The 119,896-nt window shown below is 41.9% G+C and overlaps 2 protein-coding genes across 3 annotated transcripts in view; one reads left to right on the top strand and one right to left on the bottom strand.

Moving 5' to 3' along the window:
* The window catches only part of CHCHD6 (coiled-coil-helix-coiled-coil-helix domain containing 6), a 251,211-nt gene extending 226,568 nt beyond the window's left edge, over positions 1-24,643 (bottom strand). Inside the window, exons 1-3 of the mRNA XM_021695035.1 lie at positions 24,465-24,643; positions 4,497-4,617; positions 822-894 (exon numbers count right to left, since the gene is read on the bottom strand). Coding sequence (XP_021550710.1) covers positions 822-894; positions 4,497-4,617; positions 24,465-24,551 — 281 coding nt within the window. The 5' untranslated portion in view covers positions 24,552-24,643. The remainder of the gene's footprint in view (positions 1-821; positions 895-4,496; positions 4,618-24,464) is intronic.
* A 32,529-nt stretch (positions 24,644-57,172) lies between these two features.
* TXNRD3 (thioredoxin reductase 3) lies at positions 57,173-118,311 on the top strand. 2 transcript variants are annotated; one of them, XM_021695011.1, is made up of 16 exons: positions 57,173-57,589; positions 70,261-70,321; positions 71,377-71,486; positions 73,081-73,185; positions 73,410-73,482; positions 75,151-75,270; positions 81,829-81,971; positions 83,719-83,834; positions 84,967-85,192; positions 86,397-86,489; positions 96,065-96,141; positions 96,737-96,893; positions 100,721-100,828; positions 115,029-115,124; positions 117,446-117,580; positions 117,794-118,311. In XM_021695011.1, exons 1-16 carry the CDS (start codon positions 57,431-57,433, stop codon positions 117,854-117,856), a joined length of 1,842 nt encoding a protein of 613 aa, XP_021550686.1. In that variant the 5' UTR covers positions 57,173-57,430; the 3' UTR covers positions 117,857-118,311. The 2 variants fall into 2 exon arrangements, with proteins under 2 accessions (XP_021550686.1, XP_021550685.1); XM_021695010.1 differs by having other exon boundaries at positions 57,395-57,589; positions 86,397-86,477.
* Positions 118,312-119,896: the final 1,585 nt, after the last annotated feature.

Genomic DNA, 119,896 nt, shown 5'->3' with positions numbered 1-119,896 from the left:
GTTTTTCCATTTCTTTGTGTCTTCCTCAATTTCTTTCATGAGTATTTTATAGTTTTCTGAGTACAGATCCTTTGTCTCTTTGGTTAGATTTATTCCTAGGTATCTTATGGTTTTGGGTGCAATTGTAAATGGGATCGACTCCTTAATTTCTCTTTCTTCTGTCTTGTTGTTGGTGTATAGGAATGCCACTGACTTCTGTGCATTGATTTTATATCCTGCCACTTGACTGAATTCCTGTATGAGTTCTAGCAGTTTTGGGGTGGAGTCTTTGGGGTTTTCCACATAGAGTATCCTATCATCTGCAAAGAGTGAGAGTTTGACTTCTTCTTTGCCAATTTGGATGCCTTTGATTTCTTTTTGTTGTCTGATTGCTGTGGCTAAGTCCTAGCTTTTTAAAGTGAATTTTTGGTGGGATGGGGTAACTGGGTGATGAGCATTAAAGAGGGCACGTGATGTAATGAGCACTGGGTGTTCTATGCAATGATGAATCACTAAACTCTACCTCTGAAACTAATAATACACTATATGTTAATTAACTGAATTTAGATTAAATAAAATTTTTTTTAAAAGTAAAAAAAAAATTTAAAAATAAAGTGAATTTTTAAGAACATCAGCAGTCAACCCTCCCAGGCCACTTCTGGTGTTTCTTCATTTTTAAACTAGGACCAGTGCCACCTAAACTATAGGATTCCTGTGCAATCTCAATAAGACAAAATATGTGAGACAAACCCTTGGGCCTTCAGGCAAGGAGGAGGTACCTGGTGAGGAGAGAGCGTTTGGTCAGAGCACAGGGCCAGGAGTGAATGGATACTTGGGCTTACCTCTTGAGGAAATCCTCCTCCATCTTGGAAGACTGCCGGCCACCACCATACTCAGACCTGGGCAGTTTGGAGTCTGCAAAGGGACGAGAAGAAAAGGCCAGCCAGCAGCAGCCTAAGATCCACGAAGACATGGCGGTCACCCGGGAAAGGGCTCAGGAGTGCACCCCCCTGGAAGGATGTGCCCCAAGGACAGACACAGAACACATCGTTGATCCAGCCAGTCTGGAGAAGCACAGCCCGAAGCCCCGTCTGCTCCCTCATTTTGCACCAGGACTGCTTACTGTGTGGGGCAGGCAGCAGGCACAGCCACTTACTTGAGTGCAGTGTTCCCTATCCATCACTCCTCACTCTACAGCTACTTGGATTCTAGGTCATCTCCCAAACACAGGCCTGGAAGGGCTGCAGGAACCCACTGCTCTGCTTCATGCTCAAAGGACAGCCTCCAAGGTCTCTGTTTTGGCAGTGGGAGCTCCTTAAATGTTTCCCTTAGGAGCCCATTCTACAGATTTCTAACCCTGAATGTGGCAAATGCCTCAAATTAATGACATTTTACCTATCACTTGACCTTCATCACCTCTAATCTTAATGGGCTCTTTAGTTGTTACAGGGCTACCTTTTGATGGCCATTAACTTGGTGATTCCCGAGCAAACACAGTCCACTTGTCTCTCCACCACCTGGGTGACACTGAAGGTTTTGCTACTCCCCTCTCCTCCACAGCCTTCACCCTTCCCGAACCATCTTTCAGCCAAAGCTCAACACTTTTCTGTGGCCTTGGCCAAATGTCCTCCCCCTCCATCACAGGTTTCTAAAGCAGCAGCATCTAGGACTGCACAAAAATACTGTAGAAGAACCCGGCTTTGTGAGACAACATGTGAGGATTTGCTATTCCACTGCCAAGACCTTTTAAAGCACGTCGTACTCAGAGGCTCCAGCGCTCAACCCTTCAGGGAGGCACTTCCAAAAGTAATCATCCTACGCTTCACGCTTTCAGACTACCTCTCACAGAAGGATGGGCACAGCGGTCCCACCTGATGAGGTGGGCACACCTAAGTGCTCCTGGGTAGCATGTCACGTTCTCAAATGGGAATAAAAAACAGTAAACCACTGCCCAGTTTTTACTCTGACATAATGCCCTCTGTTCTTATTTGTTTACTTACAACAGCTTTATTGAGATATAATTTACCATATTTACTTTTGCTTTTCATACAACTTTTTTTTTTCATAACTAGGAAAATAATGTATCTACCTGTGGCAGAGAATGTGGCACTAATCCACATTCCCACCTTGTGTGTAGGAGCCTGCCCACTTCCCTGCCCCTCGGGAGCACTCATTAATGTGTGTCCTTCACTATTAGCAAAATGGAGAATCTCATCAAATGTTTACAACCAGTTTTACACATTTTCTACTGAGCTGTCAAAGAGCTCTAAGAACTCTCTATGTTAGGACTGTTAATACTCTGTCATGTTACATTTCCCTAGTTTATCATTCATTCTTCATTTATTTTTTTCTGAATTGCCTAATTCCTTAGAGTTACATTTCCCACTTTTCTTCTTAATTTAGGGTTTCTTGATGGAGCTGATGGAGTGCTTAGAAGGTCTACTTATTGTACTTATATGTACTATCATTGTACTCTTATGGCTTCAATTCATATATTTAAATCTTTTCTTTCCTCTGACATTTATTTTGAGGTATGGTATGACATAAGGATTTAATTTTAACTTCTTTTTCTAATCTTGTTCCACCACTAAAATGAAAGCAAACACTGATTTTAAAAGTAAAAATATCTTAAAATTAGTTAACTTCAAGATAGCCCATTTATGCTGACCATTCTTCAGCATTCAGAAACTCAAACTCACAATCATTTAAACAGCAAAATACTTTGTTATAACTAAAACCAAATGACAAATGAACCACCATTCTTGCTCCTTAAACTGCTGAAACTTACCAAAACTGAGACCAGTGCTTCTTTCATCTTCCGAAGCTGAAGCTGACATGTGCATGTTAGATTTTGGCCTTCTTTGCTTACTTCATCGCTTTCTCCCTCTCACCAGTTAATCCAGTTTATTCAAGTGTACTGGGTTAAGTTAGAGCCCTCTTCAACCTCCCACCCCCACCACTCCTGTCAGTTGCTAGAGATATCGTGGGGAGCCACCCCATTTTTAAAGGACAAGAGCGTCTTGTGAGAGTTTCAAGAATCTCATCTGCCCCCTCACTGAGAGATATTCAAAAAGATCTCAGGATGGGTCCAAACCTGGTACCAATTTGCTCTAATGCTCGGGAAGCCCTGAGGCAGACAATACAGAAAGGCAAGCTGGTAGCAGCCCTGGCTAGAGCCCCCAGCCGTTAAGGATGCAGGCAGAGCTCTCTTGCCTCTGTGCAGAGGTCTGTAACTTGGCCCCTGAGCACTGCCCCAAGTGCTCCCCTTTCCTTGTACTTTGTACTCCAGAGTCAGCAAATCACTTCCAGGGCCCCACACAGGCCAGGCTGCGCCACACCTCTGGGACTATACTTACGCTGCTTACCATGCCTGAACACCCATCTACCATTGCTCTATCTTTCAAAATCCAGTTTAAACATCATCTCCCCCTGAAGCTCCTCCCTAAAAGAACGAGTCACTCCTCTGTGCTACCCTAGCCATGGGCATGCTTCTAGTGTTGCCTCATCACGATACATGTAACCTACAGGGTTATACATCTGGCTCCTTAACTAGAGCCGTGTGTGCCACAAGGGGGGGGGCATCCCTGTCTACACATCGCCGTGCACCAGCACGAGTTACTTGTCCTGATCCCTGGCCAGTGGTCAGTAAACACTGAGTGGAGGGGATATCTTCTACAGTTTTACAACCTAATAAGGAAGATTGGCAGAAAAGACGGTTGCAGGTGATAGATAAGACCCAGATTCTCATAAAGAGGTATTTATTGAATAGAGTAGCAGCTGCCCCAAAGACTGTCCAAATTTATTTGTAATATCTTAATATTTCTGTACCTTATATCCCTTTTTAAATTGTTTCATTCCTTTGTGTTTGCTGAAAGTCATTGTTTGGAGAAAAGCACAAATTTCTTAATTTGTCATGGACCCCGCAGAGGAGGGAACAAATGAGCTCTGAGCCCGGTGTGGGCACCGGAAGAGGAATCCCTGAAAGGTACGGGGTGGCAGGTCTTGCTAGAAGCCCAGGGCGAACCGTCCCAGGAGCCAGATCAGGACCACTTGACATGAGTGCTTGGTTCTAGGTACTGAGGTCAACGGTCAAGTCATCAACTCAATTCCCTTAAGCTGGCCCAATTCACATAAATCCCTATCACTCTTTGAACCATACTGAACAATAATGACAATGCGTCTCTTAGGGATCCTTAACAGCAACTTCTTCCCTGAGTTACCAAGCCCTTTCGCCTCATTTGTTACATATGGAGAAACTGAAACAGTGAGGGAAACCAGTCTAGCCCCAGTCACAGGCACTCTGACTAAATGTGCTGCTTTCATCAGAGCAGACAGCATCTGTCACGCATGAAAGCCACACTCTCCTGAAAAGCAGTTATCAGAACGGAGTTGCTTACATCACCCAGAAACAAACAGGAGCCACATTAGCTGTCAAATCTGTTCTGACAGGAAGGCTGTTTGTCATTCCTTTCACACCCCACTCCCGCCCTCCACAGAATCCCTGCAAACCACCATACCTTTCTCTGGGCCTTTAGAGGTGCCAAATGTTGAAGGTGGAGGGGCAGGAGGGGAAGCAGGCTGGCCTGCTTGGCAAGACTGGCTGGAATCCTTCATGCGGTTAACCACATTTTCAGACAGCTAAGGGAAGAATTGAGGGATGGGAAGAGAGGGAGAGGGAAAAAGTTATATCACAGAAACCTCTACAAATGAAGATGCCCCTTTATCCATGCCCCCGGATGACTGAGCACACCACTTCCTCCAGACCAACTTCAATAATATAATTCTATTCAAAAACTTTTCAAGGTGGCCCAACGCCTAGCAGATTAGCACCAAAGACCTGTCTGAATTCCAGGCTGACCACAGCAGGTCCCCTGTTGGCTCTCCAGCAGTTTCCTACTGCTCCCCGCACACACCCTGCACTCCATGGAATCACTTTCCTCACCTCCTCTGCATCCTTTACGCTGCTCCTTGGCCGAGAACCACCAGCAGCTGTCCAGCCCCAGGACATCTCCACCAGTCCAAAGCTTCCCCTTCCTTTGAGGGCATCTCAGTGGGACCTTCCCTGACAGCACCCAAAGCAAGCATCAATCCTCCCCTTCCTTTTCACTCCCATCATAACACATGTGTGCTCTTAGGGAAGTACCATATGTCCTATCTGCCTCATCCTAAAGATCTGCAAACACCTCAAAGGCTGGGGTGACCTTCCACTCCTCTCTGTATAACCCCAGCACCACACACAGAGTAGACATCACAACACTGCTTGACTCATTCCACCACAGTTCCCCCTAATGAAGACTGGATAACCAACATTTTCATTCATTTCAGGGGAAGTGAAATAGGCATGAGGGTGTCATAAAACAGCTTACTGAAATGAAATGGCAAGCTAGGGATAAATCCAGAGTAAAAACCCTTAAGAGTTCACTTCAGTAAATATTTATTAAGTACCTAGTAAGTGCAAGGCATCATAAAGCACAGTTGAGGGGAAACCGTTAAAAATGACTTTAAGACAAAAGCCATGATCAGCAACTCCACTTCCAGGTACCCAGCCGAGAAAAGTGCTCCCACATGTACATAGCAGAAATGGAATAGGGGAAAAAAGGAAAAACATAAATAAGGAACTGGTTGAAGAAATGATGGTATATACTGTCTATGAAATATGATGGAGACATTAAGAAAGAATGAGGTAAAACATGTACAACTGACATGGAAGGGTGTATGGGATAGCCTCCTGATGTTTAAAGTCATAGAACCCTTTGTATAGCCCAATTTTGTAAAAAGAGATATGCAATTGTAGAAATGCAGACATACAGATATAAATATGTCAGTAAGCTCAAGTATACATTCACAAATGTGGCCGTGCATTTGAATTTTCACATATATGCATATACACAAATACACATATCTGGTCAGAAGTGAACATCTATAAAGCTACAGAGGAAACATGATGGTTATGTCCTGCAAGTGGGGTCCAGGGGCAGCTGGGACAGGACTTTCACTTTTGGCATTTCTGTGTTGTAACTGTTTACCATGAACATTTTTTAGCAACAAAAGATTATAATAACAACAACTGAGTCCCTCTAGTATTTCAAATAAATACAAATCAAATAGCTAATTAATGATATAGGACAAGAGAAGACCAAGCATATGCAGCAGTGGAAGAGAATCAGGAATCCAGAAATATATATATCTACATTCAATTGCTTGACAAGGAGCCAAGACAATTTAATGGGGGAAAGAACACTCATTTATTCTCTTCAACAAATGATGTTGGTACAGCTGGATTTCGATATGCAAAAGAAGGAAGTTGAACAGCTACCTCACACTATACAAAATAACCAAAAATGGATCAGAGACCTAAATGTAGGAGCTAAAACAATATAAGGGTAAATAAAAGAAAATATAGAGGTAAGTGTTTATGACCTTGGCTTTAGCAGTGGATTTGTAGATATGACACCAAAAGCACAAGCAACCAAAGAAAATTAGATATTTTGGACTTCCATCAAAAGTAAAAAGTTTTGGGTGCCTGAGTGGCTCAGTCATTAAGTGTCTGCCTTTGGCTCAGGTCACGATTCCAGGGTCCTGGGATCGAGTCCCGCATCGGGCTTCATGCTCAGCGGGGAGCCTGCTTCTCCCTCTCCCACTCCCCCTGCTTCTGTTCCTGCTCTCGCTGTGTCTCTGTCAAATAAATAAATAAAATCTTTAAAAAAAAAAAAAAGTAAAAAGTTTTATGTACCAAAAGACACAATAAAGCAAGTGAAAAGGCAACCTACAAAACGGGAGAAAATATTTGCAAATCATACATGTGACAAGGGATATGAAGAATTCCCACAACTCAATAATACAAAGAAAAAGACCCAATTTTAAAAATGAGCAAAAAAATATCTGAACAGATATTTCTCCAAGAAAGATATACAAATGGCCAATACGCAAATGAAAAGTTGCTCAATATCACTACTCATAAGAGAAATGCAAATTCAAACCACAATGAGATAGATAGCACTTCGTACCCACCAGGAAGGCTATAATCAAAAGTCAGATAATAACAAATGTTGGCAAGGATATGGAGAAATCAAAGCCCTCATACATTGCTGATGGCAATATAAAGTCCCACCGCCACTGTAGGAAACAGTCTGGAAGTTCCTCAAAACATTAAGCAGAGAGTTACCATTTGATCCAGCAATTCCACTCCCAGGTATCTACTCAAGAGAAATGAATATATCCACACAAAAATTTGTACATGAATGCTCTTATCAGCATTATCCATAATAGCCAAAAAGTGGGAAGAACCCAAATGTTCATCAAATGAATAGGTAAGTAAAATGTGGTCTATCTACACAACAGAACACTATTTGGCTGTAAAAAAGAACAAAGTACTAATACATACTACCAAATACATGAACCTGAAACCATTATGCTAAGGGAAATAAGCCAGATGCAAAAGGCAACACGTTATACAATTCCACTTATTCAAAACGTCCATAATAGGCAAACTTCTAAAGACAAAAAGCAGGTTAGTGGTTGCCTTGGGCTTGGTGAAAATGTTCTAAAAATGATTGTGATGATAGTTACACGTACCTGTGAAAATTCTAAAACACACTGACTTATATGCTTTAAATGGGTGAGTTGTATGGTATGTGAATCATATCTCAACAAAACAGCTACAAATAAAAAGAGAGAACCAAAGACAAAAATGAGCAGTCCAGACAGGATTATCACTCAGCAAAAGCAGGGTATCCCATTAAAGGTGCACCTGTGTGGGTTCCTGAGGGTGGGAGCAGGATTCAACAGATGCTATGGGGTATTGGGGACGGGGGTGTCTCGGTACAAGGTGGAGCACAGAGAAAAGGGGCACGGACAGTCAGAGAGCAGGGTGCCTGCAGCCCTAAGTTCATTTTGGAAGGTATGGGTTGTAAAGGTGGATTTGGATGAAGCCGGTGCTGAGAGAAGCTTCAAAGTCAGGCAGAAGGGCTCCAACAATTGCAGGGCATTGCTGAAAGTTTCGGAGCCAGGAAAGAACACAGGCTGTGTTCTCAGCAATGCTACAGTGGGACCTTGGTCATGAAGTGACAAGGGCCTGCAGCACCAGCAGCAGCGGTGGTGGCATGGAATGAGAGGCTTTGCCTGGTGCTGCCTCAGTAAGGAACAAAGCAGAGTGCAGAGTTAAGAACAAGGAGTTCCGTGGGACATCTGACTGGCTCAGTTGGTTAAGAATCTGCCTTCTCAGGGTCCTGGGATCGAGCCCTCCATCGGGCTCCCTGCTCTGAGGGAAGCCTGCTTCTCCCTCTCCCACTCCCCCTGCTTGTGTTCCCTCTCTCACTGTCTCTCTCTGTGTCGAATAAATAAAATCTTCAAAAAAAAAAGAACAAGGAGTTCTGATCTGTAGTTAGTGGGACAACTTGAGAATGCCAGGAAAAGGGAAATCAAGAAGAGACTATTTTGAAAGAGCAGCAAATGAGATGGAATGTAGATATAAAATCTCAGATGAGAACAGCGAAAGAGCCCCTACGAGCCTGTTGGCTCCCTCCTTCATTATGGTCGCAGCAACTAAGACCTGAAATGAGTCAGTGTATTGGAAAGCGGAGGGATAGCTCCACAGCACAGCGTGCCCATTTCTTGCTCAAATTTGCCACACAGAGGGCCAAGGTGGGACACCAGGTTGGATGTAGGGCGACAGCATGGCTGAAGTGGAATGCTCTTCCAGGCAGGTGGGGACATGGAGCCGGCACTCAACAATGAACTCAGGCCACAGGAAAAGAAGATTTGGGTGTCCCAATGGTGTGCTGGAGCCAGCTCGGAAGAACTGATTTTTAAATTTTCAGCAATTTTGCAAGCTGGTTGACTTCATGACAGTAGCCTGAAATTGGCCATGATGGGGAGTATTTCCACCACAGAAATTGGCAAATACTACACGTAAGGGCCCTTTCTTGGGCAGAAATCTGGTTAAGCTTTCACCAGCACACCACAGGGCATCGCTCCCTCCTCTCTCCATCTGCAAGTGGACTCGGTGAGATGCACTAGTCCTCTGAGGGACAGAGGGTGCAGGGCATGTGTCCTGAGGGAAGAGAGCACTGGGTGGTCCTAGAATCCATATGGGTGCGGGTGAAGAACCAATGACATGTGTGATATGCATGAAAGAGGCAGCCATGGCTGGTAATGCCCCAATCCTCACTGTGGAAAAGGGCCACGTGACCAGGAAGAGCATGCACTGCATATAGAGAGAAGACCACGGTAGTGCAGCCACATGGGGACCAGAGGAAGGAGCCTGGCCAACGGCACCAGAACGACAACCCACTTTCCTTCATCAAGTATCTGCTTATTAAGTATCCATTGTGTGATAACAATATTCTAGAAACCATGAGTGAAAAGAAACAACAAAACAGCAGTGAAAGAGACATGGTCCCTGTTTCATGGAGCTTACATTCTCGGGGGAAGTAGGAGACAATAAATAAGTAAATAATTTCACAAATCCTATTTCATCCAGCCTAAGACACCATCGATTGTAAATCACACTGTTATTTTCATATAACCTGAAGAAAGACAAAAAAACACCAATGAAATTAATATTCCGCCCATTATGTGATATCCTGTTCCAGAGATATTAAAACATGTGTCTTAAAGATCAGTGAAGCACGTTAGGTGACAAGTGCTAGGAAAGAATAAAACACAGCATTGCAGTGACAGGGGCATGGGAGGCGGTGCAGGAAGCCACAGGCATTGGGGAAGGCCCCTTAGAGGGGAGGACACTAATATTAATACTCCCGCCCCGAATGAGGAGGCCCTGACCATGCTGACATGCTGAGATCCCAGAGAAAATGATCTAGTGCCAAGCAGAGGCCCGAGTAAGTGCAAAGCCTCTGAGAAGAACTAAGTCTGGCACATCCAAGTGCCTGACAGAAGGCCAGTGTGTGAGAAGGAAAATGGGACCAGATGACCAGGCCAAATAGGCAGGGAAAGGCAAGACCACAAACCCTAGCAGACTGATGTAAAAAGCCCAAATTTGATCCAAGGACCAAGGAAGTTTTGGTGGGATTCTACACAGGTAAGTCACAGGCTCCGATTTCCTCAGCCCAGCCTCGGGGGGCATCAACTGAACCACACCACTTGGTGAGTGAGGGGTTAAGGAAAACATTGGCAAGCTTCTTGTTGGCAGTAGGAGATTTGTAATATTTTTTAATGTTGCTACAAAATACAGCAAGTAATATTTTAATCAACAAATATACATATACACACAGTAGTCATGCGAGAATAAACACCATCTGGGCAATGCTCCCTGTACCAACAGAACCAGAATGGGGCCTCCAGAGCCAGACAGGTCTGGGGGCTCGGTGCCAGAGGCCCACTGGTCACTATGCTATGAGAGATGGCCAGACGGGATCCTGTGTGGTCAGGAGACAGAGGGCCACATCCAGAGCAGTGCAGGGAAAGAGGAGCACTACCTGTGCTCTGCTGTGTGGCCTGGACCCAATTCTCTGGCTTCTCTGAGCATGTCTCTCACCTACATAATGGGGGCCCCTTGAGGCTGGACTGACTACATCGTACGGCTCAGGAGTTCAGTGCTTTGGGGTCAGACAGGCCTGGGTTTGAATCCCAATTCAGCTGCTTGCTAACTACGTCACCTTGGGCAGGGGACTTCTTATCTGTAAATCAGTTTCTTCATCTGTGAGATGGAAATAATTAATGGTCCAGACTGTGGGGCTATGGCGAGGATTAAATGCAGCAATCTACACAAAGCAGTCGGCACCAAGTCAACAACCAATATTAGCTATTATGGGAAATGGCAAAGCAGTATACAAATAATAATTATCACCCATACAAGGCACATATTGAGTGTGCAAAAATGCATGAACTAATCAGTAACAGTAATGATAGTTAACAGCTGCCATGTACTATAAACTGAGTGCTGTTCTAAGTGTTACACGTGCAGCTTTGTGATCTTGAGCAGGTTTCTTCCCTCCTCTTCCATAATCTGCACCATAATCTGCACAAAATTAAATTGGGCAGATTCTTTTTAAAGCACCCTCCGGCTCTGACAACTGGTGGCTCAAACCTGCACCCGCGCTCAGCCTCGAGTGACGTCAGGACTCTTGAGGAGGGGGCCTTATCCCGCCTCTACCATGGCACATGCGCCTGATGCCTCCCCAAGTCTCCAGGGACAACCTCCCCCCAGCTCCAGCCCACCACCCTCCACCAGCACTGTGGCAGTGGGTGGGAAGGCCGCAGACAGCCCATGTCAGGCCTCAATCGAAGGCACACGTGCTTGGAGTATTCAACACTTCCATGGTAACAAACACAGCTGGGAACCCAGGCCCCACTTCCTACCGAGCCACTCCATGATGGCAACCAAAACGCCTCCCTCACCCGAAAGCACTGAATGTATAGGCAAGTTCCCAAAGAGGGGGCAAGAGGATTCTTTATCAAATCACACGGGGCTGTAAGTCACGTGGCCACCTCACAACTAGAAGGCTGGGGAGCAGAGTGCTGCCTCACAAAACACACATGGGTATTCCCCATTCTCAATGGAAGAACGATGATAGGAGTGAGCACTGTCCCACTGCCCCAATATATCAGAGCAGATCAGAGTCACAATAGCTACAGGTTGTAATGCCCTCTACTAATACTAACTGTGACAGGTAGTCAGCACTCTGTACAAACCACCTCCTTAATCCTCACAGTATAAAGCCTGCTTTCCAGTTGAGGAAGCCAAGACACAAAAAGGTTACAGCACTCGCCCCCTGCCGGAAAGGTCCCAGAGCTCCCAGGGTGCAAGCCCCAGTGCACAGCAGGCTGCCCGACTCCTGAACCTCCGTGCCAGTGAGCTGTGGGGACAAAGGGATGTTGACCCTGACAAGAGCAGGGAAGGAGGAACTTGCTGAGCAGCACTCACGGGCAGGAGGGCCCCCCAAGAAGGGCCAACTACCGCCAAAGCAATGAAGGGTGGAGGAGCCAGGATTGGCTAAGAGACACCAGGGCACACCAGCCAGTCACAAACAGGCCCGGCCACAAAAGGCACTTCCTGCCTGTCCCTGCCAACCCTGTCTGAGGTCATGACCCCACCACCACGCCTTCTCTCCCTTCCTCGGCCTCATTTCTCTCAAAGCACTGGTTGTTAGCCACGGGATAGAATACACATGTGACCACCTACTTGTCATCACCCCCACCGGAACACAAGCTCCGTGGGATTCTGCTTTGCCCTTGCTGTATCTTCAGGGCCTAGAAAGTGCCCGGACACTGGAGATGCTCAAATATTTGTTAAACACATTAACTAAAGAAATTCTTATTAAAGGCCCAGGTCCATAACACCGAGCTACTACAATGGAGTACATAGGATATAAGCCAAGAACCTTGTACTCAAAGAGCTTATGGTCAGACAGGGGGGTAAGGTGAAAGGCCCCGAGAATATGAGCTGCTAAGCCGTCAGGTGAGAGAAGCTGAGCTAGCATACCCAGCTCTCCAGAAGGCACCTAAGTGTCAGCTGGAAGGGAGACAGCCTGAGATGGGCCTGAACAAATGACCACAGAACGGGTAGGAGTTGAGGGGTGTTCCAGAGAGGAAGAGTGCACGGAAGGCACAGAGGAAGAAGTCTGAGGTTCAGCCCGACCGAGTGCAGGTCCATAAAGGAAGGAAGATGTGCAGGGCTCACAGGCTCTACCCGGTGAGGGCCTTGAAGGACAAGATAAGGAGAATGGAATTTTTTCTGCAGTCAACTGGGAGCCACTGGCACTTTCTAAGCAGGGCCTCGGTCACAATCTCCTCTTCACACAGAATAGCCTGGCAAAGCAGCAAGAGGGGGTGATGTCATAAAGGGCTGGAGGCAGGGTCGCTGCCACAAACAGGGCACATCAGGAGCGAGAGGGCTAGAAAGTGTCATCTCTGCACAAGTCGGGGTGGGGGGTCATTGCAAAAGACTCGACGCAAGTGAAGTAACTAGAGATCTGGCATCTGAATGAATGCACAGGGCAAGTGAAAAAACCAGTTTACCAAGTGGTATATGCACTATGTTCTCATTTGTGCTATAAAAAGGGAAAGAGTGTGCTTGTATATATGGAGGCTTGGAAAAAGCCTGAAAGGATTCATGAGAAATTATGAACATTTGGCATTTAAAAATAAGATGCATTTTGCAAGAAGTCTTAAAGGAAAAACGAGGGAAAGATGACAGCAAGGCCCAGGCCTGGCTCAGTGGGGGAGGGAGGCACCATCGCTGAGCAGAGCACCGCTCTGTAAGCCTGTGTGTGACATTCTAAATCCATTCAGGCAGCTCTGTTCCCCAGGCAAGTAAACACACTACATAGGACGCTGCAAGAGGTTGCCTGTGGAGAAAGAAATTACGGAATCCCTGGCATCAGAGTGCCGCGGGGCAGACCACAGAGCAGATGTCATGCCCCCCTCCTCCAAAACAGGGCAACAAAGCTCACAGCTGGGGCGGAGGAACTCAGACGTAGGAATGGGGACAGGAGCTCCTGTTAAGAGATAATGATAGAAACAACCTACCTAACATCCACTGAGCCAGTTTCCATGCCAGGCCCCGGGCTAAACGCATTCCCATTTTACAGATGAAGAAATTAGAGTCAGGGAGGTGAGACAACTCGCCCAAGGTCATCATAGGAAGTCTTCAGTGCCCAGGCCAAGACATGGATCCTGACCCTGGGCCCCTAACAGTGATACCTGCACAAGTAAGGCAGGAATACAGAGCCCCTGTGACGTGGCAAGCAACCCTGTTCTCAGAATGGCCAATTCAAGAAAAATTAAAATATTTGCAAGTCACATTTCCCCCCACTGATGATGCTTTACTGAGCCCCCAGGGAGAGGGTGGGAGGGGGTGTACAATGTACGCATAAAACAGACAGCCTACTTAAATTAGGAGAATGTCAATATGAAAATTAGCACTTTTTAAGTCTTCACATGTTACTCATCTAGACACACGTGAGAAGTGGCAATGTGGAGGCAGCTTCCTAAGCATTACTCTTCGTATTAGCAAATGCTTGGATGCTCACCAAATGAGTTCACAGCCCCAGCTCACTTCTGGGCAGGAGGGGAGGCATCCTCCTCAAGTAAGAATGGAGAAGGTGCGGTGCAGAGAAGCAGCTTGCCCGAGGTTCTGTGGTGAGTCGGCAGCAGCTAGGCCTGCACAGCCGGGGCCAAGGCCATTCGGGGCAACACTGTCTGAGGATCTGCTGGGTGCCAGGAGATAAATTGCAGCTCACTACCCTTTCCAAGCTGGGCCTAGGGTTTCTCCAGTGAGGCTGAGCACCTGGGGCAGTTTCCAAAAGAACAAGCTTGCAGGAGTCGGTGGCTCCTGGTCCTGGACACCCCAAACCCCATAGAGGCACTGCCCAATCTTATGGTTCTGAAAAGATTCCTCTCCTTGCCTCAGGCTGTTGCCTTGGAGATTTCGTTCACTAGTCTTTCAGTTTTCTATGAGCTCAAATTAGATCCACCGGCTGCTTACCACAGATTTAAATCCCAGAATGTCAGAACAAGAAGAGCCCTTGGAGACCTCCTACACCGAGCGTGGCAAACACAAATGTCCACAGGCGTCAAGCAAGTGACGAAATTAACAGAATGGGCCTGGCAGGGGAAAAAAATAAAACAGTGCAAGGACAACGTGGTGGGGACCCTGATAAGAGTATATGCCCCCCAGAGAGGGCAACTACCTCACACCTCCGGGAAAGATCGCCATATGGGAATGTGGACCAGACTTTCAATTTTTTTCCCCCAAAGAGCTAAAAATTGAATTGATGTAAAGCCTCCAAGTTCTAAATGTTGGCAATCAATTCAAATCAATTAATACCACAAAGTTTCTGGACTTACGGTTTGGGGTAAGAGAAACTGGCTCCGGGCTAAGTACTGGGGAAGGAAAGAAAAAAGATGTGACTCCTGCTCACAGGGCAGTAAGGGAGGAAGCAAGGAAGAGATCACCTCTGCCCACGCAGTAGGTACAGGAGGTGAGCACAGTCTGCAAGACCCAGGACAGGGACAACCCAGGGTGACGGAGGGACATCAAAGATGGTGCCTTTCAGAAGGTAACACCTGAAAGGTCCTGAGGATGACAAGGCATTTAGCCAGTCACAGGGAGAGAAGAGACAGCGGACAGAGGAGAACAGAATCGCAGGCAGCGAAGCATAAAGCAGCTCAGAATCCAGCAGGAGCCCCTGTCCTCCCAGCCAACACGTGCGACAAAAGGCAGCAAGCAGCACCAGCACACAGAGGGTGCCGAGAGCTAGGCCCCAGCATCTGCCTTCGACCTAAGGGAGTGGCGTAATGAGCGTTAACCCTGCGCGATCACTGACACGGCCAGCTGGTAAGGGTGACTGCCGCAGAGGGCAAGACAGATGAAACAAGAGGGAAGGGAGGTGAACTTTTCCCCTACGTGCTTCTTTTGGAACTGCCTGAATTGTAATACCATTTGCCTGAAGTCCATTCAAAAGTAAAATTTATGTTTTTGTGTTTGTTTGGTTTTTTTAATGACCCTGTTAGCACCAGGAGGTATAGATTTGTGGGAGGCAAGTATACTGGGAAAAAGACCAATTTATCAGATGGTCAAAGGAAGACGGAATGGACCGGAAAAAGATAAAGAGTTAGCAGGGATAAAGAGAGGCAAAAACAGAGAAATGGCTAGAAGGGAAAACGCAAGATCTGTCATTAAATGTAGAGAAAAAAAGTAATGCAGGACCCAGTTTTCTGGCTGAGGGACTGGCTGGCTGGGGCCATCTGTAGCATAAGAAACACAAGTGATTCTGAGGGAAGCAGAGGGGGGATGCAGGTGAGTTCCAGTGGATGTAGTGAATTACATGCACCCATGGGACGTGCAATGGAACAGCTCTGGGTTAGATATTTAGAATCCAAAGTCAACAGCTCAGGAATGAGGATGAAAGAGAATAGCCAGGGCCAGGGTGCAGAAGGGAAAGAGGGTTCAACTAGGAAACATTGTGAAGCCTCTACCAGCTGCAGAGAAACAGCAGAGCCGGCAGGTTTGATCTGGAAACCAGAGCTGCTGCAGAAGAGCATGCAGTGACCCCCCACCAAGAGGTGGAAAAGGTAGACTGGAGACCTGAAGGATCAAAGATGCTTCCAGTGCAGCATCTTTACCTCCCAAATGAGGGAACTGACCCAGGATGAACTTAGTCAGAGTTAGAGTTAACAGCTATCCTTATATTTACATGACTTCATAGATTTTACTTTTACAGAGAAAGATCTTCAACACCATACTGTGACACAGTTAGGGAGTATTATTAGGTTGGAATTTCATCTTATACATACATGGGTTATATTCAAAAGTCAGAAAGAAGGGAAGGTAGAAATCACCTTAACTCTTATACCATTTAAATGTCATTACTGGTTACACTACAGTACTATTAAGAGAAAATTGAAAATATTCAAAAAACCCTCAGAAGTTGCTAAATCTGCCCCTAAAGTATAGCGTGGTTGTACGCCCAGCCCTTTACTGCCCTCGAACACAGTGAGTTTGGTAACCCCTGAGCCAGGTAATTGGAGGACACTAAGGAAATGTCTTCATGCAGGTACCTGAGTCTTCATCTGTCTTTAAGATGATCCTCTACTCCTCGGCAGCTGAAGGAGGAAAGGTAGAGAAACTTAAAGTGCTCTGCTTCCCTGCAGAATTGGCTCTACTTTATTTTCTGATACCTCACCATGTATCAGATGTAAGGTTTTGGAAGCATGAAAAAGAATAACACCTGGGCAAGCATCTAGCCCAGGGACTGGCACGCAATGTGGACCAGCAATGCTTGCTGGACTTGACATCCAGCTCCACACGCCATTCACAGAAAGGTGTATATGGAACTTGGCCATCCATCTCCTGACTTTCCAAGCTGGCATTTCCTATTGTGGCCCCATTAACTACATTCCTCCAAATGGTCAGCCAGATAGAGTGTGAAAGCTGGGGAAGTCTGGAGAGGACTTGTGATCCAACCCCTTCAAGGCACCTATGCTAAACAGGTCCATCTTGCATATAAGGAGAGAGACTTACTACTTGGAGTGTCAGAGCTCAAGGCTAGGTCTCTCTTTCTTTTCTTTTTCTTTTTTAGAGATTTATTTATTTATATATTTATTTATTTATTTATTTATTTGACAGAGAGAGAGAGAGCACAAGCAGGGGGAGCGGCAGGCAGAGGGAGAAGGAGAAGCAGGCTCCCTGCGGAGCACGGAGCCCAGTGTGGGGCTCAATCCCAGGATCAAGGGATCATGACCTGAGCTGAAGACAGATGCTTAACTGACTGAGTCACCCACGCGCCCCAAGGCCAGGTCTTTCTGAGACACTTTGTTAACCGCTGCCTCTAAGCAGTCAACTAAGATGAAGGACATAATACAAAGATTTATTTATTTGAGAGTGAGAGAGAGAGAGAGAGAGAGCCCGTGCACATATGTGGGGGGGGGCGGCAAAGGGAGAGACTCTTTCAAGCAGACTCCACGCCGAGTGCGGAGCCCAAGGTGGGGCTCTGTCCCACAACCCATGAGATCATGACCTGATCAGAAATTGAGTCAGACGCCCAACAAACTGAGCCATCCAGGTGCCCCATGAAGGATATAATGTAAAACAGTATGATAGGGAGCATCAACATTCATGCTGAGACTCAAGAAGCATACCACTGGGCAATACCAAGGTGAAAAGGAAGTTTGCTGCATACAAATGGAACAAGTTTGTATTAAAGCTTGGAAGTAAAACAAGCAGAAGAGTAAAATTCTCAGGTGCAGCTGCCAAAGATCGCCAGCTTGGCTAAAAAAAGGATCATCAGTTCATTAATCCAAGCATGCAGTCCAACATGCACATATTAATGAGCCAGACACTGAAATAAATAAAACAGTCTTTGTACTCCAAAAGCCTACAAACTAAAAACAGGATGTAATAACAGAGAGGAAGAGGTAACTGAGAATATTAAAAGATAAAATCATCAATCTTATAAAAGGCAACTATGAAAAACCTACAGCTAACATACTTAATGGTGGAAGATAATGTTTTCTAAGTCCAGGAGCAAGGCAAGGGCATTCACTGTCACCACTTCTATTCAATACTGTACTGAAGATTCTAGCCAATGCAATAAAGGAAGAAAATGAAAAAAAAGGGGGGGGGGGGCATCCAGACTAGAAAGGAAGAAGTTAAAATTTTCCTTATTTACAGTCAGCATGATCCTACCTATATAAAATCATAAGGAACCCACAGAAAAAAACTATTTGAATAAATGAGTTCAGCAAGGTTGCAGGATACAGGATCAATATACAAAAATCAATTGTATTTCTACATATTAGCAATGAAGAATCCAAAAATTAAGAAAACAATTACATTCATAATAGCATCAAAAAATAAAGTACTTGGAAATAAATTTAAGAAAAGAAATGTAAGACTTATTCACTGAAAGTATAAAACGTTGCTGAAAAAATTTTTAAAGATCTAAATAAATAGAGACTTCATATTCATAGATCAGAGGACTCCATATTGCTAAAATGGCAATTCTCCCCAAAGTAATCTACAGATTCAACACAAACCCCGTCAAAATCCCAATAGGCTGTTTTTTTTACAGAAGTTGCCAACTGATCCTAAAATGTGTATGGAAATGCAAAGCACTCAGAACAGCCAAAACAATCTTAAAAAACAAACAAATGAACAAACTGGCGTCTTTATATTTCCCAATTTTGAAGACAGTGTTGTACTAGCATGGACATATTACAGCATATAAATCAATGGAACTCTCAACAGAACTCAGAGTCCAGAAATAAACCCTTATGTTTGTGGTCAATTGATATTCACAAAGGTCCCAAAGTGGGAAATGGATAGTCTTTTCAACAAATGAAGTTTGAAAAATTTAGATATTTCATGCAAAAAAAAAGATTAATTTAGATCAGGGCTCAGTAAACTCTAGTGCTTGAGCCAAATCTAACCCAACGCTTGATGTTATAAATAAAGTTTTATTAGAACACAGCCACACCCATTTGTTTACATACTGACTGGCTACAATGGCAGAGTTGAGTAGCAGTGATGATAAAGACCTTTTGGTCAGCAAAGCAGAAAGTACTTACCAACTGGTCATTTACAGAAAAACTTTGTCAACCCGTTTTAAAGTCTTACCTCATAACATATATAAAAATTAACTCAAAATGGATCACAGAACTAAATATAAAAGCCAAAACTATAGTGCGCCTGGGTGGCTCAGTTGGTTAAGCGACTGCCTTCGGCTCAGGTCATGATCCTGGAGTCCCAGGATCGAGTCCCACACCGGGCTCCCTGCTCAGCAGGGAGTCTGCTTCTCCGTCTGACCCTCCTCCCTCTCATGCTCTCTGTCTCTCATTCTCTCTCTCGCAAATAAATAAAATCTTAAAAAAAAAAAAAGCCAAAACTATAAAGCTCTTGGAAAAAATACAGGAGAAAATATCCATAATGTTGGGTTAGGCAAAGATGTCTGAGATATGACATCAAAAGCACAATTAATAAAAGAAAACAATTGATAAACTTCATCAAAATTACAACTGTTTGCACTTCAAAGACACCAATTAAGAAAATGAAAAGACAAGCCATACTTTGGGAGAAATATTTGCAATGTGTAATATGATAAAGGACTTGTATCCAGCATAAAGAAATCTTATAACTCAATAATAAAAAGACAACCCTAGGAAAAGTGGGCAAAGATCTCAATACACATTTCACCAAAGAAAATATATGGATGGCAAATAAGCCCATGAAAAGATGTTCAACATTAGATACTTGGGAAATGTAAATTCAAACCACAATGAAATACCATATCACACCCACTAGGATGGCTATAATCAAAAAGATAAACAATAACAAGTGTTGGTGAGGATATGGAGAAAATGGAACTCTCATCTATTGCCAGTGGGAATGTAAAATGGTTGAGCCACGTTAGAAAACAGTTTGACAGTTTCTTAAAAAGTTAAACCTAACAACTCACCAAATTCATAAACAGAATGACCCAGCAATTCTACTCTTAGGTATCTATCTAGGAAGAAGAAAAATATATGTACACACACACACACACACACACACACACAAAAGCTTGTATACAAATGTTCACAGCAACATTATTCATAACAGTGAAGAACTGGGAACAATTCAAATGTCTATCAACTAGTGACTGGGTAAACAAATGCAAAGTACAGCCAGGCAATAAAAAGGAGCAAAGTACTGATATATGCTACATCAACAAGCTAACACCAAAAACATTATGCTAAGTGAAAGAAGCCAGACGTAAAAGATGTGTGAGTGCATTTATAAGTAATGTCCAGAAAAACCAAATGCATAGCAACAGAAGGATTAGTGGTTACCTGGGGCTGGGTGTGGGAGTGGGGAGTGACTGCAAATAGGCACAAAGGATCTTTTTAGGCCTTGTGAATAAATCTTCTAAAATCTGATTGTGGTGACAGTTGCTCAACTCCATAAATGTGCTAAAAATCATTCAAATGGGTGAACTTTACACGTAAAAGACATCTCAAAAGTGCTATTTAAAAAAAAGAAAAGAGGGGCGCCTGGGTGGCTCAGTTGGTTAAAGCAACTGCCTTCGGCTCAGGTCATGATCCTGGAGTCCCGGGATCGAGTCCCACATCGGGCTCCCTGCTCAGCGAGGAGCCTGCTTCTCCCTCTGACCTTCCCCCCTCTCATGTACTCTCTCTCATTCTCGCTCTCTCAAATAAATAAATAAATAAAAGAAAAGAAAAACCACCATCATCAGGTAAAACCTTTCCGAAGCGCCACTCCTGATTATAGACCTGCAATGTTGCCTCCAACGAAACCTGTAGACAGCCCTCCCTGGCGTTCAGGGCCCATCACCTGTCTAGGCTCAACGCCTGGCCAACTTTCTTCAACATCCCAACCCGTGTGGCTGCTACACACGTGGCCTGTGGAGCTGGCATGTCTGAGCCTCCAGCGCTACCACTAACTAGCTGTGACCTTGGGTTACTTCACCTTCTAGAACGTGTGTCATGTCTGAGATGGGGTGAACAGCTCACAAGGTAGGCAAGGGGAGTGTCTGAGCTAGTGCTCAGAAAACAGCACAGGCTTCTCAGGGCCGGCTTGGGCGCGTCTTCAGTGTCCGCTCCTCAGGGTGGCATCCCACCTCAAGCAGGGAGCCCCGTTACTTTGCACACTTTCGTTTCCCTCACAACACTTGCAGTTTTTGTTTGCCTCTTTTTTCTTTCTTTTGGTCTGTTCCTGCTATTGGGCTGAGGTGTCCATGAGGGCAAGGACCTTGTGCTTCGTCCCTTATATTCTCTGCAAGGCTGGCAAGTCACCCATTCACAGGAAGCATTTACTGAGGTGCTGGATGATACCTGTAGCACTGCTACAGGTGCAGTGCTCAGGCATATGGCCTCTCTGGCAATGGCATGTTTGGGGACTTTCTTGTGCATCTTACTACATCCTCCTTGGTCCTCCCGTCAGCAGTGGTCCAGATTTGCCTCACGGAAGCAATGAATAATGGTAAATGTGATGTAGCCCTGAGAGTGTAATGAGCCTGGGGACACAGGTATCATGCAGCAGGCCAGGTGACTTGGGAAGAATGGCAGGCAGCTGAGCAGTTGGAAGGGGAAAAGGCTGGAGAACAGTGAGCCTACATGTTGAAAAGCAACCAACTTCATCTGAATTACCAAGTATGGCTGTTTCCATGAGGCAGAGAAGAGGAAAAGTGGGCACACACAGGACATTACTGCCATGTGTGTGCCTTCTTTCATTGGAGGATGAGGTTAAATATACTGGATAAAATGAAATCTTTATGTATTTCACACATGCTTGCTCTGAAAACTGGAGTTGAATATAATTGCAGTGTTTTGCATTAATTAAATTTCTTTTACCTTCCATGGAATTAGGGCTTGAACTCAATATGTAAATTTATGCAAATAAGTGTGCAAAGTAGCAAGGCCCTAGCATTGAATCTTAAGGGAACTAGAGCACTTTCCAAGATCAGGTCCTGGAGATTAAATAGGAGTGGTCTTTAAGAATATTTAACTTTCTCTGAAGGACCTGGAGCAGATAGTCTTCTTTGGCATCTACCTTCTACTAAAGTAACTTCTCACTTGGTTCATCCAATGATATTCTCCACTGATTTTTACTTGCCAGCTTAAGAACAAGGTGTACTCCTCAACCCTCAAGTAACTCTGCTAGTAGAAAAAGCCCCTACACCAAAACACTTTATTGCTATCACCCTCTTTCTCAAATCTCCCTCTCTCAAACCAGGCACACAAGTGGAAGGAAGGAAGGACAGAAGAGGGGAGGGAGGGAGAAAGGAAGGAAAGAAAGAAGGGGCTCTTATAGTATGGGGCCATGCACCCCACTGTGTGCCTCTGGGCAAGTCATTCTCTCTGAAGAGTTTGCCCAGCATTCAGAGTCACCAAAGCTCCCTCTAGTTTCAACAGTCTCTGGGAGAACTAAGTGGGGTCCCAGTACCTTGTCAGAACAGATAGAAGCTTTGACACACAATTTTTAGGCTGCTTTGCATATCACTGCAGGAGGGAGCTTGGAGTAGCGAGAAAAGGCTGTTTCTTCACCCAAAAGATCTGGGCTAAAATCCCATCAGTCACTCAGGTAGGTTAACACCCTGGCCAAATTCTTTAACAGCTCTAAGCCTGACTCTCCATCTTTAAAGAGAGCTTATACTTTGCAAAATTGTTAAGGGAACTAGAAATAAAATATACTAGTCTGATATACCCCCAAAAATGATGATCTTCTGTCAACTTAGAGGAACTCATCTTCAAAGGGACTCCCCTGAACCGTAGAAGACCCTGACTGACCTAACTTTCCAACATTCCCAAATACTGGATACCAGCTGACAAAGGTGAAAGAGCACCCAAACAGAGCCAAGGGTGCTTTTCTAAATTCCATTCAGGCTCCTGCTCTCAACCTTCAAACATGAGCCATCTTCTCCCCATTTTGTCTTCCCTCAAGCCAGGTCAAGACTAGATAACATCAAGCAAGCACCAAATGGGCTAAGTACTATGCTAGACTAAGAATAGAGGCCACCACAAAACACTACCATTTCTAAACACTTCCACACTCATCTTCATCTTATCCTAGGCTTATTACACCCTCCCCCAATTTTTTTTAGAAATGTGGTCATTGAGACTCAAAAGATAAGTTGTTCGCTCAAGGCCACCCAGCTAATGAGCATCTGTCCAGAAGTCAGACCTCCTGATGTCTTTTTCTGATCTACTCCCTAATTAACTAATTCACCTACACTCAGTTCTGTGCATTTTATTTCAACTTGGCCGCTGTTTCACTGGATTTATCCATTTAACCACTCAACAATCATTTACAAACCACCATGTGCCATGCACAGGTGTATGAGGTGCAGCATTCAATGAACAGGCCCTGGAGTTGGCCTACTTCAATCCCAGCTCTCCCACTTGTTACCTAGGTGACCTTGGATAGACACCTCTCAGTGTCTAACTTGTCCTTACTCTACAAAATGGGCAAATAGCATTCTACCTCTCTCACGGGGCTGTTGAAAAGTAAATGAGAGGTTGCCTGTAAAGGATTCAGTGGAACCCATGGTCCACACTAAGCACTCAAATGTGAGCTGCTTTTATTCTTCTTCTAGGTTCTGGGGATAGAGTCTTGAATCAGACAAGAGCCTTAGTCTCAAGGAGCTTACATTGTGGTGGGAAACACAATAAGCAAGTAAATTATCAATAGAAGTTTCTAATGGTGATGTCTACTATGAAAAAAAAAATGTGTGACAGTGGGGGTGGGAAGCTACTTTAGATTGAGTGGTCACCGAAAGATATTCAGATGATACTCAAACTGTTAACAAGAGCCAGATCTAAGAAAAGCTAGGTAAGGGAAAACAGCAAATGCAGAGGGAGGTCCTGTGCTTGGAGCAAACCAACATCTTGCAGTCGTGAGGCTAGTGAACAGATGGGAGGTGGGAGGGAGGGAATTGGCGTGAGATGTGGTCACACAGGGCAGCAGCACCAGCCTTGTAAAACAAGGTAATGTGGTTCCTCTTCATCTTAAATGCGCTAGGCATCCACTGGAGGGTTTTTAGCAAGGAGAAGGGTATATGATCTGGTTCACAACTTTTTAACTGCTCCTTTGGCTGCGGTGTTGAGAAGAGGAGAGCCTCAGTTAAGAGGCTGCTGCGTTGTCCAGGACTGGAAGCATCTCATGTATACAGAACAAGCCGCGTGCACTGGGGTACAGGGCAACATATTCAGTTCTACGAGTCAACAGGAGCTGGAATGCGGCCTCCCCACCTCTCCCGTTCTCAACTCTTTCTCCCCCGATGCCAGGGTAGTGAAGCCTGAAGACCGCCACTCCAAGATGGCGGACCCTGGGCATCCCCCGAGCCTCAGGTCCCTCACGTACACGGCGGAGGGAGAGACGCTCGCCACCCGGGCGTTGGAAGGGCTCAACGAGCGAGGCGCGCCCGTCCGCTCTCGGGCCCGAACCTCCCCTCAGGCCGGCCCGCGCCCTCCACGCCCACCCGGCCCAGGCCGCGCTCGCTCGTCGCGCCCGCCGGCGGCCCGCTCACCCGGATGCCCTGCAGCACCCGGACCCGCTCCTCCTCGTCCATTCCGAAGGACACCCTGCGGGCCTCGCTGCTCTCGGTGCTCCCCATGGCAGGAGGCGAGCAGGCAGGTGGCCGCACAACCCGGCTCCAGAGCAACCGGCCAAACGCCGGGTTGCGGCTCCCTGTGCGACCCGCGCTTCCCGGGACTCGGGCAGCTGCGGCACAAGCCAACAAAGCCACGTCCTATTGGCCGCCGCTAGAGGCTCAACCAATCATGTGGCGCCTGCCCGCGGGGCACTGTGGGGGTTGTAGTCTAGACGGCCCGGGCTGCCCATCTGTAACTAGGCATCACGCGGAGGCGTGGTGCCTGAGCGGTGGAAAGCGTGTTGGAGTGGAGCAGCGAGTGGAAAGACCGCCCTTGAAGCAGAGCTAAGGGTGATGTTCCTTAAGGCCAGAAGCCCACCGAGGAGGTTGAGCCAAGCATGTGAGGGCGATCTTTGCATGGTTTGCTGCTTGGTTCATTCAGCAAACTCCTGTTGAGCAGCACTCACCAAGCACTGAGCAGCATAGAACTAGCCGCAGGGAATGCAAGGACAAAGGAGGCCCCCTCCTATTAGTTTCTCTCAAGGCACTGTGATGTAGTTTTCCGTTTTTGGCACTTATCACAGTGGTTAGTAAGCTTATTTATGTGCTTGCTTGTCTTTTCATTTGTTCCTTCCATTATATATAAATCTCACTAAAGCAGGACAGGTCTTGTTTAATTTGAGAGACCAGAGCAACCTCTCTGAGAAAGAAGCATTTGACCTAAGGATGAGTAGGAGTTAGCCAGGAGGAGATGGGGGAAGAACTTGGCTGGGAACCAACCAGTGCAAAGGCCCTGAGGCAGGGAAAACCTTGCCACATTCAAGAAATAGAAAGAGGGCCTAGCCACATGACTGGAAAGTGAGAAGGGAGCAGAGGAAAGCCAGAGGCAAGGTGGTCAGTGGAGCAGGAAGGGCTCAGATCATGTAGGGCCTTATAGGCCAGGTCAGAGTTTTATTCTAAAATGCCCTGGGAGGACAGTGAACAGATCATATGCATTTAGAAAACATTGGCCAAAGAGCATACATGTCATGCGTTGAGTGCAATGTACCAAGCATTGTGTTTATGCTTCTTACACAGGATCATATGTGTAATGGAGGAACACAAATGATTGCAATTTACAGCCACAGTGACCTTGAATGTAGTCCCCTTTTGTTCAACCAAGTTGCTAAATGGCTTTGATCTACCAAAGTGGGCCTGGAGCTGAGTTTGGAATCTGGAACTGAGGAACACTGAATTGCTACATGAAATAGCAAGTATCATTTGGAGCTGCTTTTGGGAACCTGGAAAAGAAGGAGTTGAGGAGGAGAGAGTGAATGAGAGAGACCAGTGAGAATAGCTCGGGTGAAGAAGCCAGTGAACATTCCAGAGGTAGGGCCAGAGGATTGTTTTATGAACAAAGGGATCTGCTACTTTCATTCAAAATACTTAGATTTGTAAATCTCCCTCCTTCCTTTCTGTCCTCCATTTCTTCCACATAAGCAGAGCTTGAGAAGGTGATTCTGGTTCAAGTGGTTTATTGGAGAAGTGCCTCAGGAGAAAGGAAGTAAGAGAACAGGATGAGGTGGGGGGAAAGCTAAGGAAAGATGTGGTCAGAGCTGGAGACTGGCTTCGGTTTAATGCTGGGCAGGGCTGGGGTGGGGGTGGTGCTCTGGAGAACAAATTATATCCAGAACTCGTCTCATCCTACGACAAGGGGACAGGCCTTCTGTCTGCCATGTCAGTCAGTATTGGCAGTCCAGCACAATTCCCCAGTGAAGGGGGCATCTGTGAGCTGTCAACAGCCCCCAGCCACACAAACTGCGGGATGACCTCACAGTCTGGTAAAAACCCTGAGTGGGGTACTTTCAGCATCCACCACCACATGCTCCACCTGGTTTTGAAGGGCTCCCAAACACCCGAACATCTACGGCTGTGGAGGGGGCTTGTGAAGAACTGAGGATAGGGATGGATTTCACTTCTGGGTCAGATGATGAAATAACACACTGAACTGATTCGGCAAAACAAGAGTCAGAACCACATGTCAGAGCATGAGACTGTGTGTGGTCTCCCCCTCCCCCACTGTGCGCAACATCCTAGGAGAGAATCAGATTTCCACAAGACTTAGAGTGGGGCTTCTGGTGCCAGCAGCCTAGCTAAGTCTCATGACGACCCAACAAGTTCTGTACCACCATTTCACAGATGAGAAAACCAAGATGCAAACGGGGAAGATAACATGACATTATAAATCCAAAGTAGAATGAGGGTTTGAATAAAGGCAGTGGCATAGGGATGCAGAGGAAAAGAGGGGAAGGGAGATTTATATTTTTTGAAGGCCTTCTTTGTGCCAGGTTCTATGACACAGGAGCACCTTGTGTGCAGTTAATCCATGACCAATTCATTTAGTCCTGGAAATCATCCAGAGAGAGTTATTGCCCCACTGTAAGGCTCAAGACAATGAGGCCTTCGTAACAAGCCCACTAGTTGCTGCCCAGTACCCATTCTCTCCTTCCTTACAACAGAATCCCAATTTCTTTTTGTGCAGCAATGTGCCTGGTTAGAAAACTTTGCCCCCCACTGGCTAAACTTGGAACAGTTTGAGCATTATAGCAATTTGACAATTTGAGCTTATAACATACTAATTTTTTTTTAAATCCAATAGTCCGTGTGTTAAAAGAGAGAGGGTGGGGGAAAAAAGGGAAAAGTTTACAAAAGAATGCCAGCAAATCAATGTGAGATTTAAAAATCACCATTTTGCAAGCCTCAGTGAATTAACTGAATCAGGCAAAACTCATCAATGGATACTAAAGCCATTGAGTGAAAGGTGGTTAGAGAACAGGATATTCAGGTAACGTGCAAGTTTCACCAGCGATTTCTTAATTATTACAAAGGGAAAACTGTATCACAATGGCGAGACCTGGAAGTCACTGCCTTAAATGGCCAAATTTAGCATACCAAGAGGAGGACAACCGGACTTGATGTCCCTCCTGATGTGATGCAATAAGGAACACACACAGATCCAGTAGGGTATTGTTGTCAAAAATGTGTGACCTGAATCTAATCACAAAGAAACAATCAGGCAAATCCACCATGTGAAACCTCTTACAAAACAACTGTCTTGGACTCTTCCAAAATGTCAATGTCATGAAAGACAAAACAAAGTTAAAAAAAAAAAAAAAGTAGTTTAAAAGAGATGAAAGACTCAGAACAATGAAATGCAACCGAGAATCCTGATGAGATCCTGGATAAAAATGACAACAGTAAAAACAGCAATGACACTGTAAGAAGGGTACTTGGGACGATTGGAAAAGTTTTAGATATGGAACAAAGTCCTAGGTGATATTATTGAATTAAAGTTTATTTTCTTGTTCCTGGGAGATGCGTGCTGAAGTATTTGGGGGTGGAGTGTCATAGTTTCTGCAACTTGCACTCAAATGTTTCAGAAAAAATGTTAATGATAGGTGAATCTAGGTGAAATATATATTAGAGTCCATTTTATTATCCTTCCACTGTTCCTATGGTTTGAAATTTTTCAGAATAGTAAGTAAGAGGGAAATAAAATAAAATTCTGCACTTGGGGAAAAAATACTTCCCTCTCCAGGTTTCCTTGACTGTGGCATCACCTAGAAGTGACCATGTGACCTAGCTCGAGCCAAGGAGGCTCTTGAGCAGTGTGGTACCAGGAGAACAGCACAGGGCCTGAAGAGAGCAGTGAGATGTGACCATGTGAGATGGGTGCAAGGCTGAACCCTGCCTCTATCTAGGCTTTTGCCCCAGGGCATGTTATTGAATATCTTTCCACCTTAGTTTTCTGATGGATAGAAGAGTGATGGGGAACATTACACGGAATGCTTCCCCAGAGCTCGGCACTTTAGTGAGCTAAGTCAGTGATTGCTATTATTATAGAAAGATTTTGTTTTAGGAATTAATACCTCGGCAAGGAGTATAGAGGGTGTGTTGGAGAGAACCTTGCGTGAGGTGGCTTCTCTTAGATTGGGTTCTCCACAAGCAAACAAGAGGAAAAGAAGGGCTGGTAGAGTAGAAAAGTAAGAAAAGTAATTTGCTTTGTCCATGTTAAAAGCCAAAAGGAAACTTTCTCCATAAGATCAGAAAAAAGACAAGGATGTCTGCTTTCATCACTTCTTTTCAATATTGCACTGGATGTTCTAACCAAGCAGAAAGATAAGAAAATGAAAAAAAAGTCATCCAGATCGGAAAAGAAGAAGTATCTCTATTTGCAGATGACATGGTCTTATATATAGAAATTCCTAAGGAGTACACACACACACACTCAACAGAGCTAATAAGCAAGTTCAGCAATGTTTCAGGATATAAGGTCAATATACAAAAATCAGTTCTATTTCTATACACTCAGAATGAACAATCCAAAAATGAAATTAAGAAGATTCCACTTACGATAGCATCAAAAAGAATAAAACGCTTAGGAATAAATTTAACCAAAGATGTGCAAGACTTATACCCTGAAAATTATAGAACATTGTTGTCTGGGGAGGGAGATGGAAATTGACAGGAAAATAAAACGTAGGATATTGGTTACATGACATATACATTCAGTAATACTCACCAAGCTATAAACTTAACATCTAGGCATTTTATGATATATAAATGATACCTCAATAAAAGTCTAAAATATTTTGGGGGAGTTAACACCATAATGTTTCATGTCTCACTTGGGCAAAACGTGGGTGGGCAGGACTCGGCAGTCCTGACTATCAGAGGCTCCCACCATGCTTTAACCACACCATCTGGAACACTGGCTTCTTTGGTCAACTTAACAGGGCAAGAATGGGCCTCATTTACAACTCAAAAGCAAAGAAACCAAACAACCCAATTTAAAAATGGGCCAAGGACCTGAATAGACATTTTCCAAAGAAGATACACAAAAGGTCAAAGGGCACATGAAAAGATGTTCAACGTCACTAGTCATTAAGGAAATGCAAATCTAAACCACAATGAGATCTCACTTTATGTGTTCGTTAGAATGGCCATCACTAAAAAGACAAGGGGTTAACAAATGTTGGTGTGGATGTGGAGAAAGGGGAACCCGTGTGCACTGTGGGTGGGAGTGTAAAACAGTGCAGCCACTATAGAAAATAGTATGGAGGAACCTCAAAAAATTAAAAATAGAACTATCATATGATCCAGCATTTCCACTTTTTAAAAATTATTTAAATTGAATTTAGTTAACATAGACTGTATTATTATTTTCAGGGATAGAATTTAGTGATTCATCAATTGTGTATAACACCCAGTGCTCATCACATCATGTGCCCTCCTTAATGCCCATCACCCAGTTACCCCATCCCCCCACTAACCTTCCCTCCAGCAACCCTTAGCTTGTTTCTTAGAATTAAGCATCTCTTATGATTTGCCTACCTCTCTATTTTCATCTTATTTTATTTTTCCTTCCTTTCCCCTATGTTCATCTGTTCAGTTTCTTAAATTCCACGTATCAGTGAAATCATATGATATTTGTCTTTCTCTGACTGACTTATTTCACTTAGCATAATACCCTCTAGTTCCATCCATGTCATTGCAAATGGCAAGATTTCATTCTTTTTGATGGCTGAGTAATATTCCATTGTGTGTGTGTGTGTGTGTGTGTGTACACACACACACACACACACATGTATATATATATATATATATATACATATATCACTTCTTCTTTATCCATTCCTCTGTTGATGGACATCTGGGCTCTTTCCATAGTTTGGCTATTGTGGACATTGCTGCGATAAACACTGGGGTTCAGATGCCCTTTCAAATCACTCTGTTTGTATCATTTGGATAAATACCTAGTAGTGCAGTTGGTGGGTCACAGGGTAGTTCTATTTTTAACTTTTTGAGAAACCTCCATACTGTTTTCCAGAGTGGCTGCACCAGTTTGCATTCCCACCAACAGTGTAAAAGGGTTCCCCTTTCTCCACATCCTCACCAACATCTATTGTTTCCTGACTTGTTAACTTTAGCCATTCTGACTGGTACGAGGTGGTATCTCATTGTGGTTTTGATTTCTTTTTCTGATGCCAAATGATGTTGAGCATTTTTTCATTTGGCTATTGGCCATTTGCATGTCTCCTTTGGAGAAATTTCTGTTCATGTCTTCTGCCCATTTCTTGACTGAATTTTTTGATTTTTGGGTGTTAAGTTTGGTAAGTTCTTTATAGAGTTTGGATACTAGCTCTTTATCTGATAAGACATATCTTCTCCCATTCCATAGGTTGCCTTTTAGTTTTGTTGACTGTTTCCTTTGCTGTACGAAAGCTTTTTATCTTGATGAAGTCCCAATAGGTCATTTTTGTTTTTGTTTCTCTTGCCTTGGAGACGTGTTTAGCAAGAAGTTGCTGTAGCCGAGGTCAAAGAGGTCAGCATTTCTACTTCTGGGAATATATTCAAAGGTAATGAAAATGCTAATTCAAAAAAATATCTGCAGCAGTATTTACAATAGCCAAGACATGGAAAAAATCTTAGTGTCCATCAACAGATGAATGGGTAAAAAAGTCGTAGTATATATACATCCACAATGGAATATTATTCAGCCATTAAAAAGGTGAGAAAAATCCTACCATTTACAACAACGTGGATGAAACTTGAAGGTATTATACTGAGTGAAATAAGTCAGGCAGAGAAAGACAAATTCTGTATGTTCTCACTAATACGGGAAATCTTAAAGAAAAAAAGAAGACTCATAGAAAAATGAGATTAAAGTTGTGGTCAGCAGAGGTGGAGGGTGGGAGGAGAGGAGATTGGAGAAAGTGGTCAAAAGATACAAACTTCCAGTTTTAAGATAAATAAGTCCTGGTGACATCATGTACAGCATGATGACTACGACTAACATTACTGTAGGGTATAGGAAAGTCTTTAAGAGAGTAAATCCTAAGAGTTCTCATCACAAGGAGAATTTTTTTCCTTTTTTCTTTCTTTCTTTTCCTGTTATTGTATCTATATTAGAAGATGGATGTTAGCCAAAGCTATTACGGTAGTAATTTCACAATATATGTAAATCAAACCATCATGTTATATACCTTCAACTTACATATTCATGTATGTCAATTATTTCTCAATAAAATTGGGGAAAAGGAGAAAAAAAAAGAGTGTGCTTCAGAGACTAGAAAAGTGAACTCCTGCTTTTCTCTGCCTCAGTGACCCCTCACTTCCATTCACATTCCACTGGCCATTCGGTCACATGGACCGTCCCCCCCTCGCTCCCCTAAATTGCAAGGGCTGGGAAGTGCTGTCTTCTCTGAGTGGAAGGAAAGAGAAAAGTGCCATCTAAGCACCAGGAACATCAAGCACCGCTCTGGTCCCTTATGGTTTTGAGCAGGTCTGTATAAGAAAAACGTGCTGATAATAACTGATAAATTTCAGATGCTAAAATACCATATTGAGACAAAATCACAATCCATTTTGTGAATGGATGTATCATGATAACAGCATCCTCGTCTTCTGCCACATGATAACTATATTCCATAGATAGTCTGCCTTAAGAAGGTGTTTCCTGGGTGCCAAAATGATCACTCAGTGATGCCGACATGTATATACATTTGAAAGGAAATTGTTTTTGCTGCTCTTCACTTTGCTGCCCTTACTTTCTTCATTTCATGGGGCATGGCGCTGAAGTTTGGAAACCGCTGGTGAGGAATGGAGCCCTGGTGAGAAGGGAGGTAGAGTTAAGGGTGCTTGCGTGCAGGCCTGAAGGAGGGGTTCCCTGGAGGACTGGGTGGGCCCACAGTCCAGGAGCCACCAGGAAGAGTCATTGAAGGAGCAGGGTGCTACTGGTGGGGGGAACATCTCCCTGATTTCTGTGACTCTTTGCCTTTCTGAACCTCGGGATTCTTATGTGTAGGATGGGCATGACTTGAGCCCCTCATAACCACCCCCGATAGGCCTGAAGAACAAGAAGCACCCAGATTTGGGGACATGTGTACCATGGAGACTGGTCAGGCTGGCTGTTGAGGCCTTTGTTGAGAAGATTGTGAGATGGGTGGGTTTTGAGAGGTAGGGGTGGGGCAGAGCCAACTAGGTTCAAGGATGATAGGGTTTGGCGTGAAGGAAGGGGAAAAGATGGACATCCTGTAGGAAGAGGAAATCTGGGGAAGTGGTTATGGTTAAGAGTGGCAGATGTATAGATTTTGTTCTGTGCTGTGTGATAGAACCTTCTCCTCCATCTCTATGTAATCTTCAATAAGAGGTTTGCCTCAGTCATCAGTGCTTTTCAACTAGATTAGGTAGTTTTATGCAAAAATGTGTAGATCTGGCTCCAAGCAGACTAGATGGACCTCCCCCAGATTTACCTTTAAACAAATGTTAAGAACTCTTCTCTTAGAGAATGGTTGGCCAATCGTGGACCTAGGGAAGGATGTGACAGAGCCTAGAGTACTAGAGAATGGGACATGGTGGGGAAAACTCTAGAAAGTCTGGTTGAATCATGAGGATGGAAGCCTGAGTGCCAAGTATGTAATTCAATCCTTGAGGCAGTGGACAGTAGAGAACTCTTGATTTTTGGAGCTGGGGTGGGATCTGGTCCAAGCTGTGCTCTGGGAAGCTGTCTTACACCCCAGAATGGAGGACGTCTTTGGAGTAACCCTGGAAATGGTTGATGATGAGGCCCATCCCTGAAACACAACCTGTCCAAAATGCAGAGATCACTACTTGAGCTCCACCACCAACTGAATTTTGGGGAGACCCATACCACCCTGCTCCCTGCCTGGCCCCTTGGCACTGTTAGTCAGGCAAACCTCCTTTTCCCAGCCCCGCAGTTATGCATTAGCATAACACTCTTGGTCCATTGATGATGGGTTGAATTTCAAGCAGGAGTTTGGCATGACACTTGTTGGTTTCATCCTCTTCTATCTTTAAGGTCTGCCTGCCTGCATGGAGCATGCGCTTCTCCATAGAGACTTAGTACTAAGAGTCTGGATCTACCAATGATCAAGGCTCCTCCCCTCTTTCTGCTCAACATGTTGATGATGTCTGTCTGTCCTCATGGTGTCAAGATATCATCAGCCTCAGCTCCGGGCATCTGCCTACCACAGTTGGCTAGAAGAAGGACTCTCTCCCTCTCGGCACAAAGGAAATCTCTCTCAGAAGCTACCAGCAATCTTCTCCTGGAGCTGCATTGGTCAGTCATGGGTCATACCCCACCCTAAACCAGGCCCTGGCAAACAGGACAGGATGGCCATCACTGCTTTAGACCAGCAGGATCATTTCCTGGTTGGACACGTCACCTGACAAAACCAGCCCCCCGCATACCTTCATAAATCGTCCCCTTATTAAATCCTCTTCAAGCACCCCATTTGAGCAGCCATCTGTTTCCAGCCAGGACTTGATTGTCTCAGGGCTGCTGGGTGTACAGTATGGTGTGTATTGTGTGGTGCATCGCTATGAATGAGTGTGAGCGTGTTTGTGTGTGAACCGGGAAAGGGAGGGAGCAAATCCAGACAATAAATCTGCTCCATCCTTTGTTCCCAGGCCTTCCCTCGCTGGGGCTTAGGTCCCCACCAGCTCTCCTGAAATCCAGGAAGTTCCTGGTGCGAAACAAAGCCTCCAGATGGAATGAATCAGCTGGAAAGTGTAAGTGGATCAAGCAGAAAGTCAGGATCAGCTTCCTGGCCGGCCCTAATTTCCTATTCTACTTCTCTGCGTTTTCAGCTTCAGCTTCTGCCCTGGATTTAGCTGTTCAGCCCTGCGAATGGCTGCTTAGCAAGCAGAACAGCCAGCTGGGACAGGCAGCATCAGGCTCCCCGGAGCCAGGATTCTCTACACCCCAGCAGTTGCACTGCAGGAAGGCCACCCCCCTTCTGAACAGAGCTGGCTGGGGGGCGGGGCAAGGGCCGTAGATGGCCAAGGATTTCAGTGGAAAGAGAGAAGTTGGTTCAACAAAGTCAGGTGGGACACAGAATTCACGAAGGTCGTGAAGAGTAGGGAGTGCTTAGCCAGATTCCCGTTTCTTCTCTAATTAGTCTCCCTTTACACACACACGCACATGCACACACATTCACACACAGCTGTAATCTGAAAGGCAGGCCCAGACCCAGGTGGACGCTGGGCTCTGGCCCTGCTCCAAGAGGTGTCTGACTGGAGCCTCCAGGGCTCCAGCACGCCGAGCGCAGGTCGGGCCTTAGGCAACGGTGGCCAGACAAGAGCTCACAAAGTCTGGGCTCCAGAGTGGCCTGGAGCCCTGCCACAGCTCACGGGCACTGGGCAAGGCAGGGGGGCGGGAGCTGGGCGAGTTGTTGGCCCCGGACCTGAGCCACAGGCTTCTCGGGGACCTGCTGACTTGGACCGGCCCCTGCTGCTCCCCCCGCCAGGAATGCTCCCCTTCTGCTCTTCCGAGGGAGCTGCTCCTCCTCGACACCCGGGTCTCAGCTCATGCTGCTGGGTGACCCAGTCGGGTGGAGGCCAGCAGCCTGGGTGGTGAAAGAATTCACCTGAGGGAGAACGAAAGAGATAGAAGTTTATTGAATCCACTGCAAGGGAGGGATGACCAGGACAGCAAAGGAGACACTGTCTGCCAGGAGGCGGTGGTGGCGGGGGCTGTAGTTATGGGGAGGTGTGAGGAGGTATGGGTACCTATGGAATTTTCCTTTTTTGGTATCTGTGCCTGGTTGCAAGTAGCGCATTGGTCAGTTGGGGCCTATGGCTATTTCAAGGTGGGTTGCCTAATAAGCCTGTTTGCATTCAGTCCTGTGGTCATGATGGCTGTGGACCCTTCTACCTTACTGAGGCTTCCATTGCTCAAGCCTGTTGCCTAAAATCAGCCTCTACAGATGTCACCTCTTCAGCCAGGCCACCTCCTCCCACCTCACACTCCTGTTTTATTTTCTTCCTTCCTGAAAAAAAAGATCACTGTCTGGATCTTTGTTGCTTATTTGTTTATGGTTGGTTTCTAGCCAATACCACCACACAACACATGCACCCCCCCCCCCGGCCCCGCTCACACACACACACAGTTCCTAAAATACAAGCTCCAGAGAAGAGGGACTGCATCTGCTTCATTCATCACTGAATTCCTAGCACCTAGCACAGGGCTTGGCACAGGTACTCAAGGAATCGTTGAGTGAGTGAATGAGTGAATGAATGAATGAAAATGAGCTCCCCTACGGTGTGTGAATTGCTCCATGATTAGAGAGGTAAGAAAGTGAATGATTAAGAGCAAAGACCTGCCTTTCAATCCCAGCTGTGCTACCCGTGTGATCAACAAGTGCTACAGTTTTCCCATCTGTAAAACAGGGATGAGCACAGAACCTCTCAAAAGGGCTGGTGAGGGATTGCGTGAGTTAATACATGTAATGGACCTAGAACAGTACCTGGCAAAGAGGAAACAATTATCCGTAGTTATTATTATGCTATTCATCCTCCCAAGAAATTTGCCAAATGAGGCTCAGATAGGAGATGTCACTTACCCGAGGTCACACAGCTAGAAGGGGGCAGAGACAAGATTTGAACCTGGTTGAAATATCTCAGAAGATAGGGCCCTTTCTAGGATCCCACTTGGACTTGGCACACCAGCCCCTTGGGTTATGGCCTGCCTGGCCCTTGGGTGTGGGACGTAGGAATTGGGATGAAGGCAGCCTGTTTATTGGCCCATGTGGTAGTCAGGGCCTGAGGCCCACGAAGGTGTGTGGGCATGGGGAAGGGAAAGAGGGGCTGCTGGTCAAGGAGGCTTGCACCCTGCTAGCCCTGGCTACCAGCCGCGATTGGGAAACCATCCTGACACCCAGCCTTGGAGGAGCTGCCCCCCAGCTCCTGGCCCCATTGGTGATTCCTTCCATCTCTGCAGCTTGAATGCAAAGTCACAGAACTATACCCTCTCCCCACCATGGGACTCTTACAGTTCAAGGTTTATGAATTTGTTAAAATGCACACACAGCCTTTAAGGAAATAACAAGAGCTACATATTGACACGATTCCTTGGAGAGCTTAGTGGTAATCCTAGTTGCCTACTTGGCAAAATGGTTTTCCAGCCTTTTGCATCAATTAGCAGGGGAGGGCCCCACCCCTGGATCCCCAGGAGCTCAGAGAAGCTGCAGGAGCCTCCTTCAGAGCAGCGAGAGGAGCGGTGAGCGGGTCACCTTCTCTACATTCAAGCCTATTACCCAAGTCCTGCATAGAGCAGCGGCCACGCCAGAGTGTGGCTGGAGGAGCTTTACCCTCCCTCCCATAATCTCTGTCACCTCTTCTCATCCATGCTAAACAAAATACCCTCTAAGTAGAAAACTTGTGTTTGCATTGCAAACAGAGCTTCAAGACAGGCCTCCCAAAGCTCCTCCCACCCAACCCCAATAAGTGGCTTGCACAATTTTGTGCTTGTTTGCATCTGTGTCTGTCCTGGAAACATAGCTATGAACTCTTGGAATTAAAATCCACATCCAGTCCATGTCAGAGCCTAGAGCACAACAGGAATGATCGACATTTGCCGAGTGACAGGGCAACTTGCAAATACAGCATCATGCGGGTGGTGATGCTACAGTAGAGCTGGTGCCCAGTGGGTCCCGGAGCCCCAGGGAGATGAGGAAGGGTCTCGAGAGCAATGGCCTCCAGATGATGGAAAGGAGACTTGCCAGGCAGAGCACCAGGGAGGGCCAGGAGACAGTGGGGCCTGAGAAAGCCATGTGAGCCAGGATGCACAGTTGGCACCTGTCTAATCTTCCTGGGAGGACTTCACGCAGCAGTGGGGGCAGGCTCCCACTGGACTCCTGATGGTAGTTGTAACTGCCATGACAATGGTAATGCCAAAGGGTGAGAAGCCGTTTTCTCTAGTGTTCCTAACAAGGAGTAGGCTGAGCTGGCGTGAGCTCTCCTCTCATGCTCATCTCCAAGGAGCATGCCATGTGACTGGACAGACCATTTCCTGAGTCTTTCTGATGGAGATGGGAAGAAGATTGGGGACTGTTCAGATGGGGTCTGGTTTAATCCTCAAACAACCTGATGCAGTAAGTATTATTATTATTATTGTTCCCACTTCAGGGATGACGACGCTGGTCAGGAGGGAACCGACTCGTCCACAGCACACAGCTATAATTGTCGGGGCCAGGAGGGACCACCCCTTGGAGCCAGCGTGGGGGGACACACCACACTTTAGGGGTGCTGGGGCAGTGGCCTTCCGATTTCACACTTGCCCAGGGAAGCAGATCCTGGCCTGGTGGCGGTTGTCCACTCACTGGACACACCACCCACCAGTGCCCTCCTCCCCACCCTTCTGATGGATCATTAGGACGAATACAAAGCATACTACAATGAACTATCTCGTAGGAGTGTCTTTGTGCACTTTTGCAAGGGTTCTAAAGAATAGATTCCTAAAAGTGGAACTGCAGGTTCAAACCATGTACCAACACTTCTACCCACCACCAAGGTATGAGAATGCTCATTTCCCCACAGCTTTGCCAACACGGGTGTTACCATTCAATTTTTGCCAGTGTTACAGAGAAAAAAAATTGTGGTTTTTTTAAGATTTATTTATTTTAGAGAGAGAGGGAGAGAGTACGGGCAGGAGGGGCAGAGGGAGAGGGAGAGGGAGAGTCTCCAGCAGACTCCATGCTGAGTGGAGCCTGACACAGGGCACACTCTTATGACCCTGAGATCACAACCTGAGCCGAAACCAAGAGTCAGCCACTTAACCAACTGTGCCACCCAGGCGCCCCCCCTCCAAAAATTGTTTTAATTTTAGTTATAATGCCCTAAATATTACATCCAAAGCATCTTTACATTTGTTTGTTGGTCATTAATATTTCTTTTATCTGTGAATTACCTTTTCATATCCTCTGTCCACCTTATTTGTTTTGAGTCCTTTTATTATTGATTTGTAGGAGCTCTTTATATGCTGTGGGTGTTACTCCTTTTTTTCAGATGTTTTAACTATTTTCTCCCAGTCTACCACTTGTCTTTGAAATTTATGTTATTTTTTGACAAACAAGTTTTGAATTTTGTGTTGTCAAATCTCTAAGTCATACTCTTTTTTGGTTTGCAGATTTTATGTGGTTTTTTTTTTAAAGACTTTATTTATTTGAGAGAGAGAACACAAGCAGGGGGAGCAGCAGAGGGAGAGAAGCAGGCTCCTTGCTGAGCAGGGAGCCCGACACAGGGCTCCATCCCAGAACCCTGGGATCATGACCTGAGCCAAAGGCAGACGTTTAACCGACTGAGCCACCCAGGCACCCTAGATTTTATGTTTTAATAAGGAAGTATCTCCTACAAAGATTGTAAACAGTTTTGTTTTATGTTTACCTTTTAAAACCGTTGGTAATTTATTTTTATTATGCTATGGGATTATGCTATATAGGATTTTTTTTCCATATAGATGGCCAATTGCCCCCCATCATATATTCAATATTTCATTGTTTTACCACTAAAGTTATTTTTTTTTAATTTAAAAAAAAGATTTATTTATTTGACAGAGAGAGAGAGAGACCACACACACAATGGGGGGTTGCAGAGGGACCTCAAGCAGACTCCCCACTGAGCACAGAGCCTGACACAGGGCTCAATCCCATGACCCTGAGATCATGACTGAGCTGAAATCAAGAGAACACTGAGCTGACTGAACCACCCAGACTCCCCACACCACTAAATTTAACAAGTCAACTTCATAATAAACTACTTTTTCCATATGTACACAATATGTGTCTAGATTTGTCTCTCTATTCATTGGCTATTTATATAGAATATACCACTAATTTAATTGCTATAATTTTATAAGATATTTGGATATCTAACAAGGGAAGTTACCCCTTGTTGTTTTTCTTCTTTCAAATTTTCTTGACTACCTCTGGAAATTTCCCTTCTAAGGGAAAGAAATCATCTTGTCGTATACCATTAGTCATCTTACTGAGATTTTGATTGGCATTCTATTGAATTTATAGATTAATTTATGGGAGAACTGATATAACCAACTCTTATTGAAGGCCATTCAGTAAACTTTGGTAGCTTTCTTTATATAGTTTGCAGACATTTTTATTAAGTTTCTTTCTAGATATTTTATAGAATTTGTTGCTTTTAAGAATGGGTTCATTTCTCATTTCATTTTCTAATTGGTTTTTGCTAGTATGTAATTAAGCTATAGATTTTTCTATGCTGATCTTATATCTGGCTACACTGTTTAACTCTCTTATTGGTTTGTCAGTTGATTCTCTTGAGAATTTTCTAGGGAGGTGATCATTTGGTCTGTACATAATCTTGGTTGTGTTCTTTTTCCCCCCAATGTTAATACCATTTTCCCCTTGTATTATAGTATTAGCTAGTATCTCCAATAAAAAGGTTGACTAGTGCAATAATAGTAATACTGTTTCTTTTTATTTTGTTATCAAGTATGATGATAACTGCAGAGTTCCAATGCCCTTTATCATATTATGAAAGAATCTAATTTGCTAGAAGCTTTGTTTTTTTATCATGAAAGTATGTATGTGGAATATTTTCAAAAATGTTTTTGTTCTCTATGAAAATAATTATGTGGTTTTTCTTGTACTCCAATAAAGCAGTGATTTAGATTGGTAGATTTTTTCTTAAGTTTAACACATATTTGCATTCCAGAGATGTCTTTTAATAGACTGATGGATTGAATTTGCTAATTTTTTAAAAAGTAAAAACTCAATCAATTTAATTTTAAAAGATAATACTATAAAAATAGTCTAATTTAAAATTTAAAACAAGGAACACATTCAAAACACACACACACACACACAAAAAAAAACAAGGAACACATTCGATTAATAAACTCATAACATTTACTTATTTTTTTATATTCTTACCAATTAAGGGAGAGAAATAGAGAAGAAAAAAGATAAACACAGAAGTGGAAAAAGACACTTTCACAGAAACATCTAGACACACACACACAAAAGAAACAAAAAATGTAAAACTAAAGGAAAAAGAAAAGAAAGGTCTAGAGACTCACAAACAAACATATTTAGAAGAGATACATCCAAAAAAAGGTAAAAGATAGATGCATGCAGAGTCACAGAGAGAGAGGGAGGGGGAAGGAGAAGTACATTCAGACCTTCCGACCGAAACAAACACAGAACAACTCATAGACTGAGTGACCTAGCTGGGGGACACTGAGTCCTCTGTGTGGCCTTTCAGGTTTCCATCCTGTATGGGATTTTATTCAGGAGTTTTGCATCTACGTTTGAGGGAGGTCAGCATATAGCTTTGTTTTTCCAAGTTGTCCTCTGTTGTCTCTTGAACCATCTATTTCATTGATCCACTGTATTGTTTTTGTTCGTATTTTATTAATTTCTAGTTAAGTGTTAATTCCATCATCCTACTGTTTGGGAATTTTTTAATGGTTTTTTTTTTTTTAGTAGCTCCTTGAGTTGAAAGTTTAGTTCATTTATCGTCAATCTTTTTTTGTTTTGTAATGAATGTATGCGTGTAAGCCATACTTCTCCCTTTGAGTGCTGCTTGGGCAGAAAAACAGATTTTGTGATAGGTTGCTTCTGTTATTGTTCAGACATAAATAGTTTGTGCATTACATATTTTTATTTTCCCTTTAATTCAAGAGCTATTAAAATGTCTTTGTTAACTCCTAATTTTATTGCATTTCAATCAGAGACTATAGCCTAAATAATAGCAGATTTTTGGAATTTATTAAGATTTCCTTTATGGCCTTAGACACAGTTTTTCAGAATATTCCATTTGTGGTTCAAAGAATAATATAATCTCTGCTAGTTAAGCAGAAGGGGGTGTGTGTGTGTGTGTGTGTGTGTGTGTGTGTGTGTGATTAGCTCAAGCTCATTTATTGTTTTAGGCAAATCTTCTCTTTACTTACTTATTTCTCTGAGAGTTTTGTCAAAATCGCCCAATAAGATATTAGGATTTGGTTTGTTCTACTTATAATTCTATCAGGTTTCTGCTCTGTATTTTGAAGCTATGCTTTAAGGACAATAAAAAAATGATCATTAGTTACCCTGCATATCGTTCCCTTTTTTCAATATGACATATCTGTTTCTTTTATTATAAATGCTTTGGACTTGAATTCCATTTCATCTGAATTTAATATTACCATCTTTCTTTGTTTTATTAGCATTTTCATTCCTTCAGTTTCATTTTTCCTGGATTGTTTCTTTTAGACATGTTTCACATGAAGGGTATACAGTTGGAGTTTGTATTTTTATCCAACAAGGGTCTTTTTTTTTTTTTTTCCAGTTAAAAAGTTTAACCCAAACACATCTATTGTGATGACTGATCTTAGAACTGTTAATTCTTTTTTGTTTGTTTTATGTGTATTATGCTTTTAAAGTGTTCCTTCCCTTTTTTCTTACACCTTGTTATACCAATTGAATTTTCTTTGTTAAATTTTCCCACTTAAAAAAAACACTATCTATAGGTAAGTTGCTTCCACAAGAAGCCAAACAACAGTTCTACTTCCCTTTACTACATTGACCATTCCCCTAGAATTTTTGTTCCATGATTAATTAATTTTCTTTTCATTAAAGTATAACAGACATATACCAACATGCCTAAATGTAAAGCATATAGCTTGATTAATTTTTCCAAGGAAAACTCACTCATGCAAATCCTACCCCGAGGAAGACACAGAACATTCCCAGTATTCACAAAGACTTGGTGGTCTCCCAGTCTTTCCCCCTCCCACAGGTAAGCCCATCACCTTAAGTCAGTGTGTCCTGTTCCTCGACTTCATATATGTGACATCGCAGCATCTATTCCTCTGTGTCTAACTCGTTTTGCCCATCATTATGCCTTTGAGACTCCACGAAAGCATATAGCAGTGGTGCTTTTCTATGACTATATCATAAGTTATGTATTCTACTGTTATGAACGTTTGTCCCAGTTTGTGGATACTGCAAATAATGCTGCTATGAGCACTCTAGCACTTGTCTTTTTGGTACAGATAGCTCTGCATTCCTTGTGCATTGTTAACCTTAAAAATAGAATTGGCAGTTATTTCACCAGCAAAAATGGGCTTATTCAGGAATAGCAGAGCATTTCAATCTGAACAAGCTACAGCAGTCCAGAAAACAAAGGAGAGGAAGACTCTTTTATAGAGAAAAGCGTGGAGTTGGCAGGGTCCGTCATAAACCAAAAGTCCATTGGAGAAAACTGGGAGTTCAAAGTAATGGCTTTTCATTGGCTGAATTGGGACAGTCTCTTGTTGGCTGGGGTGTTGCTGAGGGAGGAGGAAAAGCTTTCTTCCATCTGCTAGGGTAGTAGTAGTATGGACTCCGAGGTCTCTCTCTTCCTGTTGGGTGGGTCTGCAATTGACAAGGAGTGGTAGGAGGTGAGAGCTCCCCTGCTGGCCTCCCAACTCTATTTTAAACAAGGTTTCCTTTTATTAATTTCCACAGGAAACATTCATGTAGTGGAGAGAAAAGAATTACTGGGTCTTAGCATATCCATATATTTAGCCTTTGAGGATACTGTCAGTTTTCCAAGTAGTGCACCTGCATTGTTACTTAAAATTTCTTGCTTTAAACAATCAACACTCTTAAAAAGCAGTGTTTACTGTTTTATTTGACCATTTATTTGATGCAAGGTTATTGTACTCCATTCCTTTTGCATTTCTTCATTTTTCTTCTTGCCAGAATTCATCTTCCAGTATTTGGGTTTTTTAAGAGAGGATCTGTGGGTCTTCAATGTTTGGCTTCTTGCCTGCCTTAAAATGTCTTCATTTTGCCCTCACACTGAATGATAGCTTTACAATAGTTAGGCTTGGTATACAGTTGTAGGTCCCAGGACCCATTTTCACTGAGGACTTTGAAGATACTGCTCTATTATCATGTTCATCTCTTGAAGGGCCCTGTCAATCTCAGCATCATTATTTCTTCAGTTTGGAGAACATTTCCTCTGTTACTTCTTAGAAAATTTCCTTCCTTCCATTCTCTCTACTCTCTAGAGTTCCTCTTTGATGGCTTTTGCAATTTTTCTATTTATCTTCTATGTCCCTTAACTTTGTTTCATGTTATTACTTTGTGCTCCTATGGCATGTTCTGGGATAATTCCTTAGTTAGGTTTTCTGGATTACTGATTTGACCTTCAGCTGTATTAATTCCATTTTCAGCCCACCTATTGAGCTTTGGTTTTTGCTAATATAGCAATCACATATAATAGCCATATCTTTTTTTTTTTTTTTTTTTTTATAAGGCAATTTTTTTTTATTTTTTTTTTTTTTTTTTTTTTTTTTTTTTTACAAAGGCAGTATCTTTGTACATTTCTCTGGAGTCATTACTTACACTTATTCAAAATTCCTATCCTGCTTTCTCTATTCCTCAGATATATTTTTCATTGATTGAATTTGGTGACTCTCCTTCATAGTGTTATTATTTAGAGGACATGGTGAAAAGGCTTTCTCATAACTCATGTTCAAATTCTCAAATCATCTCACAGATTTGCAAACAGATCCGAGCAGTTAGCAGCACTGGTGCTAAAATGGAGATTGATCAGAGGTTTTTCACTTTAGCTGTGTCTGGGGAGAATAGGGGCAGCCTTCAAGTCATACATACCTATTGTCTTCTACCAGCCTTTCTCTTCTGCTTCCCAGGCACCCCTTCACATTGCTCCAAAACATTAACTCATTGACCTTTTTTTAACAGGTTGGTTCCTTGGGCTTCAGTAGAGAATTAGTTGATGGGTCCTTGGGAGTCAAAGCCAGGTTGAAATGTTCTCCCTGGGGAGAGAAGGAAGAGAAGGAGAAAGCCAGAAAGTGAGAAAATTCCTCCAAAATGCCAAGGATTGAGCCGAGAAAATCAGATCAGTTGACTGATCCAATATGCAGAAGTGGCTGAAAAGCAAAGCCAAGCCTAGGTGAAGAATCAGCTTTGACACAGTTGAGTGTGGCAGGCAGGTAAGGAAGTCTGCCCCAGGTGTTCCTATGGATGGTATTGAGTGTGCATGGCTGTCCTTGCGGGGCCACTGGGGAACTAAGTATGGATGGGTTGGGTTGGCCCAAAGGTGCTTGGTGGGATGGACAAAAACTTCTAGCTCCAGCCCTACTCCCACAGGACGGGTCCCAGAATCACACTCATTGGATTCCCAAGTCTTCCTCTTTATGCTTTTCATAAGAATCGGGATTTGTGTCTTTTGTTTCCCATTGACTGAGATAAATACAGGATAATCCCAAATTCACAGACTTTGTAAATGGAGAAAAGTCAAGATCTTCCTCCAAACCCAGCTTTGATATTTTTGCAACTTAGAATTTCAGTCTCATGTGTGTTATAAACATCTTCTCTGCCAGACCTAAGAAATGCACCCACACTCCCTGGCTGGTTGAGTTTTCTTCCCTGAGTCTATAGATATCCTTCATTACAACGTGACAAAAGAGAGGTGTTTGGAGGTCTGCTTTATAGGTTTTCCATTCTCTGGGTTTGCTGCCCATTACTATCACCTGTCAGATTCATAAAGCAGTAGAATGTATGTATTCCTGTTGGTTGATTTTATTTAGACACTAATCCTTATAGCCATTAAAAAAAAGAAGAAAGGCAAAGGCAGGAAGGAGCACACTCAGACCTCCTCAGAAAATTCTCACACATGACAGTTTCAGGACAAGAAGCACAAACAATACTGCAAGATAAATAAACAGAGAAATAAAACCACCAGGGTTCTAGTAATCATCAGTTACTGGTCTCCCAAATTAGATAGTGGAACTTGCAGAAACCAGTCACATCTCCAATAACTATTACACTGCATCTTTGAACCAGCAGATGACACCTCTATAGTTGAGGAATAAACAATTCTTGTAGGTGAAATGATTCCTGCAAGCAAATAGGAACCAAATGGGAGAGTGCTGGCTCCAGTTTTATGAGGCCATTACCCAGCCCCTTGAAGGAGAAGGGAAAGAGCAGAGGCTTGGAGATGGAGCAGTGAGTGATTCCCCTCCCTGTCCCCCACCCCAGGGACACAGCCTGCTCTGTCCCCTCCTGGTCACATCCCTGAGACAGCCATTCCGGTGAAATGGGGTGGCTGCACTTAGACATTTCACAGCTGGAAAGCAGCTAAGGCGGAAGCAGAAAGGATGTGGCCTCAAAGATATCACCACCTCTTTCACTCTTTTCCTCTGAACACTTTCTACAACCAGACAGCATCTCTCCAGCTCCTATGTATTGAAAGGACACATACCTATACTGTGAGAGAGTCAGGTCCTGAAATAGAAGGAGGGGCTGAGACAAAAGAGATGATGTGCAAACAGCACCCCGAGGCTCCCCAACCCACGCACTACCCAGGGTTGAACTTCTTGCTGTGTTTCCCTTCATTCCTATCACTCATGAGTGCCAGCCATGCATCAGCATGCACTCAGCACTGATGACACAATGGTGAAAACAGCATGCTCCCCATCTTCGTGGAGCTTCCAGTCATGGTGGGAGAGATGCCAGACATTAATCAGAAAATCACACAAATATAGCATTGCAAAGGACAGTGAGTGCAAAGACTCTGAGAATGTGGGCTAGTAGGGGAGTGTGGTCTAAGGAGTTAGCCAAGGGGAGGAAGGGCCCTGGGCCCTAGGCCTGGCTCCCAGAGGGCACCATGCTTCCCTGCCCAGGCCCCTGGGGAGAGGGCCCATCCCATGCTTGTGGTCTGTCCCATGCCGTCCCCAGCAGGCATCCTTCTCCTCACTTTCCTGCCTCTCTCTCACTTTACCCATTTCCCTCCAGTCTCTCCCCTCCTACACAGCACTCTCCCTACACCCATTATGCATCGAGGCCACTTACTAAGATGTGGGCTCCAGCAAGTCACAACTTCTCTGGACCTCAGTTTCCTTGTCTGTAAAATGGGAATAATCAAAGCAGCTTATAGAATCAGAGGGCTGTTGTGGGGTTTCAGTGAGTCAACACATGCAAAGCAGTCCATGTGCTGTGTGCTCCTTCCTCACAACCATGCCTTTGGAATTTTTGCTCTTCCCAACTGTTAACATGCGTTGCTAACCAGGATGGGGGACGGGTCCCAGTAGTTGACCCACGATTTTCCTTAAGAGTACAGTGTGTATCTCCTCTTTTTATCATTGTGTCCACACCAGGTATCTCTTCCGCAACCTTTACAGTTCGTACTGTACGCTCATATCCATTCCCCTCAGTGAATCCGTCAGGCTCCCTATATTGTTTGAGCGGAACTCAAGACCAGGAGAGGTGGAGTCATTGAGTGCGGGTGGGGGGAGAACGTTCTGCGCAGGGTCGCGGTGGAGGCCCCTCTCCCCGCGCGCAGGTGCGTGGGGCGGCGGGCAGCCAGGGACGCACCTGCTCGGCAGCGCCGCTCGCTTCCCGAGAGGCCCACTGCCACCTGGTGGCCGGCCTGAGAAGTGCGCGCTGGGACCCGCCGCAGTGGGCGTCTACAAGACAGCCCAGTGGGCCAACCCGGAGGAGCGCTACACCGCGAAAAGTGGGGATGGGCTCCTGAGCAGGCTTTGAAACGCTCTGCATTCACCCAAGAGTCCTCTAGCGATCCCAGGCCCTGGGCCCAGCTCTAAGGGAGGCAGAGAGACGACTGGGGGCTTTTGGCAGAGGAATAACCCCGCCCCTTTGCTCTAGGGCATCCCAGGGAACTGGGGAGACAGAAGCGGACAAGAGCCTCCACGTAAGGCAGGCTGTACTGAGTACTGGAACTGAACGCAAAGACCTCAGCAATCCACCCAACAGATAGCACGGCTCTTGGGGTCCGATGATCTGCTTTAATCCTCTGTTTGCTCCAATTGACAAAGATTCTGCATCTCAGACTTGAAACTTTCCTGTCCAAATTGTCCAATTTTGTTGGGCAGGGTTAGGTTAACAGTTCTTTGAATGCACAGCTGCGGGAGGGGCCACAGCCTGTGCAGGAACCTGAGGCTGGCATGGTGTGGACAGCCACCCACCAGCTAGACTCTACCCTTCTTTCCTAGAGAATTACCCTTTATGGCCATTGGCACTTTCCTTGGTAGTGGTGGGGAGATGAGAGGAGCTCAGGGGGGCTATACCAGTCTCTGTGAGAGGGTCTGGTTCCAATAAAAGAACAGCTCAGAGTTGCAAACGCCTTTCCCCAGTAGGCTGGTGGCCCTCGTGCAAATTTGTCACCATCTCTTCCCTAGCTCTGTATATTCAGGACTCTTTAGAGGGATAGGCATTTCCAAGCCAAAGAAAGTGAGGGTCCATTTATACATTTCTCAAAAAAAAAAAAAAAAAAAAAGGCAAAGCAGCGCTGACTTGCCTTACATTTATATAACTTAGGGAAACTCAAAAGATAATAAGGCAAATCTGTTCCCGGGTGACTTAAGGGCTCTATTCGTAGACAGGGGAGCAGCTGCATAATTTTAAGTTTCCGCCTGAGCAGGCACTTCCATTACCCTCAGAACCTCCATGGCTGGCTTCTGGAAAGATCAACTCCAGAAGGGAAGGGGGCTAGGCTACCTCTTTCTTCCCTTGACAGCCTCAGTCTGACCTTCTGCTGCCTCCTTGCGTTGAGGGGGAGGACAAGTCTCCCCTTCAACCCTCTGCTCCGGTGGTGAATTGAAGTCCACTCTGGTGGTGTCCCTTAGCTCAGGGGAGCCATGCTGGGTCCATCCAAAGGTTTTCCTTTAAAATAAATAGCACTGTCTGAACTACACAGAATACCTAGAATTCTGATCTGGGAAATGGTCCATTTGTGGCCAGGACATAGAGGAAAAGAAAAGAGATCCCACCTAGAAAAAGAGGTACATCTTTGTTACCTTTTAAAAACCCTGATTTTCTTTCCCCGTGGTAGGTTGATTACAAAAGCAGCCCTTTCCCACCCTTCCCCGTATCTATCCATTTCCTCAGTGATGTGTCTGTGCAGCAACTCCCATCAAGACAAGCAATGTATTTCCTGCCCCTCAAATCTGAGCTGGCCCTTTGGCTTCTTTTGGTCAACAGAATGTAGCAGAAGTGAAGGTGTTCTGATTCTGAGCCTAGGTCTCAGGAGGCCTTGCATGCTGCCTTTCTCTCTTGGATCTCTGAGCTCATTAGCATCCAGTCTACCTTCAACTACACACACACACACAAATACACACACACACATGCACACACACAGTCCTGGGTCATTTAATAACTTAGGTCTTTTGACCACACCTGAACCAGTCTGTACAGCTAGGAGCATTGGCTTACACTTGGCTTAAGTAGGAAATTCTGAAATAAACGAGAGCAAGGGGGAAGGCATTCTTCAGGTATCAGAGACCATCATGGCCCATCTGTGGCACGGCATCAATGATATCCCAAACGCTTGGAAATGACAGCATATAGAAGAGGTGGAACAAGTCCTTGGGAGCCAACCACATGTCCAAAACTTATATGAGCAAATGGATTGAATAATTAACAAATTCGCCATTATTTTTTTTAAAGATTTTATTTATTTATTTGAGAGAGAATGAGATAGAGAGAGAGCATGAGAGGGGGGAGGGTCAAAGGGAGAAGCAGGCTCCCTGCCGAGCAGGGAGCCCGATGCGGGACTCGATCCCGGAACTCCAGGATCATGACCTGAGCCGAAGGCAGTCGCTTAACCAACTGAGCCTCCCAGGCGTCCCTAAATTCACCATTATTTTAATATACATCTCTTATAATTTGATATATTAAAAAAACAAGAAATAAGGATCCTATGATGTGAATTACACAATCACAAGCTTCTACTTTGTCTACAATATGCTGAAAATGCACACTTTTCAAAGAGTCAAGGAGCATTGGCAAAAATTGCTATCTAACTATGAAGAAGGATCTTAATAAATTACAAAAAGTAGAAATCAGAGAAGCCATATTTTTGGACCCTAATATAATAAAATTGGAAATTTGCTACAAAAGGCAGATGTAGCAGAGACAAAAATCTATCCATTTGGAAATATTAAAACGCACCTCCTGAAAAATGCACGAAGGAGAAAATTACAACAAAAATTAAAAAACACTTAGAAACAAATGAGAAGGAGCAGAATGAAACCTATGGAATGTTGCCAAGGCAGAGCGGAGAGGAAAATTCATAGTTTTAAAATGCATTCATCAGGTGCAAAAGAAGAAAAGGGAACTGCTGCTAGAGATGAAGGAGAGGCAGTTTTACTCTCTGCTCTCCCTGAAAATCTACCAAAAGAACAAAACATAGCTTGGTATTAATTCTGGACAGAGTGCTACAGGGGTAAGTGAACAAGGATGCAAGTCTCAGTCCTTCCCTTTATGTCTGTGGCTTTGGGAACATTATGTTTTCTTCCACACCCTTGGTTTTCTCACTTGTGAGATGGAGTCAATAATGTCTCCTTTAGAGGGCTGTTGGGAGGAATCAGTGATGAAATTTTAATCATGTACATACTGAGCGCTTGCCCTATGCCACATGCTATCCTAAGCACTTTACACGTACTGACTTGTTTAAAATCCACACCAACTCTTAACAATCTCCTTCTATGAGTCTCCTTCTATGAGTGTTGCCTCAGTCAACTGATGAGTAGGTACAGGAACTAGGATCCAAAGCCACACGGCCTTTTTTTTAGACTTTAATTAAAGCACAAATTTCCCTGAAAACAGTGTCATGGTTGTGAAAGCTCCATCCAATGAAGCTTTGATGGGTCAACCAGATGTAAGGGCATGAGTAGGATACAGAATAAAACAAGAAGTACAGGGGAATTGAGAAGGCAGGAAGAGAAATGAATTATGCTTTCCCTCAAAGGCCCAGCTTCTGGCCCAGGAGACCACCCGGGGGTGAGGCTGGGAGAGGGAGCAAAGATAACTGGGTTATGGCACACGAAGCCTCATAATATGGAGGCCTGGCTGTGAAGCACTTGAGTTTTGGAAACTAGGGTTAGATGCCTCCTCGGGGCCAAGAAGATAACAGATTTGGCACAAATCCTTGGGGACAACATTGAGGACAATCAACTTAAATTGGAGCTGTGAGCAGCCTTTCTCTGCTTCTTACCATATATAGTATTTTTCAGCAGAAAAACAATTCCATAGAAAGAGAAGTTATACTTAGAAAGGCACCTGCAAGGTCCTCTGAGTAAATGGATGACATCAGACTTGGACTGCCCTTGGATTACCTGGGAAAATGATCTCAGGCCTCTCCTCTCTCAGTACCCTCTCCTTGGGAATTATAGAGGTAAGATAAATATGTTGCATTGTGTCTGCTTTCTTTGTTGTTTCTCTGTGATCTATGGGTCTGTAACTGGCCTGGGAGACCTGTGAGTTGGCATCAGGTCTTGCACTTACATGGCCGGAATAACATCTTTAAAAATGGTGAAAAACTGAGGTGGCAGCTTTTGTGTTAAGGTTGCCCATGTGCATTTCGTCTCTCACCCACAGCAGCTGTACATATCCTGTGCAGTGAGCGGACATAAGCTGCATAATGTGTCCTGTATCCATCTGTAAGGCTCTCTAAACACAGTATGAGATTTAATTAATGAATTAATGACTTTGATTGCCACTCCTAACCCATGACAACCACTGGGGCTACTGCAGCATCTAGGCATAAACCCTGCCAAACCCTGCCAAAACAAGAGATGAGGAACGGAGCATGTAAGCGTATTGTAGATGAAAAGCACTCACCACAGATCTGTGAAAGCACAGAATCACCCAACAAGACACTGGCAGAATTCACATGAGTCGTCCATAATTTCAAAGTAGTCAGAGGAAACATACTCTTTTTTAAAAACAAGGGCAGGAAGCTCAAGAAAAAGATACAAAATTTCAAAGAAGAGATAATAAGCGCACAGAAGGTGATAAGATTATTAAAAGAAAGCTGGCAGGGCCCAGAAAGTAAATTAAAAAAAAAATGAAGGTAATATAGAGCACAAAAACCACATTAAAAGCAGGAGATATATTCTATATACAAGTAGTGGTATATAAAATAACACATATAGAATAAGTGACTGAAAACACAGTTTGGGACATGGTAAATAAGGTACCAGAAACACAAACTAACAGAAATTAATGGAAAAGAATGAGGTTGTAACAATAATTATAGTGATAAATGTGAAAGCAAAGAAAACCCAACATATTATAATAATTCTCTGAATAAAGAAAGTCAACAAACAAAGTGGAAACAATATCTAAAGATGTAATAGAAGAAAATATCTGGATTTGCAGCTCAAAAGATGACACCAAGACATAGCTGGGTGATGTTTCCTCCTCCTCCTTTTTCTTCTTCTCCTCGTCCTCCTCCTCCTTCCCCTCCTCCTATCATCCTCCTCCTCCTTCTTTTTCTTCTTCCTTTTCTTCTTCTTCTTCTTCTTCTTCTTCTTCTTCTTCTTCTTCTTCTTCTTCTTCTTCTTCTTCTTCTTCTTCTTCTTCTTCTCCTTCTCCTTCTCCTTCTCCTTCTCCTACTTCTAGATAGGCTTCTATACAGTCCACAATAGACAAACTATGGGAGGAACCAAGATGCCCTTTAATAGACGAATGGATAAAGATGTGGTCCATATATACAATGGAATATTACTCAGCCATCAGAAAGGATGAATACCTACCTTTTGCATCGACATGGATGGAACTAGAGGGGATTATGCTAAGTCAAATAAGTCAAGCAGAGAAAGACAATTATCATATAGTTTCACTCATATGTGGAACATAAGGAATAGCATGGAAGACCATATGGGAAGGGAGGGAAAACTGAAGGGGGGAGAAATCAGAGAGGGACACAAACCATGAGAGACTATGGACTCCGGGAAACAAACTGAGGGGTTCAGAGGGGAGGGGGGTGGGGGGTTGGAGTAGCCGGGTGATGGGTATTAAGGAGGGCACGTGTCGTGATGAGCACTGGGTGTTATATGCAACTAATGAATCATTGAACACTACATCAAAAACTGATGATGTACTATATGGTGGCTAACCGAACATAATAAAAAAAATAAATAAAAGAAAAGACGACACTATAATAAAGCCTCATCTTAAAAAAAAAGATAGTCTTCTATACAGAAAAAAACAGGTAGTCTTCAAGATATGCACACAAATTCACTGATACAGTTCTCTTCTTCAAGAGGTGCTAGATTCCTTTCCCCTTGACTATGGGCTGGATTTAGAATATGGCAGACATGATAGGATGTCACTTCTGAGATTAGGTTATAAAAAGATGGCTTCCAGCTCAGGTGCATGTGCTCTCTTTTTCACTGTCTTTTCAATCACTTATTCTAAGGAAAGTCACCTGCCATTAGACACTCAAGAAACCTATAGAGAGGCCCTTGTGGTGAGGGACTGAGTCCTGTCAACAACCATATGAGTAGGGAAGCAGATCCTTCAGCCGCAACCAATAGCTGAATTGCAACCTCACAGATACCCTGAGCCAGAATCATCCAGCTAACCTCTTCCCAGATTTCTGACCTACAGAAACTATGAGGTAATAAGTATATGTTGTTTTCAGTTGCTCAGTTTTGGGGGTAATTTGTTCTGCAGCAATAGGAATTAATACCTTTTACAAGAAAGAAACTGCTGTTCTCAGAATTTTCTACATCCATACTGCATTCCAGAAAATAGGAAGCAAAAATCTACAAAGTTTAGAGGAGAGGAAAGTATGATCCAAGATTTTTAGAGCTAGCTGAATTGTTCATGGATGTAGGGAACAGACAGACATTCTCAAGCATGTAAAAATTCAGGGAAGACAATAACCATGATCCTTTTTGGGAAAAAAAGAATTACTTGGGATAATTCAAACCTAACAATGAAGAAGTGATTAAAATTCTAAAATTCAGGAATACAGAAGACAAAGCAAGAAGATCAGGACTTGACATCAAATCCACTTAAATTAAAAAGATTGAGTTGTAAGAGGTAGAGCTACCACACAGAATATAAATGTCATAAAACGTGACAACATAAAAATAATATCATTCATAAAACTCATGGGCAAGAAGGCAGAGAAGTAGCAGAGAATGTAAGTGCTCTCATTTCTTCAGTTTTCTTACCAGCAAGTAAAAACTAGAGTTGAAAGTAGGAACTTGTTAAAAATTAATGACTGCCATCTCATCGTTCATGATCATTCTTCTTTAAAGAGATCTTTGAGAAAGTAATACCATCTCTGAAAAAATAATTCCTACAGTCTCACTTTAGCTTTTTTCTTAAATTCTTGTTTATATTTTACTTTAAAATTAGCATGACCATACATTTAAAAATTATATCTCTCTCTATACTTCTGTTTAAGTGTTGAGAGAGGTATCTGGAATGATGGTCATGATAAATCACAAATAATTTTTTTTACTATACTTTGGTATGATTATTATCCTATATTTTTATTTTATTCTTTCTACTTTTATGTGTTGCTTGAGTTTTTTTGGTGGGGGGAAAGCATGTATTGTTTTAGCTAAGTTAATACTTTTTTAAAAAGGAAACAAGGGAGAAATAAATGAATTAATACAAGTTAAGGAATAGGAAAAATGATAAAATGAACTCCTATAAAACAAAGGTAAAAGTAGAAATTGATGAATTAAGATACAAAAAGTGAATTTAATTTATAAAATTTAAAACTTTCTTTGAAAAAGAGAGATAAAATAGACAACATTGTGGCAAAATTGATTAAGAGGTAAAGAGAGAGGCACAAATAATTTACATTAAGTAGGAAGAAGAAAGGGACATCCCTCTTGGTGTTTTCTTTCTTCCTAATTTTCTCTTGTTAACCTTAAAAATAAAACTGCCAGTATGTTACCAGCAAAAATGGTCTTATTTGGGAATAGCAGAGAATTGCAATTTGGGATAAGCAAGCTACAGGCAAAACCATTGGCAAGTCCCTAGAACAAAAGGAGAGGGCTGAAGCTAGTGGCTTTTCATTGCCTGAGCTGTGACAGCCTTTTATTGCCTGGGCTGTTGCTGGGGCAGGAGAAAAATCTTTCTTCCTTCTGCTGGGATAGTGAAGTGGTGGCTAAACTAGTTTTGACTTGCATGGTTCCTTTCTTCCTGTTGGGTCTGCAATTGACTACCAGTGGTAGGGCATGAGAACTCCCCCTACTGGCCTCCTGACTCCACTCTAGTGAGGCTTCCCTTTATTAATTTTCACACTCCACACTTTATAATCTTTGCTCATGCTGACAGGGCAGCCAGCTGTTTCCTGCCTGAAATCATTATCTTTGTTTTCCTTTTCTTCCTGGAGAGTCTTTAAACAGTAAGGCAACAGGGTCTTAGCCATCTGGTCCCTGCTTACTTCATCAGCATTAATTTTCATCTCAGCTCTGCCCATTTGTGGATCTTCCAACATTTCCCCAAATTGCCTGGGCTGTGCCCTGCTTCTGCGGGTCAATTGGGCTGCCTCCCCCCTGTCTGGATCCTTTTCCAACTCATTGTCTGGGCAAACTACTCTTCAGTTCACCAAATTCAGCTTAAGTATATTCCTCTCTTTACAACGACTTCCCCATTTGTGCCCTTCTTTTTGACATCTCTCCCTGAAAGGTTCTAATATGAAGACAAATACTGCCATCCATTTCCTTATTCCCTAACACACACAACACAGCCCTAAATGTTCAGTAGATGTTTGTGGAGTAAAGGCATGAAATAGCTACACAGCTCCTGGGCAGGAGGAGTGGCAGTTCCAGAATGGCATGGTCCTTGCCCCACCTCCCTGATTTGGGGTTCTCTGGATGAATAGGGTAGGAAGGAAAAGGATTTGAGGCCCAGCCTGTCACATGGGAACAAGTGGGGATGCAAATTATGGTAACATGCACTAGCAATTTGTGACATGCTTGGTTCTCTGTCATTCATGTGTGCCTACTATAAGCAAAGTACGGTGAAGGACTCTGGGGATAGAGCCATGAGCTAGAGTGCTGAAGTCCTTCCCTCATTGGAGCTTACATTCTGGTGATGCTGACAGGCGAGGGGGCACAGGCAACAAATAAGTATGGTTTACTGGTTGTAACTATAGAAGATAATCACAAATAGCAATAAATGTGTCATGAAAGAACTAGAATGTGTACAGTGTGATGGAGACAGGGCTACTTCACAGCAAAATATTCTGTATGAAGGTACCACTTAAGCCAAGACTCTGTTGACAAGAGGGAGCTAGATTGGCTGAGAGGGGAGAACATCCTAAGTTGAGGAAGCAGAAAATGCAAAGACCCTAAGGCAAGAATGGGTTTGACATATCCAAGGCACAGGGAGAAAGGCAGTGTGGCTGAAGCACAGTGAACCAGAGACAGAGTCAGAAGATGACACGTGAAAGGGACCAGGACAGCCTTCTGGGCTTGCAGTTGAGCCTTTCTCTTTATTGGGGTTTCATTCAGTCATTGCAGCCCAAGGGGCTGTAGGCCATGGTGACCAAGTTCAGCACTGAGATCCTCTACCCACCCAAATGATAAATACAGGCTTCCTATTCTGGTATAGAGGTGCCTTTAGAATTCCATGTAGTAGGCATGTGGGGTACCAAATTAGGAAGGAAACTCACCTTAAAACTGTGATGTGGGGTGCCTGGGTGGCTCAGGTAGTTGAGCATCCAACTCTTGATTTCGGCTGAGGTCATGATCTCAGGGTCATAGGATGGAGCCATGTGACCTGTGTTGCAACAGAAAATGTAGTATTTTTATTTAGTTGTGGACATAAACTTCAAAAAAATAATCATCTTGGCCAACAGACACATGAAAAGATGCTCACCATCACTTATCATCAGGAAATACAGATCAAAACCACAATGAGATGTCACCTCACATCTGTCAGAATGGCTAAAATCAACAACAGAGGAAACAACAGGTGTTGGTGAGGATAGGGAGAAAAAGCAACCCTCGTGCACTGTGGGTGGGAATGGGAACCGGTATGGAGGTTCCTCAAAAAGTTAAAAAATAGAACTACCTTATGATCCAGCAATCTGGGTATTTGCCCAAAGAATATGAAAACGTTAATTCAAAGAGATACATGCACCCCTATGTTTATAGCAGCATTATTTACAATAGCCAAGATATGGAAGCTGTCCAAGTGTCCATCAATTGATGAATGGATAAAGAAGATGTGGTATATATAGATGTGTATATATATATATGTATTACATATGTACGTAATAATATATATTATATATAGTAAAATAATATATATTATACAATGGATTATTATTCAGCCATAAAAAGTATGAAATCTTGCCATTTGCAGCAACATGGTTGGAACTAGAGAGTATAATGCTAAGAGAAATAAACCAGTCAGAGAAAGACAAATATATGATTTCACTCATATGTGGAATTAAAGAAACAAAACAAATGAACAAGGAAAAATAAAAGAGACAAACTAAGAAACAGACTCCTAACTACAGAGAACAAACTGATGGCTACCAGAGGGGAGGTGGGTGAGGGGATGGATAAAACAGGTTCTGAGTACCCGAGGATGTATGGAAGTGTTGTATATTGCACACCTGAAACTAATATAACGCTGTATGTTGACTAACTGGAATTAAAATAGAAACTTAAAGTAAAAAAAAAATAACCATCTTTCCCAAAGATGACTTTATTTATTCACTCTTTTCATAAGATTGAGACATCTATCCTCACTGAGGTATGTCTACTTTTAAGATGGTTTCAAGGGGCTAGTGGAGATTACGAGGCATGGAAAGTATTCCACATGGGGCAACCCAGGGCCGCATCACGGAGACTGGGCGATCGGAGGATGTGCACACAAAACGGATAATAAGGTTGCAGATAGACATCCAACTCTGAGAAGGGATGAAGACTCCCGGTGGCCAGGAACGGCCTAGTTCGCATGTGCGGGGCGGTGCCGGGGGCGGGGCGGTGCCGGGGGCGGGGCGGCGCCGGGGGCGGAGGCGGTGCCGGGGGCGGAGGCGGCGCCGGGGGCGGGGCGGCGCGAGCGGCGGTTCCGCCGACTTGGCGGCAGGTACCTGGCTTGGGTGGTGTTCGCTTTTCCCCGTTCCCAGGTCCACTCCCGGCGCCAACGCCCGCCTCTCGGTCCCTGAACTGCTCCGGCCAGGCCGGGAGCGACACCGCCGCCCTGGCACAGCCACCGCCACCACCGCCGCCGCAGGCACAGACATCGCCGGGGCCGGTGAAGGTGGGCGCGGTCCCCAACCGCCGCCTGGGCAATGTCCGCGGCGTGCCCATGTCTTCACCGCCAGGGCGCCGGGCCCGCCTGTCGTCCCCCGGCACCGGCCGCTCGTCCTCCGAGGCCCGCGAGGAGCTGCGGCGCCGCCTCCTGGGCCTCATCGAGAGCAACCGAGTGATGATCTTCAGCAAGAGTTACTGCCCGCACAGCGCGCGGGTAGGTGGGGCGGGGGCGCAGCCGGCCGGAGCGGGGGTCCCGGCCGGCTGGTGGCGGGGGCAGTGGGAGCCTGGGGGAGGCGGGGTCTTCCGGAGTCCTGGGGACTTATCCCTCCCGTGACCCTGGGGCACGAGTCCCGCCCGTTCAGCGAACCGGGAGGCGGCGCGAGTGCTCGGCGGCCGGGACTCCGGACCCGGGCCTGCGGGTGGTGGTGACACGGAATGAGGACTGGGCCCTGTGGCGTGGCCCCTTTGGCACCGCTGGAGAGGCGGCCACGCTGCCCACCTCCTAGGCTCAGCGTACTTGTTCTGGGGCCTCCGCCTGGGGGGTTAACCGCTGGTCCTCCCGCTTCTGGCTGTTAGCCTGACGTTGGCTTCTTTATCAAGAGTTTACTTGGTGAGATAAAGGGGATTTCCGGAAAGTTTTTGCCTGGTAAAAGGGTAATATGAGGAGAGGCCACGATTTGGGAGTAGACTAGAGCTGGATTCAGATCCCACTTTCTAACCGCGTGACCTTGACCAGGTTACAGAACCCCACGGAGCCCTGGTTTCTACATCTTGTAAAATGAACATAATGAGGGGTGAGAGGATGGTACGAGGTGATGAGTAATTTCACCTGTCTTGCACACTACCTTAACTTTGGGGGGGGGGGGGCTAGCTGGGAATACAGCATTATTTTTAGGGGCACATTTGTTCTTAGTGGAAAAAATAACCCACTTAGAAACGAACCTTTGGAAGATAAACCCATCTGTATGATAGGGACTTTCAATATTTTGAACTATACATTATCAAAAAGTTGAAATAACAATAAATGGAATATACAAAAACATAAACTCTTGGGTTAGGTTTGTCAAATTATAGGCTATGTTTTTCAGATTTATTTTCAAGTTTACATTGCCTTGTATATTGTTTCAGAAAACATATATATCATGCATATACATCTTAAAGAATAATAAAACACTAGTATTTTGGACACCTTGAATGTCTCTCCCCGATTAAACTGCTAACCTTAAAAAGTAAAACTGCTAGTTATCTCACCAGCAAAAATGAGTTTATTCAGGAATAGCAGAGAATTACAGTCCAGGACAAGCAAGCTACCATGAAACCATAGGCAAAACCATAGGCAAGTCTGCTCAACAGAGGAGAGGGATGCTCTTTTATAGGGGAAGGGTGGTAGGTAGTGTTGGGGAGGGCTTTATAAACAAAAAGTCCATTGGAGTAAACTGGGAGTTCCAAGCATAATGACTTTTCACTGGCTGTGTTGTAACAGTCTCTCATTGGCTGGTCTGTTCCTGGGGAGAAGAAAGCTGTTCTTTCTGCTGGGGTACTAAAGTAGTATCTGAGCAAGGTCCTTCTCTTCCTTGTTGGGTTTGCAATTGATGAGAGTGGTAGGGCATGAGAACTATCCCTGCTAAATCTTCTAACTACATTTAGTGAGGTTTCCCTTTATTAATATTCACATTACATACTCCTCCCTCCCCCCAGGGTTAACCACTCTCCAAAATTCCTTGCTTTTCTTTATAGTTTTGCCAAATACATGTATATCTTTAAATGATATTTTGTTCCTTTTGGCGTGTTTTGGTACTTTATCATACATATGTATTATTTTGCAGTTTTTTTCTCAACAGTTATGTTTTAGAGAATCATGCATGTTAGTATCTGTAGCTGTGGTTTGTTAATTTTCATATCTGCAATCCCTAGGATGAATCATACCATAGTTTATTGATTGTGCCGTGTCTAGTATTTTGCTCTTGAAAACAATACAGCTGTGCCTTTTCTTGCACATATCTTCCAGTGCATGTGTGTAACACTTAGAGTAGATAGATATCTTGAAGCTGAATTACTGGACCATAGAGGATGCATGATTTCTACTTTGCCTAAGTGATGCCAAGATGTTTTTCCAAGCGATCATACCAATTTACTCTCCCACTGGCAGTATAGAACAGTTCCCCTTGCTCTACTTGCTTGCCAGTGATTGATACATTTAATTATTGCCATTCTGGCAGTTATGAAATGGTAGTTTACTGTGGCTTTAATTTTGCATTTCCCTGAGGAAGTTGAACATCTTCTCTTGTGTTTATGGGTCATTTGGGTTTCCTCTTCTATGAAGTGTTTACAGCTTTTGCTTATTTCTCTGTTATGTTTTTATTTTTGTACTGATTTTTAGGTGTTCTTTGTATATTTTGGATACTAATCCTTTGGATATATATGTTGGAAATGTCCCAGATTTGGCTTTTCTTTTCACTCTGATTATGGGATCTTTTAGCTAACTGAAATTTGCCAAGTTTAATGTAGTTGAATCTGTCACTTTTTTTTCCCTTTGATAGTTTGTGCTTTTTATGTCACATTTAAAAAACCTGTTTCTACTCTGAGGTCATAAAGATAGTCTCCTGTTTTAGGTCTTGTAAATTTTAGAGTGTGCTTTTCACACTCACCTTCTTTATTCCACCTGTACTTGATGCTGAGTGGGGATCCAGTTTGTTTTTTTCTTTATGACTTATCAGTTATCCCTGCTTCATTTATTGGAGAATCCATCTTCTGTGCTATTTTGAATGCTCACTCATCATCCATCTGGTTCTTATATATACATTGGTCTGTTCTAAGCACTGCCTTCTATCGTTTTGTTTTGTTTTTAAGTTGTCCTTTGGAGCTTATAAAAGGGCCAAGAGATCAGAACTGTGCCTGTCTATTGCTATATCACTGGGGTCTAGAACAGTGTCAGGCATTTAATGTGTGTTAAACTAATAAATGGTCTTAGGTCATTCTAGTTAAACCTTTGCTGATGCAGAAAATCTTAGGACAGTTGATCCTCCTCCACCCTGTGTTTGTCAACACTACCAATAATGTGGCCACTAGTTTCAGTCCCATTACATAATTGGACAGCTCCGATTATAAGAATTTTTTTTTTTTAAATTGAGGCAAAATTTGTCTCCCTGAAACATATACTCAGTTTTGGAGTTGAATGTTACTCCAGTGCATAGAATTAAGAACCTGCTTCTACTTGGATGGCAGATTTCTTTGTATTTTCCCTGAGTGTTTTTCTTGTCTGGCTAAGCAGCCCACTTTCTTTATGTACTCATATCATTTATCTATACACATGACACTTCACTCATTTGATTGTGTGATAGCTTGACTATGAACCTTTGAAATGTATCACCCCAAATTGGACACCATATTCCACATCTGTCCTTACCTGCACAGAGTCCAATAGAGAGGTTTGTTCCTTGATTGGACCACTAATATCATTCAGCAAGCGTTATGGGGGCCCAATGTTTGGGACACGAAAATGAATAAACTGTGGTCTTTCTTCCCAAGAACTCATAGTCCAGTGAGCAGTAATCAAATAGCTGTCCTGTCCTGCAGGAAGTACCTGTAAAAAAAAAAAAGGGCTGTGGGAATGAGAGACAAAGACAGTTGCTTCTGTGGGGGATCAGAAAATTTTCAGGGAAACTAAGCTGTTCCTTGAGGGATATGTTGGATATCTGTAGGTAAGAAAGAGCATCTAGCTAGGGCATTAGTATAAGCAAAACTAGGAGATGATGAAATGAAAATAGTGTGGCTGGATGGAGGAGATATGATAGAAATCAGGAGAGTAAATTGGAAAATGGCTGGAAATTTACTTTCAAAGTGATATTGGTGAGACCTTAAAATGCTGCTAAGTGTGGACTTGATGATGTAGGCAGAGCCATCTCAGACTTTTGAGAAGAGGAGTGAAAGGTCTGTGATTTGAAATCTGTCAGTGGTGTGAAGATTAGACTAAGTGTGGAAGCTGCTAGACAGTCTGGAGGCTATTGTTCAAATCAGATACAAGATAATGGCCCAAACTACAGTGGAGAAAATGCCCTGATATTTTAAATCCCTTGCCCACATTAACTTTAAGCCATGTTTCCCCAGCCCTGAATTCATGTTTGTATGTTAAAATTTTACACATCTATTATTAGCTTTTGGGGGGGGTAGTAAAATATATATAACACAAACTTGACTATTTTAACCATTGTTGTGAACCATGCCTGCCATCTGTCTTTCATCTTCCCCAACTGAGTTCCTCATTCCCTCTCCCATCAAGCCTTGGAAACCACCATTCTGCTTTCTGTCTCTATGAATTTCACTAAGCTTGTTACCTCATGTAAGTGGAATCATTTGTGACTCGCTTATTTCACTGAGCACAGTGTCCTCAGAGCTCATCCATGTTGTTACCTGTGGCAGAATTTCTCTCCTGATTAATATTCCATCGTGTGTATGTATTTACCACATGATGTTTGTCAGTTCATCCATTGGGTCTCCTCCACCTTTTGGCCATAGTGAATGTTGCTGCTGTGAACATGGGTGTACAAATATGTGTTTGAGTCCCTCCTTTGAATTATTTTGGGTATGTACCCAGAGGTGGGAATTGCTGGATCACATATAAGGTAGTTCTATTTTTTATTTTTTGAGGAACCACCATACTGTTTTCTATAGAGGTCATGCCATTTCATTTTTCCACCAACAGTGCACAAATTTTCCAATTTCTCCAAATCCTCACTTTCAGGGAAAATAACACTTGTTATTTTCTGGTTTTTTGTTTTATTTTTGTTTTGATAGTAGTTATCCTAATGAGCATGAAGTGGTATCTTATTATGGTTTTGATTTGCATTTCCCTGATGGCTAGTGATGTTGACTATCTTTTCATGTCCTCATTGGCCATTTGTAATGGCTAATATCTGTATGCATTTTTGCAAAATTTGTTTTTGGGGTTTTGATAGAGATTGCACTAAATCTGTAGGTCACTTTGGGTAGTATTACCAATATGAAGTCTTCTAGTCCATGAACATGGGGTTTCTTTCCATTTATTGGTGTCTTTAATTCTTTCAGTAATATGTAGTTTTCAGTGTACAAATCTTTGCCTCCTAAGTTTATTCCTAAGTATGCTTCTTTATGCTATTGTAAGTGGAATTTTTTCTTAATTTCTCTTAGATTGTTCATTGTTAATATATAGAAAAGCAACTGATTTTTTTGTGTTGATTTTGTATCCTACAACTTTGCTGAATTTATTAACAGTTTTTTTTTGTACAATCGTTAGAGTTTTATACGTATCAGATGTAGTCAGTGAACAGAGAAAGTTTTACTTCTTTTCCAATTTTGATGTCTTTTATTTCTTTTTCTTGTCCTTTTTCTCTGACTCAGATTTTCAGTACTATGTTGAATAGAAATGGTGAAAGTGGACATCATTGTTTTGTTCCTGGTCTTAGAGGAAATGCTTTCAATCTTTCACCATCAAGTATGATATTATCTGTGGTCTTTTCATATATGGTCTTTAGTATGTTGGGGTAGTTTTCTTTTATTCTTAGTTTTTTTGAGTGTTTTTGTCATGAAAAAAAATGTTGAATTTTCTTAAATGCTTTATCTGCATTCATTGAGATGATCGTGTAGTTTTTTCCCTTCATTCTGTTAATGTGGTGTATTATGTTGATCTGTGTTTATATGTTGAATCATCCTTACATTCTAGGAATAAATCCCACTTGGTCATGTTGTATAATCTTTAAAATATACTGTTGAATTTGTATTGCTAGTATTTTGTTGAGGATTTTTGTGTCACTATTCATCAGGGTCTGTGGTTGGTCTGTAGCTTTCTTGTAGTATCTTTGTCTGGCTTTGGTATAAGGATAATGGTGGCCTTACCAGGTGAGTTTAGAAGTGTACCCTTTTCGATTTTTTGGAAGAGTTTGAAGAGGATTGGTGTTTCTTCTTCTTTATATGTTTGGTAGAATTCGCCAGTGAAGCCATCTAGTTCTGGGCTTTTCTTTGTTGGGAGGCTTTTGATTACAGATTCAGTCTCCTTACTAATTACAGGTCTATTCACATTTACTATTCATTTATTCGTGATTCAGTCTTAGTAGGTTGTGTGTTTCTAGGGATTTATAAATTTCGTCTAAATGATCTAATTTGTTAACATATAGTTGTTCATAGTACTCTCATAATCCTTTTACTTTCTGTAAAAACAGTAGTAATTGTCCCCCTTTCAATTCTGATGTTAGTTATTTGAGTCTTCTCTGTTTTTTTCTTAGTATAGCTAAAGTTATGTCAATTTTGTAGATCTTCTCAAAGAAGTAACTCTTAGTTTTGTTGATTTTCTCTATTGTTTTCTATTCTCTATTTTGTTTATCTCTGCTCTAATGTTTATGTTATTTCCTGCCCTTTGCTAGCTTTGAGTTTAGTTATGTGCTCTTTCTAGTTCCTTAAGGTGTGAAGTTAGGTTATTGATTTAAGATCTTTCTTCTTTTTTAACATAAGCATTTATAGCTATATATTTTCCTTTAATTGCTACTTTCACTGCATTTCACGAATTTTGTTATGTCTTCTTTAGTATGTTTTATTTTCCTTTGTCAAGATATTCTCTAATTTCCCTTGTGACTTCTTCATTGACCAATTGTTTAAGAGTGTGTTGTTTAATTTCCACGTATTTGTGGATTTCCTAGTTTTCTTTCTGCTATTGATTTTTAGTTTCATTCTACTATGATCAAAAAAGATACTTTGTATGATTTCATTTTTAAAATTAAGGCTTGTTTTGTGGCTTAGTATGTTGTCTGTTGGGGAGAATGTTCCATGTGTACTTGAGATGTGTATTCTGTTTACCTTGGATAGAGTGCTTTATAATATGTCTATGAAATCCATTTGGTCTGCAGTATTCTTCCAGTCCTCTGGTTCCTTATTGATCTTTCGTCTGATTGTTCTATGCAGTTTTGAAAGTGAAATATTGAAGTCTCTTATTATAATTGTAATTCTGTCCATTTCTATCTTCAATTTGTTTAGTGTTTGTACCCTGTATTATTAAAATATTAAAGCTATATTTGAAGCTTTGATGTTGGTGGATATATTTTTATGATTGTATATTGTATAATTCTTTTATCATTACATAATATCCTTTTTAGTCTCTTATAACAGTTTTGATATAAAGTTTGCCCTTTATCAGTAGAGCCATGCCTTCTCTTTTCTTTACTGTATACATGGAATATCTTTTTCCATCCTCTCACTTCCTTTTTTTTTTTTTTTAATTTTATTTATTTATTTGACAGAGAGATAGAGAGAGAGCACAAGTGGGCAGAGTGGCAGGCAGAGGGAGAGGGAGAAGCAGGCTCTCCGATGAGCAGGGAGCCCGATGCAGGGTTTGATCCCAGGACCCTGGGATCATGACCTGAGCTGAAGGCAGACGCTTAACAACTGAGCCACCCAGGCGCTCCTCCATCCTCTCACTTTCAACTGATGTGTGTCCTGAGGTCTAAAACGAGTGTCTTCTAGACAGCATGATCCTGTCCTTTTATCCATTCTGCCAGTCTATGTCTTTTGATTGGAGAGTTTAATCCATTTATATTTAAAGTAATTATTGTTAGGGAAGGACTTTTTTTTATTTTTTTATTTTTATTTTTTATTTTTATTTTTTTTAAAGATTTTATTTATTTATTTGAGACAGAGAATGAGATACAGAGAGCATGAGAGGGAGGAGGGTCCGAGGGAGAAGCAGACTCCCCGCCGAGCAGGGAGCCCGATGCGGGACTCGATCCAGGGACTCCAGGATCATGACCTGAGCCGAAGGCAGTCGCTTAACCAACTGAGCCACCCAGGCGCCCGGAAGGACTTTTTTTTAAAGATTTTATTCATTTATTTTTTGGGGGGTGGGCAGAGGAAGAAGCAGACTCCCCGCTGAGCAGGGAGCCCCATGTGGGACTTAATCCCAGGGCTCTGGGATCATGACCTGAGCCAAAGGCAGACCCTCAATTGACTAAGCCACCCAAGCACCCAAGGGAAATACTTTTGCCATTTTATTTGTTTTGTGGGTATCATAGTTTTTTTTGTCCATCATTTTCTTTCTTACAGTCTTCTTTTGTATTTATTTTTTTAGTGATCCTTCCCCTGTCCTTTTGTGTATATTTACTAGATATTTTTGTATTTACCATGGGGATTACATATAGCATCCTAAAGGTATTATTTGTTTCAAACTGGTAACAATTTAACTTCCATCCCACACAAAAACTCTGCTCCTTTATATTCTGCCTCTTTTTACGTTATCAGTCTCACAGATTACGTCTTTCTTTGTTGTGTACCCATTATCATAGATTGGTAGTTATTTTTATGCTATTGTTTTTTAAAATCTTATAGAAGAGTAAGAAAACATGATTATGAACTAAAATTATAATAATACTTCTTTATATGTTTATCCATACATTTACTTTTACTGAAGAACTTTGCATTTTCATATGGCTTTGAATTCCTGAATAGCATTTTTTCATTTCAACTTGAAGAACTCCCAATAGCATTTCTTGTAGGGCAGGTCTAGTATTAATACTCCCTCAACTTTTGTTTGTCTGGGCAAGTCTTAATTTCTCCCTCATATCTGAAGGATTGTTTTTTGTTTGTTTTGGGTTTTTTGTTTTGTTTTGTTTTTTCTTTTTGCCAGATATAGAATTCTTGGTTGATAGTTTTTTTTCTTTTATTTTTTTTAAAGATTTTATTTATTTGAGCGAGAGAGAGCGTGCACAAGCAGGGGGTGTGGCAGAGGGAGAGGGAGAAGCAGATGTGGGGCTCAATCCTAGGACTCTGGGATCATGGCCTGAGCTGAAGGCAGATGCTTAACTGACTGAGCCACCCAAGTGTCCCAATAGTGTTTTTCTTTTAACACTTTAAATATTTCATCCTTTCGTCTCTGGACTGCAAGGTTTTGACTGAAAAATCCATGGATAATCTTAGGAGGATTCCTTGTACTTGATAAGTTCCTTTTTTCTTGCTGCTTTCAATATTATCTCCTTGTTTTTGTTTTTCAGCAGTTTGATTACAGTGTGTCTTGGTATGGGTCTCTTTGGGCTTTTCCTTCTTGGAGGTTTTTGAGCTTCTTGTGTTTGTATATCCACATCTTTCCTCAAATTTGGGGAGTTTTTGGTCATGATTTCTTCAAATAAGCTTTATGATCCTTTCTTCTTGAACTCCCATAATGTATATATTGTTTTACTTTATGATGTCCCTCAAATCTGCTATTCTGTGTTCATTTTTCTTCATTCTTTTTTATTTTTGTGCCTCAGACTCAATAATTTCAAATTCCCTGTCTTCAAATTCACTGATTCTTTTTTCTGCCTGTTGGAGTGTTCTGTTCAACCACTCTAGTGAATTTTTCAATTCAGTTATTGTATTTTTCAGTTTTAGAGTTCCTATGTGGTTCTTTCTGTCTTTTTGTTAATAATCTTATTTTGTTTCCATATCATTTTCCTGATTTCTGTTAGCTCTTTGTATTTTCCTCTTTGAGTGTATTTAAAATAGTTGTTTTAAAGTCTTTGTCTAGTAAATCTGAAGGCTGTATTTGTTCAGGATGTTTTTGGAGATTTATTTTTTCCTTTGAATGGGCCATGTTCTTTTGTTTCTTTGTATGCGTATGATCTTTTGTTGAAAATTCAGCATATAAAACAGCTGCTTCTCATAGTCTTTGCAGACTGGCTTCATGCTTGGGAAGAACTTCACCAATCGGTGTAGCATGAAGGCTTAAGGTCTCCTTAGGCCTTTTCTGGGCATTTGTCTTCCCTGGGCTTGTATGTGCTTTTCACACATGGGCTCAGTTTTCCTGTATACAAGGCTGTTTTAAGGTGTGTTAAATTCCTTAATCTCCCCACTCCTTCTTCTTGGGACCTTAGCTGTTCTGTTGTATTCTTCTGCCTGTAATTTCTTGCCCCCAGGTGTCTACCATGTCCTGGGATATGAAGTCCATTTTCAGTTTTCATGAGCCATGACCACTGCTTCTCATGGCTTTCTTTAGCCTAAGATCCCAGCCACTTTTGACTATCTGTATAGTCTGTGTTAGACATCATAGAGAAATCCCTTAGGCGGCCCTGACTTTAGAACATTGCAAATTTGATCTCTCTGCTCTCTCCATTTTGTGGAAGGGAACTGGGGTCCAGGCTGCCGCTCACCTCTTACTGTGCCTTGGAGCATCAAGGAGTGGGTGAGGTAAGGGCCATTAAGAATGCCACAGAATTTTCTACCATTTTATTTTATTTTATTTAAAAATTTTTTTAAAGATTTTATTTATTTATTTGAGAGAGAGAATGAGATAGAGAGAGAGAGCATGAGAGGGGGGAGGGTCAGAGAGAGAGGCAGACTCCCTGATGAGCAGGGAGCCCAATGTGGGACTCGATCCCGGGACTCCAGGATCATGACCTGAGCCGAAGGCAGTCACTTAACCAACTGAGCCACCCAGGCGCCCTTATTTTTAAATTTTTAAAAGATTTTATTTATTTATTTATTTGACAGAGAGAGACAGCGAGAGAGGGAACACAAGCAGGGGGAGTGGGAGAGGGAGAAGCAGGCTTCCTGTGGAGCAGGGAGCCCGATGCGGGGCTCAATCCCAGGACCCTGGGATCATGACCTGAGCCGAAGGCAGACGCTTAACGACTGAGCCACCCAGGTGCCCCTCTACCATTTTAAATGTGGCATTTTCTTCATTGGGCATACACTTCATTGTTGTAGATCTTTGACCAGTTTCCAGAGCTCCTATTAAGTTATCTTACTTGGAGATTGTTGAGCTTCTTGGATGTGTAGATTACTACTTTTCAAATTTGGGATGTTTTGGACATTTCTTCAAAAAAGTTTGTACTCCTTTATTCTCTTTCCTTTATCTCATATTCACACTGTGTATGTTGGTGTGCTTAGTAGTGTCTCATGTTTCTCTGAGACATCCATTTTTCCTCAATCTTCTTTTTCTGTGGCGTCAGGTTGCACAATCTCCATTGATCTGTCCTCAAGTATGCTAATTCTTTCTTCTGCCAGTTTAAATCTATTGTTGAAGCACTCTAGTGAACTCTTCATTTTATTGTGCTTTCCAACTCTATACTTTCCATTTAATTTTTAAAAATAATTTCTGTTACCTTTCTTCATCTCCTTAAGCATAATTTTATTTAATTCTTTGAACATATTTGTAATGGCTACTTTGTGTATTCAGTATGACATCTGGGCCTTCTCAGAGGTTGTTTCTCTTGACTGCTTTTCTTCCTGTTTATGGATCCACTTTCCGGTTTCTTTGAATGCCTAGTAGTGTTTTTGGTTGGAACCTGGACATTTCAGGTGGGATATTGTAGCAACTCCAGGTACTGACTCATCCCTCTTTGTGGCTTGTTTTGTTTGCTTCTTTATTTCTCTATAGTAAGTTGGCAGGATTAATTAAGGGAAGTTTATTTCCACCAAAAGATGGAGCCTCTGATGTCACTTCTCAGAGTGTGCCCTCTTGGGTGTGTGCACGGTCACCCTGGAATGACAGAGATTTTAGCAGGGCTCTAGTTGACTGTCTGTGTAATGTTTTTCTTTTTCTTTTCTTTTTTTAAATTAAGTTTTCATTTGAACTCCAGTTAACATACAGTGTTTCTTAGTTTCAGGTGTACAGTGTAGTGATTCAGCAATTCCATACAACATCTGGTGCTCATCCCAACAAGTGCCCTCCTTAATCCCTATCACCTGTTTTGTGTTATGTTTTCTGTCTCCGTTGGTATCATACCTAGATGTTAAGCCCCCCTAATTGCAGGCTAGTTGCTCTGTTGTTTTTGACCATGTCCTGGGATATAAATTGTTCCACACTCTTGTCCAGTTAAATCTGGGCTCCAGGGGTAGTTTTTGAGGCATGTTTGTGGCTTATTCTGACCCTAGAGAGACTGTTCTTAATGATCTCTATCCCAGTGTTCTCTGGTAAATTTGCTGGCTTGCAGCTTAGCCTGTTACTCTAATGAAGCCACCAGCCTTCTCTTTGTTGCTTACCACCAGAATTGCCTTTAGATTTGCCCTTCCACACGGTCTATTTCAAATAAAGTCATTTCTTTTGGATAGAGCTTTGGAGCTCTGTGATCTCATGGTTTACCTCTTCCCCTGAGCAAAATCTCTGAGACCTTGCTTCAGAGCTAGGGGTAGGACAGTGACCTGATTCTCTCAGAGTGATAGCCCTACTTTATGAGCAGGGCTCTGGGTGGGGACTGTAACCTCTGGTCTTCTTGGCTTACCTCTCCAGCCTGAAACCTTGTTCTACAATAGTTTCAGCATGGGGTAGAGCCTTTGCTGTCTGAGTGGGGGCTGTGTGGAGGAAGGGAGGAAAGGAGTCCCTGTGTTGTTAGCCACGCTTGCCAGGAAGTTAGCCTTTGCCACTCAGAGCTATGAGAAGACTAGGAAATGCTGGTGGCCTGCCCCTTCTGGTGACAGCGATTTCAGTCTTATCCACACTCACTTGAAGTGGAGCTTCTAGGGCAGGGGAGGGAAGAACAGGAACTGACTCTGCCTGTTCTTATTGACATCTACCAGATCTTCTTGACTAAATGTTTCATTTGGCATGTGCCCTTTGGACAATCCCCAGAGACTTTAAATGTTTGTTTTTTTGTTTGTTTTTTGGGTTTTGTTTTGTTTTGTTTTAATAATTTTCACCAGTTGTGGGTGTGTCACCAGGGAGCAGGTCTGCTAAGCTACCAGTGTCTCCATCTTGGAAGCGAAACATCTGGACTTTATCTTGAGGGCTGAGGGCACTGAAAGTTGTTAAGTAATGGTGAAAAGTGGGCTTTAAAATACTACTTTGGCTGCAATTTAGAGAACTGAACATTTTCTTTGGACACCTTTGTGTCCATATTTCATAACTCTGTTGAATCCTTATGAGAGTAAAACTCCAGTAAATTTTTGTTCCAGGTTAAAGAACTGTTTTCTTCTTTGGGAGTTGAATGTAATATCTTGGAACTTGATCGAGTTGGTAAGTAGAATGGGTAGTGTATACTTTTGTTTGTAATAAATGTCAACAAGATTGACTACTTCCCATTTGCTTTGTTCAATTCAATTTTCTCTTGTCTCTTTGGGTTAGGTGAGCTGTTTTTGTCTACTTTCAACCATGCAGAAAATAGAACTCTATATGGCAAATAATTTGGTGTAGATTTTTTTTATTTATATACTTTTCATATTTGAGGGAAGGGGGTAGGAAGAAGATGTGTATACTGCTAAGGATGGAGTATTTCAGGCATTTAATATGTATCTGTCAACTTTCTGGCAAAATAGATTAAGCTGTAATAAATGGAAAAAAACTACCCTTATTTCCTGACTGTATTACACATGAGGGGAACACATAATTTTTCAGCTTTATATTTTTAATTCTTGTCATGCATGCATCCATCCATCTAATATTAACCAAGAGTTTTACCCACGCTTGTGATCTGCAAAGGTGGGAAACAGGGTGGTAAACAGAAAAGAGTTTGATCTCTGCCTTCACCAGACTTCACCAACTCCTTTTAGCTGTGTCTCCCTAACAAATGAAATGTTCTCGAATCTTTGAGACTTTTCTACAGTGTATACCACATAGGGCAGTCATAAGTAGTTGTGGCCCTGTGTTATTTTTAGGGGTGGAGGAGACATTTTGGATCATGGATCATAAAGATTTTTCAAATGTAATTGTAGGAAGCATTTTCTGAGTTATGACAGTGGAAGCAGGTTTTATCCTGATATTTGCTCTTTTAAGAGGATTTTTATTTATTTGTCCCAGCAAGGCCATTGAATGATAGATCAAAATCTAATTTAGAAGGGTTCGTTTTAAATGAATTTGTAGGTTTGTCTTTATTCTTTAAGGTTTCCTTTGAAAACAGGTGTTTCCCCTTCCTGAGTCATCATTTCATGAAGTTATATAATATGTAAATATGTAAGTACTGACGTTTTATGGGTGCGTGCATGTGAGCGTCTGGTGTTGTAACACTTCTGTTCAACTCCCAAAAGTTTGGAACCCTTTCAATGTTCTTATATATTTAAGTTTTTATTATTCAGATGATGGGGCCAATGTCCAAGAAGTGTTGTCAGAGATCACTAATCAGAAAACCGTGCCCAATATTTTTGTGAATAAAGTGCATATGGGTGGATGCGATCAAACTTTCCAGGTAATAATGGTATTATATGTTTTTAATGCTATTCAAAGTTTGGTTTTAAATCTATCTAAAAGGGGAGAAAATGGCTTTTAAAAAGGAGTCTATTCATGGGGCGCCTGGGGGGCTCAGTCGGTTAAGCGTCTGCCTGGGGCTCAGGTCATGATCCCAGGGTCTTGGGACTGAGCCCTGCATCTGGCTGCCTGCTCAGCAGGGAGCCTGCTTCTCCCTCTCCCTCTACCTGCTGCTCCCCCTGCTGGTGCGCTCACTTGCTGTCTCTCTGTCTAAATAAAATCTTAAAAAAAAAAGGAGTCTATTCATTTGTCTTTTGGAAGTTGTAAAGTGGAAAAGCATAGAGGATGGTTATCAGATAATCTTGAAAGTGGTGATAGATAAAATTGATGTTCTTAAGTTAGGTCCTTGTTTTATAACTACTTCCTTTTATTAAAATTGTGTTCCTTTGTATTTGTTTATGTATGTATGTAAATGGTAGTAGTCAGTGATTAAATACTTATATTTGAGACTTTAACTTAAAATTACATTTTCTTGGGAAACTAGATTGTCTGGATTTATGTTAATCTATGATCAGCATCGTTATCTATTAACAGCCTGCATTAGTCCCAGAAGCTCCACCTCAGCTCATGTGGTATGTAGCATAATGAGAGGCCCCGAAACACCTCGGGAAGTGCTGGTCTTACCATTCCTAACCTGGAAAAGATGTCAGAGGATGAATCTGGAGATGCAGAGTTATACTGCATGGCACATACTTAGGAGATGTATTTTCCTTAGGGCACCTAATAGTAAGGAGGCCAAAGGAATCCTTTTTAGAATGTGCCAAAAGCCTCCATGGGCACTCATCCATCTGGGGCCATGTGCCATGTGCTGAGTCCTACAGTGATAGAGCACTTCCACTGTGCTTCCCAGGATGAGCTGGTGCCACATGGTGTTTCTAAAGCCAGCTTCATGGGATGGAGCACCCACCTTCACATAAAACTATTGCTACATCATGCACTGATTGTCTCAACTTGCCTAAGCTACTTCTGATCAGAAGGGAGGGCCGAGTGAGCAGGAAACTATCATGCAGAGCTAGCCTTATGACCATTGCTGAAAGAAAAAGCAAAATTTTGTGTTGTATAGGAAGTTTACCAGGATGCTGCAAAATATAGGTCAATTTATGAGAAACCATGTAAAAATTTGATGTGCATGTCCTGCTGATGATGCTTAAGAATTGTTTTCAAAATAAAGCCTAGCACCGGTGAACAAAAGATAGAGGATCTTGAAAAATGGTATATGGCTATTTTACTTAGTTATAATACTTTGATGATTAGACCAAGGAAAATGACCTCACCTGACATAAAGCTGTGACCTATGGGTCATTTGACACACGTGTAGCCATCAGGTGATAATGAACAAAAATGTATGTACTTAGCATAAGTTCTATCTAGTGGGACCCTATTTGAATACCATCTAGATAAATTTAAAATTTGAACTTAGATGAATTAGGGACTGTTAATAAGAGTTTTAGAAAAGCAGTCCATGCTGATTCAACATAGGGTACAAAGGAACAGATTTAAGACAGGTCATGCCTCCTCTCTCCTTTGATCCGTAGGCTCATCAGAGTGGCTTATTACAGAAGCTCCTTCAGGAAGATGCAGCATACGATTATGACCTCATTGTCATTGGGGGAGGTTCTGGTGGCCTTGCATGTGCACAGGTATGAAAATAATGAAACCAGAAAATTTTCCTGGGTTGCCGTAAGCATTTCTTCAGCTACTTTAAAAAAGCCAATTTTGATGTTACAGTCCAGGGCTTTTATTGAATTAATAAAGAGAAGGGACTGTGTTCTTCCACAGTCTTTTCCTTTCAGGGAGAGAAAAATTGGGGGGTTGTCAGGAAAATGACAAGATCTTTATATGTAGCTTTTTTTTTTTTTTGTAGGAAGCGGCCATCTTGGGAAAGAAAGTTATGGTGCTAGACTTTGTGGTCCCATCACCTCAGGGCATGTCCTGGGGTAAGCAGTGTTTTTTTATTGTGACTCTTGTAGTTTTCTGCTCTTTACAGCAGGCTTTGTCTTTCTTTAATCTTGTTAATCCTCACAACAGTCTCAAGAGGTACAACTAGCCTGTTTCATAGGTGAGGAAAGCAAGTCTCTGTGAGGTTAAGTAACTGACCTAAGATCGCATAGTTAACAAGTGGTGATTCGGAAAGTTAATATAAAAGTAATGAAGGAAGATTTTGCAAAAAGAAAAAATTCAGTGACTCCAGTATTCCAACACTTGTGCTATAATAATTCTTGCACACGTGCACCAGTGTTTTTCCCTTAGTTGCAATCACAGTGTATACTGTGTGGTGCTCACCTAAGTCTGCTATGACCTTATCTTGTGTTTCTGCCTCAGTTTCATCGCTGACTCTAATGGCTGCATGATGCTCAGTCAAGTTAGTGTGTGTCATCATCCAGGTCCCATCAGCACAGTGTACAGTGAGCTTCCAGTTGTAGATGAGAGCGTTCACTTTAACAAAACACGCAGATTTCGTGTTGGATATTTTCTGTTTATGGATCAGATCCATTCTTCATGTCTCTACCTTTTTCCGTGCCCCAGAAAGCTAATGCATTGGCAACCTTGCCCTCTGGCTTCCCCCTGGGTTCGACCAGTTAGTGGTCATGGGAGGAGAACAGAAGGAGGGAGGAGAGTGGAGTTGGGGGTGTTCATTCCCCCAGCTCCTGCCCTGCTGATCCCTGCAGGCATGGAAGGCCACTTCCCCTGTCATGGCCAGCCCCCCGTGGGCTGTCACTCACTCAGTGTGCTTTGCCCATCACATGGGGTTGGTGATGACCCACTCACTATTCTGCTCCTCCTCGCTCTTCCTGCCCACACCCCTGTAATCATTTCTTTATAAACTCTCCTCAGTTTCCCAGCTTGAGGGTGTCATCTGTTTTCTGCCAGAACCCTGACAAAATAAGAAAATCATGTTTTAAAATTCAAATTTATTGAAAAATTTTACCTTAGAATTTCATACGCTAAAGCTAATCTATCTTGATTTTCCTTCTAACATTTGTATGTTAAAAAATTCCTGTGTGTACCTGTCATTGTTTTCTCCCTCTCTCCTCCTGCCCTGTCCCTTCTTTCTCTCCTGTCTATAAATATCCTATTTCTCTGAATTACCAGAAGAGAGACTATGATCAGAGAGGGAGTTTTCTGACTCATGCCCTGCACGGGGCATCACACATGGCCTTTTTGTGCTGCTTGAGATTGAGAGTAGATGTTACCAGGCAGCTTGCAGTGGACCTAATATCGGCTCAGAGGAGGAATCAGACTTACAGAGAATAAAGGCTAGAAGCTGGGGTTCCAGCCCTTGGTCTGGTATCTATCTAATTAATCTAATATAGTTCTGATCCCTTTATGGGTCAGACTCAAATGAAAATTTTGGATTCTCTCCCCAGAAAACTATTCAAGTGTACATCTGTATTTTTGCTCATCTTTGGGTCTCCTTCACAGACCCTCATTTGAAAAGTTTGGCTTAATCATTTGCGTGTTATTGTGGGGTCTGCTGTTGGCCCCACAACCATCTGAGTGTGTCATTTCCACAGGTTTAACAACACCTGCTCTACATGTATTTAGAACCATGTATACACCCACAGACACAGAGGAAACATTAAACCTATTATCTTCTTCCCCAGGTCTTGGTGGTACTTGTGTAAATGTGGGCTGTGTTCCTAAGAAATTGATGCATCAAGCTGCCCTTTTGGGGCAGGCGTTAAGTGACGCCAGGAAGTTTGGCTGGGAGTACAGTCAACAAGGTGGGTAACACTATATAAAAATACAGATTGGGAGAAAAGAAGAAAGAATGAGTTTCTTAGAGAAAGACTCTATTTATATTTCTACAGTTGAGTCTGAAATTCGTTTAATGACCACTCATTAGGACCCCACTTTGGCATAGAGGATCACTTGAAACCTGGCCCTGCTCTTGGGGACCTTGGTGCCTTTGGCAGCTATAGTCATTCCATACTCTTTACAGAATGTGAGAGAGAATAATTGCTATTTTCAGATTTCCTTCAAGTGTAAAGAAAATAGAATAGCCAGGGTCATTATTTGAATTTTATCCATTATCGTGATAACATTTTCTATTTTACCAGTGGTTATATATGTCTTTGTTTAGTGAAAGATGGAAACCAAATTCACCCAATAGACACTTATTGGTTAGGCTCTGAGGATACAGATAAGAGGAAAATAGAGCTTCTGCCCTGAAGCAGCACACGGTCTGTTGGAAGAGAGGAGAAGAGAAGAGAGGCGCTTCTGTGTGCTGTGGTTCACAGTGAGGTTTTGAGCATTGCCTTGAGGGGCACTTACTGTATCCTTGAGAGTCTGAGGTGGTGGAGGTGACCCTTGAGCTGAATCTTGAGGGTCACAGAGAAGTAGGTCATAAAGACAGGAAGCAGTGTGCTCTGAACTCTGGAGCTGGGAGAAAACATGGAGTCTTTGGGGGATAGTGAATGGCTGGCATGGAGAATGGGGGAGGGATCCTGGAAGAAACAAGATTACAGAGAAACAGGTCATGGTGGCTCTTAAATGCCATCTGAAGGAGTTGTGATTGACCCCAAAGGGAGTAAGAGAGTCATTGAGGGGTGTCAGCAAGGGAGGAGCCTGAACAACAGTTTGGAATCTGGATCCCTCTGGTGGCACCAAGGAGTTTAGAAGGCTGGAGGTGGGGAGGGGGGCAAGTCCAAAGACAGGGAAGTGAGGTGGGGTGCTGTCACCTAACCCAGAGGAGAAATGACCAGGCCTGGGCCAAGACTGATTTTGGACTGGAGAATGTGAAGTGGATTTAGAGGATTGAAGGCCTGGAATTGACAGGCTCGACGTGGATGGGTGATTTTGTCTCTTTAGAATAACATTATGGAATTTCTAAAAAAATTACAGGGACTGGTCTCCCAAGAGATTTTGGTGGAGGAAATGTGTGCATGAGCATATCCTTCCTGGTGATTTGGCTGGGCCCCCCAGGTCACAGAGTGGGTGGAAGGTGAAGGAAAGGAAGGAATCCCAGAAGAGGGAGTGGGTGACAATGCAGTGTATTTGCTGAGCTGGAAAACAGGCAGGTGTGAGTTAGTGGCCAGGTGTGGTGGAGTTCAGCATAATGAGTTGTGGCTGGACAGATTCTCCATGGACAAATTTCCCCAGACACTCAGCTCTGTGGAGAGCTTTGGGTCCAGCTTTAGTTGCAACTGGTTGTAGATAAAATGGTCTTTGCCCTTGGCAGTTTAACTTTGGGGTCATCTTCACTTTCAAGAATCCTTCTCCTCGAATCCTTCATCTTGTATGGGTTTTCCCCTGAAGAACACCTGGTGGGAATTCGCTATCAAGGGATGGTTTGTGCTTGAGAGAGGTCTAGGCAGGGCCTGGGTTTGCAGCCCAGGTGGTGGTTGAAGTCTTAGGAATTGCTGAGAGGGGCTGGGGAGGCCCTATGGATGGAAAAGAATAGCAGACACAGACAGGATCCTGAGAAATGTTAATACCTAAGGGGTAGGTGAGGAAGATGAGGAAAACCCAGGAGAGTCATGTCACAGAAGCCAGGAGGGGCTAGATTTTTAAGGATAAGACTTAGGGCTTAGAGAGTCTCCGAAGAGAACCATCTGGAGGGAAAAAGTGCCGGAAGGCCAAATGGATTAGGATTTGAATTAGGTACATTTTAGATTGGCAATTAGGTAGTTAAGGAGTCTCTCTCTCTCTCTCTCTCTTTTTAAAGATTTTATTTCTTTATTTGTGTGTGTGTGAGAGAGAGAGAGAGAGAGAGAACACAGCAGGGGGAGGAGCAGAGGGAGAGGGACAAGCAGACTCCGTGCTGAGCACCAAGCCAGATGTGGGGCTCGATCCCATGACCCTAAGATCATGACCTGAGCCGAAATCAAGAGTCAGACACTTAAGTGACTGAGCCACCCAGTCGCCCAAAGGAGTCTTTTTAAAACTAAAAGTGTTTATAGCCTGTTTTAATAATTCTAAAATAATCGAGGCCAAGTGGGGAGGAAACACTGAATGCCCCATAATGGAGAAAGGCCATGAAGAATGGAACTGTACACGTGGTCTGTGATGAGGACAGCCAGGCAGGGAGGTGTGTGGGTAACTCTCCATGCAGGGTTCCCCACAAGTTAATGACTTCTGGGTGTATCAGCCCTGCCCGGCGCCCGCAGCCCCACGCTGCTGGGGCCCTGCATGTTCGGCAGGGGCGGGGCGGACAGCAGGGTGTATGCTCATGCCACTTGGCCTCACCTGAGGGTCCAGGTTATGTTCTTGAACTTATCTCCGTGCTTAATATTCTTAAATACTTTCTAATTCCCTCAAGTGTGTAAAATCTTGTTCCACATATACAAAAGGCTTCTAAGTTAGTTTTGAGTTGCTATGCTAAGAAATACCTAGCTAACCATCACATGGAATTTGGGGCTTAGCAGTTTTAGGAATAGGCTTCATGGAATGGCCAAGAGAAGTCCATAGAATCTAAGTGGTAAGAGAAAGGAACTGAAAGCATGCCGAAATCTTGGTGTGGGAGAATGTTCTAGATACTTTGGTTCTTGATGTTGGTAGAGGAATAATGGATTAAAATAAATTTAAAATGTATATATAATTTCCAGATCAGAAATTGAATATAGAACTTCCAAGAAAAAGGAAATGGGAAATTTACAAATAAACAGCATGAAACTAACTTAAAACAAGCAAAAAACAACCCAGAAAACAAGACGGCAGACAGACATAGGGACAGTCTTTTACATATTAGATAATAAAGCTGAATGAATAAACTTCTCAAGTTGTGTAGACAGAATTCATCTGTGTGCTGTTTACAGGACACACACCTAAAACCAAAAGAGATAATTGTTGAGAATACAGGAATTTTAAATTTTGAAAAGACTAACTTAAATTTTCCTATTTAAAATGAAATAGATGGGAAATTTTTAAATAGGTGGGAGAAGCTGTATCAGGGAAAGGCAAACCAAAGCAATGGCAGTTAATATCAGATAGGGAGACTACAAGGCAAAAAAAAAACCCCACAAAAGCATACACACACACACACACACACGGCGCGCACACACACACACACATATACCCCACACTGAGGAATTAATGATTTAGCACCCTCCCCAAAATAGAATCAATGAACAAAACCAAGAATATATTTGAAAATGCAAGTAAGTAGGTAGGCCTTTGGCAAATCCAGTCGGGGAAACAGGAGAGAGAATTCATACAAATATGTAACATTAGGGGTCTTGAGAAAAGAAAGATAACTACAGAAAGAGAAGAGAAAAAACAAATTCAGGATACAAATTAGTGGTAAGAATTTTAAATATCTTGATGAAAAGGAGTATATTCTAGGAAAATATAAATGACCAGGATGGACTTGAATTATTAAAGAAAACATTGCCTAAGGACAACCAATTCTCCAAGACACTATAAATTTACATGTAAATTTCCTCAAATCTTCAAGGAAAGACACTTTTTAAAATATTTAAACTGTTCTAGAGTTTAGGAAAAAATGGAAAGTTCCACCTTTTTTTTTTGAGGCTGACTTAACAGTGATACAGAAAGATAGTGTAAAAATAGAAAGCTATTGCCATTTGCAACGACGTGGATGGAACTGGAGGGTGTTATGCTGAGCGAAGTAAAGTCAATCAGAGAAAGACATGTATCATATGACCTCACTGATATGAGGAAATCTTAATCTCAGGAAACAAACTGAGGGTTGCTGGAGTGGGGGGGGTGGGAGGGATGGGGTCGCTGGGTGATAGACACTGGGGAGGGTATGTGCTATGGTAAGTGAATTGTGCAAGACTGTTGAATCACAGATCTGTACCTTTGAAACAAATAATGCAATATATGTTAAGAAAAAAAAAAAAGAAGAAGATAGCAGGAAGGGACGAATGAAAGGGGGGAAATTGGAGGGGGAGATGAACCGTGAGAGACTATGGACTCTGAAAAACAAACTGAGGGTTCTAGAGGGGAGGGGGGGCGGGTGGATGGGTTAACCTGGTGATGGCACGTTCTGCATGGAGCACTGGGTGTTATGCACAAACAATGAATCATGGAACACTACATCAAAAACTGATGATGTAATGTATGATGATTAACATAACAATAAAAAATTAAAAAAAAAATAGAAAGCTATAGCCCATAGAGCTAGAAGATTCTAGAAAAAACAAATCCTCTCCAGCAGTGACTAAAAGAATGCACTGTGACTTCTGAGGGTTCATTCTGGGGATACAAGAATGAGTCATTAGGAAACCAGAGTAAGGATGCTAAAATCCACATGATGACCTGGATTCTAGCTCCAAAGGCATTTGATAAAAATTTCACATCCATTATAGCTCTTAAAAAAAAAAAAGTCATTAAACTAAGCAAAGAAATGGACACTTTTTTTACATGATGAAGAAAAGTCAGATGTAAATATTTGATGGAGAAGAGCTTGAGGCATTTACATTAAAGTCAAGAATCAAACAGGGCAGCCCACTTTCACTACTACATCTGCATTATTTTGGGGCTTCTGGCCAGTGCACTAAAATGAAGAATAGGAAAGAAAAAGTACATACTTGAGAAGAAGGAAGAAAAAGATATTATAAATCTATAATATGAATTATATACAAGATACCTAGAACATACAAGAGATCGAGCTAAAAATGTCAGAACTAATAAGAGTTCACTAAGTTGCTCGGAGGATATATGTGTAAAAATCAATAGATTTCTTACATTAGCAATAAGAAGTTAAATAAACAATGGAAAATTGCAACAAAATGATAGAATAACTTGGGATAAATTTACTAGGAATGGACAAAATATATAAGGAAAGAATAGAAAAGCATAACAAAAATATACTGAGATTTTTGGATGGGATGTCTCAATATTATAAAGACATTATCTAAAATTTAATTTGTAAATTTTATTTAAGTCCAGGAAAAACCTCAACAATTTTTTTTTTCTTTTTGGAACCTGACAGATTATTCTAAAGTTTGTATTGAAAGTAAATATATGAGAATAGCTCTGCAGCCTTTGAGGAAGTATGGGAAATGATTTTTCCCATCAGTAGTTAGAATTGTGATACTGTTGCAAAGCTTAAACAGGTCAATAAAACAGTAGAGCATGTGGTTCCAAAGTGCTAGTCCCTGGGCTTGCCTTATCAGAATCTCCCAGCGGGAGCTTGTCCTGACTCTGTAGGTTTGTGGCAGGTCCAAGGATTTGTATGTTTCAACCTGATTCCCAGAGGATCCTGATGTGCAGCCATATTTGGGAAACCCTGATGTAGAGTGTCTCTTACAAGAAGAGCCAGAAACAAAAGGACACGTGAAGTGGGAATCTAACTGACAAGGTCCTTGGGAGAAATGGTTCTTGGAAGGTTAGAGGAGTAGCTTTTCTGGACTAGAGGGGAAGAGGTAGCTTAGGATCTGAGGGCATGTGCCATTGTGGAGAGGCTCATCCCTGCTAGGCTGGCCTCTGTGTCTTACAAACACAGTGCTGCACGGAGGCTGATTTCTCCTTCAGGAGGCAGCATCAGCAGATGAGGTGAACACTAGGAAATCATTCCCACCTCGAAGATACAGGGATGATGAGGAATTTGATTCCATCACTTCCTGCTCCAATTGCAACAGGAAATGAGTAAACATTGTAATATAAATGGTGGGCAGTGGTGAGCAGAAACCACATTTGTCGTAAAGAAATGTAGGATCTTCGCTATCATAAAACCACCACCAAGTGAACCAAAAGGGAGTGGCCCAGGCTGGTCTGGTCAGGGGATGTGTGGTGCTCACTGACCTGAGACCCACTTCCCTTCACATCTGGGACACCATGTGCAGCAGACCTCACAGAGCACAGTGGCCTTGGGGTGCTCCCGAGTAGGGATGATCTTCCTGCCTTGTGATGTTTTGGACTGTTCTCCCCATTCTTTTTTCCATGGATTTTTTTTTCTTCTTTTCAGAACTCTGCTGTTTGCTTATGTTTTGTATTATAAAAGAGGAAGAAGTACAAACCATAACTGGCCTAAAAAAGATTTCAATTGCTAGTTGTCTTGTGTTCACTTCTTGATTCTTAAAGCAATATATAGTATGGCTCATGTGTGGTTGTATATGATTGAACATTAAAAATAAAATTCACTTGGGGCGCCTGGGTGGCTTAGTCAGTTAAGCTTGATCCCAGAGTCCTGGGATCGAGCCCCGCATGGGGCTCCCTGCTCAGCGGGGAGCCTGCTTCTCCCTCTCCCTCTGCCTCTCCCTGCAGCTCATGTTCTTGCTCACTCTGCTCTCTCTCTCTCTCACAAAAAAATAAATAAAAAATTTTTAAAGGAAAAAAATTTGCTTTATACCTTCATTCTGGTTATTTGTTTTCAGTGAGGCATAACTGGGAGACTATGACAGAAGCGATTCAAAATCACATCGGCTCTCTAAACTGGGGCTGCAGGTTGTCCTTGAGGGAGAAGGCCGTGGCCTATGTCAATTCCTATGGAGAATTTGTTGAACATCATAAAATAAAGGTACTGTTTGTTTTGTCTTGTTTGTTGCTTTTCTTTACTATTGCTTGAACTTGCCTTGATCTGAAATTCCCTGCATGTTATGGACTCTCACTGACCTATGCACACACATTGCCTTTTGTGCACCTGTTTCTTCCCCATTGTTGTTGATTCCACAGGTCCTGCTAAATTGTAGGAATTGCCTTTTAAAGAGCTCTTCATTTAAAGTTATTATTTGCCTTTTGATTTTATTACTACCTTAAAAGAAAATGTTTAGACTAAATAGTTGAAAGTTTAAAAGACAAAAAAATGAAAAATTTTAGCAGTGTAATTCTTTTTTAAAATGAAACCTTAGGGGGGATGGGCAAAATGGAATGAAGAGTCACGGGGATGAAGGTACAGCCTCGGGAATTAGGCAGGGGTGTCGTAGTAGCTGTGTGGGGACAGATGGCAGCTACACATGCGCTGAGCATGGTGTGATGTATAGACTCACCAATCACTGTGTTGTATACCTGAAACTGATGGAACATTGTGTGTCAACTGTACTTCAGTACAAAGAATAATTAAAAAAATAAAAATAAAATGAAACCTTAACTAGAACTCCAATATGTCATTCAAAGGTGTATTAATAAAATTAGTATGAAAACTAGTGTATTTTTATAAGCTTTGTAATGTTTCATATCATAAGAGCAATATGTAATGAAAATGAGATCGTTTTGGTGAACACGAGAATTTTAAATTGGAGTTATAAAAGACAATCAGATATAACCCTCAACACCTAGTTTATTTTTGAACTCTGCTTTCCTGGCACAGTGTGCAGTGATCTTGGGGGGATTTGAGGTTGTTTTGTAGTCACTTATTATCTCTGGAAAGGTGAGATGGTCTGTCAAAAGCTGCCCCTTTTGAAACCATACATGGGCCAATTTGAATTACATCACTCACATGAAAGAAAGATCATAGAACTATGAGTCAGGTAGTTTTATTTCTCAAATTGTGGCATGGCCGGCATGGTTGGTTGAATAAGCCAGTCGTTCGCAGCCGTACCTGCCTCTTTTCTGCGTTTCCGCATTTAGTGATAAGCAGGGTCTCCTCAGTTGCTCCAGCAACTCCCCTCCCACCCCTGCAGCCGGCGCTTGTTTCTCTCTTTCCGGACCCTCTAGAGCAAGTGCCTGTCTCCAGGCTGCCCTCCCTCCATCCCACCATTTAAACCACCCTCTTGTTTAAACACCTTCATTGGTTTTTGAATTTTTTAAATAAATTATTTGTATAATTGAAAATGGGCAAACAATGAATAACCTTTCCTGGTTCCCCATAGCTGAAATCTTGAGAATGGCAAATAAAGGTGTTAACATTTGGCACGAATCTGTTTCCCTTCCACTGGGACGTGTTCCCCCCTTTCCGGCCACTTTCTGACCACTTGCCACTCCCCAGACACCTGCTACTTTCAGGCCTGTGTGCTTTTCTGCGCACTATTCTCTCTGTAGGTTTCCTTTCTTCTCAAATCCTCTCACTTTCTTGTCTCCACTTGAAATACCACCACCTTTGAAGCCGCCCTCGACTGGTGTTCCAGTCCCCTATTCCACCTCCACTGGGCTCTGTTGGTGATATTTTATGAAGACTTCTTTTTTCTCTGTTGGTGCTTATCACACTGCATTATTATATTTGCATGTCCGCTCCTGTTGGGTGGGAAGCTCTGTAACTAGTTGTCCGGGGTGTCTGATACCCTACCGTGTTTGTAGAAGAAGTTGAAATTTACTTTTCTCTTTTCAAGGCAACCAATAGAAAAGGACAGGAAACTTACTATACTGCTGCAAAATTTGTCCTAGCGACAGGCGAAAGGCCCCGCTATTTAGGAATCCAAGGAGATAAAGAGTACTGTATTACTAGGTAAGATTAAATAGGCTATTGTAACCATAAATTATGTTATGTTTATGTGCCCAATTTATTTAGTCCCTGGTATTATTTCACAAAAGATTTGAATTGATGACAAATAAAAAGTATAACACAAGAAGCTAAGCTTATGTTAACCATATTGAAGCCCAGAGAAAATAAGGTTAGGTAAGTAATAAGGTCAAATTTATGCACACATATATGCTGTATGATTCTAGGTAATTGCTCAACGAGGTCTGGGAAGTTGTCTCTAAACTTCATGGAAGCCAAAGCAAAGAAGTAAATACAAATAGCTTTAGGGTTTAGTGTCTATATGATCTAATGAACCAGTTGATCAGGAGAAGGGTGGCTGTTCCTAATACTGGGATTTAATAGTAATTATCCCTGGATGGTTACAGAGAGGACATTGTATAATGCAGGACAATGACTTTCAAACTTTTTTCACCAGATGCACATACGCAACTGATGAGTTATTGAACACTACATCTGGAACTAATGATGCACTATATGTTGGCTAATTGAATTTAAATTAAAAAAAAAGAAATGTGTTTTTTGTGACACTGTTGTTCAGGTGAACACACACACACGCATGTGTGCGCACACAGACACACACACTCAAACCAAACCATATTTCTTCTTATCTCATATAATGTAGTCTAATATTTTCTATTCTTTTTTTTTTAAGATTTTTTATTTTATTTTATTTATTTGAGAGAGAGAGAATGAGAGAGAGCACATGAGAGGGGGGAGGGTCAGAGGGAGAAGCAGACTCCCTGCTGAGCAGGGAGCCCGATGCGGGACTCGATCCAGGGACTCCAGGATCATGACCTGAGCCGAAGGCAGTCGCTTAACCAACTGAGCCACCCAGGCGCCCCTATTTTCTATTCTATTTCATTTTTAAAACACCTTCACTTGTGATCCACTAATTTGGTTTTGAAAAACCTGAGATATACTTCTTACTCTATAGTGGACACTCTTACAAACTCCAAAAGGCTCTTTCTGTTCATGTTTCTTCATTCCAGCACCAGGTTGCTATGCCAACAAAAAACCACTACACATCGAAACCTACATGTTCATTTTTACTTCATTTTTATTGCCGACGTGTTCCTTTTGTTGTTTTATTTTTCAGTGATGACCTGTTTTCTCTGCCTTATTGCCCTGGCAAAACATTAGTGGTGGGTGCATCTTATGTCGGTCTGGAATGCGCAGGGTTTCTTGCTGGCATTGGCTTAGATGTCACGGTTATGGTGCGCTCAGTCCTTCTTCGTGGCTTTGATCAAGAAATGGCAGAGAAAGTGGGTTCCTACATGAAGCAACATGGTGTTAAGTTCTTAAGAAAATTTGTACCTGTGATGGTAAGTCTGAAAGGCATTTGGAATTCCTTTTATTTTCAGGTTTTTAAAAATTCTCTTTTTAGTTTTTTATTCTAGCTCTCCTTACTTCATTTCCTGAAATAAATTAGTCCGTACTCAGTAGGACACCTTAAAGATAGTGGTCCCACCTCCAGTCTACATAACTGACCTCCACATGTCCCTCTGTCCTCCCTGCCCCTCCGCCTGTATGGGAAAGTGTCCTTGCTCCTCTCACGCCTTCTGTATGTTCTTACCTTCTCTCACCTTGTCAGGGATGCTCCATCTTCAGTTAACATCCTTTCTGCTCTGTCAGTCCCACCAGTGTCTCTCCTCTTCAAACAAATAAGCCCTCCCTTGCCCTCTCTGCCCTTTTGGCTGGGTCCCTGTTTTTCTTTTCCTGTTTACAAGGAAACTTCTGTACATGCTCCTTCTGGTTTCTTGCCTCCATTTTCCACTTCAGCCAACTCTCAGCTGCTTCCATCCCTGCTCCTCCTTTGAAATTACATGCTGGGGTCTGTGGCCAACTCCATGCTGTCAGATCCAATGGTCATATCTCTGCCCTTATGGAGTGGGGCTTCTGGGCAGCATTCGGTGAAACTGACATTCCTTCCATTTGAAACACTCTCCATCCTTGAGCTCTCTGGTCCCACAGCCTGTGATTCCAAATCTCCTCAACCTGTAAATGTCAGAGCACTGGCTCCCTCTTCTCTTCTCTGCACTTGTTACCTGGGTGGTCTTCTTTAGGTCCATACTTTATTATCTCAATGCTAATGGCTTTCAGATTTATATATCCTGCTCAGGCATCTCTCCTAAACTCCACACCCATTTACACATTTGGCTATGGGATATCGCCACTTGAATTCCTCATAAGCATTTCAGATTTATTAAGACAAAAATGAAATTCTTGGTTTTCTTCCTAAGTGTATTCCCCAGCTCATCTTTCTGGCCTATCTCAGTACTCAGTAGGTGGTACTGAAGTCTACACAATTTATTAGGTCAACACCTGGAAAACATCATTCATTCCTCCTATTATGCCTCCACCAACTAATCCATTAATTTATTTCTACCTCCAAATTTTACCTTGTTACAGTCCTTTTTTCTCTGTCTTTACTTAGTCGAAAAACCTACATACGCACACATGTACACCCTCTGACCCATTTATTTTGTCACCTTTAGACAGAATCATTATATTACTTATCCTTACTAGGTTCAGCAGTTGGAGAAAGGTTCACCCGGAAAGCTGAAAGTAGTGGCTAAATCCACTGAAGGACCAGAAACTATTGAAGAGGTATATAATACAGTAAGTTTTTATTTTATAAGCAGTAAAGTGGTTGAACACACTCATAAATTAGCACAAATGAAGTTTATGGGAAAATTCTTAGGCTTAACTTTTTTCCTTTTGATTCTTTGTAAAAACTATAATAAAATGGCAGGTAGTTGAGCTGTTGACATTTGGTAGTTTTTGGTGTACATGAAAAATATAAGAAAATATGTGTGTATGGATAATTTATACATAGAATAAAATCTGGAAGCAGATATATCTGACTTATAAGTACTTCTGGAGCATTAGATATCTTTTACATTTGGGCATTTGAATATTTTCAATAAAAATTGAATATATCTTATAATCAAAAACAATAATAAAGATCTTTTTATTTTTTTTTTATTTTTATTTTTATTTTTTTTAAAGATTTTATTTATTTATTTGACAGAGAGAGACACAGCGAGAGAGGGAACACAAGCAGGGGGAGTGGGAGAGGGAGAAGCAGGCTTCCCGCGGAGCAGGGAGCCCGATGCGGGGCTCGATGCGGGGCTCGATGCGGGGCTCGATCCCAGGACCCTGGGATCATGACCTGAGCCGAAGGCAGACGCTTAACGACTGAGCCACCCAGGCACCCCAAGATCTTTTTATTTTTAAAAACAATATAAAATCTGCAAACAATGTGAATTGTCCATGGACTATATTGGGTGGCAACAGTTCTAATTTAAAACTGATGATATTTGGATGTCAACATTTCTTTGGTAAATCATAATGATACATTTATGTTTTATATACTGATATATGTGTGATTATTTTTAGTTAAAAAAAGGAAACAATATGGGGAGGATCAACAAAGCCAAAAAATAAGAAAACAAACAAAATAAATCAACCCCAGTTGAGAGTTTTATTAGAATTTTATCAGATATATAAATCAATTGGTAACTTTTTATTGCAATATTTAGTCTTCTCTCCATAAATGTGGTATATCTTCCTCTTAATTTAGGTTGTCCTTTAATAATAAAGTTATAAATTTCTCTGTATGCAAATCAAGAACACCTTTTAGATTTATTCCTAGGTATTTAATGTATTTTTATGTAGTCATAAATGGTATTTTTTGGGGAAAATGTCATTGTCTTTAACTGTTGCTGGTGTATAGAAATGCTGCCAATTTGTGTGTTTTGATTTAGTATTCCATAATCTTGCTAAACTCTTATTTGATAATTTATCTTAGATTATTTTGAATTTTCTTTCTATGCCTTCATACTGTTTGTAAATAACAGAAGTTTTGTTTCCTCCTTTCTGCTTTTTTCCTTTTTATTTCTTTTTTTTGCATAAGTACACTAGCTGGGACCTCCAAGAAATGGCAGTGGCAGGCATTTTGTCTTGTTCTCAGTATTGAAAGTTCTCAGTGTTTCATCATTAAAGAGTAATGTTTTCTGCAGGATTTTGTTAGATATTCTTAATTAAGTTAAAGAATTTCTTTTCTCTTTCTTGTTTGCCAAGGGTTTTTTTGGTTATTTCTTTTCTGTTTTTTAAAAATCACAAGTGGATGTTTGGTTGTAACAGTGTTTCTTTTGTAGCTGTTGATCAAAAATTTTTTTCTTTAATCTGTAAATGTGTTGAATTACATTGATTTTCTAATGTTCAACCAACTCTGTGTTCCTGGTATAAACCCAACTTGGTAATGGTTCTTTTCATATATTGTTGGATTTGGTTCTTGAGAATTTTTGCATTAATATTTATGAATTGTATTGGCTCATAATTTTCCTTTCATATATTGAACTTTTCAGATTTGGATATCAAGGTTGTTTTAGCTCATGAAAGAAGTTTGGAGTATATTACCTCTTTCTCTGTTCTCTGGAAGCAGTTTCATAATATTAGAATTGGTTCTTTGTCTGTTTGATAGAATTCACTGATGTAACCATCTGAGCCTATAATTTTCTATAGGTATATGTATTTGACCACTGATTGAATTTCTTTAACAGTCTTAGGGCTTTTAAGGCTTTCTATTTTTTCTTGAGTTACTTTAGATTAATTATATTTTCCTAGTAATTAGTTCATTTCTTCTGAGTTATCGAATATAATGGTATAAAGTTATTCACAGTATCTAAATTTGTAAATTGTTAACTTTTATAATAAGGTGTAATTTACATGTAGTGAAATGCACATATCTTAGATGTACAGTTCAGTCGGTTTTGAAAAATGCACATTTGTGTAATCCATACACATTTGAAGGTAACAGAATATTTCTACGAGTTCAGAAAGCTCTCCTATATCGCTTCCCACTCCCTGACCCAAACAACCCTATTCTGATCCTGTCACCATAGACTAGTTTTACCTATTCTAGATGTCACAGGAATGGAACTATATGATACATACTCCTCATATTCATCCATATTGTGTGTCTGTAGTTAGTTGTTCTTACTATATAAATTATATGATTATAAAATTGTATGAGTATACCACAGTTTGTTCATTTTCCTGTAGATGAACACCTAGGCTGTTTGTGGTTTGGGCTATTGTGACTAAAACTGCTATGAAGATTTCTTGTGTAAGCCCTTGTGGACTTATATTTTCGTTTCTCATGGGTAAATACCTAGGAATGAAATTAAATGGTCATAAGATGGTTTCTATGTTTAACTTTTTGAGAAACTGTATAACAGCTTCTATATGAGTGAATCATTTCATATTTCCACCAGCTGACAGGGGAGTTTTGGTTGTCCCATGTCCTCAACATTTGGGCTTGTCTGGATTTTTCATTTTAGCCATTCTAGTGCATGTGTAGTGGTGTCTTATTATGGTTCTAATCTACGTCTTCCTGATGACTAATGGTGTTGAGCAACTTTTCATGTGTTCACTGTCCATTTGTTATATTTTCCATTATGAAGTATCAGCTCACATCTTTGGTCCGTGTTTTTTTATTCAGTTATTTGAATTTTATTCTTGAATTGAGGGAGTTTTGTACATCTCTTGGATACCTTCTGTTTTCAGGTAGATATATTGTGAATATTTTCTTCCCATTTGTGACTTGCCTATCATTTTTTATAGCATCTTTTGATGAACAGTAGTTTAAAAATTTTTATGAAGTCCAGTTTATTAATTTTTTGCTTTATGGTTAATGCTTTCTATGAGCTCTAAGGAATCCTTTCACCCAAAGGTCATGAAGCTATTCTCCTAAATTTTATTCTTGAAGCTTTATAATTTTATCTTTTATGTTCAGGTCTGTAATACATCTTGAATTAATTTTTGTTTATACAATGAGGTAGGAATATGGGTTTTTTTTCTTCAGTATGGGTATCCAGTACCATTTGTTGAAAAGACTTCCTTTCTCCACTGAGTTGCTTTAGTGCCTTTATTGAAATCATTTGACCATTTAACTGTGGGTCTGTTTCTACATTTCTTTATCCCATTGACCATTTGTCTCCTTTCACGACATTGTTTTCAATACTGAAGCTTTATAGTAAATTTTAGACTGGTGGAGTAAGTCCTCCGGTTTTGTTTAGGTCCTTTACATTTCCATATAATGCAGCTTGTCAATTTCTACCAGAAAAAAATCCTGTTGAGATTTTTTTCTAAATTTTTTTATTGTTATGTTAATCACCATACATTACATCATTAGTTTTAGATGTAGTGTTCCATGATTCATTGTTTGTGCATAACACCCAGTGCTCCATGCAGAATGTGCCCTCTTTAATACCCATCACCAGGCTAACCCATCCTCCCACCCCCCTCCCCTCTAGAACCCTCAGTTTGTTTTTCAGAGTCCATTGTCTCTCATGGTTCGTCTCCCCTTCCAATTTCCCCCTCTTAATTCTTCCTCTCCAGCTATCTTCTTCTTTTTTTTTTTTCTTAACTTATATTGCATTATTTGTTTCAGAGGTACAGATCTGAGATTCAACAGTCTTGCACAATTCACAGCGCTTACCAGAGCACATACCCTCCCCAGTGTCTATCACCCAGTCACCCCATCCCTCCCACCCCACCCACCACTCCAGCAACCCTGTTTGTTTCCTGAGATTAAAAATTCCTCATATCAGTGAGGTCATATGATACATGTCTTTCTCTATTTGACTTATTTCGCTCAGCATAATACCCTCCAGTTCCAGCCATGTCGTTGCAAATGGCAAGATCTCATTCCTTTTGATGGCTGCATAATATTCCATTGTTTTTTTTTTTAAAGATTTTATTTATTTATTTGAGAGAGAGAGAATGAGAAAGAACACATGAGAGGGGGGAGGGTCAGGGGAGAAGCAGACTCCCTGCCGAGCAGGGAGCCCGATGTGGGACTCGATCCAGGGACTCCAGGATCATGACCTGAGCCGAAGGCAGTCGCTTAACCAACTGAGCCACCCAGGCGCCCCGCATAATATTCCATTGTATATATATATACCACTTCTTCTTTATCCATTCATCTGTCGATGGACATCTTGGCTCTTTCCACAGTTTGGCTACTGTGGACATTGTTGCTGTAAACATCGGGATGCATGTACCCCTTCGCATCCCTACATTTGTATTTTTGGGGTAAATACCCAGTAGTGCAATTGCTGGATCATATGGTAGCTCTATTTTCAACTTATTGAGGAACCTCCATACTGTTTTCCAGAGTGGCTGCCCCAGCTTGCATTCCCACCAACAGTGTAGGAGGGTTCCCCTTTCTCCGCATCCCCGCCAACATCTGTCATTTCCTGACTTGTTAATTTTAGCCATTCTGACTGGTGTGAGGTGGTATCTCATTAAGGTTTTGATTTGGATTTCCCTGATGCTGAGCGATGTTGAGCACTTTTTCATGTGTCTGTTGGCCATTTGGATGTCTTCTTTGGGAAAATGTCTGTTCATGTCTTCTGCCCATTTCTTGATTGGATCATTTGTTCTTTGGGTGTTGAGTTTGATGAGTTCTTTATAGATTTTGGATACTAGCCCTTTATCTGATATGTCATTTGCAAATATCTTCTCCCATTCTGTCGGTTGTCTTTTGGTTTTGTTGACTGTTTCCTTTGCTTTGCAAAAGCTTTTTATCTTGATGAGGTCCCAATAGTTCATTTTTGCCCTTGCTTCCCTTGCCTTTGGCGATGTTTCTAGGAAGAAGTTGCTGCAGCTGAGGTCGAAGACGTTGCTGCCTGTGTTCTCCTTTAGGATTTTGATGGACTCCTGTCTCACATTGAGGTCTTTCATCCATTTGGAGTCTATTTTTGTGTGTGATGTAAGGAAATGGTCCAGTTTCATTCTTCTGCATGTGGCTGTCCAATTTTCCCAACATCATTTGTTGAAGAGACGGTCTTTTTTCCATTGGACATTCTTTCCTGCTTTGTCAAAGATGAGTTGACCATAGAGTTGAGGGTCCATTTCTGGGCTCTCTATTCTGTTCCATTGATCTATGTGCCTGTTTTTGTGCCAGTACCATACTGTCTTGATGATGACAGCTTTGTAATAGAGCTGGAAGTCCGGAATTGTGATGCCGCCAGCTTTGCTTTTCTTTTTCAACATTCCTCTGGCTATTCGGGGTCTTTTCTGGTTCCATACAAATTTTAGGATTATTTGTTCCATTTCTTTGAAAAAAGTGGATGGTATTTTGATGGGGATTGCATTGAATGTGTAGATTGCTCTAGGTAGCATTGACATCTTCACAATATTTGTTCTTCCAATCCATGAGCATGGAACGTTTCTCCATTTCTTTGTGTCTTCCTCAATTTCTTTCATGAGTATTTTATAGTTTTCTGAGTATAGATCCTTTGCCTCTTTGGTTAGATTTATTCCTAGGGATCTTATGGTTTTGGGTGCAATTGTAAATGGGATCGACTCCTTAATTTCTCTTTCTTCTGTCTTGTTGTTGGTGTATAGGAATGCCACTGATTTCTGTGCATTGATTTTATATCCTGCCACTTGACTGAATTCCTGTATGAGTTCTAGCAGTTTTGGGGTGGAGTCTTTTGGGTTTTCCACATAGAGTATCCTATCATCTGCAAAGAGTGAGAGTTTGACTTCTTCCTTGCCGATTTGGATGCCTTTGATTTCTTTTTGTTGTCTGATTGCTGTGGCTAGGACTTCTAATACTATGTTGAATAGCAGTGTGATAGTGGACATCCCTGCCATGTTCCCGACCTTAGGGGGAAAGCTCTCAGTTTTTCCCCATTGAGAATGATATTTGCTGTAGGTTTTTCATAGATGGCTTTTATGATATTGAGGTATGTACCCTCTATCCATATACTCTGAAGAGTTTTGATCAAGAAAGGATGCTGTACTTTGTCAAATGCTTTTTCTGCATCTATTGAGAGGATCGTATGATTCTTGTTCTTTTTTTTGTTAATGTATTGTATCACGTTGATTGATTTGCAGATGTTGAACCAACCTTGCAGCCCAGGGATAAATCCCACTTGGTCGTGGTGAATAATCCTTTTAATGTACTGTTGGATCCTATTGACTAGTATTTTGGTGAGAATTTTTGCATCCATGTTCATCAGAGATATTGGTCTGTAATTCTCCTTTTTGATGGGGTCTTTGTCTGGTTTTGGGATCAAGGTAATGGTGGCCTCATAAAACGAGTGTATTCTGTTGCTTTGGGATGGAATGTTCTGAATATGTCTGTGAAGTCCATTTGGTCCAGTGTGTCACTTAAAGTCTTTATTTCCTTGTTGATCTTTTGCTTAGATGATCTGTCCATTTCAGTGAGGGGGGTGTTAAAGTCCCCCACTATTATTGTATTGTTGTCAATGTGTTTCTTTGCTTTTGTTATTAATTGGCTTATATAATTGGCTGCTCCCATGTTAGGGGCATAGATATTTACAATTCTTAGATCTTCTTGTTGGATAGACCCTTTAAGTAGGATATAGTGTCCCTCATCTCTTATTACAGTCTTTAGTTTAAAATCTCATTTGTCTGATATAAGGATTGCCACCCCAGCTTTCTTTTGGTGTCCATTAGCATGGTAAATGGTTTTCCACACCCTCACTTTCAATCTGGGGGTGTCTTTGGGTCTAAAATGAGTCTCTTGCAGACAGCATATCGATGGGTCTTCTTTTTTAATCCAATCTGATAGCCTTTGTCTTTTTTTTTTTTTTAAGATTTTATTTATTTGAGAGAGAGCACATGAGAGGGGAGAGGGTCAGAGGGAGAAGCAGGCTCCCCGCCGAGCAGGGAGCCCGATGCGGGACTCGATCCCGGGACTCCAGGATCATGACCTGAGCCGAAGGCAGTCGCCCAACCAACTGAGCCACCCAGGCGCCCAGCCTTTGTCTTTTGATTGGGGCATTTAACCCATTTACATTCAGGGTAACTATTGAAAGATATGAATTTAGTTCCATTGTATTGCCTGTAAGGTGACTGTTACTGTATATTGTCTGTGTTCCTTTCAGGCTCTCTCTTTGCTTAGAGGACCCCTTTCAATATTTCTTGTAGGACTGGTTTCGTGTTTGCAAATTCCTTTAGGTTTTGTTTGTCCTGGAAGCTTTTTATCCCTCCTTCTATTTTCAATGACAGTCTAGCTGGATATAGTATTCTTGGCTGCATATTTTTCTCATTTAGTGCTCTGAATATATCCTGCCAGTCCTTTCTGGCCTGCCAGGTCTCTGTGGATAGGTCTGTTGCCAATCTAATGTTTCTACCATTGTAGGTTACAGGTCTCTTGTCCTGAGCTGCTTTCAGGATTTTCTCTTTGTCTCTGAGACTTGTAAGTTTTACTATTAGATGTCAGGGTGTTGACATATTTTTATTGATTTTGAGAGGGGTTCTCTGTGCTTCCTGGATTTTGATGCCTGTTTCCTTCCCCAAATTAGGGAAATTCTCTGCTATCATTTGCTCCAATACACCTTCTGCCCCTCTCTCTTTTTCTTCTTCTTCTGGGATCCCAATTATTCTAATGTTGTTTCGTCTTATGGTATCGCTTATCTCTCGAATTCTGCCCTCGTGATCCAGTAGTTGTTTATCTCTCTTTTTCTCAGCTTCTTTTTTTCCCATCATTTGGTCTTCTATATCACTGATTCTCTCTTCTGCCTCATTTATCCTAGCAGTTAGTGCCCCCATATTTGATTGCACCTCATTAATAGCCTTTTTGATTTCGACTTGGTTAGATTTTAGTTCTTTTATTTCTCCCGAAAGGGTTTCTCTTATAACTTCCATGCTTTTTTCAATCCCAGCTAGTATCTTTAAAGTGATGATTCTGAACTCTAGATCTGACATCGTACTAATGTCCGTATTGAGTAGGTCCCTGGCAGTCGGTACTACCTCTTGTTCTTTTGTTGAGGTGATTTTTAACGTCTTGTCATTTTGTCCAGAGCAGAACAGATTAATGAGAGAACAAAATGCTAACAGGGTAACAACGTCCCCAGAAAATATACTTCAAACAAATCAGAAAAGACCTTCCAGAAAGTGGTCGCTTTTCTGTTCAGAGAGTTGTCGCTATTCTTTTCTTCGATCTCCTGTTGAGTTTGTAGGTGTTCAGAATGGTTTGATCCCTATCCAGCTGAATTCCTGAGACCAGACGAAATCCAGGTCTCCTACTCCTCTGCCATCTTGCTCCGCCCCCTCTTCCTGTTGAGGTTTTTATCGGAATTATATTGATTATATAGACCAGTTTAGAAGAACTGACCATCTTAACAATATTGAGTTTTCCAGTGTGTGAACTTCATAGATCTTTCCATTTATCTATTTGTTCTTTAGTTTCTCTCCGCAAGATTTTATCATTTTGCTCTAGAGGTCTCTTGTGTGTTTTGCTAAATTTGTCTCTAAATATTTCATGTTTTTAAGCTATTATAAAATGGTATTTTAAATTTAAAAATTTTCAATGTTTAGTTGGTAGTATATAGAAATACAAATGATTTTTGTATGTTGACCTTACTGTAGATTCTTGGGGTTAACGTCTGCATATAAAGTCAGTTTTGTTCTTCTTTCCAGTCTGTCTGACTTTTATTTCTTTCTCTTGCGTTGTTGCACTGGTTAAGTCCTCCAGTACAACGTTGAATAGAAATTGCTTGAGAGTGGGCACCCTCATCTTGCTCCTACCTGAGAGGTGAAACATTCAGTCTTTCATCATTACTAGGATGTAAGCTGTAGATTTTTTTTTTTTTTTTTTTTTTACCAATGCCTTTTAACAGGTTGGGGAAGTTTTCTTTTATTCTTAATCTGCTGAGGACTAAATTAAAATTAAAATCCTCAAATGATATTAAATTTGTCAAATTCTTTCCCCATATCTATTGGTTAATGATTAAATTGTTTTCTTCATTATTTGGTTAATATGATTAACTACATTGATTGATTTTTGCATATTGAACCAAATTTGTATTTTGGGGACAAACCCCAGTTGGTCATGATCAATTATCCTTTTTAATGGCCCTGTCTCCAAATACATTACATTCTGAGGCACTGGGGCTTAGGACTTTAACATGTGAATTTGGTGCAGGGACATAATTTAGCACATAACATAGAGTTATTCAGATTTTCATGTGTGTGACTTAGTAAACTGTCTTTCAAGGAATATTTCATTTAAGCTGTCAACTTTATTGGCATAGAGTGTTCATAGTATTCTGTTATTGTCCTTTTAATGTCTAAAGGATCTGTAGTGATATTCCTTCTTTCATTCCTGACATTGACAATTTGTGTTTTGGATCTCACTCTAAATATAGGTTTTGTTAGCAATTGGTCGTGACTCCTGCACAAGGAAAATAGGTTTGGAGAAGATTGGTGTCAAAATCAATGAGAAGTAAGTACACGTGGGATCATTGCACTGTTGCTGCACAAAGCAAAATGTTTCTACAGATCACCTCTTGGAAATTCTCAGTTAATTACTAAGATGCAAAATTTTAATGCTGTAAGTTTATTTCACAAGAAGTACTGTGCAAGCTCTGTATTAATCAGTTTTTTTCATTAATGAATCAGTAACTCTTTAGTGTGTGCCTTAAAGAACTGATACATTAAACAGTGATTTTAAAAAATAAACTGTGGAAATGTCCTCACCCACTTTCTGATTTAGAGTTAATTTTTATGTTGTTGGTCAGGCAAGGAGAAAAATTTCAAAGCTCTAAGTGTGACTCTGGGGGACATCTGGACCTATCCTTGGCATCCAAAAAATGGGTATGGTTTCACCAACCAGAAAGGTGGTTTTTTTTGGAGCTAGAGAAACCCTTATGATTCGAGCCATTCATCTTATAGACATTGATGATCTGAGGTGCCTCTCTTCTTAGAGGGAGGTCTTTGCTCTATGTATTTAGTCATTTTCTCTTGGAAAAGTCGGTGTTAGTCATCCAGCAGTACAGAATGAGTCATAATGTATTTGTTTCCTTTCCAAAATCCAATAGGAGTGGCAAAATACCAGTAAATGATGTGGAACAGACCAATGTGCCCTATGTTTATGCTGTCGGGGATATTCTGGAGGGTAAACTTGAGCTCACACCCGTTGCCATACAGGCAGGCAAGCTGCTGGCTCGCAGACTTTTTGCTGGCCATTTGGAAAAGGTGAGTTTCCTGCTTTTGAGATGATATCTAGATCAAAATTGTGATTAAAAAAATCATTACAAAGAATACTTGTGTACTTGTTTTGCAAGTAAAGGGTTCATCACAGATAAATTAGTATTTAGTAATAATTTTCAACAAATACCGTTTGAGTGTCTCCTGTGTGCAGGATGTCATGCTAGGTGATATACAAAGGATTGGCATGGTTCCAGTCCCAAGGGGCTTCCCAGGAGAGTGGAGGATCATGAGTAATGTAAGACAAGGGGCAGTTAGTTGTAACTTATTGGGCTGGTAAAGGCATCCCAGATGGGCAGTCACTGGCCCTGGCTTCGTGCCTGCTGGTGTGTGAACCTGGTGAGGTTGTTTCAAGTCTCTGTGCCTCAGTTTTACCTCTGCCACGTGTGAAGGTGATGATTTCTACCATCTCCTGCACTTTTCATTGTCTGCAATCAAAGATGTGGGACAGGCTTTGTAGGATGAGTAATTCAAAACTGAGGTAGCACAGGGCTTTTCTGGTAAGTAGATAATGCAGATGCAAGCACCAAGCTCAGCAGGACTGTGAGTAGTCTGTTAGAGTTCCCAACTGGGGATGTCATGCTCTACTCCATGAGAGCACTGTGGACGTGTGGAAGTGTAGGCGGATGAAGGGCCTGTGTAGGGGTGAGGAAAGCTAAATGTTTTGTCCTACACAAAGAATTGTCCCTTCTATAATACTTAGAGCATTCAGGGTGTGTGCGGGCAGAACACTTGGGGATAGAGGAATACAACTGGGAATGAGGCTAGAAAATTCATTTGGTGCCAGCTCATCAAAAATCTTTTATGCCACAATAAAGAATTGGAATGGACTTCTCTAGGCAGTGGGAACTGTTGAAGACCTTTACATCCTCCATATTTCTGTTTAGAAAGATGTCAAACCACAGGAAGAATAGGAATAATCATCCATATTACCCTTCCATCTACATTCCCCAGTTATTAATATTTTGCCATTTGGCTCTCTCTTCTTTTCTGAATATGTATGTATACAGTGCGTGCATTTTTTTTCCAGAGCTTTTTGAGGTAAGTGGCAGGTCAATGACATTGGCCCCTATATACTTCAACATGCATCTCCTGAGAACAAGCATCTTCTTCCATAACCATAGTTTCATTATTCTATCTAAGAGATTGGACAAAAATGTGATACTGTTCAGATTTCCATTAAGTGTATGCACATGCATGTGTTTGATTCATGTGGTATGTTTAGCTCTTCTGACTCTTAAGTCTCTTTTAATCTGAAATGGTCCCCCTGTCTTTATTTACCTGCTTGTTTTGTTTTTCGTGACTTTGATTTTTGATGAGTCCAGACTACTTTCCTTGTAGAATGTCTCCTATTCTGAATTTCTCTGATTGTTTTGCATGATTAGGGTCAGATGAAATGTTTTGAGTATGTCTTCTTCACAAAGGATGCTGTGTTCTGCTTATTATATCACCCCAGGTGCCTCGTGAGGTCATGAAGGAAGACCTTGAACATATGGAGGCATTGCTGGATGGGGGCAACGAGGATGCAGCTCTGCTGGCCTCAGTGGGTGGGGCCCAGGATGCTGAACATTACAGTGTGGCAATGCAGTTAGCATTTCGGGGTGTATGAAGGCAGAGTAGTTGCCAAATGCTTTAAGAAGTTAAGGTGGCCGTCGGGTGGAGAGATCTGAAGATGCAGCAGTGTGTTTAGGGTATGAAGAAAGAAAGAGCTTAAAGGTACAGGACTAGAAGGAAGGCAAGAAGGGCAAGATTAAGTCAAGTTCAGGTGGAGGGGATGGTTTAAGATGTGGAGAAAGTGTTTTAGATGAAAGGGAGGAGCATTGAGGAATTTCTGTTGATTATTCTTAATTGATAGGAAATGGGAGATAGAGGCATCCTTTGAGAATGAGGCTTTCCCTGTAAGCCATGGGACCCAGGGTCAGCTGCTGGTCAATACAGCTGACCCTTGAACATCGTGGGTTTGAACTGTGGGTCCACTTACGTGTGGATTCTTTTCAGTAAACATGATAGAGGGCTGTAAATGTATTCTCTCTTATGATTTTCTTAGTAACATTTTCTTTTCCCTAGCTTACTTTATTGTGAAAATATAATATACATATATATAACATAAAAATATGTGTTAATCAACTGTTTACAATATTGGTAAGGCTTCCAGTCAAAGGTAGGCTATTAAGTTTTTTTGGGGGGGAGGGGTTCAAAAGTTATATGTGGATTTTTGACTGCATGGGGGGTCAGCACTCCAACCCCCACATTGTTTAAGGGTCAACTGTAAATGGATTGATGTGTATTTGCGGGCCTAACAGAAGTCAGAAAATACTAAGATTATCCCTATGGTTACGTTTTTTTTTTTTTCTAGCCATGTTGGAAAAAAGAAAAAAATGCTTGGCTCACCCATGATTTGCAGGTTCGCAAGTGTGAAGTGGTATTAGAGCATCTAAGTTAAAGATTCTAGGCTGATGTACATTATACATAATCCACCTCATTGATGTGGGGATACCTGGCGGTGCTTCGATTTGTTTTTGTTTGGGGTAACAAAAAGTAGAAACTTACGCACACTAGGCAGACTGAGGGGTTTTTTACAAGGATCCTGTGCATTAGTAAGTTGAAACACTGACTTAGAACAAGCTCCATGCTAGGGCTGGGCCACACTGCATTCGGAGCTAGAACTGGGGCTGGGGTCACAGCTGCTCTGGGGCCCCGGCACACAGGTGGGGGTTTCACAGGGGCTCTTCCAGTAGCCTTACTTGGCTATAGCTCCACAGGTGCATTTCTTCCTGTCCCACTACCACTGGGGGATTCTTCCTTTGCTTCTAGCTCATCTTCCTGCAAAAGAAAGAATTTGATTGACGTAGCTCACCTTTTTCTACATAGATTTCTGGCCAGCTTACACATTAGCTTTCTTTGGATTAGAGGTCACCTTTGACCTAATCACCTGTTACAACCTGTTGGTAGGGTTGGGGGGACATGTAGTGCTATGGGCAGTGTCGCCCCTTGAGGGGCTACTGATGGGCAGGCCTGGTGACCTTCATCTCTGGTTGTACCCTCCACCCTTTCTCTGCTCCTGCACGCTGCTCTCTCTCCAGGCATGGTTCTAATGGTGCTTGCACCAGTGTGTTCCAGTTCTCCATGCTGTCACAAAGACACTCTCTTCCAGGGAGGAATGCCACTGGCGCTCACATTCTCTTTCCCACAGGCAGCTTCATAGAGCTGCTGGAAGAGGCATGCAGAGCTCAGAGTCTGCAGTCTCCCTGCGATGTCCACTCACGCTCTGCCTCAGTCTCACAAGGGCTCTATGGGGATTCTGTCGGAACCACAGGACTTAGGAGATCCTGGTCCCCGTGTTAGCTGCCCCGCTACACTTATGCCATCTCCCCTTGATGGTCCAGGGCATTCACCCATTCCTACACTGTTAAACTGCTCCTCTGCTCATCTCCTCTGTGGCAGTTATGTGAATGGCCAATGGTGGCCTCAGCTTCCAATGAAATGGCGTGATTCTTGGTCACCTTGTAGAGGTACTTCAGGGGGAGTGGGGTCCGGAATCAGGGGGATGGAAATGAAACATTTTAGAGTGCAAGGTTGGGGCTCTGGGAGAGCCGGTCCCATTTGTGGGCCACTGGCCAGGGTGTGGTCTCTGCTCTGGAGTTGGGCTCACCCCCTACTTTGAGTGTAACTACAAATTCCCTGAAGTGGTGAAATGGAAGAATCAGTCACACTGAACCAGACTTATTTATTTTCCTCTTAGAAATGTATGTAATGTAGATTTTTGCTGTGAAAGGTGTCACAAAATAAGCGGATGTAATTTGTTTATCTTTCAGTGTGATTATGTTAATGTTCCAACTACGGTGTTTGCTCCTTTGGAATATGGCTGCTGTGGATTGTCTGAAGAGAAAGCTATTGAAGTGTATAAAAAAGAGAATCTCGAGGTAAGATTGTGTTGTACTGTTTACTTTTTCAGAATTTCTCTTTGAATCAGCTGACTTCGCAGTCACTTTTTGTTTTGCAAGTTACTGTAATGATTAGAGTGTAGGAAATCATATTCCTATTTTAGGAAAATCAGAAATTAAGTAATTTAAACCTTATTTCTCTAGCTAATAATAATAATACAGTTGGGGAAAGGGGGACAAAAGATGTATGCATTAGGACTTTCGAGTTATAAGTGACAAATGTCTATTTGAGTAGCTTATACAAGAAAGCACATGTTATTATAAGACTTTATGGAATGCAGGAGTATATACATGCAAGGCCTTAGGAAGGGAAGAGAACCAGGAACTGCAACACCATCTCAACTCATGTGGGTGTGTAACTTGTTCTTGTTTCTGCATGCAGACTTTCTTTGCCTCTGGAATGCACATAGCAGCCAAAATGTGCCCTTTCTTCTACAAACAAGTTTATTCAATAGTTCTGGTCTTAGGAGGACTCACTGTTTCTCAGTCTCAGTTCTGAATTATGGAAGAGGACACCTGATTGGTCTGAGTTGGATCAGCCATCCATCCACTTCCATTCAGCATGGCCGGAGTCAGGTTCCTGTCCCATCAACATGGGGCATCTGTGTTGTGGATGCGCTCAGGGAGGGGAGGGGGGCAGTTCCCAGGGTTGTCAGCCTGTTGTGGGCTGTAAGCTGTCAGATTCCCAAAACGATGTCCTTGGCATACATTTATTTCCACCTCCCCTTCGCCCCTGCCCCATCAAATCATAACAAACTTATAAATATTTTCTTACAGTGTAATTTGATGGGTAGTTTGAGTGGCTTTTTTTCTGCACACCATTCCAACATAGGAGGGATAGGGAGAATTAAAAAGAGTTGGAGGATTATTAGTACTTGATGTTTTCAACAGAAAAGATTTGAAATTTCATTCCTCTCCCTTGAAGTCATGTCAGTTAAAGGCAATTCGTTGAAATCACAGCGTTAGTTAAATGGCCTGATGACTAACTGAAGCTCTTATTTATATCTCTGATATTGGGAAAATGAGTGATTAAAACTTTATAATGTTATTTTAGATGGTTGTTTTCAATGAGAAATGTATGTTTTAGAGGACATTACTTGATCAATGTTTATAATTAACTCTTTGTAATAATGAGCCATTTTTTTCCTGCAGTGGTGAACTTTTTACTTGAGTCTTGGAAAATTGGTGGTAACAATTATGGATTTAACACTTAGTTCTAAAACTTTTGAAATTAACGAGAAATTAAGATAGAAAGGCAGGCGCATGAGAGGAAGCATGTAGAAGGCTATACCCCAGACATGGGAATATCTTTATAGAAAAAAAAGCTAGGTTTGTGGGGTTACTTTAGGTCTTTTTCCTAAGCTTCACTGCAGATCAACTAACCATTTCCTATATATTTATGTAGTGATTTGTTTGTTGTGTTTGACAGGACCAGAAATTTGATGTATTATTTTTTTTAATTCCTATTATGAAGAGATTTGAGGAAGCCTCTCAAAAATACATATATAATATTTTTTCAAAGTGAGAAAATCAAGGTGAAAAGAAAATGAGGGTAGGAAAAATTAGGATGGTGTTAGAAGAAGGCAAATTTGTCAGTTCACAGAATTCATGCCATAAAGTCACATAGATTGGCTTTACAATTAACCTAAAAATCTACCTCCTACTATCTGACTGAAAGAGGGAGAATTGACAAGAGATTTCTCAAGTTTTTACAAAAGGGGCATTGAGATACGGTGAATAATGGCCTTAAAATATCCCCTTGGTAAATACAGTAGTGGATTTTATAGAACTGTTTCTTATTAGATCCTGAAATGCAGTCCCGTGGCCTAATGCCACAGTGCAGTATAATAATAATAATAATAATAAAAAAAAAGTAGTTCCTGAAAGGGCCAAAGTAGGGCTGTGCTGATGTGCTTCTCTCTGGTGACCTGACTTAATACAAAATTGTTGAGTATCTAGAACCAAGGTTTTAACCTGTTTTAATATGAATTGCTTTGAGAATCTAATGATATTTTTGGTTCCCAGGGAAGACCCCCTCTACATGCTGGTGTACCTGAGAACCATCCTTAATTCCTCCTTGTTGGTCATCATCAATAGTCAGTTCACCAGGAAGTGCTTACCAGTTTGACTCCCAGAGTATGTCTTGTGTGGACCTACTTATTTCCATCCCCGCCCTCCCTGTCCCATGCCAGTCCACCATCAGCTCTTGCCTGTAGCCTTCCTCCTGGTCTTCCTGTGTTCACTCATGGCCCACTCCAGTCTGGTTATCACACATCAGCCAGAAGAGCTTTTAAAAACACAAATCAGTCATGCCATTTCCCAGCATAAAGCTTTTTAGTGATTTCCCAGTGCTCAAAGAATACAACCTGAACTCCTCACTTTGTTCTAGAAAACTCACCATGTTCTTTCCTATGGCACAATCTGTGGGCTTCTAGTTTCCTTTGCTTATTACAATGATATGGAAAAGCTCAGGGAAAACACCCCTGCCAACACTAGGGGAGATGTTACCCAAAGGAGACCAATAAAAAGAAACCATTGTTCTTCCCCCAGTGCCGTGATTCCATACCTGATACTCCCTTAGGAGAAGAGACAGAGACGAGAAAGAAAGAGACATCGGGATTTCGTTTGGGGAAAAAATCCCAGGCTCTCTTCCTAGTGAATACATGTTACTTGGAAGGAGGGATTAGGGGAGTAACACCTGCATTGATTGTTACGATCACATTTGAGAATCAAAAGCACTCTATCACTGAACTACCAAATACATTGGAATCAAAAGAAGCAGATGACTGAGAATAAAGTTAATGACCTAGGAAAGGTTGAGATAAAGTTGATAGGGGTGCCTGGGCGGCCCAGTCGGTAAGCGTCTGACTCTTGATTTCAGCTCAGGTCATGATCTCAGGCTCAGCTTATGATCCACACCCAGCGTGGAGCCTACTTAAGATTCTCTCTCTCTTCCTCTCCCTCTGCTCCACCCCTTCTCTCTCTGTCTCTAAAAAAAAAAAAAAGAAGATGATGATGATGATAGATATGGGTAGACGAGGATGATCCAACATAAATATAATTCATACCCCGCCGTGGAAAGTCTAACAAGTGGTACAGAAGTGGTATTCTGAAATATGGTAGAAGAAAGCATCCTAATATTAAAGAAGAACTGAATCTGAAGATTGAAGTAACATACCCTTTTCTAGAAGAAACCCAATGTAACATGATCGACACAAACATGTTCTAGTTAAGCTAGGTATTCACAAGGGCAATGAACCAGTCTGGCCCCAGGCTTTTCCATAACAACATTCAGTGTCAAAGACAATAGAGTGATGTCAATAAACTTCTGAGGGAAAGGGATCTGCCTTTAAAATAATCTCTGAAGGATGGGGGGATAGTAAAGGAGACAAAATAGCAAAGACATTTTGGGGAAAAAAAAAACAACAGATGAGTGATAAATAACCTAACATCAAAAAAAGATGATAAGCTGGTAAGGGAAAAGTCAAGAAACCAACCTGGCTTTACATCAGAGTCATCGAAGGCTCAAAATTTAGTGACACCATGTACATCTGGAGGGGATGTAGGGGCCAGCTGACATCAAGCAAACCAAAAATCCATTTAAGAAACAGTGAGACTGTCACCTGCGGACACCCTACAGAGCACTTTCCACACACTGGCAAATATCTGTAAGAAGGTTATTTTCTGGAGATGGTTAAAACTAAAAACCTCTTAATTAGGGAGCACTGGGATCAAGTGAAGGCAGGATCCAGCAGAATACTGAAGTGAGCAGATTCATACTGAATCTTACTCTTCTTCCACTGAGCTTCCAGAACTCTGGCAACCAGCCCTTTACCCTTCTCTGACCAGAGGTTGGTAGAGTCTTATTTCTCAGGGGACTCTGACAAGTCCATAGAGAAACACCTAAAGATACTGAATAAGGTCCCCAAATAAACTTCCCAGTTGGATGATTGGACAGTGAAATTCAAATTCAATAAGCTACAAAAATGAGCTCACAACTTTCAAACTTTGGGAAAAAAAAACCACTTTGAGGCATAATTTACTTACAGCAAGATGAAGATTTTGTGTGTGTGTACAGTTTTATGAGTTCAGACAAACAGTTGTGAAACCACCATTAGAATCAAGATAAAGAACAGTTTCATCACCCCCAAAATCAAACATCTTTTTAATCCCCAATATTTAATATGAGCAAAGGTTATCAGACTTGAAAGAAACAAACTGTACATATGCACAGAAATAATGTATTATACTCATGAACAGAGACTAGGACATACCTTCAGAAGTAACATTTAGAGAACCAACAGATAGCTGTGGAAATGCAAAATATGATAGCAGAAATTAAAAACCCATTGGATGGGCATTTATCCCAGAGAAATGAAGACTTCTATTCATCTCCATGTGTACATGATTGTTTATAGCAGCTTTATTCGTAATAGTTACAAATCGGAAAAAAACCAAAATGTCCTACGGTAGCTGAATGTCTATACAAAAGGTGGTGCATCCACACCAAGGAATGCTACTCCACAGTAAAGATGGTTGAATAGGAGTGCTATTGTGGAAAATGGTGAAATAGGAAGCTCTAGGAATCTATCCCTTCACTGAGACCACAACTGAACTGGCAGGAAGTGTTTGAAGCAGTTCTTCTGGAACTCTGGAATCTAGTTGAGTACTTCCAGTATCCAGAGGAGAGCTTGAGGAGGAGGCTGGGAGCCTGTGGTGGATTTTTGTGTTTCAATAAAGGCCAGTGTCCCACAAACCCAGCACTGTAGTTGCACGGTTGGTAGCCTCTACTCCTGGTGCAGCTTGCTGGTGCCAGAGTGGGCACTAAGAACTTTGTCCCCCAGAAATCAGGGCAATGTTTTGACTGCCCATCCCTGCTTCTGATGGCTGAGGGGTTGGCACCAACCTCCACAAACTGAAGTGGCTTCCCTGCTGTGGTGGGACTTCAAGAGAGAGCACTCCCTTCTCCCCCCCATTTTGGGAGTCAGACATTTAAGGACATCTTTGTCAGGTCCCTGGCTGACCTCAGGGACAATGGACCAGAAACCACAACAATGAACACCCAGTATGCAAAAATAGTTTGGAAAAGTCATGCATGGATGACTCTAGCTCTCAACAAACAAAAAACCAGCCATCTCTGAGGTGTGGAAATATGTAATTTCCAGGGTTGCCATATTATAATACTCGGAATGTCCAGGCTCGAGGAAACAAACAAACAGAGTATATATATATATTAGTTTGCTAGGTCTGCCATAACAAAGTACCACAAATTGGGGGCTTAAACCACATGATTCTATTGTCTCACAGTTCTAGGGGCTAGAAGTCCAACATCAAGGTAGTTGACAGGGTTGTTTCCATTTGATTTCTGTGAAGGAGGATCTATTCCATCCCTTTCTCCTAGTTTTTGATGTTTTGCTGGCAATCTTTGTCATTACTTGGCTTGTGGATCTTACCTTATATTCACTTGGGATTCCCCGTTAGTGTGTGTATCAGAGTATCCAAAATTTTCTCTTTTTATAAGGACAACACTCACATTAGATTACGAGAACCACCTTACTCTAGAATGACCTCATCTTAACTAATTACACATTCAATGACCCTATTTCTTTTTTTTAAATAAATTCTTAGCTTTATTTTACAATCAGTGCTTTGAAAATGGAGTAGTAATTGAATTATTTTGTTTTAATCAATTCTTTTGTCTCAGTATTAATGGTTATAAACGGATATAAAGAAAAGTTTCTCAGAAAGATGGAATTGTTCGTTGTTCTGACAATGACCCTATTTCTAAATAAGATCACATATTAAGATACTGTGGGCTAGGACTTCAACATACGAATTTTAAGAGGACACAATTCAACTCATAACAACATACAAAGAAACAGGAAAGTATGACTTATTTACAGGAAAAAATAATTTGACAGAAACCATTCCAGAAGAAGCCCAGAGTTTGGAATTATTAGTCAAAGACATCAAATCAGCTATTAAATCAATGTTAAATATATTCAGTGAGCTAAAGGAAACTGTGGACAAATAACAAAGGAAGTCAGGAAAACAATGTCTGAACAAAATATCATTAAAGTGATAGAAATTATGAAAAGGAACCAAACAGAAATCCTGGAGCTGTCTTCTTTGGAACCATGAGAGACGATAGACTCTGAAAAACAAACTGAGGGTTCTAGAGGGGAGGGGGGTGGGAGGATGGGTTAGTCTGGTGATGGGTATTAAAGAGGGCACGTTCTGCATGGAGCACCGGGTGTTATACACAAACAATGAATCATGGAACACTACATCAAAAACTAATGATGTACGGTGATTAACATAAAAATAAAAAAATTTAAAAAAAAAGAAATCCTGGAGCTGAAAAGTACAATAACTGAATTGAAATATTCACTAGAAGTTCATCAGCATATATGAGTATGCAGAAGAAAGCATCAGTGAACTTGAAAATAAGACAATTGAAATTATTCATTCTACACAGTAGAAAGAAAAAAGAATGGAGAAAAATGAAGAAAGCCCAAGACGAGTGGGATACTTTGAAGCACACCAACATATGCATTAAAAGAGTCCTGGAAGGAGGTGCCTGGGTGGCTCAGTCGGTTGAGCATCCGACTCTTGTTTCTGGCTCAGGTCATGATCTCATGGGTCGTGGGATCGAGCCCAGTGTTGAGCTCCATGCTCAATGGGGAGTCTGCTTGAAAGATTCTTTTCCTCTGCCTCTCCCCCTGCTCACTTACTCTCTCAGTCTGAAATAAATCAATCTTTAAAAAAGAAAAAAAGTCCCAGAAGGAGAAGGGAGGGCAGAAAAAATGTTTGAGGAAGTAATGGGCAAAACTTGAAATACGTAAACCTACACATCCAAGCATCTGAAGGACAACCAAGTAGGGTAAACTCAGAGATCCACACTGACATGCATTACTGTCAAATCGTTCAAACCCTAAGAAAAAGAGCTAGTTTTAAAAGCAGCAAGAAGGAAGCAACTCATATGAGAAGATCTTTAAAAAGGTAAATGGCTGGCAATGGAGGCCAGAAGACAGTGGGGTGATGTAGTTAAAGTCCAGAAAGAAAGCTATCATCCAAGAATTCTGTATCTGGCAACGCTGTCCTTCAGAAACGAAGGGTAATAAGACATTCCCAGAAAAACAAAAGTTCAGTGAATTCATTACTAGTAGACCTGCCCCAAAGAAATTCTGAAAAGACTCCTTCAGACAGAAATGAAAAGATACCAGATAGTAACTGGAAGCTATAGGAAAAGTCAACACTAGTAAGGATAACTTCTTAGGTACACATAATAACCTGTGTTACTGCACTTTTGGTTTGGTTTGTAACTTCTCTCTTTTGGCTATCTGATTTAAAAGGGAACTGTATTAAACATAATTATAAATCCAAGTTAATGAGCTTGTATGGTATAAAATGTGACCTGTGACAACAAGAATATAAAAGGAGGGGATAGAGATATATATAGAAGCACAGTGTTTGCGTGCTATTGAAACCTTAAGTTGGTATTATTCCAACAAGGTTATTATAAATGTAAGGTGTTAATTGTAATTCCCAAGGTAACCACTATGATAATTTCTTAAATATACAAAAAAGAAGAATAAGGCACTCAGAATGGTGCACTAGAAAACATAAATTAAATACAAAAAAGGCGGGAATAGGGGAATTAAGGAGTGAGAAACATATAAGACCTACAGCAAACAAATAGATAAATGCAAAAGTAAGTTCTCATTTATCAGTAATCCCATTACAAGTAAATGGATTAAGGTCTGCCATCAAAAGACAGTTTGTCAGATTTCACTTAAAAAATAGGATCTATCTATATGTTGTTTGAAGAGACTCACTGTAGATATAAAGACACAGATTGAAAGCCAAAGGATAGAAAAAGATATTCTATGCAAATAATAATAAAAGGAGAGCTTTATTATTATTTTCAGACAAAATAGAATTTAATTTAAAAAGTTACAACAGAGAAAGAAAGATATTATATGTTGATTTAAAAATTCAATATAGCAAAAATATGTAACAGTTGTAAACATACACAGCCCAAAAATATATGAGGTAAAACTGACAGAAAGATAAATAGATACTTCTGCAGTAATAGTTGGAGACTTTAAAATTACCCTTCCTTCAATAATGGCTAAAACAACCAGACAGGATACGGAAGTGGGGTACTTGAGCACCTGTAAACCAATTAGATCTAACATACATTAGGACACCCCACCCAGCAACAGCAGACTACACATTCTTCTCAAGTGCAAATGGAACATTCTCCAGGATAAGCCATATGTTAGAGCACCAGACGAGTCTTAGTAAATTTTAAGATTGAAATCATACGAAGTATCTTTTCTGATCACAGTGGAATGAAACTAGAAATCAGTAACAAAAGGAAAACTTGGAAAAAGGCCAACAGAAATAAACTTTTAGCTAGATTGACTAGGAAAAAAGCAGACTCAAATGGCTAAAATCACAAATGAAAGTTGCTGTGGCCGAGGTCAAAGAGGTTGTGCCTGTGTTCTCCTCTAGGATTTTGATGGATTCCTGTCTCACATTTAGGTCTTTCATCCTAAACTTTGAGTTTATCTTTGCGTATGGTGTAAGAAAGAAGTTTATCTTTGCGTATGGTGTAAGTTCCATTATTCTGCATGTGGCTGTCCAATTTTCCCAGCACCATTTGTTGAAGAGACTGTCTTTTTTCCACTGGATATTCTTTACTGCTTTGTCGAAGATTAGTTGACCGTAGAGTTGAGGGTCCATTTTTGGGTTCTCTATTCTGTTCCATTGATCTATGTGTCTCTTTTTGCGTACCACATCTTCTTTATCCATTCATCTGTCGATGGACATCTGGGTTCTTTTCATAGTTTGGCTATCGTGGACATTGCTGCTATAAACATTGGGGTGCAGGTGCCCCTTCAAATCAATGTTTTTCTGTCCTTTGGATAAATACCTAGTAATGCAATTGCTGGGCCATAGGGGAGCTCTATTTTTAACTTTTTGAGGAACCTCCATACTGTTTTCCAGAGCAGCTGCACCAGTTTGCATTCCCACCAACAGTGCAAAAGGGTTTCCCTTTCTCCTCATCCTCACTAACATCTATTGTTTCCTGAGTTGTTAATTTTAGCCATTCTGACTGGTGTGAGGTGGTATCTCATTGTGGTTTTGATTTGCATTTCCGTGACTCCCAGTGATGTTGAGCATCTTTTCACATGTCTGTTAGCCACCTGGATGTCTTCTTTGGAAAAGTGTCTATTCATGTGAAAGACAGATTTTTATCTTCTTAGTTCTGGAGGCTAGAAATCTGAGCCCAAGGTGTCAGCAGAGTTGGTTCTTTCTGTGGGCCATGATGGAAGGATATTCCAGGCCCTCCTCCTTGGTTTGTAGATGGCTGTCTTTTCCCTGTGTGTTCACATCATCTTTCCTCTGTGTGTCTGTGTCCTAATTTCCTTTTCTTGTAAGGACACAGTCATATTGGATTAGAGCCACCCTAATGACCTCACTTTAATTACCTCTTTAAAGACCCTATCCAAATATGGTTACATTCTGGAGTATTAGGGGTTAGGATTTCAAAGTACAAATTTATTTTGAGGCTGTGACATAATTCAGCCCATAATAGAACTAAATGAATTTAGCAAAGTTGCAGGGCATGAAAACACACAAAAATCAGTTGTATTTCTATGTACTTACAAGTGAGCTCTCCAAAAACGAAATTTAAAAACAATTACAATAGCATTAAGAAGAATACTTAGGAATAAATTTAACCAAGATGGCAAAAGACATGTGCACTGAAAACTTTGAAACACTGTTAAAAGAAATAAAGGAAGAGCTAATTAATTGGAAAGACATTGCCTGTTCATAGATTAGAATACAGTATTGTTAAGATTTGGGATAAATCAGGGTTGGTAGAGGGAGAATTAAGTCTAATGCAAAACAAGATACTCTTTAATTCCATAGAAAATTAAAAGTTCATGAGAGTAAAATAACTATAGTCTACTATGTGACTCAGATGTGAATAGCTTAATTTAAAAAAATAGCTTTACCGAGATAGAAGACATATACAATATAGTTAACCACTTACAGTGTGCAATTTAGTGGATTTTAGTATCTTCACGGAGTTGTATGTCCAGTACCAGTCACTTTTAGAACATTTTTATTGTCCCAGAAAGAAACCTGGCACCTGTTAGCAGTCCCTCCCTGTGTTCCTCTATCCCCTCACCCTTGGCTCCTGGCAACCACTAATCTACTTCCAGTCTCTGTAGATCTGCCTGTTGTGGGCATTTCCTGTAGGTGGCATCATTTAGTATGTGGTCCTTTGTGACCAGCTTCTTTCTCCTAGTGTAAGCTAGTTTTCAAGATTCATCCTTGTTATGGCACATGCCAGTCCTTCATTTCTTTTTACTGCTGAATAATAATCCATTATATGGATAATACCATGTTTTATTTATCCATTCATCAGTTGACAGACATGTGGATTGTTTCCACTTTTTGGGCCATCATGAGTAAAGCCGCTCTAGCATTCCTGTACAAGTTCTTGTGTGGACATAATGCAATCCATTTTCTTGTCTATCCCTAAGAGTAGATTTTCCAAGGTAGCTGCACCATTTTACATTCTCAGCAACAGTGTATGAGAGTTCCAGTTTCTCCACCTCTTTGCCAACACTTGTTATTGTCTGTCTTTTTGATTATGGCTATCTGTAGTGGGTTGAATGGTGACTCCCCAAAAGATATGTCCACAGCCTAATCCCTGGAAGCTGTGAATGTGACCTTGTTTGGAAAAAGGGCCTTTGCAGGTGGAATTAAGTTAAGAATCTTGAGATGAGATCATCCTGGATTTTCTGGCCCTATACCCAAGGACAAGTGTCCTTATAAGACAAGAGGAGAAGGCCATGTGAAAACAAAAGCAGAGATTGGAGTTATGCAGCCAAAGTCAAGGAGTACCTGGAGATACCAGAAGCTAACAGAGGCAAGGAATTCTCCTTTTAGAGCCTTTGGAAGGAGCCTGGCTGTGCGGACACCTTGATTTCAGATTTCTGGCCTTTGGAACTGTAAGAATATAAATTCATTTTGTTTCATGTCACCACATTTGGGGTAATTTGTTAGTGCAGTGTTGGGAAACTGATACACCAATATAGTGGTGTCTCTTCGGTTTTCCATTTGCGTTTCCCTGATGAATAATGATATTAGGAGTATTTTCATGGCCTTATTGGCTAGGTGTACATCTTTTTTTGTACAAATGTCTATTTAGATCCTTCGCCCTTTTAAAAATTGGGTTGTCTTTTTATGAGTTCTAAGAGTTCTTCATCCAAGTCTTTTATCAGAGAGATGATTTATAAAAATTCTCACCCATTTGGCAGGTTGTCTTTTGACTCTTTTGATGGTTTCCTTTGAAGCTCAAAAGTCTTTCATTTTGATGAAATCCACTTTATCTTTTTTTCTGTTGTGTTTTTGACATCACATTGAATAAACTATTGCCCAGTTCAAAGTCATGAAGATTTATGCTTGTGTTTCCTTCTAATAGTTTTATAAAAGTTTTTAGCTTTTACACCTAGATCTTTGATCCATTTTGAGTTAATTTTTGAATAGATGTGAGGTAGGGATCCAACTTCATTCCTTTGTGTGTGAATATCCAGTGGTCTGTGAATAGCTTCGACTTAGTAAAGGAAACACTGATAATTGATCAAGCTGAATAAAACTATAATTGGGAGGATGGGGGGTGGTGGGTGGGGCAGGAAGGGTGTCCAGTGAGTGGTAAGGTCTGGGAAAGAAAGGGAGTTAAATCCTCCTCTCCAGTAGAGGCAAGTCAATAAAGCCTAAAATGGAAAACTCAAGAAGTAGCAACATAAGCATGTTATTTAGAAACATGGAGGTAAATAAAATAAAAGAGGTGAAAGCAACCCAGAGATGCTAATTTAGCAGGTTTGGGCGTATGCCGCTCCACCCTAGGATTCTAATGAGCAGACAAGGTTGTGAACCATTGATCCAGAGGTGCTGACTTTGGCCAACCCATGGGCATTTTCTCTTGCCCACAACTCATTTACAAAGTATGTAGTTCTAGAAGGAAAAGAGTGCTCACTGTGGTATTATTAAGCTGACAGAAGAGGAGAAAAAGTGGAAATACCTTAATGTCTGAAATCTGCATTTTGGTTAAGACAGGCTTCAAATGGTAAAGGATTGAAGAATAAAATGAGACCAACAAAATAAAATCATTTCTAAACCAGGCAAATACTACTGCAGCACTGATCTGCTGATCCAGCAGTAGGAAAACATACTCTTAAAAAAAAAAAAAAGTGAAGCAGTTACCTCCGATTGATCGAAATGGGCATGGGGAGGCAGATGTTGTTTTCATCATAGAGTTTCGAAACTTACATCTAATAATTATGCATAATTTGATAAATTAAAAAAGAGACAGGCAATAACAGATTTGAATAAGGAGAACAATGGGGAGATGAGCCCTACTAGATATTAAAGTTTATCATGTAGCTATAGTAATTAAAATCGTGCCATAGTGGCGTACAGGTGGATGGAAAGACGCATGGAACAGAATATGAAACCTGGAAATGGATTCAAATGCTTAGAACAATTCATGATAAAGGTGGTATTTTATTTTAAATCAGTGGGAAGAGACATTCATTTAAGGGTGTTGGAGTAAGTGGATGGCCATTCAAGAAACAAGTAAAGTTAGATCCACACTTCACATCCACTTTGAACCAAAAGGACCAAAGATTTAAATAAAATAAAATCTTCAGAGTACTAAAAGGAACCCACACACAGAGCACAAACTGGAGAAAGAAGGAAAGGGAAGTGGGACACGTGAGCAGAGTAGCACGGGACAAACCAAGGACAAACTTGCTATTGGGAACATCTTGTTTGAAACCCCAGAGCTTTCACCATCTCTTTTCTTAACCTGTATTTTAGGAAATACTATCACTTGAGATAAAGAAACATTTATCTGTAACATGATAACATGATAATAGCCACAGAGATTGAAAAGTTTGTATTAAAATGTGTGGAAGAGTTTGTTTCTCTTCTGTTAAATACAAGTTAGATGTAATGGTTTTTATTACAAGTCACTGTGCTCTATGATATCTTTTAAATAAAAATTTCATTTTTATTAGCTATGCACCAACAATTGATACTTCCCTAACATTCAAAGTATTTATTTCTGGATGGTGGTTTTTTGTTTTCTTTTTTTACTTTCTTTGTGACTTTCTGCACTGCATTATTCTTATGATAACCTTGTATTGTTTTTATAAAAACAATAAAGACATAATTCAAAATATAAAATACATAATCCTATTAAAGAACACAGAATCAGTATTTATATCCTTCCACTGTGGATTTTAGTTCGGAATTCATTTCTTATCCTGGCAGCAGACATTAATCCATCGCCTTCTGTATGGAGCGATTAGGAGAAACAGGCTGGGGCCATGTAGCCCCACAAGTAGAGGACGTGTTGCACTTTGTCCCGGTTCCCAGCTGACCAGGCCAGATTGAGGAGCCTTACAGGTGCACTCAGAGCACAGAGGGAGCGCTCTCAGGTAGCAGAGGTGGTGTTCTTTTTTTTTGTTAAGATTTTTTATTTATTTATTTGACAGATAGAGAGCACAAGTAGGCAGAGAGGCAGGCAGAGGCAGAGGGAGAAGCAGGCTTCCCGCTGAGCAGGGAGCCCGATGTAGGGCTCGATCCCAGGACCCTGGGATCATGACCTGAGCCGAAGGCAGCTGCTTAACCGACTGAGCCACCCAGGCGCCCAGAGGTAGTGTTCTTAATGTCCATGAATGGCTGGGACTATTTTATTTCTTCTGCTTTTCCTAGATGTGGTGTGACTGTGAACCTTGTAGGCAGCTTGTAAATTCACTGAAGCAGAATCTGTATTTACCTTCTCAGGTGCCACAGGGCCTACTGCATTGCCCTGGACAGTAGTACCCTAGAAATGTTTGAAAATGGAATTTAATTAATTGGGAGATTTTTTTGGACTGACAGAAAAAAAAAATGGTCCACACACTTGTGTAGCTGGTATTTTAGGAATGGTGGCCCAGATGCTCCCATCAGACACATAAGTCGGGATTGTGAAACTTTAAATTTATGAAAGCTGTTCTAGAGATGATCTCTTTATATAATTAAAGAGCGTATCAGGGAGTGGTTTTCATAGACATTAACCTTGGCCTATTTCTCCCTTGTCTTGCAGGTGTACCATACTTTGTTCTGGCCTCTTGAATGGACAGTGGCCGGCAGAGACAACAATACTTGTTATGCAAAGATAATTTGCCATAAATTCGACAATGTACGTAATATGATTGGATGCTAAAAAGCTGTTTATTTTAAACTGTCACTTTTAATCTAGTATTTGGGTTTGAATGATCTCTTTAAAGACCGGGCGAGGCAGGGCGAGGCAGAAATCCTTCAAATTGTTACCAAGTCCATGTGTTTGTGGCGGTTGCACACGTGACAGATTATAATGGAGGCTCACTAATAGTCTCAAAAAAAAAAAAAAAAGTTGAAAGTTGTCTCTTCCCAGAGCTATCTAATTTGGCAGTTTAGAACCAGATGATCTGTGAAAGTTTTGGTCATCAACTAGTAAAATAAAATGTGTGTGCATTTTGTAAACTGACCAAATGTGTGTCAGAAGCCTTTAGAAAGAGATGTTTGCATGAAGTGAAAACTAGTTAATTAACTGATTCCTAATGAAGGCTTTCATTAAAGAAGAATCAGTGGGGTGGAGAGCCAGTGGGTGGAGGCTCTCTGCCTTCCCTGTTCTTGAGGTGAGCATGAAATTGATAATAGGCACCTTCATTGTCGTAGTTGAAAGCACAGCTTATTTATGACTTGTTTTGTAAAGAACACTGAGTGTAGGAAGCAGTAGGACTTGGTTCTTCCCTCTGTAAGAATTTATAACCTGGGAGATGAAACATAAAATTAGGTAAATGTGAACAGCGACAACTGATATTTGTTTGAAGTTTACAAATATAATGGTCATCTTTGAATCCATCGAATTCGCAGTGTAACAGAAAACAGGTGTCACAGACTCATGGCCAGTTAGCAGGTGCCCCATTGCCTGAGCGGTGAAGGCACCCAGAGCTTTAGAACTTAGTCCCTTGGCCCTTGCACAGGTGTGCAGGGCAGTGAAGGGGATACTGGTCAGAACGCCCCAGAAACACCGTAGGGCTGTGACACGTTCCCAGCTGTGCTCCCCGGGGGTGGTGCCGGCTGTGGGGTCCTTGTCCTGACTCTGGACATGAGTGATGTGAGCTTACCGTCATGCCAGCTGCAGGTGGTCTTTGCAAAGGGAGCAGACGGAGATGGTCTGCATGCACCACCGCCCCCCGGAGTGAGCGGGATTGGGCTCAGATTGGTAGAGCCCCTGCCCTGGTAGAGCCAAGATATTTCTGATCTCTTGACAGAGGTGTTGACTGGTGGGCCTGGGGCTGAATTTCAAGGTCTCTCCACCCCTCTTTGGACATCTGCTCTGTTCCTTGCCACTCCCACCACTTAGCCTCCACTGCCCTTGCACACTTGCCCGCCCTCCACAGTAGAGCTTGCTCCTCCTTTTACCCCCGTCCAAACTGCTACTTCTAGAGTATCGCCCTGGTACTTCCTACCTTCCTGTGGCTATTTGGCGAAAAGGGTGAATGAGGTTTGCCCTCTCACAGGACCTGCCTTCATTTTCATTTGTAAGGGGAGATTTTCATCAGAGGTCCTTTGTCTCTCCAGGCTGCCCCCCTTTCCCCACTTTCCTGCACAATGCCCCATCTCAGAGATTCCAGCTCAGGAGCCTTCTGTGGGCTCCTGAGAACTCCCACTTTTCATGCACAGCTCCCGTGGCCTCTGATGGCCAGCCCCCTGAGAAAGGCCGCTCCAGGGGCTCTCCTCTGAGTGCCCACCAGTAGATGTGCCCGAGGTCGTGTGCTCTTTGTTCTTTCTCCAGAATGTGGATGGCAGAGGTGTCTCTCCTGCCCTTCTGCCTTCTCTCTCTTACCTGGTGAGCACTTTCACTATTGAACATCAAAATGAAGACTAGAGTCTGATGAAAAAACACTGGACAGCCTAAAATGCAGTGTTACCTTGGAAATATACTTTGACTCTTGCTTCCTGTCTTGGTGGGTCTGCTCATGCCCTGCGCCCCGTCCCTCCCTACATGCAGGCCTGGGTGGAAACCCCGCTCTGGCCACTCCTTGATCTCTGCTTAGTTATGTCAAGAGCCGGGCAACTTGTTTCCTGGGACAGGAACCACTACATTTCCAAACCCTGATGCCCTAGAATTATTCCAGCATTGGACTTCAATTCAGATTTGTTAGGTTGTTGTTTAGCACTATCTCAGCATAATTTGGAAATTTACATCATACTAATGAACTCCTTCATGCAGTGGGTAAATTGCTTGTTCTAGTAAATTTGAGTGCAAATTAACTCTGGATGTGCATTTACTGGCTCATTTAACAGATTCTTACAGTAGTTCAGTTTCATGATAATGTTCTCTGCTCACTTCAACATTAGAGTTCTTTTTCTGTAGTAGCTGCCATAAATGTTAACTGTGAACTTGCAATAAATAGACTTCTATTCAGATCATTAACCTACTGGGCTTCTCTTTCTTATGTTTACATATTCAAGTATCGGGTGATAGGATTCCATGTTCTTGGACCGAATGCCGGTGAGATCACCCAAGGGTTTGCGGCAGCAATGAAATGTGGGCTCACAAAACAGCTACTTGATGACACCATTGGAATTCATCCCACATGTGGTGAGGTACGGAGATAGGTTTGTGTTTTTACTGATTTCAGTTGGTGTAGTTTGAAAAACTATTCTAAAGCACATCGTCAGAAAGATTTTGTATTAGTAACTGCTTCGTATATTTTAAAGGTTAACCTAGATGTAATATTCAAAACGTGTTTTCTTAAAGCAATACTGAAATATTGATGGCTAGATATAAATGTGTTTGGTTTTCTTCCTTTCGAACAGGTGTTTACAACTTTGGAAATCACAAAGTCGTCGGGACTAGACATCACGCAGAAAGGCTGCTGAGGCTAGCCCCGCTGCTGTTTGGTTTTCCTTGTCCTATTCCCATTTCTCTCGAAGATAAGAATGCCCCCCAGGGAAAGTGAGTCGGTGCTCATGCACCTGCTCTCTTGCACAGGGCCCAGTGCTGGACTTCTCTTCCCAGCACAGAGATGAGAAAGACGAGGAGGCAGGACGGCAGTGGGCGTGTGCTTAGCAGGCTCGGCTTGGCTGGGAGAGGCAGTTGGGCTGCCTCCTTGACGTCTTGGCTCGGAACCCGTTGTGAGGTGAGCTAAGGCTGATGCTCTTCCATGTCAGAATCGAGCTTCCCTCTGAAGGACCTTGCAAGCACACAGCTAATCCAAGTTAACTTTTCTGGTTGCTGGTGTTTTTATCCCCTTGCTTTGTTGTTTCTCTGAAAGTGTTTTCTCCGTGTCGAAACTGACCGTAAAGTGGCGAGCCTGCAGTATGTGGGCCTGGAATTCCGTGTGGTCACTGGTGCGCGATGTCCTGGAAATGCCGTCGCGTAGCTGGCCGCGGGTGTGGGTGCACAAGTAGGAGGTTGCGCACACTGTGTAGAGTTCAGTCAGCCGTATCCAGCATACCCACCGTCAGACTCCCGCCTCCTGCCTCACCCTCTCCGGGTTCCCAGTGGCGACAACCTTGGAGTCCTCTCTTATTAGTGTCTCATGTCAGAGACACACTCGAATTTCTTCTCTACGTTGATCTTAAGAATAATATTAAAACGTTTTCAATACTGTATGATGCAAAATCTAACGAACTTAAAACTCTTTAAAATGATTCAGTCTCTTTAAAATGAATTGCAGTCAAGTTCAGTAAATGGACAGGTGATGGGATATTCTATTTGAATCTGCATCTGTCAGCATCTAAGAGGCCCTTGAAGTGGGGACCTGTCCAAGGTCCTTTTGGAAAATCCTTTGTTTTCTTGGGTGCGCATCACAGAGCAGCCAGTGCGAGGAAGACAGCCAGTGCTCTCCTGAGCAGGCTGTGGGCCGTGGGCCCACTGTCGTAGGGTTGGATAGGTCTGTGGTCAGAATTTCTAGCCAGAGGTTTCAAACAAAAAATTTGAGGCCATTCAGCAGTTGGGGAACACCATCTGTAGATTGAGCCTTTTGCTCCCCTCTCCGGAGGCAGAGTGTGGAACAGGCCTGGAGTGGGGAGGGGGACCCGAGGGCCTGACAGAGGATCCAGTTATTGAGTTGCCTTTTTATTGGGGAGAGAAAGATACAAATATAACTCTGCAAAGTAAGCCTGGTTGTCGCAGTTGCTATAACCCAGGTAGAGACAGCCCGGTGAAAAACGGGAAGACGCTATTAATTTCCATTGGATATGGGGTGGGGGTGGCTGATAGATCAGGGTTTTAATGAAAGCAGCTGTATTTAAACTGAACCATGAGGGATGAGTAGGATTTCAAGGATCTGAAGCAATCTGGAGAGGCTCTGAATGATGCTTTTGAAGGGTTCAACTAAAATTCTAGATAAAATAATTTTTTAAAACTTTGTTAGTATATTGCTGAGCATCACATACATGCAAACAACCAAGGGTTTGTAGGACCCCAAATGAAATGAAACCAGGAAGCCTGGAAGTGGTTTCTGCTTGCGCTCAGCATAATGCAGAAAACCTGAAAGCCCAGGCCTGCCCAGGTAAGGTTCCAAATAGGAAGCCTTTGTGTAAAGCTGGGACCCCAATGGGCTGTACCCGCAGTGGGAGGGTGAGCAAAAAACATACTCTGCTTCCCGAAAAGAAGCAGCAAGGAAACTTGGCTATGTTCTTAGGAGGAAGGAAGTAATTCACTCAAAGAATTTTAACCACTCTCTGGGTTGCAGGCTATTGGGGAGGCTAGTTATCTTCCCTTTGCAAGGAGGAGATTGGGCTTAGATGTAAACCTATCTGTAATTGGCTCCCCCATACTCTTCCTCCCCCTTTCATCTCTTTTCTCTCCTCTCCTCTTCTGGGGTAAAGGTGGGCCTGAGATAATGGTGACAGATAAGGTTTACCAGAAGATAAAACGTGTATGTATCTAATAACATACAGATGCATACAGAT

Source organism: Neomonachus schauinslandi, chromosome 1 (genome assembly GCF_002201575.2).
Source record: "Neomonachus schauinslandi chromosome 1, ASM220157v2, whole genome shotgun sequence".
In the NCBI taxonomy this organism is placed as follows: domain Eukaryota; kingdom Metazoa; phylum Chordata; class Mammalia; order Carnivora; family Phocidae; genus Neomonachus; species Neomonachus schauinslandi.
This window is presented reverse-complemented; position numbering and strand designations above follow the sequence as displayed.

What these genes read in the sequence shown, in the direction of transcription:
- TXNRD3 (XM_021695011.1), top strand. Translation starts at nt 57,431, where the DNA reads ATGTCTTCACCGCCAGGGCGCCGGGCCCGCCTGTCGTCCCCCGGCACC. An exon ending in CTTGGAACTTGATCGAGTTG is followed by an intron (nt 70,322 to 71,376) that starts GTAAGTAGAATG and finishes TTTATTATTCAG; the next exon opens with ATGATGGGGCCAATGTCCAA. An exon ending in TTGCTGGCCATTTGGAAAAG is followed by an intron (nt 96,894 to 100,720) that starts GTGAGTTTCCTG and finishes TTTATCTTTCAG; the next exon opens with TGTGATTATGTTAATGTTCC.